At 45.9% G+C, this 142,591-nt stretch overlaps 7 protein-coding genes, 1 long non-coding RNA gene and 2 other non-coding genes across 15 annotated transcripts; 6 read left to right on the plus strand and 4 right to left on the minus strand.

The window, feature by feature from the left end:
• Positions 1-31,332: 31,332 nt before the first annotated feature.
• LOC103626569 (metal transporter NRAT1-like) lies at positions 31,333-35,215 on the plus strand. 3 transcript variants are annotated; one of them, XM_035958804.1, is made up of 14 exons: positions 31,333-31,486; positions 31,572-31,749; positions 31,842-31,917; positions 32,026-32,066; positions 32,516-32,594; positions 32,699-32,803; positions 32,952-33,061; positions 33,174-33,355; positions 33,465-33,534; positions 33,658-33,837; positions 33,933-34,037; positions 34,139-34,270; positions 34,393-34,488; positions 34,636-35,198. In XM_035958804.1, the coding sequence occupies exons 2-14, from the start codon at positions 31,600-31,602 to the stop codon at positions 34,963-34,965; spliced, it is 1,656 nt and encodes a 551-aa protein (XP_035814697.1). In that variant the 5' UTR covers positions 31,333-31,486; positions 31,572-31,599; the 3' UTR covers positions 34,966-35,198. The 3 variants fall into 3 exon arrangements, with proteins under 3 accessions (XP_035814697.1, XP_008645207.1, NP_001334019.1); XM_008646985.4 differs by having other exon boundaries at positions 31,374-31,492; NM_001347090.1 differs by lacking the exon at positions 31,333-31,486 and having other exon boundaries at positions 31,561-31,749; positions 34,636-35,215.
• A 927-nt stretch (positions 35,216-36,142) lies between these two features.
• On the minus strand, positions 36,143-40,268 carry LOC100193873 (uncharacterized). The gene is made up of 7 exons (NM_001138951.2): positions 40,085-40,268; positions 39,134-39,236; positions 38,260-38,404; positions 37,689-37,799; positions 37,320-37,466; positions 36,756-36,878; positions 36,143-36,629 (listed from the first exon to the last, which is right to left on the minus strand). The coding sequence occupies exons 1-7, from the start codon at positions 40,121-40,123 to the stop codon at positions 36,566-36,568; spliced, it is 732 nt and encodes a 243-aa protein (NP_001132423.2). The 5' UTR covers positions 40,124-40,268; the 3' UTR covers positions 36,143-36,565.
• A 162-nt stretch (positions 40,269-40,430) lies between these two features.
• LOC100279790 (uncharacterized) lies at positions 40,431-45,153 on the plus strand. Of its 3 annotated transcripts, XM_035967945.1 has the most exons (10): positions 40,431-40,931; positions 41,260-41,736; positions 41,826-41,983; positions 42,127-42,210; positions 42,324-42,376; positions 42,606-42,687; positions 43,288-43,395; positions 43,641-43,764; positions 44,342-44,427; positions 44,551-45,153. In XM_035967945.1, the coding sequence occupies exons 1-10, from the start codon at positions 40,559-40,561 to the stop codon at positions 44,770-44,772; spliced, it is 1,767 nt and encodes a 588-aa protein (XP_035823838.1). In that variant the 5' UTR covers positions 40,431-40,558; the 3' UTR covers positions 44,773-45,153. The 3 variants fall into 3 exon arrangements, 2 of the variants coding, with proteins under 2 accessions (XP_035823838.1, NP_001353034.1); NM_001366105.1 differs by having other exon boundaries at positions 40,507-40,931; positions 44,342-44,980; NR_158738.1 differs by having other exon boundaries at positions 40,541-40,931; positions 41,260-41,756; positions 42,119-42,210; positions 44,342-44,980.
• Positions 45,154-45,490: 337 nt separating this feature from the next.
• On the plus strand, positions 45,491-62,179 carry LOC109939930 (uncharacterized). Its single transcript, XR_002262307.1, has 2 exons — positions 45,491-45,713; positions 61,782-62,179. It is a non-coding gene; the product is annotated as an uncharacterized lncRNA (long non-coding RNA).
• TRNAT-UGU (transfer RNA threonine (anticodon UGU)) lies at positions 52,785-52,857 on the plus strand. The gene has a single exon. It is a non-coding gene; the product is annotated as a tRNA-Thr (tRNA).
• TRNAS-GGA (transfer RNA serine (anticodon GGA)) lies at positions 54,054-54,140 on the minus strand. The gene has a single exon. It is a non-coding gene; the product is annotated as a tRNA-Ser (tRNA).
• LOC103626570 (microtubule-associated protein futsch) lies at positions 59,083-75,517 on the minus strand. The gene is made up of 7 exons (XM_008646986.3): positions 75,140-75,517; positions 64,247-73,417; positions 63,029-63,658; positions 62,687-62,938; positions 61,890-62,228; positions 61,514-61,771; positions 59,083-61,440 (listed from the first exon to the last, which is right to left on the minus strand). Exons 1-7 carry the CDS (start codon positions 75,179-75,181, stop codon positions 59,383-59,385), a joined length of 12,750 nt encoding a protein of 4,249 aa, XP_008645208.2. The 5' UTR covers positions 75,182-75,517; the 3' UTR covers positions 59,083-59,382.
• Positions 75,518-76,452: 935 nt separating this feature from the next.
• On the plus strand, positions 76,453-79,848 carry LOC125446251 (uncharacterized). The gene is made up of 3 exons (NM_001407524.1): positions 76,453-76,622; positions 76,915-77,444; positions 78,896-79,848. Exons 2-3 carry the CDS (start codon positions 77,300-77,302, stop codon positions 79,123-79,125), a joined length of 375 nt encoding a protein of 124 aa, NP_001394453.1. The 5' UTR covers positions 76,453-76,622; positions 76,915-77,299; the 3' UTR covers positions 79,126-79,848.
• Positions 79,849-80,055: 207 nt separating this feature from the next.
• Positions 80,056-80,836, plus strand: LOC100278443 (uncharacterized). The gene has a single exon (NM_001151721.2). It carries the CDS (start codon positions 80,182-80,184, stop codon positions 80,641-80,643), a length of 462 nt encoding a protein of 153 aa, NP_001145193.1. The 5' UTR covers positions 80,056-80,181; the 3' UTR covers positions 80,644-80,836.
• A 1,799-nt stretch (positions 80,837-82,635) lies between these two features.
• LOC100381864 (uncharacterized) lies at positions 82,636-88,823 on the minus strand. Of its 2 annotated transcripts, none has more exons than XM_020553466.2 (5): positions 88,387-88,823; positions 88,184-88,262; positions 86,531-87,403; positions 86,089-86,415; positions 82,636-85,153 (listed from the first exon to the last, which is right to left on the minus strand). In XM_020553466.2, exons 1-5 carry the CDS (start codon positions 88,781-88,783, stop codon positions 84,994-84,996), a joined length of 1,836 nt encoding a protein of 611 aa, XP_020409055.1. In that variant the 5' UTR covers positions 88,784-88,823; the 3' UTR covers positions 82,636-84,993. The 2 variants fall into 2 exon arrangements, with proteins under 2 accessions (XP_020409055.1, NP_001348478.1); NM_001361549.1 differs by having other exon boundaries at positions 84,812-85,153; positions 86,089-86,346; positions 88,387-88,810.
• Between the last annotated feature and the right edge of the window lie 53,768 nt (positions 88,824-142,591).

Here is a 142,591-nt window from a genome sequence, read left to right on the forward strand (position 1 = left end):
TCTCAAACGGTCCCTCGGACCGAGTGAGCTTCTCTTCTCTAATCAAAGCCGGGAAAAAAACTTCCCCGCAAGGGCCACCACACAATTGGTGCCTCTTGCCTTGATTACAATGGAGTTATAGTCTCAAGAACAAGTGAGAAAGAAAAGAAGCAATCCAAGCGCAAGAGCTCAAATGAACACGGCAAATCACTCTCTCTAGTCGCTAGGGTTTTGTGTGGAATTGGAGAGGATTTGATCTCTTTGAATGTGTCTAGAATTGAATGCCTAGAGCTCTTGTAGTAGTTGAGAAGTGGAAAACTTGGATGCAATGAATGGTGGGGTGGTTGGAGTATTTATAGCCCCAACCACCAAACTTGACCGTTGGCTGGAGGCGTCTGCTCGATGGCGCACCGGACAGTCCGGTGCACACCGGACAGTCCGGTGCCCCTGCCACGTCATCACTGCCGTTGGATTCTAGCCGTTGGAGCTTCTGACTTGTGGGCCCTCCTGAGTGTCCGGTGTACACCGGACATGTACTGTTTGATGTCCGGTGCACCGGCATGGGCGTGCCTGACGTCTGCGCGCGCTGCGCGCGCAATAAATGCACCGCAGGGAGCCGTTGGCGCCGCAGAGAGACGTTGCTCCGCTGGCACACCGGACAGTCCGGTGCACACCGGACAGTCCGGTGAATTTTAGCGGAGCGGCTGCCGCGCGAACCCGAGGCTGGCGAGTTCCTGAGGCCGACTTCCCTTGGCGCACCGGACACTGTCCGGTGTACACCGGACAGTCCGGTGAATTATAGCCGAGTCGCCTTGGAATTTCCCGAAGGTGGCGAGTTGGAGTCTGAGTCCCCTGGTGCACCGGACAGGTACTGTTCACTGTCCGGTGGCATACCGGACAGTCCGGTGCGCCAGACCAGGGGTGCCTTTGGTTGCCCCTTTGCTCCTTTGTTGAATCCAAAACTTGGTCTTTTTATTGGCTAAGTGTGAACCTTTTACACCTGTATATACTATACACTTGGGCAAACAAGTTAGTCCAAAGATTTGTGTTGGGCAATTCAACCACCAAAATTATATAGGAACTAGGTGTAAGCCTAATTCCCTTTCATATAGCAATTTTACCAAGACCTTTGACCAAACCTTGATTTCCATCCCCGAATGTGATTGCTCGTTGGGGATCTTTGTTTTTCTCATAGGAGGAGAACATCCTTTTCTCCCCAGTCATGTGGTTTGTGCACCCGCTGTCGAGTATCCAACTTGAGCCCCCGGATGCATAAACCTACAAAACAAGTTTAGTTCTTGACTTTAGGTACCCAAATGGTTTTGGGTCCTTTGGCATTAGACACAAGAACTTTGGGTACCCAAACACAAGTCTTGGAACCCTTGTGCTTGCCCCCAACATATTTGGCAACTACCTTGCCGGATTTGTTAGTCAAAACATACGATGCATCAAAAGTTTTAAATGAAATATTATGATCATTTGATGCACTAGGAGTTTTCTTTCTAGGCAACTTAGCATGGGTTGGTTGCCTAGAGCTAGATGTCTCACCCTTATACATGAAAGCATGATTAGGGCCAGAGTGAGACTACCTAGAATGAATTCTCCTAATTTTGCTCTCGGGATAACCGGCAGGGTATAAAATGTAACCCTCATTATCCTGAGGCATGGGAGCCTTGCCCTTAACAAAGTTGGACAATTTTTTAGGAGGGGCACTAATTTTGACATTGTCTCCCCTTTGGAAGCCAATGCCATCCTTGATGCCCGGGCGTCTCCCATTATAAAGCATGCTACGAGCAAATTTAAATTTCTCATTTTCTAAGTTGTGCTCGGCAATTTTAGCATCTAATTTAGCTATATGATCATTTTGTTGTTTAATTAAAGTCATATGATCATGAATAGCATTAATATCAACATCTCTACATCTAGTACAAATAGATACATGCTCAACAATAGATGTAGAGGGTTTGCAAGAATTAAGTTCAACAATCTTAGCATGAAGAATATCATTTTTATCTCTAAGATCGGAAATTGTAACTTGGCAAACATCAAAATCTTTAGCCTTAGCAATTAATTTTTCATTTTCTATTCTAAGGCTAGCAAGAGAAATGTTTAATTCTTCAATCCTAGCCAGCAAATCATCATTATTATCTCTAGGATTAGGAATTGAAACATTACAAACATGTGAATCAACCTTAGCATTTAAACTAGCATTTTCATTCCTAAGGTTGTCAATCATCTCATGGCAAGTGCTTAGCTCACTAGATAATTTTTCACATTTCTCAATTTCTAGAGCATAAGCATTTTTAACCTTAACATGTTTCTTGTTTTCCTTAATTAGGAGGTCCTCTTGAGAGTCCAAGAGGTCATCCTTTTCATGAATGGCGCTAATCAATTCATTTAGTTTTTCTTTTTGTTCCATGTTAAGGTTGGCAAAAAGGGTACGCAAATTATCTTCCTCATCACTAGCATTATCATCACTAGAGGTTTCATATTTAGTGGAGGATCTTGATTTTACCTTCTTTTTGCCGTCCTTTGCCATGAGGCACTTGTGGCCAACGTTTGGGAAGAGAAGTCCCTTGGTGACGGCGATGTTGGCGGCGTCCTCGTCGTCGGAGGAGTCGCTAGAGCTTTCGTCGGAGTCCCATTCCCGACAAACATGGACATCGCCGCCCTTCTTCTTGTAGTACCTCTTCTTCTCCTTTCTTCTCCCTTTCTTGTCGTCGCCCCTGTCACTATCACTTGATAATGGACATTTAGCAATAAAATGACCGGGCTTACCACACTTGTAGCAAACTTTCTTGGAGCGGGACTTGTAGTCTTTCCCTCTCCTTTGCTTGAGGATTTGGCGGAAGCTTTTGATGACGAGTGCCATTTCCTCATTGTCAAGCTTGGAGGCGTCTATTGGTTGTCGACTTGGAGTAGACTCCTCCTTCTTTTCTTCCGTTGCCTTGAATGCGACGGGTTGAGCCTCGGATGTAGACGGATCATCAAGCTCGTTGATCTTCCTCGAGCCTTCGATCATGCACTCAAAACTTACAAAATGCCCGATTACTTCCTCGGGGGTCATTTTAGTATATCTAGGATTACCACGAATTAATTGTACTTGAGTAGGGTTAAGGAAAATAAGAGATCTTAGAATAACCTTAACCATTTCATGGTCATCCCACTTTACGCTCCCGAGGTTACGCACTTGGTTCACCAAGGTCTTGAGCCGGTTGTACATATGTTGTGGCTCCTCCCCTTTGCGAAGCCGGAATCGACCGAGCTCCCCCTCGATCGTTTCCCGCTTGGTGATCTTGGTGAGCTCGTCTCCCTCGTGCGCGGTTTTGAGCACATCCCAAACCTCCTTGGCACTCTTCAACCCTTGTACTTTGTTATACTCCTCTCTACTTAGTGAGGCGAGGAGTATTGTTGTCGCTTGAGAGTTGAAGTGCTCGATTTGGGCCACCTCATCCTCATCATAGTCTTTATCCCCTACGGATGGTACCTGTGCACCAAACTCAACAACATCCCATATGCTTTTGTGGAGCGAGGTTAGATGAAATCGCATTAAATCGCTCCACCTAGCGTAATCTTCACCATCAAAAGTTGGTGGTTTGCCTAATGGGACGGAAAGTAAAGGTGTATGTTTGGAAATGCGAGGGTAGCGTAGGGGGATCTTACTATACTTCTTGCGCTCTTGGCGCTTAGAAGTGACGGATGCCGCGTCGGAGCCGGATGTGGATGTCGATGAAGAATCGGTCTCGTAGTAGACCACCTTCCTCATTCTTTTCTTCTTGTCCCCACTCCGATGCGGCTTGTGGGAAGAAGATTTTTCCTTCTTCTCTTTGTGGTGAGAAGAAGATTTCTTCTCCTTCCCTTTGTTGGAGGAGATCTTCTTCTTCTCCTTCCTCTTGGTGCGGGACTCTTCCGATGAAGTGCTCCCATGGCTTGTAGTGGGCTTTTCGCCGGTCTCCATCTCCTTCTTGGCGTGATCTCCCGACATCACTTCGAGCGGTTAGGCTCTAATGAAGCACCGGGCTCTGATACCAATTGAAAGTCGCCTAGAGGAGGGGGTGAATAGGGCGAAACTGAAATTTACAAATATAAACACAACTACAAGCCGGGTTAGCGTTAGTAATAAAGAAACGAGTCCGTGAGAGGGTGGAAAACAAATCGCAAGCAAATGAAGAGTGTGACACGCGGATTTGTTTTACCGAGGTTCGGTTCTTGCAAACCTACTCCCCGTTGAGGAGGCCACAAAGGCCGGGTCTCTTTCAACCCTTCCCTCACTCAAACGATCCACGGATCGAGTGAGCTTTCTCTTCTCAATCACTTGGAACACAAAGTTCCCACAAGGACCACCACAAGTTTGGTGTCTCTTGCCTCAATTACAAGTGAGTTTGATTGCAAAGAAAGGATCAAGAAAGAAGAAAGCAATCCAAGCGCAAGAGCTCGAAAGAACACAAGCAAATCACTCTCTCTAGTCACTATGGAGTTGTGTGGAATTTGGAGAGGATTTGATCTCTTTGGTGTGTCTAGAATTGAATGCTAGAGCTCTTGTAGTAGTTGGGAAGTGGAAAACTTGGATGCAATGAATGGTGGGGTGGTTGGGGTATTTATAGCCCCAACCACCAAAAGTGGCCGTTGGGAGGCTGTCTGCTCGATGGCGCACCGGACAGTCCGGTGGACACCGGACAGTCCGGTGCCCCCTGCCACGTCATCACTGCCGTTGGATTCTGACCGTTGGAGCTTCTGACTTGTGGGCCCGCCTGGGTGTCCGGTGCACACCGGACAGGTACTGTTTGCTGTCCGGTGTGCCAGTATGGGCGCGCCTGACTTCTGCGCGCGCTGTGCGCGCATTTAATGCGCCGCAGGTAGCCGTTGGCGCGGAGGTAGCCGTTGCTCCGGAGTTGCACCGGACAGTCCGGTGCACACCGGACAGTCCGGTGAATTATAGCAGACTAGCCGTTGGAGTTTCCCGAAGCTGGCGAGTTCCTGAGGCTGCTCTTCCTTGGCGCACCGGACACTGTCCGGTGTACACCGGACAGTCCGGTGAATTATAGCGCGAGTGCCTCTGGAAATTCCCGAAGGTGGCGAGTTTGAGTTGGAGTCCTCTGGTGCACCGGACACTGTCCGGTGGTGCACCGGACACTGTCCGGTGTACACCGGACAGTCCGGTGCTCCCAGACCAGAGGGCCTTCGGTTCCCACTTTGCTCCTTTGTTGAATCCAAAACTTGGTCTTTTTATTGGCTGAGTGTGAACCTTTTACACCTGTGTAATCTTATACACTTGGGCAAACTTAGTTAGTCCAAATGTTTATGTTGGGCAATTCAACCACCAAAATTAATTAGGGACTAGGTGTAAGCCTAATTCCCTTTCAATAAGTCCATAAATAGTCCATAGTCCATAGTACACACTCACTACTCACTACTCACTACTCACTCCGGCGGGCTGTGGGAGTTTTGGCCACTCCCTCCTCCGCCACCAGGAAGGTGGCCACTCCCTCCAGCACCATGGACGAGGAAGTCTTGGACGTTGACACCACCCTCCAATCCATGAGCATGTGACGCTGAACCCTGCAATTCATCAATCATTCAAATAAGGCTGTATTTTGCTATCCCTATACCTATACATTGCTGTGTTTGGTCAATATTTGCATAAAACTAAACATGGAACGTCACCTGTGATCCATGGTGAGGAGGAGGCTGTGCATGCATCCACGGGTACTGTTGTGCTGGCCACCCCAGAGGTGGTGGCACCCACCCCGTCGGTGGCGGTGCCATCCACGCTTGAAATGGCTGAGAGCCCGCCGGTGGCTGGGAGACCGGTGGCACCCATCCCGGGACTGGCTGCACGGAGCTGCACGGGCGAGCGGTGCCCCGTCGAGGAGCCGGGGCGCAATGGGGTGGGCGCCGCCGGAGCTGCAGGGGGCCGGGGCGCGATGGGGCGGGCCGCCCGATCGCCGGTGGAGGGAAGGGCGCGCGGCGGGCACGCAGCGGCGAGGGCGCGGCAGCGGCGCGACGCGGTGGACGGCGCGTGAGCAGAGTGAGGATGGGCGGCGTTGCGGCGAGGGAGGACGGGGGGCGGGCGCCGACGGAGGCGCGGCGACGGAGGGCGGGCGGGCGACGGCGCAAAGACGAGAGATTGACGAGCGAGAGAGAGAAACTGCGCTGAGGCCGATTAACGGGCCTCTATTTTCGTCGGCCTCACTGAGGCCGACGAAAATAGTGGTCAGTTAATGCCTTATTTTCGTCGGCCGGGAGAAGGCCGATGAAAATAATTGACTTATGTTCATCACCCTGGCTATGACCGACGAAAATACACTTTACTTTTGCCGGTCTCGGGGCCCACGAAAATATCGTTCCTATTTTCGTGGGCAGGCCGACGAAAATATGTACTGGCCCACGAAAATAAGGTGTATTTTCGTCGATCCCGAGGGCCGACGAAAATAACTATGTATTTTCGTGGGCCGACCGACGAAAATAGCTAGGCCCACGAAAATTTATGTGTTTCCTGTAGTGTATCCACTTGAGCCGGATCATCCCCGGCAGTACCCTCGGGGGCTGGGTAGTGGCTTGTGCTTCCCACCCGAGCCGAGTCATCCCCGGCAACATCCTCGGGGGCTGGGCAAGTGTCAACACCGCCCTTGAGGACCAAGTTCTCTGCAGTAGCCGCCTCTAAGGCTGATGGACCCTCAGTTACTTCCATGGGACCAAGATGATCCAAGTCAGTCTCCTGACCTTCAAGACCGCGTTCTAAGGTCGATGAGGCACGGGATGACCTCAACCCAGCATCGAGCACATCAGCACAAACCTCCATCACACCATCATCTGCTGGCTCTGATAATAGATCCTCTGGAACCATATCCTCAAGAGTCTGATCAAAATTCGCCAGGGACAATTCTTGCAGACCAATGAGAGCAGACAAAGCAGGAGAAGGAACTCCACTACTTTCACCACTGGCGACGCACTGCCGACTGTTCTTTCGAGTCAGAGGGACCTCGTCCTCTTCCTCCCCGTCGTCTTCACCAGCAACACAGGCAACATCCACCACTGGAATCAGCAACAGATGGAGCACACCCATTGGGGTCAGCAGCAGATGGAGCACCCCCATTGGGATCAGCAACAGATGGAGCACACCCATTGGGGTCAGCGTCAGTAAATTCAGGCACATGCACTTCTTCAACAGCAGGAACCGAAGTACCAACGTCCCGATCCAAACTAGATACTCGCCGGAGGCGTCTCTTTTTCTTTTTCTGCTCATCTGCGGAAGGATCAAGTTGATTGGCTCGGCAAGGGCGTCTCGGGCGAGTACTAGCAGGCTTCTGGATATCCAAGGTTGTACCAGTTTCTGGGAGAGGCGCCACCACCAATGTCCCAGCAGGAGCAGCATCAGAAGAGTCCTCAGCCAACAAATCAAGCATAGCACTTATTTCTGCGTCACTAGGATCCAAAGGCACTTCAAAATGGACCTGCCGTTCATCATCAGGAATTTCCCCGAGCGAGGCAACCAAGACGCTAACTTCTTCAGCAGAGGGTCGCACTCTAAGGCCCAAACCGCCATCAGTGACAGGTGGATTCGACACAAAAAGAGTGAATGCCTTGGGAGGAGGCAAGTTCCAGGCTGAGTATGCCACTGGGGCACCAACATTTGACACCTTGCCTCTAAGAATCATCTCAAGTTGGTTCACCAAGTCTACAGAGGGAATTTTTCTATTGGTAACCCGAGTTGAGTCAGCTAGGCCTCGGTACAGATAAGCCGGGTATGCCCTGTCTTTCAACGGCTGAATATTCTTGAAAACAAAATCAGCAACCACAGCCTCAGCAGTCAGACCTCTCTCCTTCAGCAGCCCAACTTCAGCTAGCAAAGCACCTGCCTCAGCTACCTCCTGATCAGTGGGGGATTCGGTCCAACTTGGAGTGCGAACATCCGGTTGTCTTCCCGACCTAGGGGGGAGAGAATTTCCATGGTTCTCCACAATAAACCACTCCAAGCGCCATCCCTTGATACTGTCTTTGAGAGGGATTTCAAGATATTCAGTCTTCCTCCCGCGACGCATCTCTAAACTAGCACCCCCAACCAGTTGATGCTGCCCCCCGGCCATCCCAGGGCGACAGTGATACAAGTACTTCCACAACCCAAAATGTGGCAGCACGCCAAGAAAAGCTTCGCACAAATGAATGTAAATGGAAATTTGCAGAATGGAATTGGGATTCAGATGGGTCAGGTTAAGGCGATAGAAATCAAGGAGGCCACGGAAAAAGGGAGAAATGGGAAGACCGAGACCGCGGAGAAGAAAAGGAACGTAAATTACGGATTCATGGGTATCCTCTGTCGGGACAGTGACCCCATGACAAATCCGCCAAGAGCACAGCTCCCTCGGGGGAAGGACCCTGATGGACACGAGGTGAAAAAGGTCGGGCTCGGAGACAACAGACATATGGTTACCTGCGAAAGGCAACTGACTGTTGGGGTCGATTGGGGGAATCACTGTGGCGGATGAAATCGAAGCCCTCCTTTTGGGCGCCATCTCAATTCTACCGGCGAACAGAGTGGAAGACAAATTGCAGAGAGGATTTGGAGGCAGGAAAGCAAGAACTAGGGCACGGAAAGCAGAGGCGGCTAAAAGCGCAGTACTTATGGGATATTCCCGAATCAGATACCGTTTCTAAAAGCGCCCAGTCAGCACCCGACAGTTACTTTCAAAATACCAGCGCGCCACGTTGTCACCCGGCGGTCACTTCCACATCATCACTCGGCCATTACCCTCAACATGGCCGGCACAGCCCGTTCTAACTCAGCCGTTATCTCTAAGACGCCGACGTCGTCTTCAAGTCACTCGGCGTTACCTCTAAAACTCCGACGTCGTCTTCAAGTCACTCGGTGTTACCTCTAAAACGCCGACGTCGTCTTCAAGTCACTCGGCGTTACCTCTAAAACTCCGACGTCGTCTTCAAGTCACTCGGCGTTACCTCTAAAACTCTGACGTCGTCTTCAGTCGCTCGACAGTTACCTCTAAAACTCTGACGTCGTCTTCAGTCGCTCGGCAGTTACCTCTAAAACTCCGACGTCGTGTTCAGTCGCTCAGCAGTTACCTCTAACACGCCGACGTCGTTTTCAGTCGCTCGGCAGTTACCTCTAAAACTCCGAGGTCGTGTTCAGTCGCTCGGCAGTTATCTCTAAAACTCCGACGTCGTCTTCAAGTCACTCAGCGTTACCTCTAAAACTCCGACGTCGTCTTCAGTCGCTCGACAGTTATCTCTAAAACTCCGACATCGTGTTCAGTCGCTCGGCAGTTACCTCTAACACACCGACGTCGTCTTTAGTCACTCGGCAGTTATCTCTAAAACTCCGACGTCGTCTTCAAATCACTCGACAGCTACCTCTAAAAGCGTCGATATGATGCCCGCGTTATTTACTTACTATTCCAAGAGAATCAACTTCACAAATAAGGTGGGCGGAGGAATGATTCAAGAACTCTAAGTTATGCTGCAAACATAACGGATAGAGAACATCATGGGCAATGAATATCACGGCAGAAATCAACTGATTACGAAGCAAAACAATCGGCACAGAGAAAGCAACGTCATTCTTCATTAAAGGGAAGTAACAGTACTTACAAATCAACTCATTATGAGTTGATACTTCCCTACTACTACTACTACACTACACTATACTACTCTACACTACTAATACTACTACATTATTTCACTATACTACTTATAATCTATACTAATATCTAAAAACCAGTGGCATTTAGCCACTGGCCTTGTTGCTGCCCTTGCTGCTGCCGCCGCCGTTGCCATCCTTGTTGCCGCCGCTGCCGCCCCTGCTGCCGCCGTCACCGTCATCGCCGCCACCGCCTTCGTCGTCGTCGTCGTTATCGTCGTACTTGCCATCGCCGCCACCATCCTCCTCGGACGAGTCCTCCTCGTCCAAGGAGTACTCCGACTCATCCGAGCCCTCGAGCCCGGAGCGCTCGACGGCCCGGATGTAAGTCCAGACCTCCACCGCAAGCCCCTGGGAGTCGTCTGAATCGTCAGACGACTCATGCAGAGGGATGGGAGCCGGAGACCCCTCGGACTCAGAGGAGAACTCCTCCTCTGAGTACTCCGAGTCACCGAAGTCCTCTGATGGAGGAGTCGGCTCACGCTTGCGCTTGTTGTTCTTGCCCATGGTGGAAGTAAAGAAAGAAGGAGAAAGCAAGCAGCAGAGAACAGCAAGAGATGTGAAAAAGCCGGAGAGGCAAAGGCATTATTTATAGAAGAAGAAGGTAACCGCTCACCTCCAACCACGGTGACTGAACAGTCGCGAAGCATTGAATACACACTTCAACCTGTCTGAAGACACGCGGCTGACGCCGTTTCACGCAAAGCAACACCCATTGGGACTCCAGTCAACCGCACAGGGGATATGATTACACCCGCCGTCACATCACATTACTACTCAGAAGCAGCCGTCTAAAACACTCAGCGTACCAAGCCGTCCCTTACCCACACCCATTGGGGGGACGCCCAGGAATTATCAGTATATTTTTCAAAACTGTCACATCCGTGCAGGGCATGCAATGAATACCTCAAGACAATAATGAGATATCAGTAAGGATCAAAGGAAAGCCAAATATAGCCAGTGAAGTACAAAATCTGACCAACAGAAGCGACGTGAAGACTAGCCAGGGAACGTCCATCAAATGTCCAATCAGTCGCAGGGCAAATAAATTACACCACCTAGCAAGATATGGGCGGATCACGAACTCGGCTGCAAAAGAAAAAATACATGCTGACCTCTAAAGCATAATATTGATGACATAATGCTGACCTCTAAAGCATTCATAAAAAAGAAAGGATTATTCTCAGCAGAAGGACATGAAAGGAAGACCTTCGAGAGGATTATTTTCAAAAATCCACTCAAAGCTCGGGGGCTACACCCATTGGGTGCACCTTCGGTGCACCCCATGAATTACCATTTCAAGCCAAGATAGTGCCGACTTCTAAGGCATAAGACAAGATTAAAGACAAGGCTGGCCCTCAACCAAAGTACAAGAGTAAAATAAAAATAATTTCTGATGAGGACCTTCGAGCAGATTATTTTCTAAAATCTACTCGAAGCTCGGGGGCTACACCCATTGGGTGCACCTCCGGTGCACCCAATGAAGTTCAGGGTCCTACAATATGAAATGCCGACCTCTAAGGCACAAGCATGAAACAAAGCTCCAGTTTACGAGTGATCAAAGCAGAAGGAGACAGTAAGAAATCGTTTTTCTCCAAATTACCTACAAGCTGGACCTGGGATCTTTGGGCTGATTACCTCAAAATCAACCCAAAGATCGGGGGCTTGTGGGGGACAGATATCCCCCGGGTCCACTGGAAGGGTAAAAGACCTCACGAGAGGCCCAAGGGCCCAATAAATCATAAGGCCATTCCTTCGTGGGCCTGGGGAGGGACAATCAGTAAAGCAGGTTGACGTAAGGCCGGATTGGTGCAAGCCCGGACGGCCCACAGCATTGAGCAAGCGACCACAACAAAGATCCGACTTTCCCGCGCTGGAGCCCCATGCAACGGAACTAGGCGAGGATGGGTCGGCAGAACCATAGGAAGATAGACTCAAACAGTTCACTATCTTTTAGGTGCACATTGTTATCATATCCACATGTACTGTCCCACGGTCGAATATATAAGGCCTAGGGGGCACCCCTTCAGAACGATCGATCCCATCACTCAGCCATCCACCTCAACTCTCCACGTTCTCGCTTTAGAGAGCTACCTTGTAACCCATTACACAAAGCATACTTACCAGGACGTAGGGTGTTACGCATCTCTAAGCGGCCCGAACCTGTAAACATTGTCCATTGTCCCTCGTGCATCTGGCACGAACCATTTTGCTACAGTCGGCGACACCGTCCTACTCCTAAAACACCTAGAGGGGCAACCCCGGGTGTGCGGTCGGACCCAAAACACCGACATCGTGGACATGCACTATGAGGCCCGCATCCAGGCCATCATCACCTACCACGGCTCTGTCCTTGGGGAGAGGGTGACCAAACCTCAAGCCTGAACCATGTCGTTGACCAGGGAGCAGTACCTGCAGGTAAAGTCATGCATGTTTGGTACCATTACTCCATGCATGAATTTTATTTTATCTTCTGATATGCACTTTACGTGTTTACTTTGTAGATGATTCCACATTGGTGCGTCGCACATCCTCTGTGCTGGGAGTAGATGGTGGATAGGTGGTGTTCGGCTGAGTGGGACGAGGCGGACACCGCTAGCCGGGAACGGCGTTTGATGATGCAAGGCCCCTCCCACCACCAAGGCAGCCGGAGCCTGGGCCAATATGCCAAAGCATGGGTAAGACACCTTTTTTATTTAGATATATAGCACTAAGTTAGATATTATTTCTAACTATCTCGTTGGTTTTCGTTGCAGTCGACGTCACACGGTGGCCGACCTTGCTCTACCTTCTCGGCCTATGCTATGGCCCATAAGGGTAAGGCGATGTCCGACGTCACCTACAACCCGGACGACGGGCCCGAGGCCTACACCAACCCCGTCGTCTACAGCCGCCTCCATGACTACACCGCCATGGCGCAGGAGGTCCATGGCCCAGACTATGATCCGAGCACCGAGCCGATCGACCCCGATGTGCTCATGAGGGTCGGAGGAGGCAAGAGACATGGGTGGTACTGGATTGCCGACGGGGCAATCGACTCGTCCTCCACTCCCACTCTGTCTCAAGTGAGAGCAAGGAGCATGGGCTCGAGTCCAGCCATACGACCTCGGCACGACAGCTCACAGCATCGCATACAACAACTCGAGGTTAGTGCTTCTGTAACTCGTCCTTCCTTGAGTTATATACCTACTCTTTGAGTTACTATAACGTTGGCTTGTAATATTACAGACCCAACTAGAAGAAGAGAGGAGGGAACGTCACGAGATGGAGGCGAGGATGATGGCGGAGCGGGAGGCGGAGCGCCGGGCAGATCATCAGAGGATGGCGGAGATGTTCCAGTACATGCAAAGTCTTGGCGCCGCACAGGGCATCGCTCCACCACCTCCATTGTTCCCTCCAGTTGACCCTGCTCTCTTCCACACTCCTGTGAGTATCAAAATTGTAGTTAGATGTTTGTAATGCATCTGGTATAACACATGCAATCTCTTCTCTGTGCAGGGCCAATCTGGGGCGGCATCCAACAACCCTCCGGAAGGGTTCAGCCCAACCCAGCCCCGGTCAAACCGCCCACCTCCATGAGTGTTGTGTTTTCATTGTTTTAGACTTCAGAACTTATGTATAATACTTATCTATGTGTTTGATACTTATGTGAGAGCTTGCGACGTTTGATACTTATGTTTGTGTTTGATACTTGTGTTGAACACTTATGCTTGTGATGGATATTTATGTTTGTGGTGACGGTTTTATGTTTGTGTTGGCTATTTATGTTTGTGATGATATCTGTGATGTATATATGTGATATATATATGTGATATCTTTTGTTTGTGTGGATGGAATACAAAAAACAAATAAAAAGATATATGTTGGTCACTTTGCCGAGTGTTACACTCGGCAAAGAGATGCTTTGCCGAGTGTCAGGGTCATAACACTCGACAAAGAGCACAGACCTGGGCACCGGTTTAGGGACTTTGCCGAGTGTTATGTCGCTGGCACTCGGCAACCAATAGCACCATATTGCTAGTTCTAGTGGAGTAGAGCTAGCTTAAATATGGAAGCCACACTCACTCACCAAGTCATGGATAAGAGGAGAGAGTGTGGAGAGCCACACGCGCGCGCTCGCTCGCTGGGCCGGGGCGGGGCGGAGGGCGCGGGCGCACGACATGCGCGCGTGAATGGTCCGCCGAAATCCAGCCCCTCGCCTTGCCGATCGCTATAAAATCTAAACTAACGTGCATCTGCGATCAGGAGAGGAGGTCTCCGGAACCCTTCGTCTTCTAGATCCTGCACCGGGAGAGGGCGAATAAGGTTTTTGGGAAGCGTCTTCACGAGACTGCTCGTGATCTTCTGACCTCGTCGACCCTGCTGATTTCGCTGCTTCGACGTCGTCGACCCTGCTGATTCTGGCGCGCGCCATCTATCAGTATGTCTAATCAGTACGCATCATCTGATTCAGCTTTTTACTTCAGTTTTTCAGATTTGGTCATGATTTATATTCGGAATTTAATCTGGAATTTGTCTAATTATTCAACACCAGCTGCGACAACGTCTCTGTTTTTGTGTGGCTGCTTTTGGTGTTGTCTTGTGGTCTAGGTATCAGCCCCTCTGCGTCTGTAGTCTGTAGACTCCATGGCCAAGTGTGGGTGGGTGATTGATTGATGTTTTGTTTCACTTTCTATGGTCTGATGGTTGTGATGCCTGAATCAGGTACTCCACCATGATGTAATAATAGGTTCTGAACATGGGCACCAAGTGCTAATATGCACCGATGAAAAACCTTACCGTAAACGTGTTGTATTTTTCTTATGCAAGTAATGAAAATGGGGGCATCCATCTTATAAAAGAAATGTAGGCTTAATTAAATTTAATAAATCTGTATGGTCTCTTAGTCTTCATCTATATAATTAGTTTTATAACTAGACTATATTTAATATCTATAACTATCATTCAAACTTTCTATGTGATAGGAACCAAACTTTATTTAGGTGAAACCATGATCCGAGTTGGGAGACTGTAGCTAGTTTGTGGGCCGGGCCGGCCGTCCGGCCGGTGTCTCGGTCGCACACACGACACGACCCCCATAATCGCGTTTGGAGTGGCATGCAAAGTAGTGCTCTGATGTACTAGTACAGATCAATGGGATTCCCATAGGAAAAAAAAGGAGCCCAACGGGCCCTGCACGGCTGCACTTGGTAATGGAAGCCGTATACTCGCAGAGTCGCAGCATGGTCAAGCGTTGCGTGATGATCCCAAGTCCCATCCGGAAGTTGCGGAGATGACAGATGAGCTCGCGCGGCGAGATGCGAGACCAAAGCCATGCATAGATCCACTCGCGTTCCGCTTTGCGTCCACCAACCGCGAGCCACGGAAACCCAAGCAAAGACGGCAGCGACAAGCTAGTTCCAGCGCCCGCCCTGCCTCCCTCCCCGGAACTCGGCCGACGCGATTCCTTCTATATACTCCACGACAGGTTCATGACACAAATAAAGAGACAGGAACGGTTTAGGCTCTGTTCGGCAGGCTAGGGTTGAAGCCAAGCCAGGAACCAAACCAGCCCAAGATTGAGTGGATCCTAGGCTGTCACTTATTCCGGGTCGGCAGCCCACTTTCAGCATAGTAATTAATCCGGATAGTTGGTCACCTGGCTTTATTCTGGGCTAAAAATTGAAGCGGAGGAGTTAAAACCAGACGGCTTTGATTCTGGTCCAAGACAAACGAACAGCTCTAATAAACTACATCAGACTCTAAACCAGGCTGATTGGTTCCGCCTAGAATGAGACCCGGAACGGGCCGTTCAGGCAAAAACGAACGCAACCTTAGCAAATTTATACAAGGACGTGCGTCTCGGTCTAGCCATTGACTTTTAAAACTACATATATATTTCCCCTCCATTCAGTGAAAGTATATTAGCTTGGTTTTGAACTTTTGATCCCAGACAACGGTGCGGAGGTAGACATGCTAAGGGGTTGGGTTGTAATAGGTTTTATTGGTGGGAATTGATATATGTGTTTGTTTGGATGTAGGGTTGAAGTTTGAATGAAATGCTCGTGACTCGTTAGCTCACTCGATTCGTGGTCACGTCAGCTCAGCTTGTTTAAATTTTTTACGAGTTGAGCTGATATTCTAGCTCAGTTCGTTTACGAGCCAGCTCGCGAGCTAAACGAGCTATCACATTTCAGTAAAATAAAACTATATGCATATCATTTACATAACCATTGATGGACATGTTATATGTATATGATGTCTATGACAAATAAATTAAACTAATGATTGATAAACTGTGTCTATGTGTTAAATTGGTCCATGCGAATATAAGCGTGGATTAAACTGATAAACAAGTGTGTGAATTATGAATTGATGAGCTGTGTTAATTTAGTGTTACATTGATATGGTCTCTGTAACTATGTGTATGATTACTATTTTATATTGTTAAATTAGTTCTGAATTAACTAGAAATTGATTATTATATACATATTGTTTTTTCTGCTGTGACTCACAAACTAAACGAACCAGCTCGAGCTCGTAAACAAGTCAAGTCGAGCTAACTTTATGACTCGTTAGCTTAACGAGCATAGCAGAGCCGAGCTAAGTTGGCTCGATATCTAGCTCTATTTGTGCTGGATGAGAATGGAGTTTATAGTTAAATTGGATGGGTTATACGAAAGTGGGTTGAAACATGTTCTCGCCAACACCGCTCACCCCTATAGATGGCCAAAAAGCACGAGGCCCGTGAGCCCGGCACGAAGCCCGCTTTTTGGGCCCGGTCCGAGCCCGGCACGGTAGAATAAGCGGGCGGGCTTGGACAGGAAACTAGGCACGGCGGGCTAGCCCGGCACGGCCCGTTTACCTCTAAGCCCGTTAAGCCCGTTTTTTTACACTAAAACGTGCTTACCGGCCCGTTTAGCCTGCTTTTCGGCCCGTTTTTTCGTGCTAAACGGGCCGGCCCGGCCCGTTTAGGCCCGCTGCGGGCCGGGCTTGGACAGAAACTTAAGCCCGCTGGCTCAGCAGGCCCGGCCCGGTTTTGGCCGGGCTTCACCGGGCCCGGGCCGGGCCGGGCCGGGCCGGCCCGTTTGGCCATCTCTACTCACCCCACACCAGACACGTGAGTCGCTCCAACTTTTAAACTGTGTTCCATATGCAGTTTCTTTTTTAAATATTCCATATAGTTTAATTGCTGTCAAACTAATTCGTTTGCAACAAGTCTTGGTTAATTTCGTGAAGCTTTTAATATACGAATGTGGGGTTTTAATTTTAAGGTCGTGCTTTTTAAAGTGGGGCCATAGATCTAGCTAGCTATACTGTTACACACAAATTACCAGATTTCCATTATTACTCGTTTTTAAAAAAATTGTGAAAATCTTAAGGTGTAAACGTGATGTTTTTAATTTTAAGACCTAGCTTCTAAGATGAGATCCACACATGGAGCTAGCTACAGCGTTACACAGAAATTAATAGATTACCATTCTTGTTCGTTTTCGAAAAAAAATCAATTAATGTTTGTGAAAATTTGAAGTCCGAGCACGGTAGCCAATCCACTTTAGCCAGTGAACATGAATCTTTCATGGGTTTAGACGATGCGTTTAACTCACTAGCTATGGACGAGTTAGAGTGGTTTTATAGTTCAGTTAGGGCTTGTTCGGTTAGCTCTCAATCCATGTGGATTGGGTGGGATTTGGTGGGTTTAAATCCCAAACAAGTCAAATTTCTTCACAATTTTTTCCAATCCCGCCTAATCTATAGGTAACGGGATTAACCGAACAAAATCTTATTGGGTTGGATCGGATCGAAGAAAATGACTCATTTCGCGATGTGTTGGTGCGGGTTTCAACCCATTAGCAGGGACCCGTCCCATTTCTACATGCACATCCCTGTCCAGCTAGCTCGCTATTCAAGGTATGAAGGGACACTGCCCACTGGCGTCTCATCAACATCACATCAGTGATGTAATAGTTTCATTTTTATTTAGACAATACTTATGATTATCTTGTTAATAACGGTTAAAATTGAAAAAAAAATGACTTAGAACATACCTCAGTAATTTAAGATAGTGGACGGAGGGAGTAGCATGTAACTTCTGTTTATGGTAAGACGGGGGACAGATATTCCAGATCCACTAGAAGGCAAGAAGGCCTCGCGAGAGGCTTTGTGCCTGCTACCTTGCAAGGCCACCCCCTTCGTGGGTCGGGAGAAAACTACTGGCGGAATGGGCCGACACGGGAAAGAAGCAGACTCAGGCCCAAGCAACTCGTCAGACTTGAGCGCTATCCGTAGCGTCCACCCGACTTTCCCGCGTGTAGCGTCCTTGAATATCAGGACATATTAGGGATAAGTCGGCAAGATTATAGGAATATCAGTTCAGTCGGTTCACTATTATGTAGGTACATATCATCATCACATACACATGTAGTACCTCATGGTCGAATATATAAGGTCTAGGGGGTACCCATCATTTCCATCAACCATCTACCTATCTCATTACTTTTCTCCATACTGGAGACTTCTCTTGTAACCTACCACATAAAGATTCACACCAGGAAGTAGGGTATTACGCCTCTCCAAGCGACTCGAACCTGTAGACAATTGTTCGTCGTCTCTCGTGCATCCCGCACGAACCATTGAGTTACAGTTAACAACACCGTCCTACCCAAAAGCACCGCGAGGGGTAACCCTAGGTGTGCGGTCGGGCTCTAAACGACATCCAATAATCACATTGATAAGGTGAGCCGACAACGTTGACAACCACAACTCCTGCGTGCTTCTCCGAGTCTGCACATGGAGAAGGGTGCAGATAATGTCAGCATCTACACCATAGACATATGTCTTGATCTCCCCCCCCTAAAATACTCGGCCGAGAGGGAAAGGTCGCCAACCCTATATTATATTAAGAAGAGACCGAAATATGGTCCTGATCGAGAAAATCACCAAACCCTGGCCTCCGTCACTAGCGGGCCCATCACCGCCCACTCTGCAACGACCTAGCCAGCAGGGCCATTCCTGAGATTTCAAGGGCCCTAGGTAAAAACTTATAAGTAGGCCCTTATATATATAACATCTCTATATGCATATATATATATATATATGTATATATATATATATAATTATAAGCATATATGTTAGAAGTTTCAAAAATACTATTAACTAAAATAATAAAAACTTACTTGGCACATTGGATCATCTTATAAAGTTTTTTCGAACATTTTTTGATATAAATACATCGAGTATGCTATTAATATCGATGGATACTTTTTCAATCTTGATGATATGATATAACCGTATACATGGACGTAATAGTAGCTTGGCTTGGCTCCCATATAACCGTAATTACTTGGTAGGAATTAGGGTACTTGGGAAATAGGAAATGGCATATACCGTATACTAGTAAAGTGTCCGTACATTGCTACGATTTCTATTTATGATTCAGTATAGAATATAAACATAAAGACATGTGCGTTCTATTGGCTAAGTGAGTGTAAATGTAAGTTTAAAGCCAACAACCATGATTTAAATCCTCATTTGTATATAATTTTAGCATTTTTCATTTAAATATGGTATGCACAATGACATTGGAAATCATAGAACTAGGAAAAGTGGCGCTTTAATTTAGTAGAGATGTGAACGTAATCATAGCTTGGCTTACACATTTGGACTGAATAACTAACAAAGCAAATGTTATTTGTTTAGGCTGATTAAATCACCAAGTATTATACTTAAATATATATTTGCATTTTGGGGGCCCGGGCGGCCGCCCGGCTTGACCACCCCAGGTTCAGCCATGCTAGCCAGAAAGTGACGCGCAAGACGTAACCCGAGAGTGGGTGGTACAGCGAGGGTTTTTTTTAAACAAACCTAAAAATCGTCCTAGAGGTTCGAACCCGGAACTCGTAGATGCTACTGGTTCGTTCGATCTTCCTCCTAGGCTCCAAGATGGTGAGTAGAGCGTGGACTCCAACACTAATCATACAGTTTTTTTACGCAGTGTGGCAGTACGCTTCTTGTCCTTTCTTTCATCCGGCCACCGTGCGTGCATATACCTGCATGGCTACCATATATAATAACAACAGAAAGACGTCGGTCAGATGCGGGCTGCACCAGGTCCGAGCGGCTTTCTTCTAGGTAGGCAGGCACTGCACGTACGGTCGCGCCTTCACCAAAAGATGGCTGCCTGCAAGGCTCCAAATGCTCGGCGAGAAGCGGCCATGCGAGCCACATCAGGAGCAGCTAGCGTGGAGCTGGTGCAGGCGTTTACTGCGCTTCCCTTGCCTCCTCCACTAGTACAATTTGGCTCTATACAAGCAGTAGGTTTTTTACATCACATGCGGTTCGGTTAGAAAACCGCCTGTGATGTTCCAGGCGGTTCAGTACGCCTGTGATGTAATAGTATCACAAGCGGTTTTTGTTTAGGACCGCCTGTGGTGCTCTATCTTTTTCACAAGCGGACCCTAAGAAAAAACCGCCTGTGATTGTAAAAATATGAAAATACAATTTAAATATGAAAATAATTTTAATTTTTAACAGAAATATGCAAATACAATTTAAATGAATTAATATTTAATTTTTAACAATAATATGCAAATACAATTTAAATGAATTATAATAGCACACATAGATAACTAGAGAGATTTTAAATTAATTGGCAACCACAATTCATAGTCGATCATACATGATAACAACCACAATTGATTCATACAATTTTTCATGAACTACCATTTTTCCGCATGTATGGCTTTAAGTTCTTATCAATTTTCTTTTCCACACGCTTGATTCTCTCTGGACCGTTAAAGACGAACATCTCTTCATACTTATTGTATTCCTCATCTTGGTCTCCCACATTCTCAACTCCAACAATTTTTTGCTTTCCAGAAATAACTACATGCATCTTCTCATCTGCTGGATCGAGTACATAGAACACTTGTGCAACACATTCGGCGAGAACCCACAGGTCATCTTTATATCCTACTTTCTTTAAGTCTACCAGTGTGAGTCCGTAGTTATCCACTATCACCCCCACGGGATGTTGTACCCATTGGCACTTAAATAAGGGTATTTTCATGCTTGGGCCATAATCAAGTTCCCATATTTCCTCTATGAATCCAAAATATGTGGTCTTCTGTCCATGTAGGTCAAAAGCATCGATACGAACACCGGTATTTTGTGCAACACTTTTCATGTCTTTTGATTTAGTGTAGAATGTGTACCCATTGATGTCATATGCTTGCCATGATGTCACAAAACACGATGGCCCAGAAGCCAAATTCTTCATTGTTTTCTCTTCCAAAGAGTCTCCGAATGGGATGTTTTTGTCCATTAACCATTCGCTGAAACGATGTTTGTGCTCTCTCATGATCCAGTCCTCTGTGCGGTTCTGATTTTCTTTATGAAGCTCATCCAGGTGTTCCTCTATGTAAGGCTCGACTATCGTGAGATGTTGTATTACACTACCATGAGCACAATGTACTAGCTTGTAATCCTCAACGCGAAAAGTTTTCTTGCCCATTCTCCCTCTCCCACATAGTTTACCCTCATGTTTAGGTACAGGCACACCTATCATTGTTCCGTCACTGATGTAATCTATACAGCTCTCAATCACTTCTTCTGTAGTGTATCCCTCCATGATTGAACCCTCTGGGTGAGCGCGATTTCGCACATAACCTTTTAATACTCCCAGGTATCGCTCCAACTGAAACATATGATGTAAATATAGTGGCCCTAATATTTTTAATCTGATCCACGAGATGTATGATTAGGTGTACTTGCATATCAAAAAATGATGGAGGAAAACACATTTCAAGCTTGCACATAGTATCGATGATGTATGCCTTTAGATAGTCCAAGTCTTCTAAAGCTATTACTTTTTGTGAAACCGCATTGAAAAAGTAACACAAGCGTGTGATGACAACTTTGAGATGCTCTGTTTCGAGGGCTCTTACCGCAATTGGGAGGAACACCGTCATCATCACATGGCAGTCATGAGACTTGTAGCCAAATAGAGACAAGTCCTTCATCCTGACTAGTCTGCTGATATTGGATGAGAAACCTGTGGGCACTTTGACCCCACGCAAACATTTGCAAATCTTTGTTCTCTCCTCAACTGACAAGTTGTAGCTAGCTGGGGGGAGGTAAGGCTTCCCTTCGCCACTATCCACTGGATGAAGTTCCGGTCTGATTTGAAGATCTACTAGATCTTTGCGTGATTTGAGTCCGTCTTTTGTCTTACTCGGCATGCCCAGCAAGGTTCCAATGATGCTGTCAAAAACATTTTTTGTTACATGCATCAAATCAATGCTATGGCAAATTTCCATATCCTTCCAGTACGGGAGGTACTTGAAAAAAATTGATTGCTTCTTGAAAGTTGTGTAAGTTGAAGGGTCAGTTCTCTTTCTCTTTTCTCCTTTGTTTTTCCCTTTCCGAATATAACATGAATGTTCTTTACAATTTCAAAAACAAGTTTCCCACTATAAGGCTTTGGTGCACCTTCACTTTCCAGTTGATTGTTAAATTCCGCTTTCATCTTTCGATACTTATGTTGCTTCATCAAGAATCGTCTGTGTCCCATGAACACCAACTTCTTGGATGATTTAAGGTACATGGAAGTAGTTCCATCGACGCACACTACACAACCATTCTTTCCTTTAGTCTTTTGCCCTGATAGTGTGGCGCCACCGGGAGAATCATGGATGGTAACAAATATAATTGCTCTTAAGTTGAAATACTCATGGCAATACTCATCCCATATTCTAACTCCTTCATTCCAGAGCTTTGTCATATCTTCCATAAGAGGTTCTAGGAACACATCAATATCAACACCAGCTGATTTCGGACCTTGAATAAGAATAGTCAACATAATGTACTTTCTTTTGTGACACAACTATGATGGAAGGTTGTACATCGTTAAAGTCACGGGCCAGGTGCTATGTACACTTCTTTTTTCACCAAATGGATTCATTCCGTCTGTACCCAAAGCAAATCTTACATTTCTGGTTTCTTTGGCAAACTCAGGATACATAAGATCGAAATTTTTCCATTGTGATGCATCAGCAGGGTGTCGAATCTGTTTGTTATTCTGCTTGCGATTTTCTGCATGCCAACGCATAAGCTCAGCCTCCCTAGGATTTGAGAACAAACGTTTTAAGCGATCAATTACTGGAAGATACCACATCACCAAAGCTGGGTTCTTTGACTTCTTTTTCCCATCCATGTCATCAAAAGTGTCATCGTCACTTTCAGGTCCAATAGTGGATTTCTTGTTTTTATTTTTCTTCGGGAATTTTTTTACACAGTCTTGATTGTAGCTCTTCTTGTATCGACTGACATTGCAAACTGGGCATCTTGATGCGTTCTCAAAATCGCCACGATACAGAATACAATGGTTCGGACATGCATGAATTTTTTGCACACCCAGAGCTATGGGAGATATAAGCTTCTTCGCTTTATAAGTGCTTGTTGGTAGTTTGTTGGGTTTTGGTAGTAATTGAGACAGAAAATTCAAAAGATCTGTGAAGCTAGTATCAGACCATCCGACGCTAGCCTTCAACTTCAGAAGTTCTAGAACTGTACGCAGTGTAGTAAACTCTTTGTCACAACCCTTTGATTCATCATATAAAGGTTCTTTTGAAGCACTTTCCAGTCCCTCCATTTTAGATAGCCCTTTCTGCGATCACACAGAACTCAACATTTCTGGTTCCATATGGCGCAACATCTCTTCGCAATCAAATTCTTCAAAATCTTGATTAGCATCCACATTATCCACTTTACCATCAACTTTAAGATCTAAAATTCCGACAACTCTCTCGTCATTACCAGGCACTTCACACGGATCCAACTCACCATGTTCTGACCATATCATGTAATTGTTTGTAAACCCTCTTTTTAGCAGATGTGATTGGATTACTCTTGTATCTCTCCAAGCTATCTTATTATCACAGTCGATGCACGAACATAATATCTCCTTGCTCTTTTGCGAATTCGCGTGCTTTTTGGCCGCTTCAATAAAGCTTCTCAATTTTCGAATATATGACGGATGTGGTCTTGGCACATTGTACATCCAACCTCGGTCCATTACCTATCCTTATATTGATTAACATCAATAAAATCATTAATTAATTGAATTCATCCATAAAAATGAAACGAATTGATATGTATGAAAATAAAACAAACATTGCAATAATAGATACCTTGAGGTGAGACAATTGTGTTTTTAAACAATCTTTAAACTAGATCAACTATTATAAGTCCAAATCTTGAATTCCAAAGCTTTTCTTCAAATCCGTTCTATATTACAAAATTAAGGCAAAAAATCGCATCAAAATGAGAAAGAAAACAAATGGAGATCATATATATGCATAAACTATTGAAATCAATCAATAAACTCAAAAACAAAACCTTCTCCCTGTAGATCTCAAAAAAAAACCCGCCGCCACTATTGAAATTAGGGTTCTGCGAGTTAGGGTTCTGGAACCCGTCGGGGGGCTAGCCCTTTTATAGTGTACACACATCACAGGCGGTTATTTAGCCAAACCGCCTGTGATAGACAACATCATAGGCGGTTTTTGTTGTCGACCGCCTGTGAAGTTAATTTATCACAGGCGGTCGGAATTTACAACCGCCTGTGATGTTGTCTATCACAGGCGGTTTGGCTAAATATCCGCCTGTGATGCTTTACAATATAAAAAGCTGAGCGCCGCCAGGAACCCTAACTCTTCCCGCCCGAGCAAGAACCCGAGCGCCGCCAGGCTGCCGCCGTGTCCCCGTCCCCGAGCACGAACCCGAGCGCCGTTGTCCTAGTCCCCGAGCTCGAGCGCCGCCGTCCCCGTCCCCGAGCCCGAGCGCCGCCGTCCCTGTCCCCGAGCCCGAGCGCCGCCGTCCCCGTCCCCGAGCCCGAGCGCCGCCGTCCCCGAGCGCCCGAGCAACGCCGTCCCCTTCACCGAGTCCGAGCGCCGCCGTCCCCTTCACCGAGCTCGAGCCCCGCCGTCCTCATCCCCGAGCCCGAGCGCCGCCGTCCCCGAGCGCCCAAGCAACGCCGTCCCCGAGACCGAGCCCGAGCGCCGCCGTCCCCTTCACCGAGCCCGAGCGTCGCCGTCCCCTTCACCGAGCCCGAGCGCCCGCCGTCCCCGAGCCCGAGCTCGAGCCCCGCCGTCCTCGTCCCCGAGCCCAAGGGCCGCCGTCACGGTCCCCGAGCCCGAAGCGCCGCCGTCCCCAAGCTCTTAAACTTCTTCCTCTCGTAGTAAGGTCAAAGTTCAGGTTCATTTCTTCTAAGTTCATAGCTCGAATTTCCTATATGTGTTTGAATCATATATGTGTTTGAATCATATATGTTAATTGATGGCAGATTACTTGTGTTTGAATCATATATGTGTTTGAATACACAGCTGGATATATATGTGTTTGAATCATAGCTTAGGTTAATCAAATGGTTAGGTTAATCGAATGCTTAGGTTAATCAATGGTTCAAACAGATTAAGGTGTTAATCAATGGCTATCCCTGATTATCAGTTCTTAGATTAATTACTGTTGTTGTTTTCACTTACATATTTTGTTTGGTTGTCAATATGCTTATTGCTTATTGCTTGGTTGTCAATTACTTGTTTGGCTATCCCTGAATTTTGTGTCCCTCCATCGATTGGGATCTATTTTTATCCCTTCTGATTAAATGTTTTTTCACTTACATATTCAGTTATAAGAAAATCATGGAAGTACATAGCCATGACAATGTTATTATCTCCCTATGTTATAAGACTTGTTCTTATCTCCCTTCTTAGTTTTTTGACTACCTATCTTTGCTCCCCAACCCTATGTTATAAGACTTGTTCTTATCTCCCATCTTTGACTTGTTCATAGCCATGACAATGTTATTTGGACCCCTCTTTTTGCCCTATAAGCCACATCCTTGTTTTCCCTTTGATCCCTGCCTTTGTTGCGATCTCAATTTTGATTGTGAGACTTGGCCATTTTCAGTTTTAGAGATGGAAAAAGAGCCACTTGACATGGTTGAGAGCTCAGTTCGAGTCATCGAGACACATGTTGACATCATTCGCAGTCTAGTGACTGATGGGGTTGTGGATACTAGTGAACCGAATCAGTGTACACACTTAAGACCACTTTGTTTCAAATTGGAGATGTATGCGACATGCTTGAGAAGTGTGCTCTGTCCATCAAAAAGTATGCTGACTCCAAGAGGGCTAAAATTATTCAAGATGAAGCCCTGCAATATGCTGAAGATGATGAAGCTGCAGATGATTTGGAGAACTCCCAAGCCCAGATCTCCTTACTCAAGCCGACATATTGGAAAAATATTTTGGAATTGAGTATGATAGCGACCAGTCAAGGGGTTGTTGATGTTTAGTCCTAAACAACACGATATGAGTATCGTAGGTTTCACTCTTAGAGATAATGTATTTTGTATGAACCTCTTAGAGAGTGTCAAGTCAATGAACTATGTTCGAGTACTATTGGGAAGTGGATCTCTTTGATGTATTTTTTTAGTGATATCGATGGTGCCGAGTAGCACCAAATTTGGACTTGTGTCCATATCTATAGATGCTAGTAGTTGAGCACTAGCGCCTACAATCTTGACTACCTCATCCCTATTCTCTGTTTGGGACTTATATGGAGAATGGCATCGGCGGAATGCCTGAATCGGGTCGGGAAGCAAGCTCGTGGATAGAAGTGTACTTTCCAATGCAGTTAGAAAGAGAAGGCATGGCTGTGATGTTATAATGCTGAAGGACCCTAAGAAGAGATTAAGCCCTGTAGTCTACCACCTCCCGTTATTTGTGGGCTTCACCGATGGCTGGAAACATTTGGTGATAGCAAACGACCTTCGGGCTGAAGACGTCTGCGAGCTTGTTAAGGGGCCAGACGATGTTGAGCCGGTGTACTATGTCCGGATGTGTGGTCACAAAATTAAAAGCCGCCCCGGCTGCATGTGTGTGCTTCTCTTCTCTTAGGTGGGGTGCTAAGTGATCTTAGTAGCCGACATAAGAGAAGAGAAGCGCACAGATGAAGCCGGGGCGGCTTTAAATTTTGTGACCACACATCCGGACAGAGTACACCGGCTCACCATCGTCTGGCCCCTTAACAAGCTCGCAGACGTCCCCAGCCCGAAGGTCGTTTGATGTCACCAAATGTTTCCCGCCCTCGGTGAAGCCCACAAATAACGAGAGGTGGTAGACTATAGGGCATAATCTCTTCTTGGGGTCCTTCAGCATTATAACATCACAGCCATGCCTTCTCTGTCTAACTGCATTGGAAAGTGCACTTCTATCTGCGAGCTTGCTTCCCGACCCGATCCTGCCCCGGAGGGGGGTTTGGGCTCGATTTCTTTTGAATCACCTTTTCTCCAAGTTCCCTTATTGATGGAACCAGTATATCAGACTAACAGTATATCCCTTTATCGATGGAACCAGCTTGAATGGCAGACAACGAGCAGCCTAGTATGGATGTGGTCTGCACCGGTGCGTCTAACAAAGTTGATGAAGACGCGACCAAACTTGAATGGCAGACAACGAGCAGCTCCGGTGAAGGGAGCGGGGAGGATAGTTCTAGTGACGACAATCCTTGTACTCCTATACCTCCAAGGAAGAAAAAACATCAGATGAGCTTGATGCCGACTATATTCCCAACGATGAAGAGGTAAATAGAAATATGCCGACTATATTCTAAAATAATGTTCATATATGAAAGGCCATTAATTGTTTCACTATATAGATTTCAAATGAAGAGAAGAAAGAGGATGCATCTTCTACACGAAACACGGAGGATGCTCCGATGCCTGAATCATCCGTTTCACATAAGCGGAAACGAGGGCGACGAGGTCCGAATCAGATGAAAGAAGGTGCAGTTATGTACGTAACAAAACTAAATGCAGAGGGGTTTCCTGAAGAACCACTTGACGTGGTTACAAAGTTTCGAAATTCCTGCGGGTCTACTGTTAGAGATATAGTGCCAATCACACTTCAAAAATGGAAGGATTTAGATGAAGACACCCGCAACAAGCTATGGGCTAAGTTGTCTGAGTCATTCAAGTTCCCAAAAGGCACAGATGATGCAGTAAGGAAGTCGATGCTCTCTGCTATGGCCAAGATGTTTCGTGGATGGAAGGCCGAGATGAATAGGGAATTTGTTAAGAATAATAAGGTTCCTCCGCCCAAGAAAATGGGGAAAATCACTCAAGCTCAGTGGGAGGAATTTGTTCGTCAGAAGACCGAACTAAAGGCCAAAGAACTGGGCGAAACTAATTCTCAGAGAGCGAAGATGAACAAACACCCCCATCGCCTGGGGTCAAGCGGATATCACCATAAAGTTGTGCAGTGGAACAGGATAATCGAGGAAGCTATAACTAACGACACTTTGGACCCAATATTAAAAGATATCGATGAGAGAGCTATTCGTTGGATCTTAGGTCGGGCAGGTTTGAGTGAGGACGGCAAACTTTTGCATCCAGAATTGGTAGGCGAAGTTTCGACAAAAATTCAAGAATATGCAGATAAGAGAAAAAAAGGAGAATTTAAGCCTCGGAGGGAGAATGACATACTAACTGCAGCACTAGGCAATCCTGAACACACTGGACGGGCTCGGGGAATCTCTTCTAAGATTTCCTGGAGAGAGGCGTTTCCAGAGTATGCGTCGTCATATAGGAAACACGAGAAGTCGAAAAGGACCCTTGAAGAGACTATTGATGAAAGGGTACAAAAGGCTATTAATGACGTGATGAACAAAATGAAGAAAACAGAATGCATATCATTTGAACTCAAGCCAAGCCACATGAGTCCACCTATAGTCCCTAGCAGCGTTGGATCTGTGCAAGACTTGACCAAGTACCCTGTAGACGATATTGTTGAGGACAAGCCTTGCTTTCTTCATATTCCAATCAATCGATCTGGGACAAAAACAAAGCAAGCTGCTACTGGTTTGGTAAAACCAGGACTTGTTAACTACAAGGATAATCCTGTCCCGCCACACTATGCTGTGGTCCAAGTTCTAGAAATCACAGACAGTGGTTGTGAAGATTGGGAGATAGATTTTCCAGTTGAGGGGATCATAACTTTGCAGGAGGCAATGAACGAGTTGGTCCTTTGGCATCGACGCGACATCAAGTTGGGTGATGAGCCGAATTCAACACCAATGCAACAAAAAGATAGTTCGATCATTCCACACCCCATGGTGCAGGAAAATATGACACCGACCTCCAAAAAAATCGTTGAAACAATCATATCGCCTCTTGCGAAGGAACTCGACGAGGGGGACGTAGACAAAATTGTTCCTCAGAATGTCGACGTCAACATCAAAAAGGAACCAAAGGTTGGCACCAATGTTGAAGGGCCAACTATTTCAAAGAAAATTCATAAGCGAATCGCCACTGACGATGTCAAGAAACCGTCAGAATCAGTGGCACGCTACCTGCATAAATTGCAGAGAGTTATGACAAATCAATCAAAAGCGGAATCAGCATCTCATGGAGTAGGCACACGGTCGACCCAAATAGACAATTTCGAAGTATGAGAAGAAGATGGAATGATTCATACTCGAGAATCATTACGTCTTAAAACCAATATCTCGGTATACAAGAAGGAGGATGTTCCTCCAAAATTTGTGAATGGGAGGCCGTTCTTAACGACGGTGCAACTTTCTAAGTTGTCGACTCCGGAGATTAGAATGCATGAGTGGTACATGGTGGCTAGCAACAAATACAAACTCGAGGAATTCACATTTGTAGTGCCAGAAGATGCATTTTGGAGCAATGATCATATAGATCCTGTGCGGCATTTATTCTTTGACGATCTCTGGTCGTTGTACCACCGACAAAGGATGGAAACCAACTACTTAACCCTCTTTTGCTTGTAAGTACCTCTAAACTTTCATATTTGTTAGTTTTGTACACGCACACATAAACGAGAGTCTAACGATTAACACTATTACACGTAGGATGCAATACATGTATGATAAGAAGAAACAACTTAAGACATGGTTTCTTGACCCGTTGATGATATCCCAAGCTCGCTACAAAGTAGTTGCTCGGAGGCATGGAGAAGAATATAAAGACTTGAACGATGCTGAATTTGAGAAAGCCGTCAAACAGAATCAGAGAAAGAAAATGAAGGTAATGGCGGCATACATTGGACGAGCCATGTATAATCATGTACAACATGGCAAGGACTTAATAATAGCTCCGCACCACTTTAAGTAAGTTATCGACATGGTTTAATTTTGAACTATAAATTATGGCAATCATGATATTAACATGTGTTTTCGTCTATGTCTATATAGTGACCACTACATTTGTATCATGATCTGGCCAAAGGATGGTAAAGTCGTGGTCTTCGACTCACTGAGAATGGAAAAGACTACGTATAATGACTTCTTGAAGATTTTAGAGAAGTATGATTATTATTGCACACTTGTACTTTTTACAACTTAACAAATGTATTCTTAATCTCACAATGCTATTCTTATATGCAGTGCATACCGTTTTTATTGGAAAGATCTTGGCGGCGAACATCCAGAGGACAAGCCTAATTTGTCAATATCATTATTTCCATATGGTGACAAACAACCTCCGGGTACTGTCATGTGCGGTTATTATGTATACGAATGGTGTCGTGTCACCTTCCATTACATGGTCAATCGTGAGGATGTAAGTTCGCTATCATTGTCTATGTTGCAATTTTTATGTTATATTGTTGCTCATCACATTACTCTTAGCACCACTTGCTTTTTGCTTTTATTGCAGGTTCCTAAATCCAAGATCAATGCTGAATGGTTAGAAAGAGATATGGTTTCCGTCGGCGTTGCTAAGGTTGTAAGAGACTTGCTTTACTTTATGCGCCGTGAAGTTCTTCATCAATAAGGGCTATTCTACAATGTAAATGGAAATTTGCAAAAATTCTCAGAACTAAGTTTGTACACAATATCACACAGTGTTTAGGTCTTTAGTTAGGAACTTTAGATGTTTAGTTGTCTATGGAACTTTGAGATGTTTAGTTATATATGGAACTTGATATGTGTATAATTCTGTGTATGACGATGGAACTTGATATGTGGATGAATCTGTGTATTATACCAGTTATGGAACTTGTAATCTGTGTATTATACCTGTTATGGAACTTGTAATATGTGTAAATCTGTGTATGTGGATGAATCTGTGTACAATCTGTGTATTATGCAATATGTGTGAATCTGTGTATAATCTGTATATATGAACCTGTTTGAAAATTCTGTGTATTATACCTGTTTGAAAATTCTGTATATATGAATCTGTATAATGAAAACCGTCTGTGATTTATAGTGTATGCAGTCGGTTCCTTTGAACTGGATCGCCTGTGATGTGTGTCTATCACAGGCTGTTCCTTTGAACTGGACCGCCTGTAATCTGTGTTTTTCACAGGCGGTTTTTGATTGACCGCCTGTGATGTTGTTTTACATCACAGGCGGTGCACCACAAGCGGTTCCTGGAACCGCCTGTGTAGTGGCGAACCAGACCGCCTGTACAGAGGTGTGCTGTAGTAGTGCTCCTTTCGTTTGCTTTTAGTTTAAGGACACGCAGTGATCCAACAGTTGATCGATCGGGATTCATCTTGTTCTTCCTGGATGCTTTTCTCGGTCTGTCTTTGATGCGTGTCTTGCTGGTGTGATGGGCTTCTCAAACCTGTCTGTCGCGTCACTGTCAGCGCCCTTGCGCTCTCAAAGAGGAGCGAGCGCCGAAGCTGGCTGGAGCTCTCGGGGTCTGAAACTTTTCTTCCCACAAATGTATAGCGAGGGTTCAGATCTCAAAGCATATAATAATGCGAAGACAGCTAGTCACCTGCTCTTGTACTGCACTGCACTCCAGGCCTCAGTGCCTGCATGGGGGAGTCTTCACCGGGTGTCCGGGTCCCCTACTCCGTCTCCTGACCTATAAAACACATACAAGAAGAGAGCGTGACTAACCAGTAACCAACCTCCATTGCAGGCAGGCACATCACTAGCTAGTACAGAAAATGGAGCAGGCCGGTGACGAGACGCCGGGAGAGATCGGGCGAGAGGCTGCTCGCCGTGAAGCTGCGCTCCGGAGCGGCGGCGGAGACGCCGGAGAGCGCGTAGACAAGGCTGTGGTGGACGGCGGAGAAGACGAGCGGTTTCGCGTGCAGGTAGGTATTGTCGATCGGCACACCAGCCCTGTCCGGTCCTGTTTCTGTTTCCGCCGGTGCTAACCTTTTGCTGCTGGTCGTGTGACTGACAGCGGAAATGGAGGCGGTTCTTGGCCCATGTCGGGCCCGGAGCTCTCGTGGCCATTGGCTTCCTGGATCCTAGCAACTGTAAGCTCTCTCTCTCTCTCTCATGTTCCTCTCAGATGGGTTGCTGGGGACAAACGGGAAGTGTGATTCTGGTGGTTCTTCTGAACATGGTTTGATGGCACATGGCAGTGGAAACCGACATGCAAGCTGGGGCTGACTTCAAGTACCAGGTAGTTCATTCTTGTCCGAAATTATATCATTTTTTATGTTTTAAAAAATAAATCTATTTGATTTTTGAACTAGAATTTCCGAAATTTTCTGTTTTTCGCTGGGTGCCGAAATTTTTTCTTTTCCGAAACTGTAAACCCTGGACTGGCCACTGCTACCAACTTAGCCAAACGATTATCAAGTCTCTATTGCCCTCGCGGAAACAGGAACCAAACCAAAAGATTGCAAATTTCAGCCGCAATAAAATCAACGATTAAAAGAGATTTCCGACGAGTTTTAAACGATATATAAGGGAAGAAGAACATATGTTGTTGCCTGAAAAGGCAACAGTGATTTTGAGATCGAAATACTAGTCCATAGTAGGATTTCAATTGTGAAAGTTGGTAGATTATTCATCAAATACCTCAGTTAGACATTTTCAGAACTTTTAACGGAATTTCACGACGAACAGCTTCTGTGGGTGATTTTAGTCGGGATGGTCTTCGCGCTTCTGATCCAAACACTGGCCGCCAACCTTGGAGTGAAGACAGGTACGTTACCTTTTAATTTCGCTTCGCCTTCGCGTCTCCAGATCGATCTCTGAACACCATCAGATTTTGGTACCTGATGCTGGCCAACTGTTGGGGGGGTACAGGCAAGCATCTCGCTGAGCTCTGCAGGGAAGAGTACCCACGTTCCGTCAACATCTGCCTGTGGATCATCGCGGAGCTGGCGGTGATATCCGACGACATCCCCGAAGGTTGCTGATCGATTAGGCAATCAGCTAGCTAGCTAGCTTCCTTCCTCCTCGAGTTCTTCTTCTTCTCCTTCTTCTTCCTGTCATCCTGTACGTGTGTGTGCTCTAAACGATGCCCAGCTACCTTTGGTTTCACTTTCACCTACCGCAGTGCTGGGCACAGCCTTCGCGTTCAACATCCTGCTCGGGATCCCGGTGTGGGCCGGAGTCGTCCTCACGGTGCTCAGCACGCTGCTGCTCCTCGGGGTGGAGAGATTCGGGGTACGCAGAGACCCGAACCCTACCTACTGTTGTTCGCATTCAATGGCCTGGCCCTGGCTTGGCCGCCGCCTATCCTTCTGACGAGAGACGACACCGTGCCGAAACCACGCAGGCCCGCAAGCTGGAGTTCGTCGTGGCAGCTTTCATGTTCGCCATGGCGGCCTGCTTCTTCGGGGAGCTGAGCTACCTGAGGCCGTCCGCGGGGGAGGTTGTCGAGGGCATGTTCGTCCCCAGGCTCCGAGGGAAAGGCGCGGCAGCCAACGCCATCGCGCTCTTCGGCGCCATCATCACGCCGTAAGCGACCTGCTTGCTATCACGCTAGCTAGGCCTAGCTGGTGTCAGGACTCAGGAATAGGGAGAATTCTGCTCGTTCTGGGATCTGAAACGTGCGTGAATGATGCAGGTACAACCTGTTCCTGCACTCGGCGCTTGTGCTCTCCAGGAAGACCCCGCGGTCAGTGAAAAGCATCAGGGTGAGTGAGCGCAGGAGCTGAGCCGTGCTAGTGTCAAGAGGCACAGGCAGCAGGACTCCTCTTGATCGACTTCCTCGATCTCCTCCTGCCGATCGCTGAAACTGGGCTGCAACGGACGTACAGGCCGCGTGCAGGTACTTCCTCGTGGAGTGCAGCCTGGCGTTCGTGGTGGCGTTCCTCATCAACGTGGCGGTGGTCGTCGTCGCCGGGTCCATCTGCAACGCGGCGGGCGGCAACCTGTCCCCGGCCGACGCGGCCGCGTGCGGCGACCTCACTCTGCAGTCCACGCCTCTGCTGCTCAGGGTACGTACACTGCTGCACTGCGCAGCCTGCGCTCGAGCAAGGCAAGAATAATGGGGATGATGAACCCTGACGCTGTTCTTCGCTTCCGCTTTCAGGACGTTCTGGGGAGGTCGAGCTCCGTCGTGTACGCCGTCGCGCTGCTGGCGTCCGGGCAGAGCACCACCATCAGCTGCACGTTTGCCGGGCAGGTTATCATGCAGGTAATTAACCAGATTGATCCGGTACTACTGGTGAATCATATAGTGGATAGAGAGAATTGAGCATAGCTGACGGGATTGGCGACGTGTTGCTTAATTTGCAGGGGTTCCTGGACATGAGGATGAAGAGCTGGGTGCGGAACCTGACCACGCGCGCCATCGCCATCGCCCCCAGCCTCGTCGTCTCCATCGTCAGCGGCCCGTCGGGTGCTGGCAAGCTCATCGTCTTCTCGTCGGTGAGCAAATAAAATACTCGTTCCAGCCTCGTCGTCTTCATTGCAAGCAGCTGCTAGCTGTCTGCCCTGTTCTGACCGCAGGCAAGCGGGTCCTTGAATGCTTGATTGTTTGTTGCGTGCAGATGGTGCTGTCGTTCGAGCTGCCATTCGCGCTCATCCCGCTCCTCAAGTTCTGCAACAGCAGCAACAAAGTCGGGCCCCTCAAGGAGTCCATCTACGTGCGTAACAGACCAGTAACCCTGGAACCGTTCTTCACCAACGCATATGCATTTCTGATTTCTAAAAGCAGCAGCAGAAAAAATGCTAGAGCAAACAGAAAACTGAACTCTGACGCCATGCATATATATATATGGGTCTCGCTGCAGACGGTGGTGATCGCGTGGGCGCTGAGCTTCGCGCTCATCGTGGTGAACACCTACTTCCTGGTGTGGACGTACGTGGACTGGCTGGTGCACAGTCGGCTCCCCAAGTACGCCACCGCGCTCCTCTCCGTCGCCGTCCTGGCGCTCATGGCCGCCTACCTCGCCTTCGTCGTCTACCTGGCGTTCAGGAGGGACGCGGTGCGCACGTACGTGCCGGTGTCGGAGCGGGCGGAGGACGGCAGCGGGTCGCAGGCGGTGGCGGCGGCGGCCTCCGCCGACGACGCTGACATGCCGGCGCCGTTCAGGAAGGACCTGGCTGATGCTTCCACGTAGACACGGAGATGCTCTCGTTCGGGCAGTGACCATATCGATCAATCCTGTTCATGCATATGATTTGTGGATCGTCGTCGAGAGGCGTGCTGGCTCATTCGTCTGCTCAGTGACCGAATTTGTTCGTGTACGTAGATTATCATAAGATCTTACACGCAGCCGCATACCAAGCCACACGAACCTTCGTGTACGGTTTTGATATATCCCATATCCAACAGTTCATCCATGTTTTACAATATAGATAATATTATTCGCAGAGTAAAGTTTAAATATAAATATAAAAATGAGTAAGTTGCTAAAAATAGTCTAAGAACTATTTGAGACAAATAAAAACTAGCTTTGCTCCACCAATACAATAGTTTTCCTATCCTACATCATATTCCTCTCCTATTTCAAGCTCTACTGTGTTTACGTATCTCTCTCCTTCACATAGACCTTTACTATTTCAAACTCTACCATATAAACAGTATATCTTACAATGCATCATATCCCTATCCTATTTCAAACTCTACCATATAAACATTATATGTTACAATGCTACATCGTATCCCTCTTCTATTTCAATTAAGCTCTAATGTGTTTACATGTCCCTCTCTTTTATATATACCTCTTCTATTTCAAACTCTACCATATAAACAATATATTTTATAATGTTGAACAGTATTTTATATGACTATATATTTCAAACTCTATTATGTAAATATATTTGATAGTGCAATATTTTATTTACATGACTATATATGCACGGTCTTTTAGAGACGGTCTTAGACTGTCTGCACGGGTCGCCGCTCTAGCTCCCTCTCTCCTTGCATGGCGGCTACAGAAGACCGCCCACTCGCGCAACGGTTGCCTCTACGGAGCCTCCTAGCAAGCGGAGCGCTTCTCTCTCCCTCCACTCCTGGCAGTACACTGTTCATGTGCCCTTACACTGTTTGGCACTGTGTTGTGAGCCCACGATGAATTGTTAGTAGATGAAAAAATGATAGTGGATAAAAAGTAGGTATAGAAAATGTATTTTATAGTTGTAGTGGGGTATAGGGAAAATATTTAGGAGGAACCGCTGCGGAAGACGAAAAAGTAAGGAATGAAATGTTGATAATGTGACACAAAAAAGGTGATATAAGGGAAAAATTTAGAGGAACCGCTACGGATAGTCTTAGAGACCTAGATGGCGTTGTGTCATAAATTTAGAGACAGCCGGTATATTTTACTCTTCATTAATCGAAGATGTGGGTCTTTAGGGAGGGTTGATACAACAGAAACAAATTCCTTTACAAGGTGCAAAAATAAATGACATAATAAAACAAATGGATCTTTGCTCTCCAAACTGAGTACCAAAATAAAGGTTAAATACCAGGTATCACCATTTTCCTGAATGCCTCGTAACGAGTTCATATGCTATAACACAAGGACATCCCATTGTTGCTGCAGCCACAAGAGTCCAGAACAACAGAAAGGCAAGATTTAATCCAACTCATACCCAACCGTGCAGTTTCTTTTATTACAAAAAGGGAAGGAGCAGCATTCATAGGTGTGGAGCACCGATCAACTTGAAACCAAAACCAGAGGTGCGTTGGGCCTCAAAGATTATCGTCGATCAGGCCTACAGGAAGTTTCTGATGTCCAATTTCCTGACATCAGGCATCTCCTCATCTTGAAACTCCTCCCTGGCAAAAAAAGCAATAATGTGTGTTGTAATGCAGATGCACGCAAATATGCTAAAAGTCGGAATCCAGAGGTTTCTAGATACTGGATACACTCGTCAAGTAGTGAACTTCGGTTAAGATGCACACCTCTTGAGTTGAGTCTCCATTGCTTCAACGCATTCCTTCTTAAGTTCAGTCAGCTCACTTTTGGCAATTTCCAATTCAAGCTCTTCCTCGATCTTGGGAAGATCCTCCTTCCGAAAGCCAAGCCTATATCAAGTTTAACAGTGCAGAAGAAAAACTTGAGAATGCAAGGACAAAGAAGCTAACAAAATGGTTTCCTGTAAGGATTTCATTATTTTCCGATCCAAGAAATTATATATAAAAAATCTGACGATCAAAAGAAACCCTACAGCAGCAAATCTACAATTGATCTAGGTTGCCTAGCTGCATTCACGCAACAGTGGGCCATACTCATGCATTCTTTGCAAGAGATTAAACGTCATGTGATGTATCTGTTAATAATTGTCAGCGGAGAGCCATTTAGGTAAAAGAATGTTTTGTCATCAAGTATTCAACGAGGGCTGTCCACCAGATCCTCCAATAACCATTAATAATCAAATATGCATCATCCCTCAAGAGGGCTAGCAATCTAATAAATTTGCTACTGAAAATACAGTATTGAGATGAAAGATGCATATATAGGCATACTTTTTGTTAATCTTGTCAAACTCTGCCAAGAGGGTGGCCATGTTCTTCTTGTCGCTCCTCAAAAGTGGTTTCTTAATGTCCTTCTCAATCTTCTCAAGAGCTTCCATCATCAAAGGCTCAATTCCAAGATGATCTATAAGACCACTCCTGTATCATAGAACACAATAAGAAACAGCTAACAAACAATTTGCTTCAAAAGTGCATAGTCTAATAGAAATACAAAGTATGCGGAAGGTGAAAAGAAAGGGACCAAAAATGCATTATATCTAGGCTATTTGTATATGCCATTTAAAATTTTAAATGGTGAACACAAAGAAGTAGCATTCAGCATTTTTGGTAAAAAAAACAACCAATAATGGCAGGATGTACTTTATTCTGAGCTGTTGAAGAGTATTCAAGTAAGTCCGTGCATCAGGGATGCCCTTGGTGAAGGTCTCAATGGTATATTTAATCCTTTGAGAATCAGAGAGAAGATCCGCCCTGCATTTACACAATAGTAGTATAATCAGATGAGCAGACCAATAACAAATTGGGCTTTAGTGAATAAAAAGGGGGGACAGACCCAGTGCCAGACTCCCACATGAGTCAAGCTTATTCAGTGAAGTGAATGCTTATTCAAGACACCAGATTTATGCTAGAATTCAATTCACAAATGTGATTTGGAACTTACCAGACACATAACAAAACAGTGGTGACATATGCATGAGCAAAAACCGATTAGACATTAATCATATCAATCCTGAAATCAAAAGTTTTCCTCACAAATGGCATTGCCATACTCTACAGTGTTTACTTTGGATCATTTTTTATGGATTCTAGCAATATCAATTCTCCCCAGGTCCAGAAAATTATAACAGAAAAACATACAAAGCAAAGATAAAACTGACGGAGATAATACTAAGCTAATGACCATGAAATAGAAGTCACACAGTTGTCTTACTTTTCCCTTACAGTCTTCATGACTTGGGCATAACGAGAAACTGCCGCTGGGTCATCTGGATCAATAGTGATCTTTTCCTTTTTAAGAACACCAAGAGCTGTCTCAAACTTCTTCTTTACCTCAAAGAATATGCCCTTCAGGAGATCTTGATAACATCAAATAGTGAAGTTAGAAATGAAAATTAAACTCCAAAAGTTCTGCAACACATAAAAGCAGTATCCTGATCATTGATATATATATAAAGAAAAACGTACATGACAAACTTTAAAGTAAGAGCCCGTTTGGACCCCAATTGGATTATGGTACTCTGTATTATGGATGAGCTTATAATAATCTGTATTATGAATCATAATAATCTAGACTATTTGGATCCATAGATTATAAAGGCGGATTAATGTTATCTGGAATACAAATGACCTATAATATAAAACAACCAGGCTGGAGAGACAAAATAGAATTATTATAAACAAGTTGCATGACTATACTATTAAAACCTATAATCTGGGGTTGTTTGGATCACCTTCAGGCAATCAGGTTATTTTGTCTGATTACTATAATCTAGATGGGATTCATACACCCTGTAAAGAAACTACAACAAAAATTCTAAATAATAAAATGGGCATCATCTTGATGTCAATTATCAAAAGACAGATTGAGCAATACATCATTGAACGCACAGCTTAGCCATGTCAAAAAAATTCAATAAAAATGGACTAGACACCACAGTTATGTAGTTTGATGTTTAAGCTTCATGTGCCGATACTTTAGAGACATAACAGAAATTCTGAGCTACGTACATACAGTTGAGATACTTGATACCACCAGGTCACGTAAAACAAGATTTGTGGTTTTAAACTTTTTCCAAGACGCTTACCATCCCCACCGACAGGAGGACGGTCAGCTGGAGCTGCATCCTTGGCAAAGGAGCGAACTTGAGTGACACCTCCATTCCCCAAAGTGGCTTGAACCGAATATAGCTGCAGCAGAATCAACGGATGAACTGAGTAACACAAACACAGTAGCCAGTACAGAAGGTGAAGCACCAATAACATAACATATGCTGACACTAAATGACCCAAACTGAGAATTAGGCCCTGTTTGTTTCCTTCCAGGATTATTTAATCCACCTTACGGATTATATAAGCACATAATGACCTGCTTATGGATTATCATAATATAGGTATCTAGATTTTATAATCCACCTAATAATATGTGTTATTTGTCTGTCTCTTATTTAAGCTGGATTATATAATCTAGAGGGTAAACAAACAGGGCCTTAATGATCTTAATGAAATGATGGGCACACTCTCTCTCACGAAATAAACTCCTTTATATTCCCGTGCTCATTTTCATAATGACAACAATAATCAACTGTAATGACATCTAGGATCAACGATATCCTGTGAAATCGGGGAAAGATGTCGACTTAGCATGGAGTCTAATATGCGAAAATGTCTAATTGGAAAAGGAAAATTGCATTCGGGCTGAAGGATCTGGTGCTGTTGTAAGCAATAGAGTGCATCGTCTCCACTGCATGCCCCCTCCAATTCCCAGTCTAGCGAACCTTTCCTAATCGAGAAAATCCTTCCACACTACGACCGAAGTCAATGTTGACAAACTACGACGCCGGAAAAATGCATCGGTCTCAAACATTCACCACCATTTGCGACCGACGTCCCCCAGAAAAACTCCACAGAAAGAACCAGAGCCCACGCAAACCGAACGCGCGCGCGCGGCGAGGCAGACGGCTCCAGATCAGATCTAGCAAGAGACTAGGGTTCCCAGGGCGCGATGTAAAAGGAGGCCAAGGGGCCAGCGAACGAACCTGACGGGAGCGCGAGACGAGGCGAGCGGCCAGCGCCATGTCTGATGCGGCGGCGGGGCGGCGCTAGTGCTGGGGCCTCCTGCGCTTCTCTTCGATCTCCGCGAGTGCGAGCAAGAGAGAGATACGGACGGGAGGAGAGGAGAGATGGGGCGGCGCAGGAGCTCCGCTTTGTGCCTGCTCCCCCGCTGTTCTCCGCCGTCCGTTCCGCCAGGAGCCCCACAGGCCGTTGCACGGATCTCAAAGCACGTGACGATCCGCAGGCCCCGCGCCCGCGCCACCGCCCCGGGTGCGCTGGACCTCTGGGCCCCATCCCTCTTCTCGGTGCGCCGTGGGCCCGGTTCGGCTCAGTCCAGCCCTGCCTCGGTTCTTCCTCCCCGTCCCATCGTGCTGTAGAAGTTGCCCGCTGCCGTCTCCTGTCCTGACTCCTCCATGTCTCTCACTTCCCTCACTTCTCGGCTTTGACCTCGGCTCGCAATGAACTCTCTCCTGCGTCCGCCGCTGCCGGGCCCGACGCCGAGCCTGAGCGCGAGACGCATGGTCTCGCCGCCGCCAGCGCCGGTGCGGGTCAGCTCGGCGGCGCTGGCCGGCAGCGGGCGCAGATGCCGGCTGGGGCTGGCAGTGGCGGCGTCGGCGGCTCCGTCGTGGATGGAGGAGGCCGGGGTGGCCGTGCTGGAGGAAGGCGGGCGGAGGAACCCGTCTGTGTCGGACTCGTACCGCCCTGCTGGGCTGCCGCGGCCCAACGCCACGGTGCTGGAGGCGCAGGCGCGGGTGTGCACGGGCCCCGCACAGACGCGCCCGCTCGGGGAGGAGCAGGCCATGCGCGTCCTCGACACTATCCTCCGCTCCGGTGAGTAGAGCCAACTCGCCTCCTTGGATACCTCTGGGTAAATGGCAGCGTGGGCTGCTTCGAAACGAGCTGGTTTTGCTAATAAAGCGCGCTGCTCGATTTTGGCACTAGTCCAGTAAATCACCGATGTCCATGATTCGAATTTGGAAGCTCGATACAACCTTTGTTTGTCTTAGAAACACTCAACTCTCCTTCATAAGCAGCAACTCTGTTACTGGTTGGTTGACATGCCAGCAGACAAATAATGCTGCTGTTACTTTCTTTGTTTTTCCTTGCCTTCCACTCCCATGAGAAGCTTACACTGCATTTTCCTCGCAATTATGTGCAGCAATGGGAGAACTCAAAGAGGAGCCAGTCTCTAGTGCACAGTTAGGTGCATTCTTTGCAGGCATGACAATAAGATCCAACTCGTTTCCAGAGGCCACACAGTGGAGCGAGGGTGAACGGCGTGCCATGAGCATATTTTGGCCACGCCTTGTACAAATTCTTCCTCCGGAGGTGAAGTTTATAGCAGACCCTGAAGGGACGATCATGGGTGCAAATGGTTTAACAGGGCCTCGGTATGTTGGTCAAGGAACTGGAGAGATGAGACTAGTCGGTGCTCTGAGGGAAGTGCTTGCTGGTGGCCATTTAGGCTATGAGGAGGTTCAATGTGTGCTAAAGGATATTTTACCAATTGGACCGAGTTCAGATTTGACAGTGACTAGTGAAGCATTGCTGGCAGCATTTTTGATTGGACAACGGATGAATAGAGAAACTGATCGTGAGCTCAAAGCGTATTGCCTAGCCTTTGATGATGAACTAGGTAACTCCAGAAAAAACTAGGTAACACCAAGTGGGTTCTTAGACTGAATAGACAAATAGATGGTGTCATTTACTATCACTTTTTATCAGGTCCTCCTCTGGTTGCTGACGTCAAGTCCTTGACACACTATGGTGAACCATATGATGGCAATACACGGTTTTTTAGAAGTACTCTATTTGTTGCAGCGGTTCGAGCCTGCTATAGTGAATCATGCCTCCTCCATGGTGTTCAATGGATGCCACCCAAGGTCAGTTACCTACTAAACATATCCAACAGCATCAGTCATCTGCAAGTACTTTCAGTAATATTTATCTTGTGGTTCATGCTATGTATGTATCTGTTAGTTGTTGTTTGAGAACCATTTGTATTGTTAATGATCAAGGTTTTCAGGGTGGAATAACAGAAGGACAAATGCTTAAATTCATGGGCGCAAACATACACTTATCTCCAACACAAGCCAAGATACTGTTGGAGGTGTGGTAACAGCTATGCATATTCTTGCTGCAAGTCTGCAACCCAGTATATTCACTTCTTTTCAGTTTTCACTGCTAACCGATCTGATTATACAACTCTTTGGATGCTTTCAGGATGAGACTGCTGGTTTTGCATATTTGAATCTTCAGGAAGCATGTCCACCATTGTAAGTTTGTCATTTGTTTTGCAACTTCATACTCTGGTTACCAAAATAATTTCTTCATGTTCCTGTAGGGATGCAATCATGAACTTTTCTTGTTAAAACTGCAAGAAACATGTAAATTTTCAATTTTAAGTTACCATTATTTATTTGAATGCATGATATATGATTAAGAATTTACTCAGTAAGAAACTCATATTTTTAGGAGACAGTTTTGAACATGTTATTCTTGCAGATATTCAATTATTGGGCTCAGGGAGCATATTAAGAAACGGCCACCATTGGCTACCTCTGAGAAAGTTCAACAATTTGTGAGGGTGAGTTACTCTTTCTCAACCTATTGTGATGTTTTATTGCAAGAATAGCTAAACTGAGAGCATTTCATGATTGAATTTCTTTAATATGTGGGATAGTATATTTATTTTTTACCATCATTTGTGCCTATGGATATCTTAAAAAACCGAAATAATTATCTTAAAATATTTTCAAGACCTCCTGGTCATTGATCAACTAATAAGGTAAAGATTTAGTAAAACTACTTTGACTCTTTCTTAATAAATTGCCAGGTGTTTTACTTGGCCTTTCAAAGTATTTCTTCACTAGGACATTTTAGGCAAAATTTCCTCATGAGACTTAAGTTTTAAGGATTGTCAAGATAACTGGAGTTATTTCTTATTATGATGATACAATTTGGTGTCATTGAAGATCTTTATTATCTGCGATTTTATAGGGGTGCTTGTACATTGTTTATAGATTGAATGAGTGATATTGTAATTGGTAGTTGGCCTTTTTACATGTGCACTCTGTTGCAAAAATTGTAAAATGCTGGTTGGTCATGTGTTGATTCATGATTCACTCAAATCTATCAGTTCATTTTAAAAAGGCTTATTGGTCTTGTTTGTGCTGCCACCTTCCAGGCACGGGGGAGAGAATCAATGGTTGCAGGATTTTATCACGAAGGCTATGAAGATCCATTGCTTATGCTGATGAGAAGGAGAACTGTTCATGCTGGACTAGTTGTGAAGGTAAGTTCAATTCAATGGTATTGTTTTATTTTTTTTTCTGAGAACTCATTAATGTGTCCTTGAATAAATTGAAAATCAATTTGAGTTTGAATTCTGCTAGATAGGAAGTTCTGATTGCAGTTAATACCATTTCACTTCCCTTTGTCTTCTCGTCCTAATGCAAATGCAATCAGCAAATACTATTGTTCTCAGTTTATAGACTGTTACCCTGCTAAGAGCATAAGACAATTATATGTTGCGTGCAGGGTGAGGAAGGTGCGCTTTCCTTGACAACCAAGGAAAGATCAGCCCATGCATCAAAAGGACTCCCTGTTAACCACTGTTCAGGGTTTCGGACACCAAGCGGCATAAATTTCTCTGAGACTGATGGTACAAAAGTGAATATATGTCACCCCTTTTACTAATTATATATATAGATTATATATAGCAATAATATTAGTAGTAATCAGCTGAACATATGTTGGAGCCCATTGGGGGCCACTAAGGGTCTAAGGTCCATATGATGGAATGAGGGTCAGCACTGAACCTCCCTACTCCCTAGGGCAGTCACATGAATTGTACCACATGTTAGTGTTCGCTCTAGGACAGTGTGGGTTCGTTAGATCAAACCAGATTGAGTGTTATCTATTTCCTTAATTCTGGAGAGTCCCTGCCGTATGGTGCAGCTGCCATCTGGCAGCATGGTAGCGCTGCTTGGGTTCTGGGTCGTCTAAAGTATGTCCATGATAATAGGGCATCATCTGCTCTTTTCTAGTATGGATTGCCACTCATGGCAAGGAATCGGTCTACTGCTACCTAAGTTAGGAATATGTCAACTGTTTTGTACTTCAAATTTTCTCCTGTACCTTGGCAACCCATTCATATTAACATGATTTTTCATGTGCCTAAGCTAGGAATATGTCGTTTTTTATGAAATGATTTCAGGCTTATGGGCTTTATCTTTCAGGTATTCCTAGAGAAAGCTTCAGGGTCATTGTGAATGCCCAGGAACTTGGTTTTGAATCCACTGAAACTCCAAGAACTGATAGATCAGTAAGCCTTTTCTGCCCTGGCTCCTTGGCAGTATACATTGATGTTTGCTAGTGATCATGTATGATCAATAATTTGTCGGCATGGGATATAGGGACGCTTACTTTATTTCCTAATCTGAATCAGATTCTAAGGAACTTGGAGCTTGGTCTGGCAGCACTAGGTGGCGAAAAAGGAGCAGCGTATGACCGAATCGTTCTTAACGCGGCTATGGCTGACCACTTACTAGGCTGCAGCGGAGCTGAGGATATCGACGCTGCACTTGACCGAGCGAGGGAAGCCATTGGTAGCGGTGAAGCTCTGAGAAGGCTCATGAGTTACATAAAGATCTCGCACAAAGTGTCCTAGTGTTGACCCGTGAGTCTGTGACCATGTACTGACTGTACAATTTTGGCGTGAGTCACGACTGGATATCTTCTTCGCGTTGTCTGAGTGCCTTCCCCACTCAATGTTACAAAGCCACCATGAAAAAGTATACTCCCTTGCCCTCAAGGACATGTCCAAAAAAAACAGTTGAAAGGAAACAATGCCTTGTTGGCAAGGAATGTGTTTTTATAAGATTTTTGTTTTGCACCGAGAGACACGTACAGATTCTCCTCTTGAGATGTCCGAATCTGGTTATTGTGGCTATTGTGAATACTCTGCATAGCCTCATCGTCAATCGTCATCCAGGTTGAGAACTTGTAAACCGTATTTGATTTTGTTTATGAATGTATGTGCTCTTCTTTATGTTGTGTATCGTGATCCTGTGTTGTTCTGTGAAATCACACTGATTCGGTGATTCCGACATCACGTTTCAGATGTTGTGATGCTCAGCCGACTGAAAAAAATTGCTTCGTTTCAGTAGGCACATACTCTCTCCTATTCTTTAGAAGTCGTTTTGGACAGCATTTCGTATATAAGGCACTGTCTAATTTCCTGTCGTGTCCTTATTAAATATGATACGTTGTGTCGCCCAATATATTGTCCTTCTGATCTCAACAGGTTACCACCGCTTTTTGCATCATTTTGCTGCATGCAGCGCTTGCATGCCGCCACCCATTCGGTTTCCAGGTCGCATGCACCCGCTGTTGATGCATTTGACTCACCCCTTACCCCTAGGCCTTCCCACGGCCGTGCTGGTGGATAAATGCGGCGCGGGGGACGACGCCTAATCGCCGCCTCGCGTGTGCCGCGGCACGCCCGCCACTTGCTCAATGCTCATCCTCGCTCCTCGGCCCCGCGCCCATTTCGGTTCGCCACCTGCTCATCTCTATTCTGCCCTGCGTCCGGTCTTCATATCACGTCAGGTTATCTCGCCGGCCTCACTTCTCGCCCTAATTTTTGTTGAATAATTAGACAAATTCCAATCTAAATTCCGAATATAAATCATGACCAAATCAGAAGAACTGAAATAAAAGCCAAATCAGATAATGCGTACTGATTAGACTTACTGATTGTTGGCGCGCGCCAGGATCAGCTGAGTCGACGATGTCAGAAGATCACGAGCAGTCGCGTGAAGACGCTTCCCAAAAACCTTATTCGCCCTCTCCCGGTGCAGGATCTAGAAGACGAAGGGTTCCGGAGACCTGCTCTCCTGATCGCAGATGCACCTCTGCGGTCGGGACGAAGGGAACTAAAAGGCGGCTCAGCTATGAAGAGAGGCGAAAGCGAATTGGGATCTGGGGATGATTTGGAGGCTGGCTGCCGGGCTCCTTTTATAGGGTCGAGTCCGCGACCCCCCGTGCTTATCCGCCCACGAAAATCTCGCAATCAGTTGAGATTTTGTAGCGATCGGTTAGGATAAGCGTAACAGCCAAGAAACCAAAAAATCAAACGGCAAAAGGTAGCCGCGCCCCCGCAAGGCGAGGGGCCGGATTTCGGCGGACCATTCACGCGTATGTCGTGCGCCCGCGCCCTTCGCCCCGCCCCGGCCCGGCCCGGCCAGGCCAGGCCAGGCCAGGCGAGGCGAGGCGAGCGAGCGCGCGCGCGCGCGTGTGGCTCTCCACACTCTCTCCTCTCATCCATGACTTGGTGAGTGAGTGTGGCTTCCATATTTAAGCTAGCTCTACTCCACAAGAGCTAGCAATATGGTGCTATTGGTTCCACCTATCCCTTTGCCATCCACTTATATGGGCTTTTGAGATTTTCCTGGGATTTATTTGAATAACTTAATTGGGCCAAGCCCATAAATCCTAACAATCCCCCACCAGATCTCAAATGCCCATCTGCAGTTTTCGCCACTGTTCACTACCGTTTAATATACTAGTTTTTCAGCAGAGACTGTTAAGTTGAACTTCCGCCTAGAACTCCAAGTTACACCAACCCACAACTTGGACAATGGACTATGCCTTGAATTGCAAGTTTTGCGTGAATGGGTTTCACTTGAAGTCATGACCAGTACTTGGCTACCAGTAGTCCCCTTCTCGGGTGGAGCATATACGTCGTACTCCAAGGTCTCTTCATGAGTTTACTAGAGATCACCCAAATCTCATAGACTGCGACGTTAGACAGTCTAACTCATATAGGTGTGTTCTTTCAAAGAATGTTCTGCAGGACAACATCTTCGCTAATACAAGCCAACAGAACACATTAAGGCACAAAGCCAACCTGCCTTACAACATTTGAGAGTATTGCATCTTTACTTAGAGAGGGTCAAAAGTTACTCTCCTCAGTTCACCAATGGCTTGTTCTTCCCAGGACCTAATTCACGGGATCTCCGATCACATAGACTGGGTTTCCACCATGGCAACTTTATTCGGGTCTCATACCCATCTCTCTCGATGCGATTTCTATCACATTACGTGGTAGTCCCTTGGTAAAAGGATCTGCCAGATTTTTATCTGTTGAAATATAAGTCACACTTATAACTCCGGAGTTTCTCAACTTTCTGACAGACTTCAATCGTCTTTTGACATGTCTTGATGACTTTCCATTATCCTTAGAACTCGTCACTTTAGCAATCAATGTCTGATTGTCACAGTTCATAAGGATAGCTGGTATTGGTTTCTCAACCACCGGCAAGTCCATCAAGAGTTCACGCAACCATTCTGCCTCAACGGTTGCTGTGTCAAGTGCAGCTAGCTCGGCTTCCATGGTTGACCTCGTCAAAATGGTCTGCTTGCATGACCTCCATGATACCGCACCTCCACCAATAGTAAAGACATAACCACTGGTGGCTTAAAGCTCGTCTGCATCAGATATCCAGTTCGAATCACTATATCCTTCAAGTACTGCATGCTGACCAGAATAGTGAATTCCATAACTCATTGTACCTTGCAGGTAGCGCATAACCCGCTCAAGTGCATGCCAATGATCAGTCCCGGGGTTTGACATGAACCTACTCAATTTGCTCACAGCAAACGAGATATCGGGCCTTGTTGCACCAGCAAGATACATGAGTGAACCGACAATCTGAGAGTATCTCAATTGGTCTAAACCAATTCTCTTGTTCTTTCGCAGTGTCACACTGGGATCATAAGGTGTTGGAGAAGGTTTGCACTCAGAGAAGCCAAATCGCTTCAAAACCTTTTCAACATAGTGAGATTGCGAGAGAGTAATCCCACCATCTGCCTTAATCAGCTTGATGTTTAGAATCACATCAGCTTCTCCCAGATCTTTCATATCAAAACTCTTTGATAGAAAAGACTTGACTTCATTGATCACATCAATGTTTGTGCCAAATATCAATATATCATCAACATATAAGCACAATATAACTCCTTCGCCCCCACCACAGCGATAATATACACACCTGTCTGCCTCATTAATGGCAAAGCCTGCAGACGTTAGAGTAGTGTCAAACTTCTCATGCCACTGCTTTGGTGCTTGCTTCAGACCATACAAAGATTTCAATAACTTGCACACCTTGCTTTCTTGACCCTTTACTACAAATCCATCAGGCTGTTCCATATAGATTTCCTCGTCCAGCTCTCCATTAAGAAAAGCTGTCTTTACATCCATCTGATGAACAAGGAGACCATACGAGGCAGCCAAAGAAAGTAGTACTCAAATAGTGGTCATTCTAGCAACAAGTGAGTAAGTATCAAAGAAGTCTTCTCCTTCTTTCTGAGTATAGCCTTTAGCCACAAGCCTAGCCTTGTACTTTTCAATTGTACCATCAGGCTTGAGCTTCTTTTTAAACACTCACTTACAACCCACGGGTTTGCATCCATAGGGTCGATCAGTGACTTCCCACGTACCATTTGAAAGAATAGAGTCCATCTCATTATGAACTGCTTCTTTCCAATCATCTGCATCTGGAGATGCAAATGCTTCTGCAATGGTAGTAGGAGTATCGTCCACAAGGTACACAATGAAATCATTACCAAAGGATTTTTCAACCCTTTGTCTCTTGCTCCTTTTAGGAGCATCATTGTCATCCTCCTCTAGGACAATTTCATGTGGCTGTTCAAAACTCTCAATAGGTGTATTATGTTCAGGAATTATCTCAGAAGAGTATCTAGAATTGCTATGAATGTCTTTCATTGGAAATATATGCTCAAAGAAAGTAGCATCACGTGATTCCATAATAGTATCAACATACACATCAGGAACTTCAGATTTAACTACTAAAAATCTATATGCTATGCTACACGAAGCATATCCAAGAAAGACACAATCCACTGTCCTTGGACCAAGCTTGCGCTTTTTATTAATTGGTACATTGACTTTCGCCATGCACCCCCAAGTGCGCAAGTATGAAAGTGATGGTTTTCTCCCAACCCACTTCTCATAAGGGGTTTTCTCTTCTTTGCCCATAGGAATTCTATTCAGAACATGACATGAAGTCAGGACTGCCTCCCCCCACCATGCCTTAGATAAACCACAAGTGTCTAACATGGCATTCACCAGGTCAGTCAACGTACGGTTTTTCCTTTCAGCAATCCCGTTTGACTCGGGTGAATAGGGAGGAGTCCTCTCATGAATAATGCCATGTTCTGCACAGAAATCGTCAAAGACTTTGGGAAAGAACTCACCACCACGATCTGATCTAAGACGTTTGATCTTTCTCTCTAGTTGGTTTTCAACCTCAGCCTTATAGATTTTAAAGTAGTCTAAAGCCTCATCTTTAGTTTTTAGCAAGTATACATAGCAAAATCTAGACGCATCATCAATCAATGTCATGAAGTATCTCTTACCACCTTTTGTCAACACACCATTCATCTCACAAAGATCAGAATGTATGAGTTCTAGTGGTGCCAGGTGTCTCTCCTCAGCAGCCTTATGAGGCTTTCGAGGTTGCTTCGACTGCACACAACTATGGCACTTAGAACCTTTGACTATGGTGATATTCGGAATTAAACTCATGGTTGCAAGCCGAGACATAGAGCCAAAATTAATATGACACAAACGAGAATGCCAAATACTCGCAAGATCATCAACATTAGCACAAATATGGTTCACAGACTTATTATTGAAATCTAACAAAGAAAAGCGGAACAAGCCTCCGCAATCATAGCCTTTACCAATAAATTGTCCAGACTTGGACACAACTAATTTATTGGACTCTAAAACTACCTTGAACCCATCTCTACATAGAAGGGTTCCGCTAACGAGATTCTTGTGTATAGAAGGGACATGATGCACGTTCTTCAGCTGCACGATCTTTCCCGAAGTAAACTTCAGATCCACCGTGCCAGCGCCATGAACAGAAGCATGTGACCCATTCCCCATTAGCACGGAAGAATCCCGGGCGCCCTGATAAGAAGAGAACAAGTTGATGTCAGAACACACATGAACATTAGCACCAGTATCAAGCCACTAGCTAGGTGATTGAAATACTGAGAAGATGAAAGGTAAATTACCATACCCTTTGTCTTCCTCATTGCTAGCGACCACTGTGTTGACATTGCCCTTTTTGCCACGGCGATCCGCTCGATCGGGACAATCCTTGGCAAAATGACCCGCCTCGCCACATGCGAAACATGTCAATTCAGCCTTGTTCTTCTTCTTCTTGAAGTTGGTAGTTTTGTTGGGCTTGTTAGATTTTGGCTTTCCTTTGCCCTTGTTGTGGTTCTTCTGAACCATGTTGGCGCTGGAGTGGCCCTCGCCTCCTTTAGATCCCGTGTCCTTAGCCCGAGCTTTCTCCTCAACATCCAGAGACGCTATCAGATTTTCAACTGATATCTCCTGTCTCTTATGTTTCAGAGCTGTGGCGAAGTTCCTCCATGTAGAAGGCAACTTTGCAATAATGCATCCGGCCACAAATCGGTCAGGAAGGACTATCTTAAGGTGGTCGAGCTCCTTGGCTATACACTGTATTTCATGAGCTTGCTCTACAATAGAGCGATTATCAACCATCTTATAATCATGAAAGCTCTCCATGATATACAGGTCACTGCCAGCATCTGATGCACCATACTTAGTAGTAAGTGCATCCCACAACTGTTTCCCGTCTGTGTACTGCATATTCGCATCAACCAGACGGTCAACAAGGGCGCTAAGAACGGCTCCCGTGAACATAGTATTGGCATGGTCGTACTCTTTCTCCTGTTCAGGAGTCAGTGGACCCTCAGGTCTGCCTTTACTAACATGGAAGACATTCATAGCAGTAAGCCAGAGCGTGGCCTTGACTTGCCATCTCTTAAAGTGCATACCATTAAACTTTTCTGGCTTCAGCGCGTCGGCAAAAGCAGCCATAGAAAAACTAGGAAATTGTCTACAATAAGGTTTTTGGATTGTTGAATAATTAGACAAATTCCAATCTAAATTCCGAATATAAATCATGACCAAATCAGAAGAACTGAAATAAAAGCCAAATCAGATGATGCGTACTGATTAGACTTACTGATTGTTGGCGCGCGCCAGGATCAGCTGAGTCGACGATGTCAGAAGATCACGAGCAGTCGCGTGAAGACGCTTCCCAAAAACCTTATTCGCCCTCTCCCGGTGCAGGATCTAGAAGACGAAGGGTTCCGGAGACCTGCTCTCCTGATCGCAGATGCACCTCTGCGGTCGGGACGAAGGGAACTAAAAGGCGGCTCAGCTATGAAGAGAGGCGAAAGCGAATTGGGATCTGGGGATGATTTGGAGGCTGGCTGCCGGGCTCCTTTTATAGGGTCGAGTCCGCGACCCCCCGTGCTTATCCGCCCACGAAAATCTCGCAATCAGTTGAGATTTTGTAGCGATCGGTTAGGATAAGCGTAACAGCCAAGAAACCAAAAAATCAAACGGCAAAAGGTAGCCGCGCCCCCGCAAGGCGAGGGGCCGGATTTCGGCGGACCATTCACGCGTATGTCGTGCGCCCGCGCCCTTCGCCCCGCCCCGGCCCGGCCCGGCCCGGCCAGGCCAGGCCAGGCCAGGCGAGGCGAGGCGAGCGAGCGCGCGCGCGCGTGTGGCTCTCCACACTCTCTCCTCTCATCCATGACTTGGTGAGTGAGTGTGACTTCCATATTTAAGCTAGCTCTACTCCACAAGAGCTAGCAATATGGTGCTATTGGTTCCACCTATCCCTTTGCCATCCACTTATATGGGCTTTTGAGATTTTCCTGGGATTTATTTGAATAACTTAATTGGGCCAAGCCCATAAATCCTAACAATTTTGTCCACCGACATTGAGGATTCCGTCCAACGGCATGAGTCGATGCTGCTTGTTCTGTTCCCGACGAGTCTGGACCCATACATTTGTACTCATACTTTTGTATTGTTTCTCCTCATTTTGGCCGGTTTATAGTTATTACTGCTGCTACAGTTGGAGAATGGGAATCCTAACCCTAATCAAGTTAGGAGTGTATATATATAGCTGAGTGTTGTGAGCCAAGGCTCGTTACAATGGAGATATACATAGTAACGTAAACAACACATTCGCAGTCTCAACTCTAGCAAGTGGTGGAGCACGACAGAAAAAATAAGGTATGGCTGTGGGCAAAACTCACACATTGCATCAAAAGAAAAAATTAGTACAAGAACATCATTAAAAAGTACCTCAAATAAAGAAAAACTTATCGAGTGCATACCAAATTAGCAATTTAACCAAATATAAGTTGTCATGCAAAGTGGAAGCAAGAATGTTCCAGAATAACAAACGATCAAATGCCATAGATTTATAAAAGTTTCTGTTTCATCTAGAGTAACAAACACCATAGTGGATACCTAAACAATTGACATGAAGAAAATTCCTCCTAAAGAAATAGGTAGAGACCTGAGAGCTTTACTTCATCACGAGGTAAGCTTGGCTCCATTGCTTACTAGCAACTTATCAGGGGTGTATGATAGACCATTCTCCTCTCCATATCAAAAGCCAACATTAGTCATTGCATTTCTTAACCAATCTGATAAATCAGGGAATGAGGAATTTGTTCCGGCATTAGGCGTGTATTTTGATATGCAGAGGAGAATAGTCCCATCTCTAGTGGCAGTCATCCCAGCCTGCTATGTAAGCCCACTTAGCTCAGAGGTTAGAGCATCGCATTTGTAATGCGAGGGTCATCGGTTCAAATCCGATAGTCGGCTTTTTTTCTATCGATGTTCTATGAACAAGAATTCTCTTTTTCTCCGAATAAAATGGGGAATCCAGGGTCTATTATGTCGTTTTACCTTACAATTTTGCTAGATACAAAGCATAAAAATAAATAATATATATACAAAAAATCCAGATGTTGATGAAATTTCATTTTTTGTGTTACTCCATTTTTTGTGTTACTTTAGTAGATTTTACTCTGTTTATCCTTTAGTTTAATTCTGTTTGAATTTCGTTGTATTCTGTAATGTAAATAGAACGAAATTTATTGTGTAAAATGAAATTTCAATAAAATAAAAAAGGAGTCTTCATGTCCTGTTATCGAGGGCCTCGTTTAAAAAAAATTCGCCGTCTGGGAGCTTTACCAGGACTCACTAGAAAAACGCCTAAATCCAGAAGTAATCAGAAAAAGAAATTCCATTCTTGGAAAAAAGAGCAATATCGTATTCGTCTTCAAGAAAAACAGAAATTGTGTTTTCATTATGGTCTGACAGAACGACAATTACTTAGATATGTACATATCGCTGGAAAAGCAAAAAGATCCACAGGTCAGGTTTTACTACAATTACTTGAAATGCGTTTGGATAATATCCTTTTTCGATTGGGTATGGCTTCAACCATTCCTGGGGCCCGACAATTAGTTAACCATAGACATATTTTAGTTAATGGTCGTATAGTTGATATGCCAAGCTTTCGTTGCAAACCCCGAGATATTATTACTACGAAGGATAAGCAACGATCAAAACGTTTGGTTCAAAATTATATTGCTTCATCCGATCCGGGCAAATTACCAAAGCATTTGACGGTTGACACATTGCAATATAAAGGACTAGTAAAAAAATTCTAGATAGGAAGTGGGTCGGTCTCGAAATAAATGAGTTGTTAGTTGTAGAATATTATTCTCGCCAGACTTGAACTTAACGAAAAAAGGAAAGGTTCATAGAATTTTTTCCCCTTTCCCCGAACTAAATCGACCTAAGGCTCTTAATTCGTATTTTCCCGTTCACCTAGCAGAAATAGATTAACCCTAGGATACTTTTTTCTTTTTTTTTTATTTCCTCGATGTGTATTTTACATACCACAGTAATTTGCTATAGAGAATTTCTATTAATTAAAGGTATTATTGTTGGAATAAATTGTTATTTAATTTGATACATTGTGATCGCTAACATTGATGAATTAAGAGAAACGGAAAGAGAGGGATTCGAACCCTCGGTAAACAAAAGTCTACATAGCAGTTCCAATGCTACGCCTTGAACCGCTCGACCATCTTTCCTACATAATCTTATTATGGAAAATAAACTGAGTGAATAGCGAGTTTTCGTATTCCTGCAATACAGGTACAACCACAACGGCTCGGGAATTCCATGGCTCTATTGGATTGGATGGAAAAATTCCTTTTCATCTAAGTGGAAGGATCCTGTATTTTTTTACTAGGAATCCTGCTGGACAACTGGAGAGGACGCCAGGGGAGTGGGGAGAACCGCACGACGACACGGGCACACGGACGCGACATGACGCGCCAGGAGGGTCGTGGCCCGCGGCCGGCGGTCGCATGGCACACGCCGCACGGGAGGTTGGGAAGCGGGAGTTAGAGACTGGAGAGGTCGAGAAGGCGGAGGGAGAGCGTTGGGCGTTCTACGGCGATGTCGCGATGGCGGTTCAACCACACTGCTCATCTGCTCGAGCGCGCGAGGCTGGCTCGAGCGAGGGAGGCGGCAATCACGAGCGGGCGAGGCGCGCAGGCGGCTGCCGACTGGATGTGAGAGAGGAGTTAGGGCTCATATATTGGGATGGGCTGAAAATTTTAGGTATGGCGTGGGCCATAGTGGGCCATAACGGGCCCTCCGCCACTGACTCTAGCCTGTACAGATGTTGAGACTGGATCGAAACTCGGCAAAAACACTCGACGACAGCCCCTTGGTGAAGATATCGGTGAACTACAGCGTGGTGGGACGCTGATAATCTGAACGTCACCGGCGGCGACACGCTCGCGGACGAAGTGCAGGTCGACCTTCACGTGCTTCGTGCGCTGATGCTGAACGGGATTGGTGGAGAGGTAGACCGCGCTGGCGTTGTCGCAGTAGACGAGGGTGGCACACTAGAGGGGCTGTGGAGCTTCTGGAGAAGCTGGCGCAACCAGGAGACCTCGGCCACACTGTTGGCCACAACACGGTACTCGACCTCTGCGTTGGAGAGAGACAACAGGCTGGCTCTTGGCGGCCCAGAAAACAAGGTTGGCGCCCAACGTAATCGGAAGTGGACCGGCGCGTGTCGGGATAGCCGACCCAGTTAGTGTTGGTGTAACCACGAGCTCTGATGTCGGTGAGGGTCGAAGGAGAAGGCTGTAGTCGATAGAGCCGCGGAGGCAGCGCAGGATCCGCTTGAGAGCGCTGAGATGGGGCTTCCGTGGGGTGTGCATATGCAAGCACATCTGCTGAATGGCGTAGGCGTTGTCAGGCCTGGAGAAGTTTAGGTACTGAAGGGCACCGGTCAACCTCCGGTAGGACGTCGCGTCGACGACCGGGGCCCCGTCATCCTTAGAGAGCTTCGCCTGAGTGTCGACAGGCGTGGAGCAGGACTTGCAGTCGGACATGCCAGCCCACTCTAGGATAGCGATGGCGTACTGGCGCTGGTGGAGGAAGAGACCCTGAGGCCGGCGCTCGGCGGTGATGCGAGGAAGTGGTGAAGGATCACCAGGTCCTTCATCGCAAACTCCCGCTAAAGGGCGACGATCGTGCAATGTAGAAGGTCGGTGATGGATGTTGTGAGCACAATGTCGTCGACGTAGAGCAGGATGTAGATGGTGTCGTCGCCGCACCGGTAGATGAAGAGGGACGTATCTGACTTGGCCTCAACGAAGCCGATGGAGGCCAAGTAGGAGGCGAAGCAACTGTACCAGTGCCTGCTTGAGGCCGTACAGGGAGTGCTTCAGTCAGTAGACCAGATCTGGGCGAGCAGCGTCGACAAAGCTGGTGGGCTGGCTGCAGTAGACAGTCTCCGTTAGAGTGTCATGGAGGAAGGCATTCTTGACATCGAGCTAATGGATCGCCCAGTCCTAAGAGTGGGCGAGGGATAGGACGGCTCGAACGGTGGCGAACTTAACGACGGGGCTGATGGTCTCGTCGTAGTCCACCGAGGCGCTGTGTGAAGCCCCAAAGGACCCAATAGACATTGTAGCGGTCGAGAGAGCCGTTCGAGCCTTGTTCGCAGCTTTGCTAAGTTGGTAACCAAAGTGCTAGCAGCTCGGTTGGCACCCCACCTGCCAAGTATGGTCTCTATCAACCGAAGTGCCTTTATCAAAGGAAGGAGTATACAAGACAATTTTCTACTGGTGCAGCAACTTACCAGATCCTTACACCACACAAAAGAGCCTCACATCCTGCTGAAGTTGGATATTTCCAAGGCCTTTGACTCAATATCCTGGCCATTCCTGCTTGACATGTTAAAACACTTGGGATTTGGTCGAATCTGGTGCAACCTTATTAGTCTACTGCTTTGCACTTCCTCTACACGGATCCTTGTCAATGGCGAGCCTGGGGAATACATTCTGCATCATAGGGGTCTTCGGCAAGTCGATCCTTTGTCCCCCATGCTGTTTATCCTTGTCATGGAGGCTTTGAATGCTATGGTCAGTTATGCTTTCAGGGAGCATATCCTGTAGCCGATTGCAAATCAACATGCCAAACATTGTATCTCCTTCTATGCTGATGATGTTGTTTTGTTCATGCGGCCCTCTCATCAGGATATCTCAGCAATTATCAGCATTTTAGACATCTTTGGTCATGCTACAGGGCTAAAAACGAACATCTCCAAAAGTTCTGTTACACCCATTCAATGTGGAGCGAATGAGCTGACCACCATTTCTGCCTTATTACCATGTGCTACAAAAAAATTCCCTGCACTTGGGGATTCTTCTATCAATCCGTAAGCTTGCTAACTCTGATCTCTTGCCGCTTGTTGATAAAGTTGCTGATAAACTTCCAGGATGGAAAGCCAATCTTCTCAGCCGGGCTGGTCGTCTTGTCATGGTTAAGACAGTGCTGTCTTCTGTCCCTATCTATCTTATGCTTGCATTAGAACTCCCTAAATGGGTTTTTAAGGCAATCGGTAAGAGGAGACGAGGCTTTCTTTGGAAGGGACAAGGTGACGCAAAGGGAGGTAACTGCCTTTTGTCCTAGGAAGCTGTCCAACGGCCTCTCAAGTATGGTGGTCTGGGTATTCTCAACCTGGAGATGTTTGGATGGGCCTTACGTGCCAGGTGGCTTTGGTTACAGAAGACTGACGCGTCAAGGCCATGGGCTGGTCTCCCTATCCGAGTGCACCGTAATGCAAAGGCCCTCGTTGATGTGGCTATTACCTCAGTGGTAGGCAGTGGTGAATCTGTGAAGTTCTGGTCTGATCATTGGCTCCTTGGTAAAACTGTGGCTGAACACTGTCCAACCCTGATCCAAATGATTTCTAGAAGGGATTTAAAGCGAAGAACAATAGCCGAGGGGCTCACAAATCATCAATGGGTGTCAGATATTCGGGGAGGATTGTCTGTAACGGTCCTAGTGTAGTATCTGCAGCTATGGAACTTGGTTGATGGGGTAGTTCTACAACCTGACATCGCAGACCAACACATCTGGCGCCTCTCTGCTCATGGTACTTATTGTAGCAAATCAGCCTATGATGCTCTCTTTGTTGGCTCTATCCCTTTTGGCCCTTGGCAACGTGTCTGGAAGACCTGGGCCCTCTTAAGATGCAAATTCTTTGTATGGTTGGCAATCAAAAACAGGGTTTGGACAGCTGATAGACTGGCAAAAAGAGGTCTTCCCCATCCAGTTGCTTGCCCTCTGTGTGATCAGGCCGAGGAAACCATCCAGCATATTCTTGTCTCCTGCGTGTTCGCTCGGCAAATATGGACGACCATACTACACAATTTAGGCCTCCTAGCCATTGTACCTCAGCCTGGATGCACTCGTTTCTCAAATTGGTGGTGCCAAAGTATCAAGAAAGTGGAGAAGAGTCTAAGAAAAGGTCTTAATTCCTTGATCATTTTGGTCGCTTGGGAGATTTGGAAGCACCGTAATGCTTGTGTTTTTGAGGGGGTTGTGCCCTGCACCCAGCGAGTTCAGAGTGCTGTGATTGAGGAGGGCAGCGTTTGGTGCTTGGCTGGTGCATCAGCTCTGCAGGACCTCCTCCTGCGCCAGCTCCCTAAGGGACCCTAGCAGTTTGCCTGCTGGTGGTTGTTTTGGTCGGGTTGTTGCTATGTGTGCGTGGCGCGTTGTGTTAATGTCAGGGGGGTCTCGGCCTAGGGGCCTTTGTATTAGGGGTTGACAAGTCTTGTCTCCCCTATGTTTTTTTCTTCTTCTTAATATAATGACACGCAACTCTCCTGCGTTTGTTCAAAAAAAATTGAGGAGTGAATCCTTCCCAAGGCATCATATAGGGTAGTTCCTTCTATGAACTTGTGGGATCTCCACCCCTTGTGCTCTATGCTAGGGTTCACCTTGTATGAGTTGTACCCAAGTCCCTTTTTCCCATTGTTGGGCTTGATTTGTACTTGGGTTTAACTTTCTTTAACCCATCATTACTAGAGCATTTCTTCAATATTTGCTTGACTTCAACCTTTGAGCTGTTCTTTCTTGCATGGTTAGTCAAACAACAGAAAGCATGATATTTTGAACAATGTTTGCAAGTATTACAGTTGGAGGAACTAGCTTTAGACTCTGCCACTAAAGATGAAGTGGTGAAGTTCTTGCATGTTTCAAGTTCCACTTGAAGTTTTTGATTTTGAACCGTTAAGCTTAATAAGCTTGATTCAAGTGCTTCATTTTCATTTGCAAGACTAACTATAGAGGTTTTAGCAAAACCTATTTTTTCTCTTTATCCTCTATAGTTATTTTGACTAAAGACATTTCCTTAGTCAATACTTCAAGCATTTCATCTTTATTGGATAGCAATCCTTGAAGCTCTAGGTTTATCTCCTTTTTAAGGATGAGTAGGTCTTATTGAGCATCAAGGCTTGCTTTTCTTTTATCTAGCTTCTTCATTAGTTTAGTGATTACATTATATCCATTTAAGCCAAATTCTTTAATCATTTTATTTTTCATATCAAGTTGTTCATCATCATGATCTGATTGGAATTGCATTGTCCCATTTTAAACTCAGATAGGGACTGAACAGACCAGGAGCACTTGAGTGAAGTGAAGAATATGCTGCAAGCTGCATCATGACCACAAACTGCTTGTGCATTTCAACGAAGAATACAAACAATTGACCAATTACATGTCCTTGATTCTACCTCAAAGTTTCAGGGAAACTTGAATTTACACACTAGACATATTTACAAACATCTTCAACATACTCTCGAGGGGGGGGGGGGGTGTTTCATGTGCAACATCATAGAATTCCAATGCTATGGTTGTGAAGAGGACCTTCTCCTAGCCCATCGCAAACACTACCACCGAAATAAATGGCTCACAAGACTACAAACAATACAATAATGTACATGTTCTAAGGTGACTGGAGTTTTATGCCGTCGGAGATACTGGTTTTGTGTGCCCAGGTTTGCCTACAATGGCTTTCTTCACTTTTGCGAGTTGGTGTTTTACCTTCGATCCCACGCCAGACAATAGGCTATATTTTTTACGTGTCTTCTGGGCTGCTCCTGGTGCTTCAGTTTTTATTGCTGCTTCATCAGTTAAATTCTTAGTTCCCTCTATGTCCTTTATCTTCTCGTCATAAATCTTCTCTTCTGCATCAGCCTTTGGACTTTGTTCTTCATCTGTGCTGAATTCTGGCTTGGTTACGTCCACAAAGTTTTCTTCAGCCTCAGAAGCTTCTCTGGGTGAAACTACATTGAGATCACGTTCCTGGACCTTTGAATCAAACAGTTCCTGGTCTTCATTGGATGTTATGCTCACTGTTTGCTGAGGACTTTCAACTGCTTGCTGAGGTCTTTCAACTGTCTCATGCACATCCATTTCTTGGGTCAGAATCTCTTTCTTGGCCACAAGTTGCTGGTCTCCTTCATCAGTCTCTTTAGGAGACTTTTGCTCAGTACCATTGTCCTGGTGTTCCTGAAAATTAGATTCCCCTAATTTTTCTGGCTTCATTTCAGTTTCGATGTCAGCAGCTTCATCTTGCTTATCTTGGTTGATCTGCATGTTTGGACCATCAGCCTGAATTTCGACTGCTGTTGGAAAGTTTTCTTCAGATATTTCCTTTTCATGGGCCAAAATTGCCTGACTGTCACAAACTGGTTCGGTAATTTGAGTTTCTAGCTCATTAGATTTTTCTTCAGGCCTTGTTATTTTCTGCAGATTTATATGTGAACTTTCTACAATCTCTTTAGAAACTTCATCTTTGGTTGTGTTTGCATGCTGGTCCTCTTCTTTCTTATCTACTTCTTCATTCTCCAGTTGAATATCAGTAGAATATGTGGCCTCAACTCTGGCAGATTCAGTGGGTTTTGTAGACACAGGGTTTTGAGCACTTGTAGTATCGCTAGATAAGTCATTCGCGTCAGTCATTCCTGATTCTGTCAACAAAGGTGCTTGCTCAGAAACTACATCAACACTTTTGTCTTCAGGTAAAGGTTCAAGCACGAGCCTTGATTGTCCTTCTCCTAGAGTATCGTCTTGGGGAGCCATTGTGTTTGTTGAGTCATTCAGGCTGCTCCTCAAGCTTCCATTTTCATTTTTTGTTGATACCTCCATTTTTTCCTGACACACAGTACCAACTGTTCTGTTGTCCAGCACAACACTCGAAATATCAATATCTCTAGTTACCATTTTTGTAGAAACACCAGCTGCTTCTTCTGTCTGCAATTCACCAGAAATTCCATCCTGGGGATTGTCTTGGTATGCTGGTATTTCTAAAGCACGAGTGTTCTTTTTGATATCCTCATCAATTTCAATTGATCTTTCTGTGTGCAGCTGATCATCACTTTGTTCTTCGACCATTTCCTGTGTTTCTTCAGAGCATTTAACTTCATGTTTTTCTTGTTCAACAAAGGTGGGATTGTCATCCACCTTATTTTCTGTAGGAAGTGACCCCAGACTTTCTTCTTGTTCAGAAATGAACGTGCAGCTGTCATCTTCTGTCGCTTCACCTTGCTTCCTTGCAGCCTCAGATTCTGAATCTTCATTTGCATCACTGCTCTCTTTTCCCAATATTAGATTCATCAGAAAATGGGAGACAGGTAATTCTTGTTGAACTTCTTTCTTAGCCTCTCCAAATTCTGTATCTTGCATGTCATCTTCATCCTTTTCTTTTAGAGTTTGATTCTCATCTCGTATGTCCTTTTCATCCTGTTCATTGGGAATTTGATTCTCTCCTGGTTCAGTTTGAAGGAGCTTCTCTGATGAAGGCATCTCTCTTTCTCTTTCCTCTAAGCTGAGCACCTTTTCAGCGGTGTTGCCATCCTGTGCCTGATGTCCAGGAAGGTCAAGATTGAGGTTTTCCATAGTGTCGTTCACACTTTCTTCCTTTGATGTTGTAATTACCAATGGAACATCAATATCCCTTCCAGTGTCAGTAAAGGTCTTGAGACTTCCGTTAGACGGTGCTCCATCAGCTCCGCTAACCTACACGGGAAAATGAAAATTACTTTAGTAATATATAACTCCCAAAATATTTAAGAACTGCTGACATACTGACCTTGTCAGTAATATCTTCATTGAACGTTACTGCTTCAGTGGCTGCTGTACTAGTCTCTGTTTCCTCATTTGAAGCAGTCTCTTCAATCTTGTCAAATGAATTTCCTTCTGTTTCAAGTTGCAGAACATCATCTGCAGTAATTTCTTCTTGACATTGTTCTGTTTGGTTTATATCCGCGCCAGATTCATCATTTATTTCTTGCATAGCTTCAGTATCTACATCATTTTTCTCAGACATTGAAAGCTTTTCATCTTCAACCTGATTGCAGAAAAAAATGGAATAGAATTTTACCAAGAACAGACTTGATCAGAAAAACTGGTAACATGAATTTCGAGGCTTATAAGAGCGTTACTTCTTGAAGGGTATTAGGACTGACCTTGTGATGACTGCTTGAGTCTTCAACATTGTTCTGTATGGATGATTCTACAGAAGGTTCAGAAGTGAAGTCTGGTCCTTTGTTTTCTCCTATCTCTTCAATTTCTCTAGGATTTATACTTGTATTGTCATGGATTATTTCTTCGCATAGAGATGTTGTATCATCAATTTTAGCATCCACATTGTATGGTTCATTGGAATGCGGTTGAGGTGACTCTTCCTTTTCAGAATTTGTCTGTAATTTATCATGACAAATAGCATTGTCTTCATGTATTTCTTTACTTTCTTCTATTTCATCTGCGATCTCTTTCTCTGATGCTTGAATGATGTGAACAGGATCCTGCACAACAAATATAACAGCTATAGCTCATTGCTCAGATTATTATGATGTTATTTTAACAGAGAACTGCTAGCAATGAATGCTTCTGGAACTTCTGATGCATAATGATCTAATTTAAGAGTCAGGCCGTTGGAAACTGCAGAAATTTACTGGGTGATGATGCCCACTGAGATTGCATATGGTTGAGGAGCGAATAAGAGAACATGTTTTGTACGGGAAGCGTTTTCTCAAGAGTGGGCTAAGAGTAGTTTTGAGTTTTGACATCTAGTGTTTTCTCAAGAAAAAATGGTGGCGTTCTAGATCAATAACAAGGAAGCGTTTTCAGTTTCCCCCTCTACATTTCTAATCTGGAAATTTATCACTTTGAACTTTGGTAATCCAACACTAATACGATTTACAAAAGAACATATATCTAAGTTTTCACACGTCACTGGTGAAACTCTGAAGTCTGAACTGACCTCTTCTTTTCTAATTTCATCAGTTGTTTGGCCTTGTTCATTAGTAGAAGTTTTTGATACTATATCAACATTTTCTGCATTCTCCTGTTCATCTTTGTTATCATTTTTGGCAGCATCATCTTCTTCAGTTCCTTCACTTGTTTCCTTAATGTTTTCAACCTTCATAGCCATAATGCTTGGGGTGGATTCCTTGGATATATGTAGGGCTTTATTCTTGAGAATCTCACTATTGGCTGCCTCTGTTTGTTCAACCTGCAGGGTTTCAATGGTAAAATTTGTTTTTCGTTGTTTCTGATTAAAGAAATCTAGAAAAGGTAACACATACAATGTCCTTTTATTTACCTTGAATGCATCATTGTCTTTTGTGTTGTTTGAAGCTCTGTTTTCGAAATTCTGGTACTCCACTAGTGGTTCTTTGGCTAAATCATCCCTCTTGTCTTCATGTTTCTGTTCATCTACCTGAAGTTCATCATTCTGACTTTCAATCTCCTCAACTTCTTTCTGCTTTTGATCTGAGTCAATCTTTTGCAGAGCCTCATCTTGTTCCAAAATGGATAAGGCCTCTGTCTCACAACTTTGTTGTTGAAGTGCTTCTACATCACAATGTTGCCTGCTATCGTGATCACTGATTGGCTCACTACTTTTCGTTGTATCATCCTTTTCTATAGTATCTTGTGCTGCCTGAGGATCATTTTCCAATAAAGCCTGTGATGCTTCTGCAATGACACCTTCTGTGAGAATCCACATGTCTACATCTCTATCTTGGACATGAGTTTCGTTCTCTCCACTACATTCACTTATCATTTGGCTTGAATTATGTTCGGTTCCAGCATCTGGCTCTTCTTTGACTTGATGGATACTGTTTGAAGCCTCTACTGTATCATTGCCATAAGTTTGAACATTATCTTCATCAATCATGTTCTCACTTCTCCGAGTTGTTAAAACAGTTTCAGACAAATCACATGGACCGTCCTGTATAAGATACACTAGTGAGGTGTCTTGCAAGCTATGTCCAATCTCAAAGAACTAGAGTTATATTTTTTCTCAAATATGCAGGAGAGCTGTGTATCATTGCATTAAGAAGAAAAAACAGGAGTACAAAATACAAACACCACTGATATTTTTCTTTCTTTGCAGTATACAACTTAGAATAGCTTACTTCATCTTGGCTAGCAATAGTTATACCTTTACTATTCCATTTATACTTTACAATATATATTTCAGCTTTCCAAAGTCAAGCTTTTTTTATGTTGATCCAACTGAATAGTATGCGTGCCAAAGAAATGAAAAAGTCTGACAGAAATTTGTTAAAATTTTATCTTTGTTTGGTGGACTCCTTCATGTAATATAATGATTCTAGTCAATCTATAATCAGATAGTGTTTATACTTATATAAGATGATGGATGTCACAGCTTGTTATCCACCTCATACAGATAAAATGCTGCAGTAATGCTAGGTGTTCCCAGTTATTTTAAATTCTAATTGAGCAGTACGCCAGTACCTACATCTTGTATTGATCTAGCATTTTTGCTAAGGGAGGTTGTACAGAATACATATACCTTTAGTTCTGCTGACTTCTGTATTTCATCTTTGATTCCGTGTGCCAAAATGATATTGTCAGTTTCATTCCCCATCGTTCCTTCATTTGATTCTACATGATGATCTTCTGGTGTTTCTCCATTATATGTTGGAGTTTGTTCCTCTGAAACAGCAATATTGGATTGATCTCCTTCATTAATGGCTTCAGCGTGCTTCTTTTCCTCTGTTGCTTCCAAGTCATCCATTCGCTGAATATCATAAGTCGGTTCTACTGTTGCTATTTTATTGACTGAAGCTAGTTTCTCTATTGCAACAGCTTGGGTTGTACGAAAGTCTTCTTCAGCTTCAGTGGCATCGACACCCTTGATTTCTTCCACTGGTTGCTCTTGTTTAATGGCAACAGGTGGGTCAATTTCTCTTGCAACAGAATCTTCTGTAGTCCTTCTAAGGACGACAAAATTGCTTTGGTCTGAGGTTTCTTCTGTCTTCACAAGCTGGCTGTTCTCATTGTCTTTGGATAATTCTACCTGTTCTGCTGGCTGGGCATATGGATCTGGATCACTTTCCAGTTCATTCCTTTCTTCAGCTGCATTATCAGGAGTGGCAATATTACTTTGCTTGGAGGCTTCAGCTTCAATTGCTTTATTGTCTTCCACTTCTGGTAGTTTGTCCTCATGAACCTGCTGATTATCAGCACTTGGTTCACCGTCTATTTCTGGCTTCTCAAGGGTAGAAACTATGTCTTCTTGCTGATCTCCAGGCTCTATGGCTTCAATGTCTCTTGTTTCTTCTGTTAAACCCAGTTCTTCCACTTCTTGGACATCAGGAGTTGTTTCACTTCTTGGTACTTGGTCTGCCTCTCCAGGAATAGGAAAGCTATTGATATCTGAGAATTCATCAGTTTTGTCATCTTCGCTGTCCTTGATTTCTTGAGATGTCAGATTCTGCACTTCCTGTGTACTAAAAGATGGTTCTGTTACTGCTGTATTTTCTTCTGTTGGAGTAAGCTCATCAGAAGCAGAGTCATGGGTCTCTCCTGGATGTTCCGTTGTGTCAGCGCTGACTTCAACTGATTCTAGCTCATGAACAGGTTCAGTACCAGCATGTGGGGCATTTGGTGTTGAAGTATCGTCTTCAGTGTGTTCTTTTATATTTGCATCACTACTATCATGAGGGACTGCTTCAGTCTCCATGGTTTCCGTGTCCATCTTTTCTGATGTATAGTCACTTGATACCATACCATCCTCTGTTTCAATTGTTCCTGTGTCCTTGTTCTCTTCTAGATCTGTCTCATGGAAAGATGATGTATCAGCAGTTGCATCTGTTTCTGGAGCTGCTGCCTCAGCAAGAGCAGTATTACTTTTCACAATTTCGGTGTCCTCAGTTTCTTCTGCTAACTGTGAATTGTCTGCTTCGGTGTCAGAACTTGGTTCTGTTGATGTGAACTCCTCAGAAGAAAGAGTGTTAGATGAGACAATTTCTTGAAATTTATCAGCTTCGGTTTCCTTGAGTTTGGCAGATTCTTGATCCTGAAGTTGTTGGTGATCAACATCTGGTTCAGTGGTTGCATCTTCTGGGACAGACTCAGAGGCAGAGATTGTTTTTTCCTGAGAGGTACTTTGACATTTTTTGGCTTCTGTATCATTACCTTCAATTGATTCTGGTTTCAGACCACTTGATATTCCTTCTGTTGTTTGCTCCTCTGACTGAGCAGCCAGATCACTTTGGTGGGGGTTTCCGTGCATTTCTGTGGCTTCAATGTTGCTCACCTCTGTTGATTCATGCAATTTGGTTGTGTCTGGATTTTCTTCTTGACTTGGTATCTGAAAGACAGTAGCATTCATTTCAAGGGATGTTTCATTCACTTCATCAATTTGAGTGTTCTTTATCTCCTCTGATCCCAGTTCCTGCACAGCCTGTTCAGGTGGCTCGCCTTCAGGGACATTGCTTCCTTCAGATGAATCCCCAGCAGAAGCTGTGTTGCTTGGGTCAGAGATTCCTCCAGATATTATATCTTTGTGACTATCATTTACTTCTGAAGATTCTGTGATGTTCACTTCTTGATTGTCAAAACTTGTTTCACTTTCTTTTATATGATCTTCTTGAGAAGGCTCCTCTGAAACACAGGTATTGCTTTCTCGAGGAACTGCTTCAATTTCAGTGGGTTCAATTTCATTTGTTTCCGTTGCTGATTCTGTCTGCTGTATCTCACTTTCCTTTGTATTATCTTCTCGAGCTGAATAATCGAATGGTGCATCATTCCTCTGATCAGAAGCTTCCTCTGATTCAACAGGTTCTATTCTCTCTGTTTCTTCTCGTTCCAGCTCCTGTTTATGCATTTCAACGATATCCTCAGTCTGTAGCACATTCTGTTCAATTGCGTCATCAACAATCGCCACATCAGAGACTTCTGCAATATTCTCAGCTATGTTTTGCTTAGTTTCTTCTGTTGACTCTGCATCATCTACTTCTTGACTACCAAAACTTGGCTCATCTTCTGTCAAATTATCTTGTACTGTGTCCTCTGAAGTAGATATTGTTTTTTCATGGTAAGTTCCAGTGTCCTTAACTTCAACTAAATCTTGTTCAAGAGTTTGATGGATTTCACCCTTATGTGGTTCATCTGCTGTTGAATCATTTTCTACTGCAAGTTCCTTGGAATGAGTAACATGGTCAAGTTTGGTGATTTCTTCAGCTTCAGTGGCTTCAATGTCCTTTAGTTCTGTTTCAGTCACTTGTGGTTCACTTGTTGCTGTAGCATCTTCCTGAGCTAGGTCATTGAAGATAACAGCATGAGTCTGGTTAGAAGCTTCATCCGTTTTAATTTGTTCCAACTCCTGAACTGGTTGTATATCTATTATTGGTCCACTCTGCAGAACATTATCTCGAACTAGATATTCTCTGCTGCTCATGTTGGTGATCTCATCATCTTTGCCATCTTCAGGGCCATTGATTTCCTCTGGTTCCACATGATGTGCATGTTGGATTTCAGAACATGGCTCTGAGGTTGCTACATGGTTTTCTGGAGTTGTCTCCTCAAAAGCAACACTGTTTTGTTGCATTTCTGCTTCAGTATTGACTGCTTCAGCATCTCCTACTGATTCCCGGCTTTGTTCTTGAATATTTACAGGTGGCTCTCTCGTTTGTGCATCATGTTCTGGAATTGTGTCATCAGGGACCACCATGTTGCTCTTGTGCTCAGTTTCATCAGTCTTTACATTCACCAGGCCATCAGTTTCTTCAGCAGATTCTTGGTTCAGCACTTCTTGAGCATCGACCCCTGGCTCATCAGACTGTTCAGATTTATGCACCTCTTCCTGCAATACCTCTGCATGTATCACATCAGCTTGTTGACCAAGTTGATCTACTTCTATCATCTCAGGCACCTCTTCCTGCAATACCTCTGCATGTATCGCATCAGCTTGTTGACCAAGTTGATCTACTTCTATCATCTCTTCTGTAGGTTCTACAACACATGTGTCTTCAGAAAAGCTCTCTTTGTGGTCAGGAAGGATAACACCATCTACTTTAACTAGTTCATCTGTTTTTGCATTTCCATCGGTAGTATCTGGAATGGCATCGGAGATGTCCAGATTGATCTCAATAGAAGTTTGAATTCCAGAAGGTGCTTCGGTTATTACATCAACATCAGGAGTGTTGGCCGTGCTTGCAGGTTCTGTGTTCTCAGTTGCATTTTCTGGTCCTAGATCATGGTATTGTTGACCTTCTTTTGTTTGTCCAATAGCTTCTTGTGTGTCTTCCTGTACTGTGTTATTTGTAGCAATTAAGTTATATTGATCTTCTGGAACTGCATCCTCAAGAGCAACACTGCTTTGTTGCACTGGTGCTTCAGTATCAACTGCTTCGGCAACTTCACTTTCTTCTACAGTAGCTTCTCTTTCTTCTAATGATTCCTGGTTCTGTGCTTGAATATTTACAGGTGGCTCCCTTGTTGTCGTGTCATATTCTGGTGTTGTCTCCTCAGATGGTGGCATGTTGCTCTGGTTGCCTGTTTCTTCAGTCTTTTCATTCACTGGGTCATTGGTTTCTTCAGCATAATCTTGATTCAGCACTTCAAGAGCATCAGTTGCTGGCTCATCAGCATGTTCAGATTTAGGCACCTCTTCATCCACCACGTCTGCATCCATTGCATCAGCTCTCTGGCTTTGCTGATCTTCTACATTGGCCACCTCTTCTGTAGGTTCTGCGGTAGATGTATCTTCAGGAAAACTCTCTTTCTTTTCAGGATGGATAACACCTTCTGTTTTAACTAGTTTATCTGTTTCTGTGTTTCCATCAGTAGTATCAGGAATGGCATCAGAGATGTCCAGATTGATCTCCACAGGAGTTTGAATTCCAGAAGGTGCTTCGGTTGTTACATCAACATCAGCAATGTTGGCCATGCTTGCAGGTTGTGTGTTCTCAGTTGCATTTTCTGGTCCTAGATCATGGAATTGCTGACCTTCTTTTGTTTGCCCAATAGCGTCCTGCGTGTCTTCCTGCGCTGTGTTATTTGTAGCACCTAAGTTATGTTGATCTTCTGGAACTGCGTCCTCAAGAGCAACACTGCTTTGTTGCACTGGTGCTTCAGTATCAACTGCTTCAGCAACTTCATTTTCTGCTACAGTAGCTTCTCTTTCTTCTAATGATTCCTGGTTCTGTGCTTGAATATTTACAGGTGGATCCCTTGTTGCTGTGTCATACTCTGGTACTGTCTCCTCAGATGTTAGCATGTTGCTCTGGTTGGCTGTTTCTTCAATCTTTTCATTCGCTGGGCCACTGGTTTCTTCAGCATATTCTTGATTGAGCACTTCAAGGGTATCAGTTGCTGGCTCATCGGCTTTAGATTTAGGCACCTCTTCTTGCACCACGTCTGCATCCATTGCATCAGCTTGCTGGTTGTGCTGATCTTCTACATTGGCCACCTCTTCTAAAGGTTCTGTGGTAGATGTATCTTCTAGAAAACTCTCTTTGTTTTCAGGATGGATAACACCTTCTGCTTTAACTAGTTCATCTGTTCCTGTGTTTCCATCAGTAGTATCTGCAATGGCATCAGAGATGTCCAGATTGATCTCCACAGGAGTTTGAAATCCAGAAGGTGCTTCGGTTATAACCTCAACCTCAGGAATGTTTGCCGTGCTTGCAGGTTGTGTGTTCTCTATTGCATTTTCTGGTCCTAGATCTTGGTATCGCTGACCTTCTTTTGTTTGCCCAGTAGCTTCCATCATGTCTTCTTGCACTGTATTATTTGCAACACCTAAATTATGTTGGTCTTCTGGAACTGCCTCCTCAAAAGCAACACTGCTTTGTTGCACTGGTGCTTCAGTATGAACTGCTTCAGCCACTTCTCTTTCTTCTACAGTAGCTTCTCCTTCATCTACTGGTTCCTGGTTCTGCGCTTGAATATTTACAGGTTGATCCCTTGTTGCCGCGTCATATTTTGGTATTGTCTCCTCAGATGCTGGCATGTTGCTCTGGTTGGTTGCTTCTTCAGTCTCTTCATTCACTGGGCTATTGGTTTCTTCAATAGATTCTTGATTCAGCACTTCAAGAGCATCAGCTGTTGGCTCATCAGCATGTTCAGATTTAGGCACATCTTCCTGCACCACGTCTGCATCCATTGCTTCAGCTTGCTGGCTCTGTCTATCTTCTACTTTGATCACCTCTTCTGTAGGTTCTGCGGTAGATGTATCTTCTTGAAAGCTCTCTTTCTTTTCAGGATGAATGATACTGTGCGCTTTAGCTGGTTCAGTTGTTTCTGTGCTTCCATCAGTAGCATCTGGAATGGCATCAGAGATGTCCCGGTTGATCTCAACAGGAGTTTGAATTCCAGAAGATGCTTTGGTTATAACATCAACATCAGGAATGTTTGCCATGCTTGCAGGTTGTGTGTTCTCAGTTGCATTTTCTGGTCCTAGATCCTGGTATTGCTGACCTCCTTTTGTTTGCTTAGTTGCTTCCAGTGTGTCTTGCTGCACTGTGTCATTTGTCGCACCTAAGTTATGTTGATGTTCTGGAACTGACTCCTCAAAAGAAGCACTGCTTGGTTGAACTGTTGCTTCAGTATCAACTGCTTCATGAACTTCTCTTTCTTCTAATGATTCCTGGTTCTGTGCTTGAATAGTTACAGATGGCTCCCTTGTTGTCACATCATTTTCTGGTAGTGTCTCCTCAGATGCGGGCATGTTGCTCTGGTGTGTTGTTTCTTCAGTATTTTCATATACTGGGCCATCTGTTTCTTCATCAGATTCTTGATTCAGCGCTTCAACAGCATCGGTTGCTGGCTCATCGGTGTGCTCCGATGTAGGCACCTCTTCCTGCACCACGTCTGCATCCTTTGCATCAACTTGTTGGCTCTGTTGATCTTCTAGTGTGACCACCTCTTCTGTAGGTCCAGTAGATGTATCTTCTGCAAAGCTCTCTTCCGTATCAGGACGAGCGACAGTGTTTGCTTTAGCTGGCTCATCTGTTTCTGTGTTTCCATCGTTAGTATCTGGAATGGCATCAGAGATGTCCAGATTGATCTCCACAGGACTTTGAATTTCAGAAGGTGCTTTGGTTATAACCTCAACATCAGGAATGTTTTCCGTGCTTGCAGGTTGTGTGTTCTCAGCTGCATTTTCTGGTCCTAGATCTTGGTATTGCTGACCTTCTTGTGTTTGTCCAGTGGCTTCCATTGTGTCTTCTTGCACTGTGTTATTTGCAACACCTAAATTATGGTGCTCTTCTGGAACTGCCTCATCAAAAGCAACACTGCTTTGTTGCACTGGTGCTTCAGTATCAACTGCTTCAGCAACTTCTCTTTCTTCTACAGTAGATTCTCTTTCATCTACTGGTTCCTTGTTCTGCACTTGATTATTTGCAGGTGGCTCCCTTGTCGCGTCATATTCTGCCGTTGTCTCCTCAGATGCTGGTATGTTGCTCTGTTGGGTTGTTTCTTCAGTCTTTTCATTCATTGGGTCATCAGTTTCTTCAACAGATTCCAGCACTTCAAGAGCATCAGTTGCTGGCTCATCAGCACGTTCAGATTTAGGCACCTCTTCCAGCACCACTTCTGCATCCATTGCATCATCTTGCTGGTTCTGCTGATCTTCTACTTTGACTACCTCTGCTGTAGGTTTGGTGGTAAATGTATTTTCTGGAAAGACTTCATTCTTTTCAGGATGAACGAAAGTGTGTGCTTTAGCTGGTTCATCTGTTTCTGTGTTTCCATCAGTTGCATCTGGAATGGCATCAGAGATAACCAGATTGATCTCCATGGGAGTTTGAATTCCAGAGGGTGTTTCAGTTATAACCTCAACATCAAGAATATTTGTCATGCTTGCTTGTTGTGTGTTTTCAGTTGCATTTTCTGGTCCTAGGTCTTGGTATTCCTGACCTCCTTTTGATTGCCCACTAGCTTCCAGCGTGTCTTCCTGCTCTGTGTTATGTGTAGCACCTAAATTACATTGATGTTCTGGAACCGACTCCTCAAAAGCAGCACTGCTTTGTTGCACTGTTGCTTCAGTATCAACTGCTTCAGCAAGTTCTATTTCTTCTAATGGTTCCTGGTTCTGCACTTGAATAGTTACAGGTGCTTGAATTGCTGGCTCATCAACAGATTCTTGATTCAGCACTTCAAAAGCATCAGTTGCTGGCTCATCAGCATGTTCAGATTTAGGCACCTCTTCCTGCACCATGTTTGCATCCATCACATCTGCTTGCTGGCTCTGTTGAGCTTCTACTTTGACCACCTCTTCTGTAGGTTCCTCAGTGGTTGCGTCTTCTAGAAATCTCTCTTTCTTTTCAGGATGAACAACAGAGTGTGCTTTAGATGGCTCATCTGTTTCTGTGTTTGCATCAATAGTATCTGGAACAGCATCAGAGTTGTTGAGATTCAGGTCCCCAGGAGTTTGGACTCCAGAAGATGCTTCAGTTACAACCTCAACCTGGGGAATGTTTGTCATGCTTGCAGGTTGTGTATCCTCAGTTGCCTTTTCTGGTTCTAGATCCTCATCTTGCTGACCATCATCCTGTTGCTCAATACCTATCACTGTATCCTCATTCACAGTGTCATTGTCTATAGTAACACTTAAATTAGATTGATCTTCTGGAATTGCATCCCCAGAACCACTGCTTGGTTGGATTCCTTTTTCGGTATCTTCTATTTCTTCTAATGGTTCCTGGTCCTGCACTTGTGTATTTACTGGTGTAGCACTCATTGTTGCTTCATGTTCTAGTGTTGTCTCCTTTGGAGCTGCCATGTTCCTCTGGTGTGCAGTTTCTTCAATCTTTTTATTCATCGAGTCATCAGTTTCTTCAGCAGGTTCTTGATTCAACGCTTCTCGAGTATCAATCGTTGGCTCATGAGCTTCAGATTTGGGCTTCTCTTCCTGCTGATCAGTTTCTTCACATTTAACCTCTTCTGGGGCCACATCTGCATCCACCGTGTCATCTTGTTGACTCTGTTGATCTTCTACTTTGGCCACGTCTTCAGGATGAACAACGCCATCTGCCTGAGCTGGTTCATCTGTTTCTGTCTCTTCATCAATAGTCTCCGGAATGCCATCAGAATCATTCATACGTGACTCCACAGGAGCTTGGAGTCCAGTAGGTGTCTCAGCTACAATCTCAACATCGTCATTGTTTGCGATGCTTGCAGGTTCTGTGTTCTCGTTTGCCTTTTCAGGTTCTTGATCCTGGTCTTGCTGACCATCATCTGTTTGCTCAATAGCATTGTCAGTTTTCAGCGTGTCTTCCTGCACCAAGTCATCATCCACTGTAACACCTAAATCTTGTTGTTCATCACCCTTGGATTCTTCATCTTTCTTGTGCTTCAGAAGGCAGCTGTCTTCTGTTGTGCTCTCTCCATGACTTAAACCATCAGCCGCATCTTCTTTGTTGATTCTGTTGTTCTGATCTAGTTCTGCTTCTTCCTGATCATTGTCATGTGGCTGCTCGACTGAAACCTTCTCTTCTTTGTCTGTATGGCCATTCAAAGAAGATGCTTCACCATTTAGATTATGTTCTGGAGGAAGTTGGACATCAGAGGGTGCTTCTACTAAAACTTGATCCTCTGGAATCTTCAACGTTCCTTCAGTTGAATCGATGGTTTCTCCCATGCTCTTGATATCCATCAGAGATGAAAGCTTGCCTTCTGGGTGTGCATGCAAATGGAATGTTCCCAAAACCACAGCTTCCACTGGGACTTCCTGGGAAAATTATAGATAAATATGGATTAAAATAGTGGATTTCATGCAACATTGGACAGTCATAATAATATTATTAATTTGTTACAGCTGGCTGACATAGACAACTGATATTAGTATATTTTAGGCCTCATATTATCTCCCTGGTTAATCTGCGGCAGTTCTCCCCCGCGAGGGATGATTTGGTTTTCCAAGATTGGTGGGCTAATTTGGAGGCCAAGGTCCCTTATGCGCTGCGCAAAGGGATTAACTCCCTTGTGATGTTGGTGGCATGGTGGCTTTGGAAGCAGCGGAATAATTGTGTGTTTGAGGGGGATGCTCCTAGTGGCAACCAGATTATTCAGAATATCAAAGACGACGCTCAGAGGTGGTGTCTCGCGGGTGCCAAAGATCTGGGCACCATCTGGCCTTAGTTTAGGAGCAGTTTTTGGCTGTTTTTTTTTATTTTTATTTTTATTTTTATTTTCTTATATTTTTTTGTTGTTTCTCTGTACTCTGGTCTTCTTTAGACCATTGGTATTTCTTCTATCTTAATATATCTAATGCGCAGTTCTCCTGCGCGTTTTAGAAAAAAAAATATTATCCATAGTAGTCATGAACCAAAGTAGGAATAGAAAAGGAAATGTTAACCTATACAATCTTGTATTAACTATTCCTTGACTTTGTTCAATTACTGCCATAAATATACTCAAAAGGACATCCAGTCATGAGTGTACTGCAGCACAGAAAAAGTGCAAGCAGACTGTCATGCATGGCAGTCGGCTAATCGCCATTTCTCGTTGGCACCTGACTTACTGATAAATGGCTCTAGAGTCTAGACTTCTAGTACTGCAGCAAGTGGTCAAAAAGAACATGCTGACTAGTCAAATGGCACACTGCCCCGGCAGTACGCATGTGGGCATCCTAACTGGATGAGTTTGTGTCTCTCCAAAAACCTTGTTTAGTTCTTACATGAAGGGTTGTAATATTGAATGTTCCTATTAAGCGTGTTAGTACTGAACTATTTGTTTTGGCATGCTTTAAGTAGACTTTTGCTCTCTTCATGCCTTTTATTTGATCGCCACACTGGATGGTTGACACTCAGTGTAAATTAATGTTAGATGCTTATGCATGTTTACCTAACCCTGTCATAGTGTCATTCATGTCACAGCAGTTGACCGAACTGTTAAACTTGTTTATCCTTATCGTTAGCATTTTTTGTTTTGGTTCTGGATAGGTTGAACCTAGGAGGAAAAGTTGTTATGTAATTCTTTAACTAACATTATTTTCTCAAACTTGGGTGAATTCATATACCATCTATCAAGCTCAGGAGAGCAATACCAGATTGAGAAAAAGAAGCAACTGAAAGAGAAGAGCGAAAGCATGTCACTCGGTGATACCTATCATGGGATGATTCTCCCTATCTGTGTTAATTTTTTTTCCGTAAACTTGGTTGCTTTTGAGATCATTTGTTTAACAACTGAGAAATGAGTGCAGGTGCAGCACCATTTCTACACAGTTTACTACATGAAGAAGAATCCTTCTTCCTTCATGATACTGAAAGGAGGTTAACAGCAAACACGTAGCAACTGTGGAACCAGAAGAAGATGCCATAGATGATAAGATTACTGTGACAATGAATCTCCTTACTTAACTCTACATCTTAACAAAGTATGTATGCATGCAGGAAAACAGAAGCAAGCAAGTGATGCAGAAGTTCTGAGGCTAAGAGGAGACATTTCTTACCGTCCCATCTGCTGCTTCTCGCTCTTCGTCTTCTGTCGCCATTGTTCCAGATCAGAATGAGAAGGAGGAGGAAGAAGAAGAAAGTTGGAAAAAGGAAAAAAAGAAAGATGGAGTGGCTTCTCCCTGAAAAAGGCCGGTGGTATCTCGAAAAGCTGGTGGTCTTTATACCGACCTTTCCTCTGCCCCTCTGTGAATATGTTTTTCTATTGCTGAGCAGCGGCTAGGAATGACAGTGCTCTTGACAGAGAATTAGCACTTGCCTAAGTGTAATCGTGATTAAGCGGGAGAAGTTATCCCTGAAATGGCAGATCAATGAACATGGGGACTCAGCATTAGGTGCCAAAATGGCAACTGGTACGTGATGAGGCACATGGTTGTGGTGGCTGGACCATTGTGTCTGCATTCTTGCTTGGATGGGCCCACAGAACCTTTTCTGTGTGACATTATTGGATCGATAATTGATCAGTGAGTACCATTCTTGGATCCTTCATCTTTTTTTTCTTCTCTAAGGTGCGGCTCAAAAGAAAATTCTAGTTTTTGGTGTGAAGATACTATTATCTGCTCTTCCTTTTCTTTTCTTTTGCTTGGCTTCAGATATCAGATAACATGATTGGTCTTCAGAAATTCCTACCGTGTAAGGCTTTAGTCACTTTCAACTATTTATGAAATGGTTGCGCTCATCCTACCTCACGTTGCACTTGGGGCGCAAGGGAGGAATGGATTTGGCCATTTTTTTTTCTGCAGCCTGGAGGAAGTTCACCTGGATCAAATCAAGTGAAAAGCAGGACAGCATGAAAGTAACCTGGCATTTGGTACAATTATTGTGTTATGTCCTGTTAAACTTGGATCCAAGGTTGCTTTCACTTTACAAATAATGGTTTGTTTCAATTTCGTTTACCAACATGCCATGTGTCATTCTTTCCACGCCCTTAGTTAGTCCTGAAACCTAAATGAACTGATTGCTGCGGTTTATGACCAAGACCTCCTAACCCAGTCTACCTTTTCTGTTCAGCCCATTGTTCGAGCGTTCAGAGCTATGGAGCCGAGGCTCTGAAGATCACTGAAGCACAAGGACAGGGAAAAGGCTGTAGAATTGAAGCCCCAGAATGCTGAATCTAGTCAAGTGGCTGCTGGGGGGGGGGGGGGGGGGGACGGTGACCCGCAGCAAGAGAGTTCCACATGTTCGACCGCCCTGGACAAAGGAAAACACCAAGTTGGCCAGCCCAAGGGCCACGCTGGATCCACGTCACGCAGTCCAACTTCTTGCAGCCGGAAAAGAAGTCCAGCCGTCCATCACCTGCTACGGAATTATCAAAACTTGAGGCAGGGAACGCTAAGCTGTGCTTGTGCTGTTATTATCCTAAGCATATAGCTGCGCCGAAAGGAGGGATGTTATGGCGCCATTGGAGGATGACATGTCTGCTTTGCAAATCCTCGTTTCCAGCCGCCCCCGGGGTGGCGCTGTCAAGCTTGACTCAGCATGGTACGTAGATTCTATCATCTCTTGGAAAACCTCCTCTCGGAGATTGATTTTTTTTCCGGGAACTGTTTGCTCTCGCTCCTTGGATTAGAATATGAACCGTCAGTCGGGTCCCACAGGAGCAATAAGCACACAGAGAGTCAATGATTTAATCAACACAAATCCTTTTTTTTCTGACGCCGTAAACCTTCAGCAATTCTGGCTCTCATGTCACCACAAATTCTGACCTGACATCCTGTCCATACACAGTTCCCGTTTTTGTGAATGACATTATTCGACATATCTGATGCTGCAGGAAAGGACGAGAGTAATTCAGAAAAGAAAAGGAGGACATCTCCACTTCTAAAAAAGGCAGAGGAGAGGTGCCCAGTTATCCGTAGATGAAGGCAACAGCTGCGGTGAATACAAGAGCTGATGGCTATCACCAGCACCTGCACCGGCCATGCTAAAGCCATGTTGTCATTTTATGCCGCCAGAGTCATAGCCACCTACGGATTTCCCGACTAATTTCGTCATCAGGTAACATACATGGGGCTGTCAATCCGAGCAATTTCTGCCAGCCCTCTGGAATATTTGAGGCCGGTGTGCGCCGGACCCGGACAGACAAAAAAAAAGAAGGAGAAATACCAAAGCCATACCATACGCCACACAAACAAACTAGTCTAGTAGTATTGTTTGAGATGAGGAGAGCATCTTTCTTGGACCAACATTGCCAGCTCCATCTGGATGCTTGGACGGACGCATTTTCCTATCCAGCGTGTCACCTCGTGCTGATGAGGCGCGTACGTACCTCGGAGGCCAGAGCGAGACCACACGTGAAATACGGTAACACCTCTTCTTCTTTTTATTGTGGAGTGGAATTAAATGCAGGAATTTCGTGAGGATGGAATTCGACTGGTGTACGGCCGGCCGCTAGAACCTTTTTCCGATTGTTCTTATGTTCTACAGAGAGCTCCATTTTGCGCCTCGTGAAATTCTTGCCGAAAATATGTGTAAACCTGTGGTTTGCAGGTAGTACGTCTTGACAGCAGCTGCTGCTGCTACGGCTTCTGCACAGTTGTCAGGATGTGGAGGAGCAGCGAGGCTTGCAGACAGTGGTGCTGCCGTGCACGCGTCTAAGACTCGTAGCTCCTTCCGCCCTCCCAGCTGGATGTGCTGCCAGTCCGATGATGGTGATGCTAGCGTTTGGCTATCATCTAGAGGGCATCGAAGTAGCAAGAGACTGGCATGCGATGCAATTACTGACGAAAAGTTGGTTGGTGCATTGGTTTGTCCTGCGTTCTGTTCTGTTCTGTTCTTGCCTAGTAGATCCCAACGGACGGTGGTGACCGGACGTGAAGGGTTGGTTCTTGGCCTTCACGCAAAGAAAGGCACCAAAACACCTTGGTCGCTCCATCCTCACTCTGTGATGCACCCCAAAAAAAAGCTCTTAAACCTGTTACATAGCTCTCTGCTTTGATACGTTTCAGCTTTTTTTCCTCATTATTAATTAGAAAGGGAAAACAATGTGTGTGTGTGTGCCTTGACTTGTACTTCACTATTCTATCCCTTTTGGTCTTCTTCCTTTCCTCTGAGTACGCAGTAGATATGACTTGGAACTTGTACTGGTCAGTGGTCACTGAAGAAAAGGCTAACCTTTTGTGGGTGGGGGGGTGGGGGGCAGCGAACAGTACATGAAGGCGATACTGTATTTTCTTCCCTTGCCAGGTCATCACTCATCAGACATGCTAGCTGATCTCGATTTGCAGATCACTAGAAACTGCGGCCCACCCAAACAGGCAAGCTAGGGTAGTAGGGTGTGAAAGGCTGAAGCAAGAGGGGGTGAGGGGCGCAAAGACGAAGGCTTTCTGGTGAAAACCTTGTGCGCTTGCAGGCCAGTGGTCAAGTTTTTGGTCCAGGCCCCAGGGACAGGGAGCAACCAGCCAGCCTTTTTAGTTGTTGTTGTTTTTTTTTTACCAGGACGATGGGATGGGAAATCGCGGAGCAGATGAAAGAGCCTGGCTCTCCAGAGTGGATCCGTCGGGCCCCCGCATTCCAGCACTTGTCTGACATGTGGGCCCTGGAAATGGCGTGCAGATGCTTTTATTCAGAAAGCCACACTGAACACTGTCACATGCTCACATACTGCTTGCTCGATTGCGTCCGCACAGGAATAGATACAGAGATATAAACAAAAGCAACAGCAACGCCTTTTTCGCTTTATTTTATTAATCATAGTTCCATCTCATTAACACACACAGTCATTTCTGACAGAATGTTCGGTGGATCATACATAGGCTGGATTTGGCAGATCAGGCAGGAACCATCTCCTTCTCGTTCTGAAAGAAAAAAAGAAAGAATGGGAGCGTGGGGGCCTGTTCTCGTGGTTGAGCTGTCCCTGCGCATGGGGCGCGTACGTCATGCGGGCCCCGCCACGACAGTAGGTACACAAGATCTTCCTCCTCCTTCCTTTGTTCTCCACTTCTCCTCCTCTCTACCTGCTACCAGATTAGGTGAACTAGATTAAGAGATGGGAGCTATATTATAATGCCAAATGGCAGAGCCAGCCAGTCGGTGGGTAGGTGCCATGCAGTGCAACGGTGACATGCTGCCATATGCAGTGCAGCAGGATCGAGCTGGCTCCCATGTCGGTCTCTCTCACACTCTCACCCCGCAACAGCAACGAAGGGGTTTTGTCGCTTTGGCTTCAAATGACAGGAAGGAATCAGAATCCAGTCATATCATCAAATACGAGAGTTCCTAGCTTCATTTCAGTGTGTGCTGTGCTGGTGTGGTTGCCCAGTCGGTGGAAGTGTCCATGCATGTGTGATGTGTGCAGGGCAGGGCTGCATGCAGGTAAGCTAGGCTGCTAGGTCTGGATACCTTGTGATGGACATGGACAGGATAGTGGTCATCGGGCATCATGCGTTCATGCATGTATAGTATAGGTGTGTGTGTCGCTGTCAGCAACCACAGTCACACATGTCTTCCCGTTTAGAAGCTGGTACGGTCTACAGTGTGTGTGTCAGTGTGTGTGAGCACTACTGATCTGACTGCCAAAAAGGGAGGACAAAAAATGGTGGTGGCGCAAGTGAGATTTGCGATGGGCCGTGCTATTAGCAGCATCGTGGGCCTGGCACTGGCAAGCCCACTAGTAACGGCCCATTTTCCATGCCTCGGAAAATAATGATTGCGCGCGTCTTTGTAAGTGTGTCCAATTAATCTTCTCTGCTCTTTTCTTTCTTGCCTTCATCATGCCTGCCTGCCTGCCTGCCTCCCTCCCTCCCTCCATGTCTATATATTTTTTTATATATGTATATATTATACATGCGCGCACACACACACAAACTAGAGTAAGAGTAACCCCTTGAGCTTTGTCAAAAGAAGGCAGAGCTCAGAAAGCCTAAAGCCTCGCTTATTTAGCCTCCAGTAGCACCCCTCTTTCTTTGTGTGCTCCAACAAAGCTCTCACTCACTCTCATACACACACGCACCCTACACTCCATTTCCATTGCCTGCATTCTTGGTTGGGCAAGAACAAGCAGGCAGAGAGGTGAGAGGAGGAGGAGAAGAAGAAGAAGCAGATGATCATGGGGCTGCCGGAGGTGAAGCAGAAGAAGAAGAAGCGGCTCGTGCATAGCACGCGAGGGGAAGATCGTCACGGGCACCACCACCAAGACGGCAGCGAGGCCTGGGTGCTGGGCCTGTCCGGCGCCGGGATCGCCGCCCTGCCGCTGCACCAGCTCAAGCCCGTACGCGTCGAGGTCAAGGCCGGCCGCCGACGGCACGCGGCGGCCACCGAGGACGGCGAGGAGGAGGAAGAGCCCGTGACGCCGAGGGGGGAAGGGTGGAGGATACCGGCGGAGGCGGTGGCGTGCCCGCCCGCTCCCAAGAAGCCCAGGACGGCGGTGTTCATCGTCAGAGACAACGCCGCCGCCGGCGGCCGCCGGTGCAACTACGACGGCGGCGACGTGGTCGACGAGTTCTTCCGCGTGCCGGCGGATTTGGAGGCCGTCTTCGTCGCCCGCGCAGCCAAGGCCAACTAGCTAGCTAGCTGCATTGTGGGCACCAAGGGGAGGACTGCCAGTGTGTGTGTATGTGATGCTTGAGCTGCTCCAGGCAGGCTGGCTCAAGCAGAGTGTGATGCATCGGCTGCTGCTGCTGCTGAGTGAGTGTGATAGAGTGAGTGCACTTGTACAAATTGTCTTCTAGTGCATGTTAATGCAATTCCTAATTACGTGAAATGGAATTGCGTTGAAATGGAAAAACTGTCATTATTGTTTATCCTTTGTGGACTGTGATCTTTCTTTCTTCTTTTTTGGTGCGGGAGGGGTAGAGGGGGTGGCATCATTTTGGGCATAATGGATAGACCTTTTTTTAATAAAACATAAAAATATATGTATTTAATCTAACCACCAAGATTTGAACCCTCACTCGCACATAATTTTGCATAAAACAGGAATCAAGGTGACCGTGGAACCATGTAAACTGATGCTTATTTATATAGTAGAGTTCTTTTAACAATAATAATGTATGTATATCTGTCTGGGAACCACGTAGTCATATATATGTAGTTCATATAATATAGGTTCATTGTCGTCATGTGGCAACCTCTCTCTCCCGCCAAATTTCGAAATGCTAACAGGGAAATCTGATTTAAATCCCCAGAAACATGCGAATCGCTTTGGGAGCTTGATATAATCATGAAATCGGCAGTTGCTCGCCTAAAGCTGCTTGCTTTCTCGAGCTTCGAGCTAGATGAGAAAAAAGGACTGTTTAAGTTAGGATCCCAACCTAAAGTACTCGATACTCTAAACAAGAAACTTGGCTGCTTGTCACTCTTTTTATGCTGCATTCCACTGCACAGGGTTATCCACTCATACGTGTACTAAATACTTATTTAACAACAACTAAAGGAGCATATATCATGCTATATATCTCTTAATTTGTGATTTCCTTTTCCTACACCCTGAATAGAGAACTGAAGGAGCATAAACTTAGATAGTTTTTACTTACATAGTTTCGGTACAAACCAAACCACTGGTATACAAACCATACAAGCAATCATGTATTTTTTTTATAAAAAACTCTCACACCGTGCATCAACGACCCTTCCACGTACCTCTCTTTATACCCTTTCACCTCCACCAATGTGCTAGTGATTGGTTTGCATGCACCTGATATGTTTCGTTTTTTACTTACATAGTTTTTTTATGCATTTGTGAGACGTAATGTGTAGGTAGATATATATGTATATATAGGAAAAATATGTACTTAGAAAAGTCAATGCGATGCAAAATGTATACAATTTAAAATGGAGGGAGTAGTTCTCTCGCGGTGAACATGCTTCCTTTTGTCACCATGCATGCATCTTGAAGACCAACACACTAACCTAGCTAGTTTTTTTTTTTTTTTTGCAGTAGGCCGGCCGGTATATAATCGAATGTTCTAGCCCTTTAAATATTCAGGTTCAGAACTTCGGATACTGCTGGCTGAGTGCATGCAGCCATGCACCACAGTTTGGTCTGACGAACTAGGCATATTTTAATATTCGGATACTAGTACAACGGCTCCACTACTAGGGCTGAGTGGTCTCCTTTTCTCCCCTTGGATCCCTCCATGCCTGGGCCCCCACATTGTTCAGCAAAGCCACCGGCCTTGTAGTTGTAAAGAAGGTCTCACCATACATCTGATTTGACCTGCACAGTCAAGTTTTTTTTAACTTCCCCAGTGGAAAAGGCACTGCCAACTTTACTACATACACTATACGCTTCATTGGTTGCCGGCCTCCCCTCCGCCTACTCGCCTGCGTCTCTAGAAACCCGTCCGACTCACGTCTCCGTCGATGCAGGCATTCCACTGAAAAAACACTTAAAATACGCCCACACGTGCAGGCTGAGCTTATGTCATACAAGTAACCAATCACAGGCTCAAGTTTGATCAACGCATGCGCTAAGCTTGGACATGGCTGACCGGGGTATATATCTTTACTAGACAGTAGAAAGGCACTGAGCGAGTGCAAGTGTAAGAACCAGCAATTGCTAACTGTATATGTCTTTTTCTGCATGCATAATTAGCCAAAGGCAAGCTACCATACATGTTTAGTTTCTGCCAAGCCAAAAAAACATCTTTCTGAAAAACAAATTCACACTAATAATATCTTATCTGACAGTGAATTGGCCGCTTCCTGCTGGACCTACTACCTAATAAACTAAGAAGTGTTATTGCAAGCCAAATAAATGTATATATATAGAACAAAGAAGGGAAATGATGACCCGAGGAAAGTGGTACTCAGAATACCTTTTTGGGAGAATGCCACACTAAAACAACAGGCTGATCCCTTAACCATCATGAGATAAGGCTAGGGCTATACTTGATATCCATATACGTTATTATTATGCATGGCATTGGGTTGGACAGCATGTCTCCAAATGATGAAGGCTCCAGCTAATGGTACGTGGTGGGAGTAATAAAACATTGTTAGAGGGACTACTAGTTCCACTGAACCATGTCTGCCACTATATAGGGGCGCACCTGCATGCAAATAATCAATTGACTCATAGTGTTTAATTTTTTAAAAAACATATATATAAAAACTAGACACAGAAATAAAGAGAAGTGCAATTATTCAGAGCAGCGCGCGTGTACCTTCATGCAGTTAATTAGACTCCAAACTTAGTCATGATCCATCTAATTAATACGATAATATTAGATATATGGTGGCCCAATTATTGGAATGGGTTGTGGCAAATGAAAGAAACAAGGAGAGATAGGAAAAGTTTTATTTACGGGTGTGGTTTCCTAGATGTTTATCGTGCCTCGGCAGCCGTGTTAATGTTCGGTTAGTGTTGAGTTGAGTTGAGTGAGAACGACAAGAGCCAAAGCCAAGCTCTTGTTGAAATACATGCAGGAGATTGGCGGCCAACTGCGGCGTGAATTAGAAAATTCAAGCTCAATCCATTATATATATATGATCCTAATCAATGGTACTCAATTAAGTCTTTTGTCTGTTTCTTTCTTCCGTTTAATTTATCTGCAAAATCACATTGATCATAAGACTTTTTAGCTTTATAATGATTGAGCACAAAAGGAAATTATAATACCTGGGGGAGAGATGCGGAGAAAGAGAGAGAGAGAGCAGCAACAGTAGTCATCTACCAGTTCAAAGCCTACATTCATCCTCTCGTCGACCTATTCTTACCTCCGCTCCAACAAAAAAAACTTGACGCAATTCTAGATCTGGATGGAGTCAAATATCCTTAGTTTCGAGTACTCAAAAAAAATGTACCACGAAAACATACGACCTCGGTTGTCGAATATTTGTCGCCCACTAATTTATTTTTAGACTAAAACGTGACAAATAAAAAGGAACGAATGGAGTACTTGGTTAATCTAATGTGCTGTCATAAATAGCTTTTCATAGATTTGATACACCTGAAAAGGATTTCGGCTTCTCGAAAGCGAGAATTGCATCTTTTTTCTTCTTTTTGACGGACAAGAGTAATACAAGAGAGCGTGACTGACATGTCTTTGGATCTATCAGTGTGTATATCAATGTGTAGGCTGGTGTTGGCTCACCGAGGCATGGTACCTAGTGTGCTTCACCATTTGTGAAACAGCACCTGATACATCACGCAGGGGCCCTCCTCTCTACAAGGCACTTTTCACGGTTTTGGCAAGGGTCTACGGCAATAATGCGGCTCATGGGCATGTGCCACCCGAAACACCGCACAGCACAGCACAGCACGGTGGACGTAAGAACAGGACAGAGTCCTGAACACCGGATAGACATAGACCCATGACAAGTCGGTGGCCGGGGGCGGGCACATGTGTTTTACACATGCATGCAGCTCATTAGTTTGTTACTAGGTGGATACCTTTCATCTATGCACATGTTCACCGTATGCAATGCAAGTGCAACGATGATAGATTCAGATTAGATAGATAGAGCACGCCGAAAGGAATCCTAAAACTTCCAAGAGCAAGTCACTCCACAAATTTGTCACCAATAGCTGGAGTTAGCTCCATATAAAAAAAATCGAGACATACCGGATTTTATACGCCGGATTGAAAGAAAAGGTTGGTTAGTATGTTGTACCATTTTAAACCTTCAGGGCCAGTAACAGCGTGCCAAATGCTATGCAATTAGACTACCAGAGAAGCTGAAAGTTTTGGATAAGCCATTGCTCCATTTCGGATGCCACCAAGTCTTTTCAGAGCAGAGGACAAGGCATGCCATCTTAAATTTTAAAGAAGAAATTATTAGGTAGCTTGCTGAAAGCTCAAAAGACACCGAGGATGATCAGGTATGCCATCAGGATTCTATGCTGTAGACTCCTTTGATCAGTACAAAAATATGATCAGTCCAGGCACAATTTCCATGTCATATTCTGAAGTCAGCGCCTAAGCGATGAGAGCCGCATCCCTTCAAGGGAAGAACAAGAAACTGGAAAGTTGTTCCTTCCTGAGCTTAGGCATTCAGTAAGTTCGTCTATCTGACGCTTCATCATGTACAGCTCTTCAGCCCGATATTTGGATGCCCACGCTTCTACTATCCTAGGAGTTGAAAACAGCAGAAGATAAGTAACAGTGACATCAAAGGAAAAGTATATAGACATGGGCACATGGCAACTTTGGCCTTATGGGCTATGGCTTTGCACGACAGACAGCCTTGAAGATGATATAACACACATTGTTGTCAATACAGTCGAAGAAAACAATGCTGAGGTATATACAAGTAATAAGATGGAAGAACTGAAATTTACATGAAACAAATGTCGCAGATACATGAACCATTTGTTGAGATCCTAAAACTTGCCTGTCATCAACAAAAATGTTGCCCCAACCGCTTGGCCAGGGTGGGGCTGGAAGCCATAGCCAAGTAATAATTATGATGCTCAAACAAGAATACAGTCTTTTCACATCTTATTTCAGCATTATGAACATTAACAATAACAAGTAAATTTTACAAAAGAAAGGGACAGCTCAGACATCAGATTGAAACTCGAATGACTAGATATTGCCTTCAATCATTAGACACAGGTGAAGCAAACATAAGCATCAGAAAAAAATGCTATGAGTTATGAATGAAAATTAAAAGCCCGGTGCCCTCACAAAACACAGTATTAATGACTAAAGCGCAGTTCAAACAGAGCAAATGCACACAACAAACCCTGGCATAGGTTTAAGCTAAAGTGCGCACATAACTCTGTAAATTTATCTTTAACTACGAGAACTAGACATGTATAACTAAAAACCAGTGTGGACTTCAAGAGGGTTTCTATTGCAACACTAGATTAAGATTACATCCTCCAGTAACCCATGTCACACTAATATACTATGTGCAGTGCCTCTTCTATAAACGGAGAAGTTTTTTTTTAAAAAAAGTTTTGTGCTCCATCTGATCTTTTATGTAAGATATGAATTAGTTCAGTTTTGAATGGAAGGTGTAGCAAACATCATAAAAAGTGTGTGGTGTGCATAAACCATACCTTAAATCTGCTTCTGAAGCATTGCTATAATCAGAATACAAGAGTTTAACACTTGGCTGCAGATCTGTTGTTCCATGTGAACCATCGATATCATTTTCATAACAGCAACCAGAAGATAACCATGCTTTTGAACTAAGAAGAACTAATTGCAGCATGGGCCTTTTGGTTTTCAAATCTCTGACTAATGTGCGAAAAGATATTTCGTCTTCTGCAACTTCAAGCAACAGATTCACAAAAACTCTTTCCAATGTATGCCCCCTGCACATAAATAATGTATGTCCATGTATCAGTGATGGAATCGATTTCTTGGCAATAGGTGTAGAATATCTGTAGTGAGCAAGAAAGATCTTAATTAATAGTTTTTTCCTTTTACAATATAACAAGAACACTGATTGAAGCTTTAACATCTATCTCAAGATTAAGAAGCAGTGCAGGAAGTTACCTAAACACATCATGAGGCCCTGTTACAGGAATTTCTGTAGATGTGTAGCACTTGAAGAGTCGTAGGCGGCCATCAGCTGGACCAAGCGAACACTGAGAAGGGTATGAGCCAAGAGGTGATGAACATTGACCACAGAGAAGTTCAACCCACTCAAAATCATTCAAAAGGTTAGATGCTTTAACAATGAAGCTACTACCAAGAGAAATAGTTTTTGTTAATTTGTAATCTCTTTTAATCTCCAACATATTCTGCTTTTTCTCATTGACCAAGGACAACTGTGAAGGGTTATCTTCAGCTTTCTCACTGTATCCATTGACACAACAGCAACGGCATGGATCTACCAGCAACAAATCAACCTCTTTCTTAGATTTCCCCACTTTCTCAACACAACAGTCATTTTCAGACTTCTCAAAGTATGCATCAGTATCAGCTTCTGTCTGAGAAATGCCAGGCTGATTAGTCTGAGTGACTCCGTTTGTTTCACTACAACTAACACTAGGCCCCTCTTCCAAAATAATAGGTGGTTGTGCATGAGTAGCTGTGATATTTGCTTGCTCTTCTGAATTCTTCAACTTTATCTTCCCAGTGGTATGATCTTTTTCTACACTAACATTAAATATATCTTCTTTTATAGCAACAAAATGTCTACTAAGTGCTGAACAAGCTACCTGAGACACTAAATCTGTTTCAAGATTGTCTGTTTCTACAGTAATGGAAGTTGCATCCAGTAGACTTGTTCCTTCTAAACGACCATATGCCCTAATAAACTGAGATACAAGTTTCTCGCCTGCACCACCAAATGAGGTGCAACATCCACCAACCCAATTGTCAGCCACATCTACCCAATCTACAGATGGCATTTCCATGATTTTCCTGGAAAAAAGGGAATCAAGATTGTTATGCTCAGCACCAATATAATGCCGAAATCAAATTTGTACATAGTGAGAAGTTTTCACCCAGGTTCTCGTCTAGTGTTAAAATATATTGACAGAAAATCATGAGAAAAAGCCAACCAATATACACCAGCCCACAAGTAGCCAAAATTTGTAATAACCTCGCATTACTATTCGCAATAAGATTTCTAGGATTATCAACATCCATTTTTGGTGGAAGATACAAGCAATCTGACTCTAGTCTGCAGATTGCAGGTGATTCTACAAATTAGAATTCTGGGAGTAAACTTCAGATGCTTCTGGAATAATAAACAACAGAGCCAGAACAATCGAAGGCTAACATACAAAAGTGCAGGGAATCTTTAAGGCACATGTAAATAAGAACAGCATTGGTTGTGCAGAAGGGGGGGCAGCTAATCCACTTTAAGTTAGAATCACACTGATGTGCAGATTAGCTCGAATGCCATTGTCTAATGGTGCCAGGTGTGAACCAGTAGTAATCAGTCCAGACATATGATTTAAGCAGGATAGGTTTCTACAAATCTCCGCTGGATACACATGCTAAGCATAAACTGACTACTGAAGATTACAACAAAGTGTGATCCAACTAGGGCCTTGTTTGGATACTCTTGTATTCACCTCAATTCACATGAGGCGGGTTGAGATGTAAATTAGTTTAAGTTCCGCCCCCAACACATTTGGATTGAGGTAGGTACAGCCAAACAAGGCCTAGAGGTGACAAGGCGTGAATGCTCTATACCTTAGTGGCTGTTTTGTCAACCTTGACGAACAATTTTTGCAATACAAGTGAACGTCTCCAGTAGATAAACTCTTCAAATCTGTTTATCGATGACAACGAATAATAAAAATGCATATTCAATTTCATCTGGAAAAAAACAGATAGAGAACGAACACTTTGCCAAGCCTATGTTCAAACGCAGAGACAGGACAGGAATGACTGACCATCGCGCAGCGCTAGAGAAGCCGGAGGCTCCGCGCCGGGGGGTGGAGGGAACGCGGCGGCGACGACAGGGTGGTCGACGGGCAGGACGAGCGCGAGGCGGAGCTCGAGGTGGTCCCCCGCGGCGGCGGCGCGGCACTCTACGGGGGCGGAAGGGTCTACGAGCACCCTCGGGACGGGGACCCTGAGCGCGACGGCAGCCCCGTCCCCGGGGAGCGAGAAGGACAGGTGGAGGAGAGAGCCCTGGAGTCGGAGGTCGGCGCGGAGGTCCGAGGGGATGCGGAAGGGCAGCGCGGCGCGGGGTAGGAGGTAGAGGCGGAGGAGGGGAAGATGGTTTAGGGCTTCCCACGTGTACCGCCATTGCCGCCGGTGAGCGGAGACGGAGACGGCGCCGGCCATTCCTTGCGTATGGGCGGGAAAAGTGCGTTTAACCCCCTCATTATAATCAATTAATCATTACAAGCCCCCTCCCATTAAAACTACCTAACGTACACATCTGTTAAGAGCAACTAGAAGAGTATATTTTTCCTAATTAACGTGAGTGTAGATTTTTATAAAAAATACCTTCCAACAAATTATTTAAATAATTATCTAAATATAATTATCTTCTATTTTAAATTTCTACTAGTCAAAGATAAAAAAACGTGAATGTCTCTCTAGCAGCTAGAAGTGCAACAAATAATACATAGAAAAGTTGTTAGAGATTAAAAGGATACAGAAGATGGTTTTTATATAAATGATTCTACAAATGGTAATTTTGGGAGTGAAATTTAGAACGACTCTTGGAGATACTCTAAATAAACTTTTGAAAATAAGGCAAAAAAAATAAGGGCTCCTCTCAAACTAATTTTTCATGAACTAATTCATTTTTTAGAAAAACAATTTATAGATATGTCTTATATTTTCAGCCCTCTAAAAAAACTATGTGCAGCCGTCCTTAAAAAGCCTTCCCATAGATCGTACTAGTGACATGGCGGACAAAGATATATACATACTAATTGTAGGTTATTAAAATAGCTAATACCGATACAGTAATAGTAGCTATACATACATTATAATATTAGTGTACTGTTGGCGCCGATCTAGGCAGCGTCAATCACTAGGTGGTGTACCGCCTGGCGGTGCCCTCTGCGGCGGCGCAGACGGTCCGCGGCCCTGGGCCGGACGGTCCGCGACCTGAGCGCAGGAGCGGTGTCTTCCTTGCGTCACACCGGACGGTCCGCAGCTCTAGGTCGGACGGTTCGCGACCTGGCGACAGGGACGTCTTCCTTGCTGGAATCTAGATCTCGTTCCCTGTGGGAAGAGATCTTAGGGTGCTCCGGGTCGACAGGTCACCCGGGGCGTTCCCAGACAACGCGGAGTCACCTAGGAATTAAGAGATCAATTCGAGGAAGAGGTCTTGAGTGTACAACTAGATCTTGCCCCCCGAGAGGGGTGAGATCCTAGGGTGGTCTTGGGATCGGCATGCCACCCAAGACAGATCTAGACGACGTAGAGTCGAATAGGGGGAGGTGGATATACGGAAGGTTACAACTAGGACTACGCTACATCTACTCCTAGGGCAGGAAAAGTAAATAAAGTAATTGGTTCGATTGGAATGTGTTCGGAGGTTCTCAATCGGTCGTACCCCTTTATATTTATAGGGGAGGAGGTCTGGACCTGTCCCTAAGAGATAGCCAACAACTCCCACGTGATTAGATAGATAACCACGCACAAGATAAAGATAAACACCTGAGTTAATCTAATCCCGAGGCACGCGGACTGTCCAGGCCCAAGGGTCGAACCGTCCGCTCATTTTGGTGTTCAACATATGCTCACTGCCTTTTGGTGGAGCTTGGCGAACCAAAAGCACCAGCGAAGACTTTGGAAACAATTGACCTCATGAGCTACTTTGTTCCCGAAGTAAGGACTCAGCTCGATGCAAGTCATCGGCTCTTGCGATCAGATAATATAAATACTTGATGGAACTTTAATGCACAGAGGCCGTTCCGGATTGCATCCTCTTCGGCCATGTCTACCTGATCATTCTTTCAATAGGCAAAAACTTGTGGTGCCCCCAGCCCAAATAAGCAAATGAATTGGGCCAGTAATATGGATTCATCGTCGTACCACCCCACGCATGAGTAGGACAACACATCGACGATGGATAGATCGGGAAGCACCACGCTATCCTGGAGGAGTATGACAAGGCGATCTTGGTTGTGCTACCTTTTGGGTCGGTTTAGTCGGCTTTTGCTTTCGCGCAGATCGCTCTTTTGACTTTGTTTGTTTTATTGGCCGGTTGTGTGGAACGGCCTTCTTCATATATTTGGCAAGCAACTGATTAAAAGTAGGGCCGACTCTACTGAGTCGTCCAGACGTCTTAGTAGTGTTTTGTTTCCTAACACTTGTTTTGGAACGTTGTGGTCCGATGGTCTGAGGTTGCTGCTTCTGACCGTTTGCGGACCGTTTGACCATTATAGCTGGACCGTTCGCTCCTGTCTCGGACTGTTCGGCCTTAGTACCCGGACCGTCCGGCGTACGCAGGACAGGTGACCATGATCGAGTGTCTGATCGTGCTTGCCCCCCCGGTGCCTCCGGTCTTTCTTTTATCCGGAGCCTTCCGAGTAACCATTCTGCGTGACATATTTGGTGTGAGGGGATCACCAATGACGATATTTTTATCTTTACTTTTATCGGTCGCACAAGGCCGAATTATGGCCTTTTTGCTCGTCGGCTCTAATGTGGTGACAGGGACAGGTGGCCTTTCAATTTTCACCTCTTTTTGAAACCTCAACCGGCCTTCGTTTATAGCCGATTGTATTTGCCGACGGAAGACGACACAATCATTGGTGTTATGGAGAAAGGAGTCATGTCATTTGCAATACACGCGCCCTTTTAATTATTCAACCGGAGGAATCACATGTGACAATTTAATATTACCATGTTTAAGCAACTCATCAAATATTTTATCACACTTAGTAATATTAAATGTGAACTTAACTTTTTTCTTTTGTGTCGAGTGCGGGTGAGAGCGAACAGAAGGCTTGGCCTTAGTGGGCCAAACAAGCTCACGGACATGTGACTTTTTTGGTTCTTGGGGCTTGGGTGGACGGTTATATTTATGCTGGCCTTTCGCACTAGGCGGATCACAGGTGACCTCTGGTGCTCCAGACGGTCCGACCTGCGCAGTCGGATGGTCTGCGAGTGGATCGGACGGTCTGGTACTATCCTCGGACTGTCCGGTCACGTCAGGCAACACCTGTGACCCTTGTGGTAGGCTCTGTGTAACTTTGGACTGTCCAGCGTAGGGTGCTGGGCGGTCTGACAGAGGGCCGGACATGCCGCGGTTGTGTGCGAACGGTTCGGCCATGCTCAGAGTTGACTCGCCATTTATCGAAGATGGTGGTGACGGTCGTCCTAGATATGAGTCCATCAACATACCAGAATATGGCTGGGGAAACCCATTTGTTGCTGATGTGTTTGACACAATTGTTTTGGTGCCTAATTTATGTGATAAAATATTAGGCATGTGAGTTTTTCCTAATGCATGCACCATCCTCTCTATATCCTCTGTGATACTTTTAATCCGATTATCAAAAGAAATTTTAATAGATGGAATATCATCGGCTGACATGGCATCACCTATCGTGGGGAGCTATTGCAGCATGGCTGACATGTACTCGGCGTTTATCTCCCTCTCTTGGACGGCCTTCTGGTGGCAATCTACCCTGAAGTGCGAGAGGAACCACTTATCCGCCACCTTGAACACCTGATCTATTTGTTGCTGGACCTCCTCGTCTATTTTCTTCATGTCATCTTTTAATCTTTCATGCTCAGCGGCCGATAAATTAGTTAGCCTTGTGTTGCTGTTTGGAGAAGCACCGTTGAGATATTTAGAATCATCCATGTAAGCCTGATTTTGTAGATCTGCAACCTCGTCCCCAGCGGAGTCGCCAAAAGTATGTTGGCGCCGATTTAGGCAGCGCTAATCACTAGGTGGTGTACCGCCTGGCGGTGCCCTCTGCGGCGGCGCGGACGGTCCGCGGCCCTGGGCCGGATGGTCCGCGACCTAGGCGCAGGAGCGGTGTCTTCCCTGCTCACACCGGACGGTCCGTAGCTCTGGGTCGGACGGTCCGCGACCTGGCGACAGGGTCGTCTTCCTCTTCCTTGCTGGAATCTAGATCTCGTTCCCTGGGGGAAGAGATCTTAGGGTGCTCCGGGTCGACAGGTCACCCGGAGCGTCCCCAGACGACGTGGAGTCGCCTAGGAATTAAGAGATCAATTCGAGGAAGAGGTCTTGAGTGGACAACTAGATCTTGCCCCCCGGGAGGGGTGAGATCCTAGGGTCGTCTTGGGATCGGCAGGCCACCCAAGACAGATCTAGACGACGTAGAGTCGAATAGGGGGAGGTGGATATGCGGAAGGCTACAACTAGAACTACGCTACATCTACTCCTAGGGCAAGAAAAGTAAATAAAGTAATTGGTTCGATTGGAATGTGTTCGGAGGTTCTCAATCGGACGTACCGCTTTATATTTATAGGGGAGGAGGTCTGAACCTGTCCCTAAGAGATAGCTAACAACTCCCACGTGATTAGATGGATAACCACGCACAAGATAAAGATAAACACCTGAGTTAATCTAATCCCGGGGCACGCGGACTGTCCGGGCCCAAGGGCCGGACCGTCCTCTCATTTTGGTGTTCAACATGTACTAAATGTTGTTCGCTTCTTCTCAACTATTGTGAATCGAGAACAAGATAACACCGTTGTTAAACATTAAGGACATTGTCCTTCGAAGCATTATTTTCTTTCGGATATAATGATCTTCAAACGAAGGTCATGAAGAAAATGCCTTCATCATTCATAAAAATAAGAATTTATATACACGAAATATAATATCCATTCACATATTTATTACATAATAAATGTATAAACATTATCAAAAATGCATATTACATTGATACCTTCGGCTTGTTTGAAGGTGATGACGTGAGAGTAATTACAATCCAGCGTGAACAGTACGTGATACTGTTCATCTATTTATAGGCAACCGTAAGGGTTTGTGCGCTATTACATCATGCTCTCAACAATTACATACATAGTTTATAAAATGTCACAAGGACAATATTGCCATTGTACTTATTAACTTGAACATCTCCTTTCATCGACTTCCCGTTTCACCATGACGAACCCTGTTGGATGAAGCTTGCTTCGTCATGCTCCTCTTGTGTTTTGTCGAAGCTTTTCTAGTGACGAAGCTTCTATAATATTCAGTAGTATATTGAAAGCAAATGGTTAACCGTGTTTTTGAAAACCTTCGGAAGAGAAAGACCCCAACACTAAGGATTCAGTAGTTATATGAATCTACAATAATTCATATAGAGATTATAGATAAAAATATTATTTTATATAAAATATTTGCTAAAATATACCCTAGAATCATAAAAACTTTGAAATCAATATGTTCTTATTGTTTATCAAACTATTTCTTCACTTATAAGAAGATTTAAATAATATCTAGGTTATCAAAAAAATATTTGGTTTCTTATTTATCTACAGTGCATTGCAGTCACTAGATAAAAAGTGCTTAAAATCTTGTTGCCACCATCTCAAAATGCAACTAAAAGAGACGAACAATAGGATTAATTCGTGGAGTTGAGTTTCCTTACAAAAAAGTTGCATTGTAGCGTTCTAAATTTTGTAAAGCGGAAGCGCAAAATGAGTAAAAATCGTGACTAAGGGTAAAAATGAGAAAAACGACAGGACCAAGGATATTATTTTAAATTCTCCTTTATATTTTTTTGCTGCCAATGCCTTGGGGATATTGCTATCATTTGGCTAACCAAGTTGTTCAACCATATTTTCGATCAAACAGGATGCCCGATGGGTGGAGGAGTACATTAGTACCAATCTTCAAGAACAAGGGAGATATTCAAAGTTGTACCAACTATCGAGGGATTAAACTCATGAGCCACACTATGAAGCTATGGGAGAGAGTTATTGAGCATCGCCTGAGAGGAATGACACATATCACCATGAACCAATTTGGATTCGTTCCTAGAAGGACAACCATGGAAGCAATTTTCTTAATAAGGCAGGTCATGGAGCGATATAAGGAGAAGAAGAAGGACTTGCACATGGTTTTTATCGACTTGGGAAAGGCCTATGATAAAATACCTAGAAATCTCATGTGGTAAGCATTGGATAAGTATAAAGTCCCAAAAAAGTATGTTACGCTCATCAAGGACATGTATGACAAGGTTGTGACTAGTGTTCGAACAACTGATGGTGATATCAAATGTTTTCCCGATTAACATATGACTACATCAAGGTTCAACTTTGAGCCCTTATCTATTTGCCTTAGTGATAGATGAGGTCACTGTGGCAGAACCGCCCAGATTATTCTAGCTTAAGTGTCCAAGTCTCGCCTTAGAGGCAACGACGCACTTAAATCGGAATAAACTGACAATTCCTCGGATCTAATCCGATAAAGCCACTTACCAAGGATCGAATACCACTAGCTCACTCGATGGTGAGTCACAAAGCAATACAATAAAGCACAATACCATAAATTAAGGAAGTATCAGTAGTGATCACATTATCGGGGTTTCAGAAACAGTAACCAAAGTTTTTAATGCGGCGGAAATAACTAACGGAGAAAACCGAGTAACATGGCGAAGCCTGGCCATGCTACTCCTCCTGGTCCTCTCCAGCGGAAGCAGTAACTCACTCGACCGTCTATCCCGGTGGCAGGGATGAAGGCCAAGTCACACCAGCAATCAATCATTCAAGAAGGTACCTGAAAATTATGCCACAAGCAAGGCTGAGTATACTACTACTCAGCTAGACTTACCCGATGTGAGGAGTATACTCCTCTACATCTAGACCATGAAGTTGTTTGGCTGAGGGGTTTGGTTTTCCAAAAGCACTAGCTGACTCTAAAACAAGTTTTAGCTTTTCATGTTCTAGAATAATCCCTTTAGACTAGATGAGCACCTAACTATCCATACATGGTATCAAACATTATGTCAATCAACATCTTTTGTCAGTATCCTCATTTCCACTTATTACTCAATGCAGTACAAGGGATCAAGCAGTCTCATTAGCTGCGAGAAGCAAATGATTCGAATCGAGTTTTAACCTTGCAAGGTAAACCTAAACACACGACATGTAGGGGCACTCCGTCCCCACACATATCAGTCGTCCTCATCGATCCCCCGTCAACATATCAGGGCTCACGGCCTTGGCGTATAATGCTCTATTGACCTCGGCCACCGCCACGCAATATCCACATTTGTACCCACCATAATCCGCCATGGGAGACTCCGTCTCAGGTCCAGTGAGGAGTATAAGTCTACGGACAGGTTCAATCAGGTACTAGGCTTATCGGTTACCATATTTCCTGACATGTGTTTAGTACGTTCAAACGCTTGACACAGGTATCCGCACGCTAATCCTTATTCCAATTTTGTCTCATAGACAATGCATCCCCATGGATCCGTGTCCACAGACCATCATCGTTCCATTATCAAAATGGATATAACCAATTCCTGACCTCGCGCGAGTGCTAAAAAAATCACTCGATTTCTACCGAAATCCCTAATTAGCAAGCAGCTACTCGACCTAGCATACTAGTATCCATCTCAAAAAGGAATCATGAGTTTATGCAACTAGGGTTTCAGGCAACTCCTACACTTAAGTGCACGGTACAAGCCTACAAACATTAAGTACGGTAAAATATCATATATAACGGTTATGCATAAAACCGGTGCTTGCCTGGAATCCAACACTAGATAGTGTTTTCTAGATGACACTCGCTTGGCGAGCATCTCCTGTCTTGGTGCTTGTCTCATCCGTCCATCTTCGTGTTATCGACCGACTTTGCCTTGTGGTCGGCTCCACTTTACGTCCTTCGTTTCGCACGATCAACATTTCGCTCGATCAACATCTCTCGGTCCTAAATGAGCGCACAACATCAACACCACTAGAAGGACGATGATTACTAGCTATAATAAACCAATGCAAGCACGACATCTGAAAGGGAAATGTGCCCTTGGGCCATTTCTATATTGTTTTGGTGATTAGATGCACAACACACTAGGTGAGAACTAACAAATGTGAAGCAAAGGTATATCTAGATGGATCAAGAATAAAGGTAAGTTCTAGACACTTAGTCAATTGTTTTTATGTGCTAAACATACTTGTCTAAGTGATAGGAACTCAGCTAAGTGAAGTCCAAAAGAATCAAAGGAAGACAAAGGAAGGAACGTAGAAGAGGTGTTGGACTGCGCAGCACCGGACGGTTCGGTGCCACCCACCGGACAGTCCGGTGCACGATCCGCCAAACTCTCTGCTCTCGGGTTTTTCTGGCTACGTCGGCTATAAATCATCGGACAGTCCGCGCGAGGCGCTGGAACAGTCTGGTGTACCAGCCGTGCAATGGCTACCTGCCACGTCGACCAAGAGCCACCGGTCATATGGCGCACCGGACCATTCGGTGCCCCCACAGAAAACGAAACCAACCAATCAGGCGATTCTCTGTCGCGTCCTGTGCTCGTACTGTTCACTGTCCGGTGTGCACCAGACAGTCCGATGCGCCCATGGTCAGAAGGCAAGAATTGCCTACCAAATGGAGCTCCAACGGCTCCTAGCTGCCTTGGGGCTATAAAAGGGTCCCCTAAGCGCATGGAGCAGCACACCAAGCCTCCATTGAACATCCTAAGACGCCTAGACTCTGCAAGCACGCATCAGGATCATTGTGTTTGAGATTTGAGCACTTGTTGAGTTGTGAACTCGTTGCGCTGTGTTTGTGTGCTTGTTTCTTGACTTGTGTGCGTGTCGTTGTTGTGACTCTAGCTCTTGCGTGTGTTTCTATTCCCTCCCTTACTCTTGTGGTTTTCATTGTGATCATTATTGTAAGGGTGAGAGGCTCCAACTTGTGGAGATTCCTCACAAAGGGAACATCTTCTATAAGGAAGAAAATCATGGTATTCAAGTGGATCATTGGATCGCTTGAAAGGGGTTGAGTGCAACCCTCGTCCATTGGGACGCCACAACGTGAAAGTAGGCAAGTGTTCTACTTGGCCGAACCATAGGATAAAATCGTTGTGTCATCTGTTGTTATTCCTGTGTGATTCTCTCTGCCTCTACTCACTTGATAATTGCTCTAAGTTTAATACTCACCTTGTGAAAAGCAATTAAGTGAAGAAGTCATCTCTTTATCTCTAGACATAACACCTTGGTATTGATTCCACTAACGTTTTGTAAACCAAGTTTGTGCCATTTAGTGTTGATTTTTACAGGATCACCTATTCACCCCCTCTAGGTGCTCTCAATTGGTATCAGAGCCGTACTCTTCATTAAGGGACTAACCGCCCGAAGAGATGGATCCTAAAGGTAAGGGGATGGTGATCAACGACAAGGAGAAGGAGACCCTCTACGTCAACGAGCCAAAATACGACAAGCCTACTGACTCTAGCTCAAGTCACAAGAAGAGGGATGGGAAGAAGAAGATGTGCATAAAGAATATCATCTACTACGACAACGACACCTCCTCTCCACCAAGGAATGACGACGACGAAGACTCTTCATCGAAAAAGAAAACGGTTAATCAAAACTATTCTTTTGATTATTCTTGCATCTCTTATAATTTGAATGCCCATTTACTATCTATTCCACTTGGAAAACCCCCACACTTTGATGGAGAGGACTATTCATTTTGGAGTCATAAAATGTGTAGTCACTTATTTTCTCTCCATCCTAGTATTTGGGAAATTGTTGAAAATGGAATGCATTTCGATAACACTAACAATCCTATATTTATTAATGAGCAAATGCATAAAAATGCCCAAGGTACTATTGTTTTGCTAGCATCTCTATGCAGGGATGAATACAACAAAGTGAGCGGCTTGGACAATGGCAAGCAAATATGTGATACCCTCAAGATCTCTCATGAGGGTAATGATGCCACCATGATTACCAATATGGAACTGGTGGAAGGTGAGCTGGGAGGTTCGCCATGATAAGGGGAGAGGAGCCAACTCAAACTTACAACAGGATCAAGACCCTGGTCAACAAGATTCAAAGCTATGGGAGTACAAGATGGACGGATCATGACGTTGTCCAACTCATGCTAAGGTCTTTTACAGTTATTGATCTTCATTTTGTGAATCTTATCCATGAGAATCCCAGGTACACCAAGATGACACCCGAGGAAATTCTTGGAAATTTTGTAAGCGGGCGCATGATGGTGAAGGAAGCGAGATACGTGAACGATGCTGCAAACGGATCGCTTCCTCTCTATGAGCCGCAGCCCGTTGCTCTCAAAACAACCAGCAGCAAGGAGGCGCTACCTAGCAAGGTAGCACAAGTGGAGGTTGTCGGGCTCAACGAGGATGAAATGGCACTTATAATCAAGTGCTTCAAGACCGCCTTGAAGGGACGCAAGGAGTACCCCAACAAGAACAAATCAAGGGGAAAGCGCTCCTGCTTCAAGTGTGGTAAGTCTGGTCATTTCATAGCACAATGTCCCGATAATGACAATGACTAGGCACAAGAAAAGAATGGGAAGAAGGAAAGGAAGAAGAACTACAGGAAGGCAAAGGGCGAGGCGCACATTGGAAAAGAATGGGACTCTGACTGTTCTTCATCTGACTCCGATGATAAAGGACTAGCTGCCTCAGCCTTCAACAAATCCTTCCTCTTCCCCAACGAACGCCACACGTGCCATATGGCTAAGGAGAAGAAAGTACATATACGAGATACACCTAAGTACACTTCTTCTAGTTATGAGGAATTTTCTGACGATGAAGTAGATTATAGTGATTTATTTAAAGGATTAGATAGATCTAAGGCAGATATAAATGAATTGATTGATGCTCTTAATGAAAAGGATAGGTTGCTAGAAAAGCAAGAAGATACTCTATATGACGAACATGATAAAATTATTAATGTTCAAAAATCTCCTGCTCTAGAAATTAAGAAAAATGAAATATTGTCTTCTGAGTTGTCTACCTGCCATGATTTTATTTCTAGTTTCAAACATTTGAATGATGATTTAAATACTAAGCTAGAAAAATTTAATGAGGCTAGTTCACGTGTAGAGCATGTTGTAATCTGTAATAGGTGTAAATATTTTAATATTGATGCTTGCAATGAACATGTCTCTACCAATTTAAATAATGATGTCGCAAGTCTTAATGCTCAACTTAAGACTTGCAAGGATAATTATGAGAAATTAAAATTTGCTAGGGATACCTACACCATTGGTAGACACCCCTCTATTAAGGATGAACTTGGTTTCCAAAAGGGAACCAAGAACTTAACAAGACAAAGGACTTCCAATCTCAACAAAGAGAAAGGGAAGGCTCCCATAGCTGGTAGCTCTCAAAAGAATTAGGCATATCTTTATGATAAGAAAGTTACCAGTATTGCTCATCATGATAGGTGTCATAATCATGTTGTTTCTCCTGTATGTCATGATGCTACATTTAATTCTCATGCCATGTTTGCATCTAGCTCTTCATATGCTCATGGTAGAAATAGGCCTAGACGCCATTATGTTGCTTCTCATGCGCCTAGGAGAGCATCAACTGGACCAACTATGCTTTATCAAACATGTGATGCTTCATTTGTCCTTATATGCAAAAATGATAAAGTAGTTGCTAGAAGTTTGGGACCTAAGTGCAAGAGAGACAAAACTTGAATCTGGGTTCCAAAGTCTGTTGTGACTAACCTTGTAGGACCCTACAAGAGTTGGGTACCTAAAACCCAAGCTTAATTATCTTGCAGGTTTATGCATCTGGTGGCTCAAGCTAGATTATTGATAGCGGATGCACAAACCACATGACGGGTGAGAATAAAATGTTCACCTCCTATGTCAAGAACATGGATTCCCATGACACTATCATCTTTGGAGATGGGAACCAAGGCAAGGTCAAGGGCTTAGGCAAAATAGCCATCACAACCGAGCATTCGGTTTCAAATGTGTTTCTAGTAGAATCGCTCAGATACAATTTGTTATTTGTAAGCCAATTATGTCATATAGGTTATAATTGTTTATTTACAAATATTGATGTATCTATCTTTAGAAGAAGTGATGGTTCATTAGCTTTTAAGGGTGTATTAGACGGCAAGCTCTACTTAGTTGATTTCTCAAAAGAGAATGTCGATCTAGATGCATGCTTAATCACTAAGACCAATATGGGCTGGCTCTGGCACCACCGTCTAACACATGTTGGGATGAAGAACCTTCATAAACTTCTAAAGGGAGAACGTGTGTTAGGACTAACCAATGTCTGTTTTGAGAAAGACAGACCTTGTGCAGCTTGCCAGGCAGGGAAGCAGGTGGGAAGTAATCATCAAAGCAAGAACATGAGGTCAACATCAAGACCACTGGAACTCCTACATATGGATCTCTTCGGGGCCATTACTTAGAGGAATTTGGCAAAATGGGTCGCTCTATCTTGCCGCTCTTCATAATACACCGCTTCGAGCCGGGGTCATCAAAAAGGGTCGCTTGAGTCTGCGTAATGGCCAAAAGAGGTCAGTGTTGCTTTTGGCGTACCTGGCAGGTGGGCCCATGTTGCAATCTACCGATTTTGCCCTTACGGCCGCTCACAACGCCGTCTTCTCCCTCCATTTCCCTTTCTTCATCTCTGAACGACTCTTTGCTATCGACGCGGGAGCCGGATCTCTGTGTCCGCGGCCGCCGTTCTGTCCTCTCTGTGTCCGCGGCAAAACAGGAACCGAACTGGCCGGCGACGACGACGACTACCCCCACTCCTCTGCAGGTGATCTTCCCCCTTCCCTCTTCCCCTGTCCGCTGCCCTATCCCCTACCCTCTGTAACCTTTACGTACCTAGGCGGATGTGCGGTGGCCGGCTGTGAGTGGGTTCATCTAGGGGGTCGTGTAAGCCATTGGAGGAGAACTGCGACGACGTCTGCCACTCCCCTTTGCAGGTAACTTTTGCCCACCCCTCTATCGCGGCGTCGCGGTGCTCAATCATGGCGGCTCCCAAGTTCTATCGCCGCCTCGGTAGCGCCATATATTCAAAATATGTTTGATCATTATGTGTAATAATTTGTGCTAACACTAGACATAGGTGGTGACAATTTCGTGCTCGCATCATGGATGGTAATGATGATGACACCATGTCTATTGACTGGAGTAGCTTTATTATTGAGAATGCTGAAAATAAGGATAATGGGGAGACATGTGATATGTTTAGAATCTGTGATGAGGATGAGATGTATGCGTTCTTGGGACTTGGAGATGAGGATGAGGAGATGAATCGAACCCACCCGGAACCAAGCAACTTTGCATCTCATTTTACATCGGAAAGTAATAGTTTTGATCCAAGCGATGCAGATGCTGCCATGCCAGTTGATGATGAAAATGCAGAAATGGTCAATATATTGCACGATGTTGACCACCCTGATCTGAAGTTGGGTACTCTCTATCCATCGATGAAAGAGTTTAGGCTAGCTGTGAGGCAATATGCTATAAATGAGGAGTTTGAGTTTGGCATAACAAAGTCGGATAGAAATAGATATAGAGTGTACTGCAAAGGGAATGATTGCACATGCCCTTGGAAACTGAATGGTTCTACAAGGCCGGATTCTAGTATTATGGTACTAACCTTTCTTCTGTTTCTCTCCGATTGTATATTTTTGTTCACAAAAGTTGGTGTTACTTACATCTTTATTTTGTTTTGTAGGTTACCGTCCTAGTGAATGAGCATAAATGTGCTTCAAGCAGCCGGATTAGTTATGGGAATGCCAATCAAGCATGGGTAGCACAGAAGGCCTTGCATTTACTAAGAAATGAGCCTTCACTTGGTGCTAAGGCTTTGCAAAAGAGGTTACAAGACACTTACAACTGTAGGGTCAGTTATGATGTGACATGGAAAGGAATGCAAGAAGCTCTAAAAGAGATGTATGACAATTGGGATGATAGTTTCAGTATGTTGTACAGGTGGAAGGAAGAAGTTTTGATAAAAGCCCCTCATAGTGTGGTGGAGATAGACACCCAAGTTGTAGATGAAAAGGTCTACTTCCATAGATTTTTCTGTGCACTTGAGCCTTGTATAGAAGGGTTTCGTGCTGCGTGTAGGCCTTACCTTAGTGTGGATTCAACTGCACTCAATGGTAGATGGAATGGTCACCTAGCAACTGCAACAGCGTTAGATGGACACAATTGGATGTACCCGGTTGCGTTTGGGTTCATGGATTCTGAGAGCAAGGATAATTGGGTTGGTTTATGACACAACTTCGAAGGGCCATAGGGAATATGGAGAAACTAGCTATTTGTACTGATGCCGACAAGGGTTTGATGACTGCTGTGGAACTAGTTTTCCCACAAGCTGATAAGAGAGAATGTTTCAGACATCTGATGCAAAATTTCATCAAAATATTCCATGGAAATAGTTACAGAGGAATGTATCCTGCTGCAAGAGCATATAGACTAGCTGAATTTGATAGACATATTGAGCCCATTTTGCATTCTGACCCTGAAGTGATTACCTGGCTAAATAGATATCACAAGTTCAAGTGGATGATGAGTACTTTTGATCCAGATATCAAATGCGACTACATCAACAACAATTTAGAAGAGTGTTTCAACAACTGGGTCAAAGACCACAAAGACCTGCTAGTAGTTCAACTAGCAGACAAGATTAGAGAGCTTATTATGGTCCTATGGGAGAAAAGGAGGAGAATTGGTGGCAAACTTTGTGGAACTATCTTGCCAGCTATAGTACATCAATTGAATATAAGGTCTATAGGACTTGGTCATTTAAAAGTTGTAAATGTTGGAAATGGTCATGCTGAGGTTTTTGATAATAGCCCCAAACAAGAAAGACATATTGTTGATCTAGGAGCGCAGGAGTGCTCATGTCTGGAGTGGCAGCACACTGGGAATCCTTGTGACCATGCCATAGTTGTCATCACTAGTTTTAGAAGTCAAAGGATCGAAAACTATGTGCATGATTTTTATTCAGTTCAAAAGTTTAGAGAAGCATACTGTAGAGTCATCTATCCTATAAGGGATCGTTCACCGTGGCCTCAAGTTGATATGGACCCTATTGTAAAAGGACCTTTAGCAAAACGAGGTGTTGGTAGGAAAAGGAAATTACGAATGAAAGGTTGTCTGGAAGGTGGGAGTAAACCTAAGACAACCAATAAAGAAGGTGGTAGGCAAATGAAAAGAGGCCCTATACGATGCAAAAAATGTGGAGAGCTTGGTCATAGACAAACAAGTTATAAGTGCCCACTAAACGGTACCAAAAAAAGAAATAGGAAACAGAGGAGTCACAAATATGCGGGTGCAAATGAACCTTCACAGACCGACATTCAGTCTCCGAAGTCTACATATGATAGGTACATTTCACTTATAACTCTCTTGCTTCAAATGTCGTCATATAATGACTAAGTAAAATTATATTTTGTACTAGCCTTGTACTTGTGTCTGTTAGTGGCATCCAATCTTCAAGTGCGCCAAGTGAAGAAGGTGGACCATCCACTGTTTTAGAAACACAAGGTGCAGCGCCAAGTGGAGAAGGTGGACCATCCATTGTTTTAGAAACACAAGGTGCAGCGCCAAGTGGAGAAGGTGGACCAGGAAAAGATGGAAGACCTCTTTTATTACTTGGACCATCCAGTGTAGCGCCAAGTCTTCCATCTACTCCATCATGCCATGGCTCTGGTCCTAGAATGCTTAAAAAGAAGCTCACACCAAAAAAAGGAAGGCATGGGTACCTGATATGTAAAATTTCACATATGTTGTGTGAACTATGTGTTATTTGAGACCAACAATCTGTTGTATTCACAATCTGTTGTCTGTATGAAACTCCTATTTTAGAATCTATTGTGTGAACTATGTGTTCTTTTCAGTTCATCTGAACCTGTTCTGGGACTGTGTCCATCTATTCAGAGGAGTTCATTTTGGTTCAGTCGATTTTCAGTTCATGTTCTGGGACTGTGGATGGTCATTTACAGTTCAAGATGTGTATTAGAAACAGTCAGTTTGAACCAAGCTCATGTTCTGTATTAGAAACAGTCAGTCCTCTGAATTCATGTTCTATATTAGAAACAGTCAGTTTGACCATCCAGTTCAAGTTCTGTATTACAAACAGTCAGATCATGTTCTGTATTAGAAACTGACTGTGAAAATACAGAATTCATTTTCTGTGGATGGTCATTTTCTGTATTAGAAACAGTTAGTTCTGTGAAGATACAGTCAGTTCTGAAAATACAGAACATGAACTGAAAATGACCAGAACATGAACATGAACTGACTGTGAAGAAACAGACAGTTCTGAAAATACAGAACATGAACTGACTGTGAAAATACATCTACAATTACAGTTCACCAGAATTTTTGGTTGTGTCTGAAACTCTAAGAGCCGAAGGATTTACCCACAATTTCAGTTCACCAGAAATTCAGTTCACACATCCAGAATTACAGTTCACATAACCAGAATTTCAGTTCACCAGAATTAAATCCACACATCCAGAATTTCAGACACCCTAAACCCTGAACCTAGTCGGAGTAGCTAGGCATCTAGTCTGAGTTGTAATCAACGCCCCAAAACTTCTCAATGTGTTCTTCAAGGGATAGGAAGCAGTCCGAATGAGGAGAAGGTAGTGGACTTTCAATCCTCTCTAAAGCCACCTTCTCATCATGCTCCAATTATTCCTCCTTAACAGTAGCATCCAAATCCTCTTGGCAAAAAAGGGAATCCTGGTCCAATCCTTTGGCGGCGAATTCAAGTGCTTCACGAAGTTCTTTAACCTCAAATGCAGTCAAGCCCTTACCCAAGGGTAGCTTCTCATTGCAAATATGATAGATATGCTTGGCATGATCCTGCATCAAGATGATTGCTTTATATGCAATTTCAGTGCTCTTCGACATCCCTGCATCCATTATAACAATGCCAGTAAACCAGCGCTAATACAAAGCTAGGAGCACAGAAATATTCACTGCTACAAATAAAGACTAAACCTAAATCCATAAACAGTAAACCCGAAACCTAAAACCTAAATTACAGGGGGCACAAGCATGCCTAAGCGTCGAATAGGGTCAGGGAAAGGGCAGGAGAAAGGCTACAGAGGGAAGGAGGAAGATCACTTGCAGAGGGGAGTGGTGGCCGCTCCAAAGTTCGCCTCCTTACGACCTCTGGCTCCCGCATAGACAGCAAAGCGTCGTCCAGAGATGAAGAAAGGGAAATGGAGGGAGAAGACGACGTTGTGAGCGGCTGTAAGGGCAAAATCGGCAGATTGCAACGCGGGCCCACCTGCCAGGTACGCCAAAAGCAACACTGACCTCTTTTGGCCAGCGCGCAGACTCAAGCGACCCTTTTTGATGACCCCGACTCGAAGTGGTGTATTATGAAGAGCAGCAAGATAGAGCGACCTATTTTGCCAAATTCCTCCGTTACTTATCCTAGTATCGAGGGAAGTAAGTATGGTCTTGTCGTTGTTGATGATTTTTCCCGCTTCACTTGGGTTTTCTTTATGCAGGATAAATCTGGAACTCAAGGAACTCTAAAGCGCTTCTTAAGGAGATCTCAAAATGAATTTGAGCTAAAGGTGAAAAATATAAGGAGTGATAATGGATCTGAGTTCAAGAACCTTCAAGTCAAAGAATATCTTGAGGAGGAAGGCACCAAGCACGAGTTCTCCGCTCCCTACACACCACAACAAAATGGTGTGGTAGAAAGAAAGAACATGACACTAATTGACATGGCCGGGACAATGCTTGGAGAATACAAGACACCTGAGCGGTTTTGGTCGAAAGCTATGAATACAGTCTGCCATGCCATAAACCGGCTCTATCTGCATCGCCTCCTCAAGAAGATATCATACAAACTCCTAACCGGCAAAAAACCAAATGTTTCTTATTTTCGTGTATTTGGGAGCAAATGGTACATCTTGGTAAAGAAAGGTAGGCATTCAAAGTTTGCTCCCAAAGATGTAGAAGGGTTTTTACTAGGTTATGACTCAAATACAAAGGCGTATAGGGTCTTCAACAAGTCATCAGGACTAGTTGAAGTCTCTAGCGACGTTGTATTTGATGAAACTAATGGCTCTCTAAGAGATCAAGTTGATCTTGATGATGTAGATGAGGATGACGTTCCGACGGCCGCAATGCGAACAATGGCAATAGGTGATGTGCAACCACAACAAGAGCAAGAGCAACCTTCTTACTCTACATTGGTGCATCCCCCAACACAAGATGAGGAACATGTACCTCAAGATGAAGGGTTGGATCAAGGGGGAGCACATGAAGAACATGATAAGGAGGAAGAAGCGTCACAAGTTCCTCCAACTCAAGTCCGGTCAACCATTCAAAGAAATCATCCAGTGGATCAAATTCTAGGTGATATCAGCAAGGGAGTAACCACTCGCTCACGTCTAGCTAATTTTTGTGAGCATTACTTGTTTGTTTCTTATATTGAGCCTTTTAGGGTAGAAGAAGCCTTGCAGGATCCGGACTGGGTGTTGGCCATGCAGGAAGAGCTCAACAATTTCAAGAGAAATAAAGTTTGGAGCCTGGTGCCACGTCCGAAGCAAAATGTTGTAGGAAACAAGTGGGTGTTCCGCAACAAGCAAGATGAACACGGTGTGGTGACAAAAACAAGACTCGACTTGTGGCAAAAGGTTATGCCCAAGTCGTAGGTTTGGATTTTGAGAAGAGGTTTGCTCCTGTAGCTAGGCTAGAATCAATTCGAATATTATTGGCCTAATGAAAGTCGCCTAGAGAGGGGGTGGATAGGCGAAAACTGAAATTTATAAACTTAAAGCACAACTACAAGCCGGGGTTAGCGTTAGAAATAAATCCGAGTCCGAAAGAGAGGGGAAAACAAATCAACCAAAGAAATATAGCGGATGACACGGTGATTTGTTTTACCGAGGTTCGGTTCCAAAGAACCTAATCCCCGTTGAGGTGGTCACAAAGATCGGGTCTCTTTCAACCCTTTCCCTCTCTCAAACGGTCACCTAGACCGAGTGAGCTTTCTCCTTAATCAAACGGGTCACTTAGACCCCACAAGGACCACCACACAATTGGTGTCTCTTGCTTTGATTACAAGTGATTGAAGAACAAGAATGAGGAAGAAGAAAGTGATCCAAGAACAAGAGCTCAAAGAACACGAGCAAAAACTCTCTCTCTAGTCACTAGGTGTTTGGAGTGTGTTTTGGGACTTGGAGAGGCTTTGATTCTTTTGAATTGTGTCTTGTATTGATTGCACTAGCTCTTGTATTGAATGGGATGTCTGAAAAACTTGGATGCTTGGAATGGTGGTGGTTGGGGGTATTTATAGCCCCAACCACCGATTCAACCGTTGAGGAGGCTGTCTATCGATGGGCGCACCGGACAGTCCGATGCGCCAGCCACGTCACCCAACCGTTAGGCTTCTGACGGTTTTGACTGTTGGAGCTCTAACTTCTTAGGGCACCGGACAGTCCGGTGCCACACCGGACATCTACTGTTCAGTGTCTGGTGCGCTCTGACTCTACCGCGTACTGTTGCGCACTGTAGCGTTTAGCAGTGACCGTTGGAGTTGACCGTTGCGCTTGATAGCCGTTGCTCCGCTGGCACACCGGACAGTCTGGTGAATTATAGCGGAGCTACTCTCCAGAAACTCAAAGGTGAAGAGTTTGAATCGATCGCCCCTGGTGCACCGGACACTGTCCGGTGGTGCACCGGACAGTCCGGTGCGCCAGACCAGGGTTCTCTTCGTTTTCTTTTGCTCCTTTCTTTTGAACCCTAACTTGGACCTTTTTATTGGTTTGTCTTGAACCTTTAGCACCTGTAGAATATATAATCTAGAGCAAACTAGTTAGTCCAATTATTTGTGTTGGGCATTTCAACCACCAAAATCATTTAGGAAAAATGTTTGATCATATTTCCCTTTCAATCTCCCCCTTTTTGGTGATTGATGCCAACACAAACCAAAGCAAATATATAAGTGCAGAATTGAACTATTTTGCATAAGGCAAGTGCAAAGGTTGCTTGGAATTAACCAATTTATACTTTCACTAGATATGCGTGGATTGCTTTCTTTCTTTTAACATTTTGGACCACATTTGCACCACTTGTTTTGTTTTTGAAAATTCTTTTGGAAAATCTTTTCAAAGTCTTTTTGCAAATAGTCAAAGGTACATGAATAAGATTTCGAGAAGCATTTTCAAGATTTGAAATTTTCTCCCCCTGTTTCAAATGCTTTTCCTTTGATTTAAACTGAACTCCCCTGGATGGAATTCTCCTCTTAGTGTTCAAGAGGGTTTTACCAATATGAAAAAGATTTAGATACCGATTGAAAAATCCTCCTTTAAATATATCAATTTGAAATATACTATTTTAAGAAATTTTGAAAAAATAGTGGTTGTGCGGTCCTTTTGCTTTGGGCTATATTCTCTCCCCCTTTGGCATTAATCGCCAAAAACGGAGACTTTGTGAGCCCTTTTACTTTCTCCCCCAATGGTACACATAAATATGAGTGAAGATTATACCAAAGTGGAGAAAGGTATGGAGTGACGGCGAAGGGTAAATAATACCGATAGAGTGGAGTGGAAGCCTTGTCTTCGCCGAAGACTACATTTCCCTTTCAATCTACGACTTAGCATAGGAATAAACTTGAAAACACATTAGTCGTAGACTTAAAAGAGATATGATCAAAAGTATATAAATGAGCTATGTGTGCAAAGTGTCAATCAAAATTCCGAGAATCAAGTATGTTTAGCTCATTCCTAAGTTTGGTAAAAGTTTTCTCATCTAATGGCTTGGTAAAGATATCGGCTAATTGTTCTTTTGTGCTAACATAGGCAATCTCGATATCCCCCCTTTGTTGGTGACCCCTCAAAAAGTGATACCGAATGGCTATGTGCTTAGTGCGACTGTGTTCAACGGGATTATCCGCCATGCGGATTGCACTCTCATTGTCATATAGGAGAGGGACTTTGCTCAATTTGTAGCCATAGTCCCTGAGGGTTTGCCTCATCCAAAGCAATTGCGCGCAACAATGGCCTGCGGCAATATACTCGACTTCGGCGGTAGAAAGAGCTATTGAATTTTGCTTCTTTGAACCCCAAGACACCAGGGATCTCCCCAAAAACTGACAAGTCCCTGATGTGCTCTTTCTATCAATTTTACACCCTGCCCAATCAACATCTGAATATCCTATTAAGTCAAAAGTGGATCCCTTGGGGTACCAAAGACCAAACTTAGGTGTATAAACTAAATATCTCATGATTCTCTTCACGGCCCTAAGGTGAATTTCCTTAGGATTAGCTTGGAACCTTGCACACATGCATACGGAAAGCATAATATCCGGTCGAGATGCACATAAATAGAGTAAAGATCCTATCATCGACCAGTATACCTTTTGATCTACGGATTTACCTCCCGTGTCGAGGTCGAGATGCCCATTGGTTCCCATGGGTGTCTTGATGGGCTTGGCATCCTTCATTCCAAACTTAGTAAGTATGTCTTGAATGTACTTCGTTTGGCTGATGAAGGTGCCCTCTTGGAGTTGCTTCACTTGAAATCCTAGGAAATACTTCAACTTCCCCATCATAGACATCTCGAATTTTTGAATCATAATCCTACTAAACTCTTCACATGTAGATTTGTTAGTAGACCCAAATATGATATCATCGACATAAATTTGGCATACAAACAAATCATTTGCAATGGTTTTAGTAAAGAGTGTAGGATCGGCTTTTCCGACTTTGAAGCCATTAGTGATAAGGAAATCTCGCAGGCATTCATACCATGCTCTTAGGGCTTGCTTGTGCCCATAAAGCGCCTTTGAGAGTTTGTAAACATGGTTAGGGTACTCACTATCTTCAAAGTCGGGAGGTTGCTCAACATAGACCTCTTCCTTGATTGGTCCATTGAGGAAGGCACTCTTCACGTCCATTTGATAAAGCTTGAAGCCATGGTAAGTAGCATAGGCAAGTAATATACAAATTGACTCAAGCCTAGCTACAGGTGCATAGGTTTCACCGAAATCCAAACCTTCAATTTGTGAATAGCCCTTGGCCACAAGTCGGACTTTGTTCCTTGTCACCACACCATGCTCATCCTTCTTGTTGCGGAATACCCACTTGGTTCCTACAACATTTTGGTTAGGACGTGGAACTAGATGTCATACCTCATTCCTCGTGAAGTTGTTGAGCTCCTCTTGCATTGCCAACACCCAATCCGAATCTTTTAGTGCATCCTCCACCCTGTATGGCTCAATAGAGGACACAAAAGAGTAATGTTCACAAAAATGGGCGACTCGAGATCGAGTAGTTACCCCCTTATGAATATCACCAAGAATGGAGTTCACGGGGTGATCTTTTTGAATCGCTTGATGGACTCTTGGATGTGGCGGTCTTTGATCCTGTCCTTTTTGATCATCTTCCTTGTCTTGATCATTGTTATCTCCCCCTTGATCATTGTCCTCCTCTTGAGGTGGCTCATCCTCTTTATCTTCATTTTCATCACCTTGAGCTTGATCCTCATCTTGGGTTGGTGGAGATGCTTGCATGGAAGATGATGGTTGATCTTGTGCATTAGTGGGCTCTTTGGATTCCTTAGGACACACATCCCCAATGGACATGTTCCTTAGCGCGACGCACGGAGCCTCTTCATCATCTAGCTCATCAAGATCAACTTGCTCTACTTGAGAGCCATTAGTCTCATCAAACACAATGTCACAAGAAACCTCAACTAATCCAGTGGATTTGTTTAGGCCTGGACATTCGGTGTAATCGGTTTTTTCGGTTCGGTTTTTTCGGTGTCGTAGAAGTTCAGTTTACAGACAGAGCAGACCGATCTACGTGTCTCACAAAAGAAAACCGAGCTATTCGGTTTTCGGTTTTTCGGTCGGAGTTCAGTTTAAACTGAACATCCGAAATCCATCTCAGTAGTCAACAGAGCTACACGTCGTTGTTTGGTTTATTAGCCACAGCCCACAGCTTATAGTCGAAGCCATAATGTCTAACTAAACAAATATATTAAATATTATTCACAAAGTGTGCTAAGCAAAGTACTCGAGCATTACAATTTACAACCGAAAGAAACATTTGAGATGTACAAACAAATCAAATTATTAGTCTGTTGCAGGCGGCTGAAACAAATCGAATACAGCTGGAACAAATCAAATTATTTTCAGTTGCAGGCGACTGGAACAACAAACTTACAAACCGGATACAAACCTGGCAATGTCCAACCAACACACATGCACAGATAACTAGTAGCAAGCTGCAAGTCACAAATTCAATAACAAACATTACAACAAATTTAAATGGTCTAGAGTCCAGACTTCAACTATGATAGCCTCACAAATTCAAGTCATACATTACATAACTTCCAATTATTGATAGTTTGAGATCACAGATCACATATTTGAGCTTAAACTTTGATAGCCTCATATTCTCCATTCACCATTCATCATTCATCAAATTTTCATGCTCAAGAATTGGTAGGGGTGGTTGTTGTATCCTTAGAAACAGTGAGGCCACAAAACTCTACAGTAATAGTAAGGAGTAAACAAATTAGTCAAATATGAAATCAATAAGAACATAGTAGAAACAATTATGAAATAAAAAATGTAAATTAATTTACCTTCCTCAAGCTTGGACAGTTCTTCTAGGTTCTCTTCAACACTAATGAAATCAGATCCACGAATCCAATCATTTGTACAGATAAGACGCTCAACCATTGCTGGGGTGAGTGAACTCCTAAACTCATATAGTGTTCTCCCCCCTGCGCTAAAGGCTGACTCAGAAGCAACTGATGAGATAGGAATTGCCAAAAGATCACGGGCCATGCGAGACATTATTGGCAACCTAGTAGCATTGTCCTTCCAATACTTAAGAATATCAAAACCTTTTTTGTCCTCTTCATTGTCCTCTAAAAGATATTTATCTAATTCAGACTTGATAGTACTATTGCAATACCCATTATTGCTCATCTGTTGAGCAATTATAGACCTCATAAGCCTTTTGTTCAATGTCGGTTTATCTTGAGAATCAGAATGTTGTGGTGTCTTGTCACTTTGACCATACATTTCATTATACTCATCAAACAAAGCACGAAAAGAAGAGTTCACTTTTGCCCACAATTTTTCCCCTGATTCGTCACCAAACACAACAAAAATAGCCATCTTAATGTAATTAGAAAGTTTATACCTTGGATCAATTGCCACGCAGAAAAACATAACCAGGTTGAGCATCTGATCCCCTCTTTCTTTTTCTCTATCTCCCCAATACTTGTAATATTTGACTAGCATTCTTTTGCCCATTGCACTGCACAATTTGTCTTCAGACTTGCACCATTCTCGTAACAAAACCAAAACATTAGCAATCTCATGGAAATAGGTGTGAGATGTGGGATGACTTGTGGCAGAAACACGTAGGGTTAGTTCATAAAAGTGCTCAAGAAATTCTGCCATCTTTCTAGCTTTTTGCCAATCAGCTTTATCAGGAACTCCAGGACCATCCTCACCTTCTAATTCTAGCTTATAGTATGGGTCTTCATCAATATACCTCTCAAATGCCTTTTCATACTGTTGTGCAACATTTAGCATAAGGTAGGTTGAGTTCCACCTAGTGCTAACATCAAGTTTTAAAAATGCTTTGGATTGAACCTTAGCTAATTCGGCACATTTCTTGAACCTTGCAAACCTAGATGTCCCACCCTTGATAAATTTAACAGCCTCACGAACACGTTTCACTGATATATCAATTTCCTTCAAGCCTTCCATTACTATCAGGTTGATGATATGTGCCACACATCTCATATGGAGATACTCTCCTTCAGCAATGCTACCCTTTGATTCATTCAATACCCTCTTCATGTACTTAATTGCATTATTATTTGCACTAGCATTGTCCACTGTTATTGTACAAATTTTATCAATGTCCCATTGAGCCAAGCAATTCTCTAAGGATTTACCAATATCTTCTCCTCTATGACCTTTAACCAAGAAGAATCCTATAATTTTTTATGGAGCTTCCAATCATTATCAATAAAATGCAGTGTCACACACATATAGTTTTGGTTCGTGTTTGATGTCCATGTATCAGTTGTGAGGCTAGTTCTAGCACAATTTTCCTTCAAGAAATTATTGAGCTTTTCTTTTTGCACATCATACACTTTCACACAGTTTCTAGTGACAGTTCTCCTAGCACAACAGGAAAACAGTTAATTCCCGTCGGCCAGGAACCGACGGGAATAAGCACTAAACCGACAGGAATAAGTAATTCCTGTCGGTTTAGGGCTTATTCCCGTCGGTTGTCAGCCGCCAGGCGTCCCTTGTCGGGGATAAGGTTATCCCCATCGGCCGCCGACGGGAATACTTAATCCCCGTCGGCCAATATCGAGCCGACGGGAATTACGGCTAATTCCCGTCGGCCACCACAACCGATGGGAGTAACTAATTAATCCCCGACGGCTGACCTGGCCGACGCCCGTCGGCTGACCTGGCCGACGGGAGTTACTAATTAATCCCCGTCGGCCAGGTCAGCCGACAGGAATTAACTGGGCCGACGGGAGTTAATAGTTAATTCTCGTCGGCTATGGTCAAACCGACGGGAATTAACTGGGTTGACGGGAGTTAACCTATAATTCTGCAACAGCAACACCAAATTAGATATTTCTCCACAATTGCACACATAACATACACAAAACATATATATCACAAACATATGACAAAACCTATCACATGAACATATAAATCACAAACGCATTGACATCACACATCACAAACACATTGATATAATTTACACATCACAAACATTTCAGATACGAGAGTGTTTACACAAACATAATGTCCACGAGTTAAAATACATAACGAGCACGAGTTCAAGTGTTTAGAGATAACCATCACTTGGGTGGTTAGAGCTTTGACCGCTGCCGCCACCACCACCAGGAGGAGGGAACGCGAAGAGCGAGTCCATAAATCCAGTCCCTGCTACGGGATCAGAACCACTACCACCCGCTTCGGGCGTAACCTATGCAAGTTAGCAAATATCAACACGTTAAATGCAAATATCAAAAAGTATACAAGTGTATAAATTAATCGATAGTTATCAAACGTACCCTATCTCCAGGTGCAGGTATATGTGTCGGAGGGGTGTTGAACTGTGGTGGCGGAGCTGGTGTGTTTGCAAACTGGCTCCATTGTGGTGGCGGTGGAAAATTTGTTGCCATGCCCTGTTGCTGCATTAACTGGTAAACATATGTGTTAATATTAAAGATGTTGTATTGAAATATAATAATTTAGAGTTCGGATTATGTATACTCACTTGATACATCGCTTGGTTATGTGCATTGCATGCCTCCATAAATTCTCGTTGTTGTCTCATCTCCTCACGCATCCTCATAATCTCCAACTCCTGCTCGTTCGGTCGACGAGAGCATGAGCTACGGGAAGACGAACCCGTCCTCTTAGATCTCACCGACGACGAGTCAATGAATCCGTCGAAGAGTGCGTATCTATAAGTGATTCAAAAAATGTGATTACTGCATAATTAATTTAGTGTCAACCATATAATTTCATAAGTTAGAGCTTACCGTCCATGCGCTTTGCCACCACCACTTGCGTACACCACCGAGGGATCCACCGGTTCATGGCGCTAGTCGAAGTCAGGGCCATGGCGACGAACCATCTCCTCCCCATATGCCGCCTATACATCATTCACAACCTTACAAATACATGAATTTCTATACTTTAAACGTTTGTACTTTTTGGCCAAAACTCACCAGCCGATTCGTGGCTGTCTGGCTGCAGAGCTGGTCAGGGTTGTTCGGGTCTGGTCCTTTGTGGCCCTCCTGGTAGACCTCAATGTCACTAGGCTTTTGGCCACTCGTAGCTTCCTGTATAAACAAAATACATTCATAGGCAATCGTATTATTTGTTGATCGACATAGATAGATCAAACTTACCATTCTTTTAGCTTTTCGTATCATGTCATCACCGCCAAACTTGTGGTTAGGATTGGTTCCTCGACATTGTCTGTGATGCGATGACGCTTTCTGGAAGCCTTCGGAAGCCCAATATCGACACCAAGCATAGTACGCATCAGGCACGGGCGCCATCCATGGAACCATCACCTGCACACACAATGTTACATATTATATCAATCACAACAATCAATATAAAGGGTAAAACAAATTGAATACTAACCTCACGATATTGATCCTCAGTCAAATATATCTTTGAGGACCCTTCCTTTTTATTCAAGGGGCCTGCTTCTTCCGGATGATTTTGAAAATACAGGTTTGTAGTCTGAATTCTTGCATAGTATATGGCATCCTTCACCAGCTTCTTTGCATTGTTTTGGAAGACACGTTCAGCGTGCCCCATGTAATCCTCTCCGTCAGGCAACCGATATCGAAGCTACAACATAAAGAATACAAATACAATGGTATAAGTCATAGATTTACAATATTAAGAGACATAACAAAAATAATAAAGAATTCATACCCAAAAGTCATTACGCACAAGTCCCTGTCTGTCGGTGTGGTTTCGTTCCTTTTTAAACTTGTACTCGTCCCAGGTACTGACGAGCGCCTCATCCTCGGTATCACCGTTTGACACCTTCACTATACCCGGGTAGTGAAGGCGGCAAAGAGAACCCAACGTAAGGTTAACCTGAGTGTGGTGTCCCTTGCCGTCAAAGGACAGGTCCTCCCAATTCCTGCATTACACAAAAACATTAACAATACACATAATAGTTATATGAGATAAGTTAATATATTACACTCACCGATCTCCATGTGGCATGATTAAAGTCCTACCAGCCTCTCGCTCTATCGCGTGACGAGGCTTTACTGAGTGGCTTTTTCTTGAGCGATGTGTGCGTGTCGTTGAAGAGCCTCCCGAGCCATCATCCATCGGGTTGTCAGCCAGTTCGCCCTGTTGGCCCCACTGGTCCCACGCCTATTGCTGCTCTCTCTGGTGGTCCCACTGGTCCCATGGCTGGTGATGCTGTGTGGCCTGGTCCCATGTCCCGTGCTCCACCTCCTCATTGTGCTCCACCTCCTCATTGTGCTGCTCAGCCTCATTGTGCTGCTCCTTATTGACATCAGCCGGGTCACGAATTCGAGTACGGTCACGTCAGTGTGCCCGTGAAGAGGCTCTTATGACGCTTTGAGGAGGTCGAAGAAATTCTGAACCTCCGGTGTAGGTGAATCATGATGATCTGGGGCCAATTCAGGCTGCAGATCCTCAAGCATCTGGTCCATCCTATCAACATCATCTTCACTGTCATCAACTTCTACTTCTGTTGCTCGTTCAACATCTTCACCGTGGAGATACCAGACCTTATAGCCTGGCACGAAACCATGTGAGCACAGGTGTAGTGTGACCTGCCTCTTGGTGTGGCTCGTCATATTTCTACATTTATTGCATGGACACCTAATATTATCTATTTGTGATAAAGCAGCTGCATGGTCTAGAAACATCTGCGTCTTGGCAAACCATTCACTTGTGTGACATCCACCCTTCTTGAAACCTTCATACATCCAATCACGTCTATCACCCATTATTGCGGCTGTGTGTACGAGTAAAGAGTGCGTGTGAGACAATCATGTTTCTACACGTCACACATACATCTATAGGTAAGTAGTAAAACTATATATATACATAAATAACTATATATACACATAAATAACATCAAATTAACATGATATTCATCAATTAACAATATTTGCAAACATCCAATCCATCAAATTAAATTATAATTGCAGAACATCAAATTCATTACCTATAACATCAAATCTATCAAATTGATTAATGCTTGCATAACATCAATTTCATTAAATAATAACATCAAATACATCATATCATATTTACAAAATCAAGTTACAAATAACAAATATCATACATCAAATAATATTAGGTCAAACCATACTAACAAATAACAATATTAAACAAATTATAATCGCATTACAGCTAACTCCCGTCGGCCATAAAAACCGACAAAAATTAAAACATAAACCATTTGTTAAATCAACTATAAAGCCACACATGATATTAAAACTAGCAAGTATAATGCATAAAGTCATATCAAAACTAAGAACACTATCAATTAACAATTTTAAACTACCTCTAATCATATGAAAGTTAACTCCCGTCGGCCACAAAAAACCGACGAAAATAATCACATATTAATTCACATTTAGAAATAAGATTATACCTCGACGACTCGAACTCGAACGCGGACCGGATGGCGAGCCCTCGGTTGCGGTGGTTGACCGGTGCGTCGAGGCACTGGCGGACGGCGGACGACGGTGGGCTGGGGACGGTGGCGCTTGTGGACGGCGGCGACTTGTTGAGGGCGGACGGCGGACGACGGGGGCAAGGGGGCGGCGCAGCTCGGGCGGGCCGGGGGCGGTGTGGGGGCGCTCGAGGCGAGGGCGCGGGTCGGGGCGACGTCGCGCGCTCGGCCGGGGGTGGGGCCGCGTGGGGTGCTCGGCGGGGGGGGGGGGGGGGGGGGGCAGCGGCGGCGCAGCTCGGGCAGGGGCGGCGGCGTGGCTAGGCGCGCGGGCGGGGGCTCGGGCGGGCGCGGCTAGGGTCGGCGGCGCTCGGGGCGGGCGCGGCTACAGGCGGCGGTGCTCGGCGGGCGCGGCTAGGGGCGGAGGCGGCGATGAGGTAGAGGTCGTCGGCGGTTTGAAGGTAAACCAAGGTGAATGAGCCCACGCGTGGTCTTGGCCGGTCTCATAACTGGTTAATCCCCGTCGGCCTGTGGCGTGGTCGACGGGAGTTAACGTAATCCCCGTCGGCCTGGGACGTGGCCGACGGCGTTAAAGTAATCTCTGTCGGCCTGGGATGTGGCCGACGGGAGTTAACATAACTCTCGTCGGCTGCTAGTGGGCCGATGGGAATTACTCTATGCCCGTCGGCTTTTGCTCTGGCCGACGGGAGTTAGTTTGGCCGACGGGAATCTTTAGAATTCCTATAGTGTAGATGGCATAACAAAACGTGGGCATGCTTTAGCTAGAAACTTTCTAAGACCAGGACGTTCAGACAAGACAAAAGGTTGTTCATCCTCAATTATCATTTCAGCAAAACTATTCTTTTGTGTTCACTTCATTAACAACAACATCATTAGTGTCCCCCATCTACAAGATAAAGTTTGAAAATAAAAAAATCAGAAATCTATTAATAGCTCAAAGACCACAGTTACATTTGACAACACTACACAGAAAATGGAGATGAGTAGAGTAGAGCTGACATACATTGGAGGACTGCTCAATTATAGGCATCGTTGTACTGCTCGGAGAACTTGGTGTCGATGGCTGATGTCGCCTACGGGCCACCGCACAGTCGCACAGACACAGTCGCCTCCTCCTCTTGCTGCCACAGTAGCCCGCAGGCGTGGGCTCGTGGCCCTCAGCTCGACCGCTCCTCTTGCCGTGGTCGTGCCACAGTATCCACGCTGATTGGGCCTCTACGATGGCTCTGCTCCTTCGCTAGCTGCCCCAAACGGCCAAGCCCGTAGGCCGCAGAGCTGCCGCCGCCGCCGGATTGAGGCCTTGAGGCATTGCGCACTGGTTGGCGGTTGGCCGCGTGGGGACTGGGGAGTGCCGGTGCGGGGAACTGGGGAAGTGGGGAGTGCGGAGCGCCGCCGCCGCCGGTCTGCCGGTCTGTCGAAGTTGAATGGATTAGGGTTGGAAGTTGGAACTGAAGGAGGGCCACGTTGAGCGTCTGGTCTCGGTGTCTTGCCGACTACCGAGTTGGGCGCAGAGAAGTTCTCAGTCGCACGGAGAAGTGGGCTATGGCCTATGGCCTATGGGCCGATCACGGTAGAACGGTGGGAGTGGGACGCAGGACGCTGATGTTTCGGTTCGGTGTAAGCCTAAAATCGAGGCCGACACCGAGCACCGAAGTTCTCAGGAATTAAAACCGAACCCGACACCGAACCCCGAAAAACCAAAACTTCGGTGCGGTTTTCAAATTTTCGGTTCGGTAATTCGGTTTCGGCTTAAAAGTGCTCAGTCCTAGATTTGTTGAAGACTCTATATGCCCTTGTGTTTGAATCATAACCAAGTAAAAAACCTTCTACAGCCTTAGGAGCAAATTTAGATTTTCTACCTCTTTTAACAAGAATAAAACATTTGCTACCAAAGACTCTAAAATATGAAACATTAGGCTTTTTACCGGTTAGGAGTTCATATGATATCTTCTTGAGGATTCGGTGAAGGTAGAGCTGGATGATAGAGTAGCAGGTGGTGTTAATCGCCTCAGCCTAAAACTGGTCCGGAGTCTTGTACTCATCAAGCATGGTCCTCGCCATATCTAATAGAGTTCTATTCTTCCTCTCCACTATACCATTTTGCTGAGGTGTGTAGGGAGAAGAGAATTCATGCTTGATGCCCTCCTCCTCAAGAAAGCCTTCAATTTGAGAGTTCTTGAACTCCGTTCCGTTGTTGCTTCTTATTTTCTTGATTCTTAATCCGAACTCATTTTGAGCCCGTCTCAAGAATCCCTTTAAGGTCTCTTGGGTTTGTGATTTTTCCTGCAAAAAGAATACCCAAGTGAAGCGAGAATAATCATCTACAATTACAAGACAATACTTACTCCCGCCGATGCTTATGTAAGCGATCGGGCTGAATAAATCCATGTGGAGTAGCTCAAGCGGCCTGTCGGTCGTCATGATGTTCTTGTGTGGATGGTGGGAACCAACTTGCTTCCCTGCTTGACATGCTTTACAAAGCCTGTCTTTCTCAAAATGAACATTTGTTAGTCCCAAAATGTGTTCTCTCTTTAGAAGCTTGTGAAGATTCTTCATCCCAACATGAGCTAGTCGGCGATGCCAGAGCCAACTCATATTAGTCTTAGCAATTAAGCAAGTATTGAGTTCAGCTCTATTAAAATCAACTAAGTATAGCTGACCCTCTAATACTCCCTTAAATGCTATAGAATCATCACTTCTTCTAAAGACAGTAACACCTATATCCATAAAAAGACAATTGTAGCCCATTTTACATAATTGATAAACATAAAGTAAGTTGTAATCTAAGGAATCTACAAGAAAAACATTGGAAATGGAGTGGTCAGGTGATATAGCAATTTTACCAAGTCCTTTGACCAAATCTTGATTTTCATCCCTGAATGTGATAGCTCTTTGGGGATCTTCGTTTTTCTCGTAGGAGGAGAACATTCTTTTCTCCCCTGTCATGTGGTTTGTGCACTCGCTATCAATTATCCAACTTAAGCCCCCGGATGCATAAACCTACAAAACAAGTTTAGGCCTTGTTCTTAGGTACCCAAACGATCTTGGGTCCTTTCACATTAGAAACAAGCACCTTGGGTACCCAAACACAAGTCTTTGATCCCTTGTGTTTGCCCCCAACATATTTGGCAACTACTTTGCCTGATTTGTTAGTGAGCACATAAGAAGCATCAAAGGTCTTAAATGAAACATTAGCCTCATTTGATGCAATAGGAGATTTCTTTTTAGGCATTTTAACATGGGTTGAATGCCTTGAGCTAGATGCCTCATTCTTGTATATAAAAGCATGATGGGAAACAGAATGAGACTTTCTAGCATGAATTATCCTAATCTTATGCTCAGGATAACCAGCAGGATATAAAATATAACCCTTGTTATCCTGAGCCATGGGAGCCTTGCCCTTAACAAAATTAGACAATCTTTTGGGGGCATTAAGTTTGACATTGCTTTCCTGTTGGAAACCAATGCCATCCTTGATGCCAGGGCGTCTCCCATTATAGAGCATGCTCCTAGCAAATTTAAATTTTTCATTTTCAATTTCATGCTCATTTATTTTAGCAGTTAGTTGAGCTATGTGATCACTTTGTTGTTTAATTAAAGCTAGGTGATCATGAATAGCATCAACATTAATATCTCTACATTTAGTACAAATAGAAACATGATTAACACTAGATGTAGAGGGTTTGCAAGGATTTAATTCATCGATCTTAGCATGTAAAATAGCATTCTCATCTCTAAGATTGGAAATAGAAGCATTGCAAACATTTAAATCTTTAGCCTTTGAAATTAAACTAGCATTTTCAATTTTAAGGCTAGAAATTGATTCATTCATTTTATCAATCTTAGCAATCAAACTAGCATTATCACTTTTAAGATTGACAATTGAATCATGACAAACATTTGATTTTTCAACCTTAGCAAGTAAATTACCGTTCTCATTTCTAAGGTTGGAAATGGTGTCATGGCAAATGCTAAGCTCCTTAGTCAAATTTTCATTTTTCTCTATCTCCTAAGCATAAACATTCTTTACCTTAACATGCTTTTGTTTTCCTTAATAAGGAATTCCTCTTGGCTATCCAAGAGTTCATCCTTCTCATGAATAGCACCTATCAATTCATTTAGTTTTTCCTTTTGTTGCATGTTAAGGTTGGCAAAAAGACTAAGCAAATCATCTTCATCTTCACTAGAGCTACCCTCATCACTAGATGTTGTATATTTAGTGGAGGCTCTAGATTTTACCTTCTTCTTTTTGTCGTCCTTTGCCATGAGGCACTTGTGGCCGACGTTGGGGAAGAGGAGGCCTTTGTTGACGGCGATGTTGGCGGCGTCCTCATCGGAGGAGGAGTCGATGGTGCTTTCGTCGGAATCCCATTCCCAACACACGTGGCCATCGTCGCCCTTCTTCTTGTAATATCTCTTCTTCTCGTTCTTCTTCCCCCTCTTGTCGTTGTCCCTGTCACTATCACTAGATATAGGACATTTAGCAATAAAGTGACCGGGCTTACCACATTTGTAGCATACTTTCTTGGAGCAGGGTTTGTAATCCTTCCCCCTCCTTTGCTTGAGGATTTGGCGGAAGCTCTTGATGATGAGCGTCATTTCCTCGTTGTCTAGCTTGGAGGCGTCGATGGGGAGCCTACTTGATGTAGACTCTTCTTTCTTTTCTTCCGTCGCTTTGAATGCAACGGGTTGCACCTCGGGTGTGGAGGTGCCGCCTTGCTCGACGATTTGTTTGGAGCCTTTGATCATCAACTCAAAGCTCACAAACTTTCCTATAACCTCCTCGGGAGACATTAGCTTATATCTAGGATCACCACGAATTAATTGAACTTGTGTAGGATTATGAAAAACAAGTGATCTTAGAATAACCTTGACCATTTCATGGTCATCCCATTTGGTGCTCCCGAGGTTACGCACTTGGTTTACCAAGGTCTTGAGCCGGTTGTACATTGCTTGTGGCTCCTCTCCTTGGTTGAGGATGAATCGACCGAGCTCCCCCTCGATCGTCTCCTGCTTGGTGATCTTGGTCACCTCATCCCCTTCGTGCGTGGTCTTTAGCACGTCCCAAATCTCCTTGGCACTCTTCAACCCTTGCACCTTATTATACTCCTCTCGACATAGAGAGGCGAGGAGTATAGTAGTGGCTTGGGAGTTGAAGTGCTGGATTTGGGCGACCTCATCCGAGTCATAGCCTTCATCCCCCTCGGATGGTACCTGCGCACCAAACTCAACAATGTCCCAAATGCTAGCGTGGAGTGAGGTTAGATGATGCTTCATTTTATCACTCCACATACAATAATCTTCACCGTAAAAAATCGGTGGTTTGCCTAATGGGACGGAAAGTAAAGGAGTGCGTTTAGAAATGCGAGGATAGCATAGGGGGATCTTACTAAACTTCTTGCGCTCATGGCGCTTAGAAGTGACGGACAGAGTGTTGGAGCCAGAGGTGGAGGGCGACGAAGAATCGGTCTCGTAGTAGACCACTTTCTTCATCTTCTTCTTCTTGTTGCCACTCCGGTGTGACTTGACGCGGGGAGGTGATTCCTCCCTTCCTTTGGCGCCGGACTCCCTTGATGGAGCTTTCCCGTGGCTTGTGGCCGTTTCCATCTCCCTCTTGGCGGATCCTCCCGACATCACTTCGAGTGGTTAAACTCTAATGAAGTATCGGGCTCTGATACCAATTGAAAGTCACCTAGAGGGGGGTGGATAGGCGGAAACTGGAATTTATAAACTTAAAGCACAACTACAAGCCGGGGTTAGCGTTAGAATTAAATCCGAGTCCGAAAGAGAGGGGAAAACAAATCAACCAAAGAAATGTAGCGGATGACATGGTGATTTGTTTTACCGAGGTTCGTTTCCAAAGAACCTAATCAATCAAACGGGTCACTTAGACCCCACAAGGACCACCACACAATTGGTGTCTCTTGCTTTGATTACAAGTGCTTGAAGAACTAGAATGAGGAAGAAGAAAGCGATCCAAGAATAAGAGCTCAAAGAACACGAGCAAAAACTCTCTCTCTAGTCACTATGTGTTTGGAGTGTGTTTTGGGACTTGGAGAGGCTTTGATTCTTTTGAATTGTGTCTTGTATTGATTGCACTAGCTCTTGTATTGAATGGGATGTCTGAAAACCTTGGATGCTTGGAATGGTGGTGGTTGGGGGTATTTATAGCCCCAACCACCAATTCAACTGTTGGGGAGGTTGTCTGTCGATGGGCGCATCGGACAGTCTGGTGCGCCATCGGACACTGTCCGGTGCGCAGCGACGTCACCCAACCGTTAGGGTTCTGATGGTTTTGACCGTTGGAGCTCTGACTTCTTGGGGCACCGGACAGTCCGGTGCCACACCGGACAGCTACTGTTCAGTGTCCGGTGCGCTCTGACTCTGTCGCGTACTGTTGCGCACTGTAGCGTTTGGCAGTGACCGTTGGAGTTAACTGTTGCGCTTGATAGCCGTTGCTCCGCTGGCAGACCGGACAGTCTGGTGGCCCACCGGACAGTCTGGTGAATTATAGCGGAGCTGCTCTCTAGAAACTCGAAGGTGAAGAGTTTGAGTCGATCGCCCCTAGTGCACCGGACACTGTCAGGTGGCACACCGGACAGTCCGGTGCGCCAGACCAGGGTTCTCTTCGGTTTCTTTTGCTCCTTTCTTTTGAACCCTAACTTGGACCTTTTTATTGGTTTGTGTTGAACCTTTAGCACCTGTAGAATATATAATCTAGAGCAAACTAGTTAGTCCAATTATTTGTGTTGGGCATTTCAACCACCAAAATCATTTAGGAAAAGGTTTGACCCTATTTCCCTTTCACCTATGCTGCTCACCACTCTTTTAAGTTGTTTCAAATGGACGTGAAGAGCGCCTTCCTTAATGGACCAGTCAAGGAGGAAGAGTATGTGGAACAACCTCCTGGCTTTGAGGATGACAGGTATCCTGACCACGTCTACAAGCTCTCTAAGGAGCTCTATGGACTTAAGCAAGCCCCAAGAGCATGGTATGACTGCCTTAGAGATTCCCTTATTACTAATGCTTTCAAGGCTGGGAAAGTTGATCCTACTCTCTTTACTAAGACTTGTAATGGTGATCTTTTTGTATACCAAATATATGTCGATGACATTATATTTGGTTCTACTAATCAAAAGTCTTGTGAGGAGTTTAGCAGGGTGATGATGCAGAAATTTGAGATGTCATTGATGGGCGAGTTGAACTACTTCCTTGGATTTCAAGTGAAGCAACTCAAGGAAGGAACCTTCATCTCCCAAACAAAGTACACTCAAGATTTGCTCAAGAGGTTTGGGATGAAGGATGCAAAGCCCGCAAAGACACCGATGGGAACGAACGGACATCTGGAACTCAACAAAGGAGGTAAGCCCGTTGATCAAAAGGCATACCAGTTGTTGGGTCTATGCTTCGTCGCCGAAGGTCTTATAGGAAGAAGTGGTCCTCGGCTGAAGCTGTTTGTATAAGATAGCCGAAGGTTCCTCTTCGTGAAGCTTCGGTATTACAAACCGACTTAAAGATAGAATGACCTTTTAGTCCATAAAGGTCTGAGTCAATGTTGTAAGCTTTTATAAGGGGCATACTTGTAATTCCTCACAGGTTGCGTCCTGTGCCTATAAATAGTGAACAGTATTCCGTTACTGTTCACGCATTCTGATAATTGCAATCGCACCTTTTGGAATCCAACCTTTTCCAAGGCAGAGGTATTATTGTATTCAATGATTCAATATATTGAGTAAATATAATGTAATTCGTCTATGATTCACTTATTCCTTTTATACCTTTTATTTTATGTTATCTTACAATATCTATTGGAATTTTACTACGAAGATTTAAGCTTCGTAGTTATGTTCTTATCAGCCTTCGTCCAAGGCCCATTATCCTCAAGAGAATAATGTTTCTTGGACGAAGGACGTTAACATTTAACACTTTATGTTGCCTTGTTCTTAATTCATAGCATTTGAGAACAAGTCCCCAACACCAGTCTATGATAGGATCTTTGCTTTATCTTTGTGCTGGTAGACCGGATATTATGCTAAGTGTATGCATGTGTGCTAGATTTCAATCCGGTACCAAGGAGTGTCACCTTGTGGTCGTTAAGCGAATTCTTAGATATTTGGTTTCTACGCCTTGCTTCAGGATCTGGTATCCAAAGGGGTCTACCTTTGACTTAATAGAATACTCAGATTCCGACTATGCCGGGTGCAAGGTTGATAGGAAGAGCACATCAGGGACTTGTCAGTTTCTGGGAAGGTCCCTGGTGTCTTGGAGCTCTAAGAAACAAACTTCTGTTGCCCTATCCACTGCTGAGGCCGAGTATGTTGCCGCAGGACAGTGTTGCACGGAACTGCTTTAGATGAGGCAAACCCTCCGGGACTTTGGCTACAATCTGAGCAAAGTCCCACTTCTATGTGATCATGAGAGTGCAATCCGCTTGCCGGATAATCCTGTTGAACACAGTTGCACTAAGCACATAGACATTCGGCATCACTTTTTGAGACACCACCAGCAAAGGGGAGATATCGATATTTACCATATTAGCATCGAGAACCAGCTAGCCGATATCTTCACCAAGCCTTTAGATGAGAAAAGGTTTTGTAGGTTGCGTAGTGAGCTAAATGTCTTAGATTCGCGTAACTTGGATTGATCTATAGCATACACACGTTCTATGCCTTTGATCATGTTACTTTAAGCATTAATGTCTTTAATTGCTTATTTTTGGTGCTCAAGTTGTACAAGTCATCCCCGGACCTCACAAGTCCCTATGCAAATGATGCACATGTTTCGGGGGAGGATGTGCTACAACTTGACTCCCTTGAGACTAACTTGTTTGTTGAGTACTCTTGATATAGTCTCAAAGTAATATTGAAAGAGAAATGTGAACTTGGACAAAGAGAGAGCTTCCACTGCATTCAGGTATCTTGTCCCAAGTTCGTACTTGTGTTCTCATTGCATTTTGCTCTTATTTGACACTTTGGTGAGGCAATGGGGTTAGAGGGCCAAAAGTTCTCCTGTTTTGGTGCTTAATGCCAAAGGGGGAGAAATTAAGGCCAAAGCAAATGGATCAGCCAACCACTTGTGAATTTCAAAAACTGTAGAGTTAGAATCATTGTGTTTGATCAAAATCCTCTTATTGCAAAAACTATTCTCTCATGGGGGAGAATTTTAATTAAGGGAAAAAGGGGGAGTTTGTGGCATTTGATCAAATTTACTCTTGAAAGATCTCTTGATTTGCCAAAACAAGTGTGTTTGACATTAGAGATAGGAAAAAAAATTGTTTTGTGAAAGTAAACCAAGTGGTGGAAAAAGTGATCCAAATATGCCAAATTCCTTGAAAATATTATTGGTCTTCAACTTGCATTTTTGAGCTCTTCTAGATATGTTAGTTTGAAACGAGTTGCTTTTTAATGTGTTGGCATAAATCGCCAAAAAGGGGGAGATTGAAAGGGAAATGTGACCTTGAGCCATTTCTATATTGTTTTGGTGATTAGATGCACAACACACTAGGTGAGAACTAACAAATGTGAAGCAAAGGTATATCTAGATGGGTCAAGAATAAAGGTAAGTTCTAGACACTTAGTCAATTGTTTTTATGAGCTAAACATACTTGTCTAAGTGACAGGAACTCAGCTAAGTGAAGTCCAAAAGAATCAAAGGAAGACAAAAGAAGGAACGTAGAAAAGGTATTGGATTGCGCAGCATCGGACGGTTCGGTGCACAGTCCGCCAAACTCTCTGTTCACGTCTGCGAGGCGCCGGACAGTCCGGTGTACCAGCCGTGCAATGGCTACCTGCCACGTCGACTAAGAGCCAACGGTCATATGGCGCACCGGACGGTCCGGTGCCCCACAGAAAAGGAAACCAACCAATCAGGCGATTCTCTGTCGCGTCCTGTGCTCGTATTGTTCACTGTCCGGTGTGCACCGGACAGTCCGATGCGCCCACGGACAGAAGGCAAGAATTGCCTACCAAATGGAGCTCCAATGGCTCCTAGCTGCCTTGGGGCTATAAAAGGGTCCCTAGGCGCATGGAGCAGCACACCAAGCCTCCATTGAACATCCTAAGACGCCTAGAATCCGCAAGCACGCATCAGGATCATTGTGTTTGATATTTGAGCACTTGTTGAGTTGTGAACTCGTTGCGATGTGTTTGTGTGCTCGTTTCTTGACTTGTGTGCGTGTCGCTGTTGTGACTCTAGCTCTTGCGTGTGTTTCTATTCCCTCCCTTACTCTTGTGGTTTTCATTATGATCATTATTGTAAGGGTGAGAGGCTCCAACTTGTGGAGATTCCTCACAAAGGGAACATCTTCTATAAGGAAGAAAATCATGGTATTCAAGTGTATCATTGGATCGCTTGAAAGGGGTTGAGTGCAACCCTCGTCCATTGGGACACCACAACGTGGAAGTAAGCAAGTGTTCTGCTTGGCCAAACCACGGGATAAATTCATTTGTCATCTGTTGTTATTCATGTGCGATTCTCTCTGCCTCTACTCACTTGATAATTGCTCTAAGTTTAATACTCACCTTGTAAAGAGCAATTAAGTGAAGAAGTCATCTCTTTCTCTCTAGACATAGCACCTTGGTCTTGATTCCACTAACATTTCATAAACCAAGTTTGTGCCATTTAGTGTTGATTTTTACAGGATCACTTATTCACCCCCTCTAGGTGCTCTCAACATCACACGTACAAGCATTTACCATATTCACTTTAATCATTTATTAGTTACTCTATTATTAAACTACTTAGGCACACGTACATTCACTGTGACTTCTAAACGTCATACAGACCAACATTCTCAATATTCTAATGCAAGCACACACCCAACAGAACACATAGAAGGTGTTAGCCTAATAACAATGCCTTTTATACTAGTCTAATGAGGTAGGTTATTTAGTAATATTAGATTAGTAGCGCAAGTATTAGAAATGGTAACATATTGTTAATTGTGTTTCTTGTCCACATAGTGACACTTGCTAAATTGACGTTGATTGAAGCTAATTACTTACTAGACGTCAACAATTTAATTTACTACTGCACTAGTTACTTGTATATATCCAATTATATAATCTACTAATATAGGGATCATGAGATAAAACTATCAATCATGCTCAAGCAAGACAAGGGAGTAGAGCAGTCAATCATGATCAACAAGATTAGGTCAGCAGCACAACATTTACTTGTTTCAGTCGTAACTCACAAGATATCCATCCAAAAATAGTGATAAAATATTTTTTGAAAAGTCTAAGAAATGGTCTACAACTTTGGTATTGTTATCTCAATCTTATTAGACACTTAACAAGGTTAAATAGTGACAAACGACAGCTCTGTCCAAATTTGGACAGATTCAGACTTGCGACTTCAAAAATTCATAACTAGAGACTCAGGCATCCAAACCAATTGATCCTAGACTTTCTGAAAAGATAATGGAATTGTCTACAAATCATTTATGAACATCTCATGTTGATTTAACATGTATCAAGAGTAAAAGGCACTAGGAAGGCTTTGCTGTCCAGAACTGGACAGATTCAGTGTTCACACTTCAAACATCTATAACTTGAGCTTTAGACCACCAAAAAGAATTATTCAAGACTTTTTGGAAAGCTTAGTAAACGAACTACACAATGTTTGTAATCACCAAGAAGTGATTCTATGTTTAACCAAATCAAACAATACAGTTTTCAAAATCTGTTCAGACAGTGGACAGAACACAACAACCATTTTGTAAAATTCATAACTCTTAAACTATCAGGTCTATGGTTATGAAATTTTTACACAAGAAACATAAGAAAGTCATCTACAACTTTCGTATGACCACCATGAACTGATTTTAACACTAACTTAAGCAACCATTGCAATCTCTAAAATCTGTACAGAAATTGGACAGATGCAGGTACTAAACTTGTGAAAAGCATAACTTCTAAACGATCAGACTTATGGCTATCAAATTTTAACACAGGTAAGATAATAAAGTTATCTACAACTCTTATATATGATCATATTAAGGTGATTTGGGAGTTAACTAGCTCAAACATCACCAAGAAGCATATCTGTTCAGGTTTAAACAGATTTCAAGCTCCAACTTTAAACAGTCATGAGTAGAGTTCTATATATCCAATAAATGTACTTATAGATTTTTTAGAAAGCTTAGGAAGTTACTACAACTCTTCTAATATCATTAATAAGTGATTCTAGGTTTAACTTAGTCAAACAATGCAATTATTTAGATTCCAACAGAAACAAGCAAAAACCTGAAAGCGATCTTGCTGCAAGCACAACTCCTAAACAATTAAGCCTAAACTCATGAAATTTTTGTACAAGCTATATGTAGAATTTAACTACAACATTTGTATAGGACACATCTACAGAAAACATAATTTACTTCACTAAATCATCATCCCAACAAAGAACATATATGCAGCAATTTCAACTCATGGCAACAATACTCAACTTGACTACCAAGCAAGATTATGGTGAAGCACCACAAGGTTACCTTGCTCTAAGGGTGCGTTTGGTTGAGGATCCAACTGGGATGGGGTGGCTCCATTCAAATTTCTAGGAATTGAGCCATTTCATTCTGTGTTTGGCGAGCAGAACGGAACAGCTCCATTTTTTGTTTGGTTGAAGAGTAGAATCGAGCGGAGTCGCTCCGTTCATTGTTTGGTTGAAGAGCCATATAAGTGTGGAGTGGAGGAGAGGGAGGAGAGCGCTCGCATCCGCGAGAGCACTCGCATCCGGTCGTTTTAGTGGAGCGAGAGCATCCCAAATATTTGCCATATAAAGACTCCAGGAGCCGCTCCGTTCTCCTCCATTGGAAACCAAACATAAAAAGATAAGAATGTAGTTGTTCCATTCATCTCCGCTCCTCAACCAAACACACCATAAATTACCATGACAAAACCATACATCCTCTAATCGATATCAATGTACAACTCAAGCATTCTAAGAGACAAGCATGATTTGCTTACCTTTAATCCTTCACTAGCTCTTCTTATAATTATATAATGGGTATTATTTTAGCGCCATATGAAACTATATAATTTGGGGTTGGGCATAGGTAATAACAAGCTATGACTAATGTATAAATTTCACATGCTCAGGTTTTATGTTTTATTTACTACAGAAATAACAAATTGTTAATGCAATAAAGCATGTGAGAGATAGTTAAATCTAAAACTAATTATTTTCTATGGATGCATGACCATATTAAGTTTTCTTAGGCTACTATAATATCATGCAAGGACATTAGAACACCATTTTTCATTTTTACATCTATATATTATATTTAAATCATTTAAAACTACTTAATGTGCATCAAGCAAGTTAAATCACTAACTCAGTGATACATGCACCATAAATTATGAAATTTTTACCAGTAACCAAGAATCACACCAAGAGACTGTTGTACAATTTCAAACAATTTCAAACCATTTAGCTGTAGATCCAAAAATAACAAACAAATTGTCGGGGACCATAATTAGGGGTACCCTCAAGGCTCCTAATTCTCAGCTGGTAACCCCTATCAGCATAAAGCTGCAAAGGCCTGATGGGTGCGATTAAGTCAGGGATCAGTCCATTCGAGGGACTCGATCACGCCTCGCCCGAGCCTAGCCTCAGACAAGGGTAGCCGACCCCGGAGGATCTCCGCCTCGCCCGAGGCCCCCCTCCAGCGGCGAACATATTTCCGGCTCGCCCGAGGCCCTGTCTTCGCCAAGAAGCAACCCTGACCAAATCGCCGCACCGACCGACCAAATCGCGGGAGCATTTAATGCAAAGGTGGCTTGATACCTTTGTCCTGACGCGCGCCCCTCAGCCGACAGAGCCGAAGTGACCGCCGTCACTTCGCCACTCCACTGACCGGTCTGACAGAAAGACTGTGCCGCCTGCGCCGCTCCGACTGCGGTGCCACTCGACAGAGTGAGGCTGACAGGCAGTCAGGCCTGGCCGCAGGCACCATAGGAAGCTCCGCTCCGCCCGACCCAGGGCTCGGACATGGGCTAAGCCCCGGAAGACGGCGAACTCCGCTCCGCCCGACCCAGGGCTCGGACTCGGGCTCAGCCCCAGAAGACGGCGAACTCCGCTCCGTCCGACCCAGGGCTCGGACTTGGGCTCAGCCCCAGAAGACGGCGAACTCCGCTCCGCCCGACCCAAGGCTCGGACTCGGGCTAAGTCCCGGAAGACGACGAACTCCGCTCCGCCCGACCCAGGGCTCGGACTTGGGCTCAGCCCCAGAAGACGATGAACTCCGCTCCGCCCGACCCAGGGCTCGGACTCGGGCTAAGTCCCGGAAGACGGTGAACTCCGCTCCGCCCGACCCAGGGCTCGGACTTGGGCTCAGCCCCGGAAGACGGCGAACTCCGCTCGGCACGACCCAGGGCTCGGACTTGGGCTCAGCCCCAGAAGACGACGAACTCCGCTTCGCCCGACCCCAGGACTCGAACTCCGCCTTGGCCTCAGCCAACGGCCTCCGTCTCGCCCGACCTAGGGGCTCGGACTCGACCTCGACCACAGAAGACGGACTCGACCTCGACCTCGGAGGAGCCTCCACATCGCCCAACCTAGGGCGTGGGCCGGCCACGTCAACGGGAGGCGCCATCATTACCCTACTCCAAGCTGACTCAGGCTACGGGGAACAAGACCGGCGTCCCATCTGGCTCGCTCCGCCAGATAGGCAATTATGGCGCCTCGCACGCTCCCTGACGATGGCGGCTCGCGGCCCCCTTACGGAAGCAAGAGGACGTCAGCAAGGACTCGACAGCCCCGACAGCTGTCCCTCCGCCAAGCTCCAGCGCTCCTCCGACGGCCACAACATCACACAAACCGGGCGCCAAAATCTCTCCGGCCGCCACGATGGCGTGTACTTAGGGCGCTAGCTCTCCTCCGCTAGACACGTAGCACTCTGCTACACCCCCCATTGTACACCTGGATCCTCTCCTTACGCCTATAAAAGGAAGGACCAGGGCCCTCTTAGAGGGGGTTGGCCGCGCGGGGACGAGGACAAGACATGCGCTCGCTTGAAGCCGCTCGCTCCCTCTCCCGCGTGGACGCTTGTAATCCCCTACTGCAAGCGCACCCGACCTGGGCGCGGGACGAACACGAAGGCCACGGGACTCCCACCTCTCTCACGCCTGTCTCCGACCACCTCACTTCCCCCCTTCGCGCTCGGCCTCGCGTCGACCCATCTGGGCTGGGGCACGTGGCGACATTCACTCGTCGGCTTAGGGACCCCCCGGTCTCGAAACGCCGACAGTTGGCGCGCCAGGTAGGGGCCTGCTGCGTGTTGACGAACAACTTCCCGTCAAGTTCCAGATGGGCAGTCTCCAGCAACCTCTCCAACCCGGGACGATGCTCCGTTTCGGGAGTCTTGAGTTCGTGTCCCTCGACGGCAGCTACGACATGATACTCCTTCCACCGTCGTGCGACAGCGACAATGGCGGCCGACAGCCCGCCCGCCGGCGGCGGAATCGACGACGTCTTCCCCGCGTGGTGGAAGAACAACATTCGAGCTCACCCCGTCCTCTCCCCCGCCGACGGAGGAGGAGGCGGGGCAACCAAGGCCAAGCAGGAGGCAGCGCCTCGTCGGCTGTCGAGCGAGTCGACGGCGCCAGCTCCCTAACGGGGGGCGCGTCGGGCATCGACCTCGCGTTTGAGACGAGGACGAGCGCCGTCTCCCCGCAACGCGCCGATTCCGGGCAAACGGACGACGCCAGCACGCTCGCGAAAGGCTTGCTGGACGTCACCCTCATACCTGAGACGACGATGCGGTCAGTCCCCGACGTGACTTCATCGCCGCCCATCGACCAAGAGGTACCGACCGATTCCCATCTCACGCCTTTCAGATTCAGCCTCGAACCGCCAAGCGACCTTGCTTTGGCGGACGCTCTTGTAGAGGCGAGTCCAAACCCTCTGGGGTATCGTGTGCGGTCACCCTGGGACCGGCTGACGGACGTCTCGACCTACGGGCCCTCTGGGTCCGAGGAAGACGACGTGCCCGACTTCTGCTGGGATTTCTCTGGACTTGGCAACCCCAGTGCCATGCGGGACTTTATGACCGCATGCGACTACTGCCTTTCCGACTGTTCCGACGGTAGCCGCAGCCTCGGCGACGAGGACTGCGGCCCAAGCCGTGAATGTTTCCACGTCGATCTAGGGGGTCCCTCCGAAGGCAACCATCTTGGCATGCTGGAGGACGGTGATCTCCCTAGGCCGGTGCCTCGCGTTGACATCCCACGGGAGCTAGCTGTGGTCCCCGTTCCGGCGGGGGGTCACGACCCACAGCTCGAGCAAATCCGTGGGGTGCAGGCCAGGCTCGACGAGGGAGCAGGAGCGCTTGAGCCAATCCGCCGGGACGTCGGGCAGGCATGGGCGGGCCAACCTCCGGCCGGAGAAATACGTCATCTACCCCAGGGCTTCCAGCACCGCATTGCCGATGATGTCAGGGTCAGGCCGCCACCCGCATCCAGTGGGATCGGCCAGAACCTGGCTGCATCAGCAATGCTTCTTCGTGCGATGCCAGAGCCATCAACCAACGAGGGGCGGCGAATCCAGGGAGAGCTCAAGAATCTCCTGGAAGGCACCGCGGTCCGACGGGCCGAGAGCTCCGCCTCCCGAAGGCAGGGGCACCCCTCGGAACATCATGTCGCGACTTCCCGATTCATGCGGGAAGCTTCGGTCTACACCGGGCGCACGCGCAACACAGCGCCTGTGGCCCCAGGACGCCTCGGCAACGAGCACCATCACCGCGACCGTCAGGCCCACCTCGACGAGAGGGTGCGCCGAGGCTACCACCCAAGGCATGGGGGACGCTACGACAGCGGGGAGGATCGGAGTCCCTCGCCCGAACCACCCGGTCCGCAGGCCTTCAGCCAGGCCATACGACGGGCGCCGTTCCCGACCCGGTTCCGACCCCCGACTACTATCACAAAGTACTCGGGGGAGACGAGACCAGAACTGTGGCTCGTGGACTACCGTCTGGCCTGCCAACTGGGTGGAACGGATGATGACAACCTCATCATCCGCAACCTCCCCCTATTTCTCTCCGACACCGCTCGCGCCTGGTTGGAGCACCTGCCTCCGGGGCAGATCTCCAACTGGGACGACCTGGTCCAAGCCTTCACCGGCAATTTCCAGGGCACGTACGTGCGCCCCGGGAATTCCTGGGACCTCCGAAGCTGCCGACAGCAGCCGGGAGAGTCTCTCCGGGACTACATCCGGCGATTCTCGAAGCAGCGCACCGAGCTGCCCAACATCACCGACTCGGATGTCATCGGCGTGTTCCTCGCCGGCACCACCTGCCGCGACCTGGTGAGCAAGCTGGGTCGCAAGACCCCCACCAGGGCGAGCGAGCTGATGGACATCGCCACCAAGTTCGCCTCCGGCCAGGAGGCGGTCGAGGCTATCTTCCGGAAGGATAAGCAGCCCCAGGGCCGCCCATCAGAAGATGCCCCCGAGGCGTCAACTCAGCGCGGCGCCAAGAAGAAGGGCAAGAAGAAGTCGCAAGCGAAACGCGACGCCGCCGACGCGGACCTTGTCGCCGCCGCCGAGTACAAGAACCCTCGAAAACCCCCCGGAGGTGCCAACCTCTTCGACAAGATGCTCAAGGAGCTGTGCCCCTACCACCAGGGGCCCATCAAGCACACCCTTGAGGAGTGCGTCATGCTTCGGCGCCACTTCCATAGGTCCGGGCCACCCGCGGAGGGTGGCAGGGCCCGCGACGACGACAAGAAGGAAGATCACCAGGCAGGAGAGTTCCCCGAGGTCCGCGACTGCTTCATGATCTACGGTGGGCAAGCGGCGAACGCCTCGGCTCGGCACCGCTAGCAGGAGCGTCGGGAGGTCTGTTCGGTGAGGGTGGCGGCGCCAATCTACCTAGACTGGTCCGACAAGCCCATCACCTTCGACCAAGCCGACCACCCCGACCACGTGCCGAGCCCGGGGAAATACCCGCTCGTCGTCGACCCCGTCGTCGGCGACGTCAGGCTCACCAAGGTCCTCATGGACGGAGGCAGCAACCTCAACATCATCTACGCCGAGACCCTCGGGCTCCTGCACGTCGATCTGTCCTCGGTCCGGGCAGGCACTGCGCCTTTCCACGGGATCATCCCCGGGAAGCGCGTCCAGCCCCTCGGACAACTCGATCTTCTCGTCTGCTTCGGAACACCCTCCAACTTCCGAAGGGAGACCCTGACGTTCGAGGTGGTTGGGTTCCGAGGAACCTACCACGCGGTACTGGGGAGGCCATGCTACGCGAAGTTCATGGCCGTCCCCAGCTACACCTACCTCAAGCTCAAGATGCCGGGCCCCAACGGGGTCATCACCGTCGGCCCCACGTACAAACACGCGTTCGAATGCGACGTGGAGTGCGTGGAGTACGCCGAGGCCCTCGCCGAGTCCGAGGCCCTCATCACCGACCTAGAGAGCCTCTCTAAGGAGGTGCCAGACGTGAAGCGTCATGCCGGCAACTTCGAGCCAGCGGAGACGGTTAAGTCCGTCCCCCTCGACCCCAGCGGCGACGCCTCCAAGCAGATCCGGATTGGTTCCGAGCTCGATCCCAAATAGGAAGCAGTGCTCGTCGACTTTCTCCGTGCGAACACCGACGTCTTCGCGTGGAGTCCCTCGGACATGCCCGACATACCGAGGGATGTCGCCGAGCACTCGCTGGACATCCGAGCCGGAGCCCAACCCGTCAAGCAGCCTCTACGCCGATTCGACGAGGAGAAGCGCAGAGCCATAGGCGAGGAGATCCACAAGCTAATGGCGGCAGGGTTCATCAAAGAGGTATTCGATCCCGAATGGCTTGCCAACCCTGTGCTTGTGAGAAAGAAAGGGGGGAAATGGCGGATGTGTGTAGACTACACTGGTCTGAACAAAGCATGTCCGAAGGTTCCCTACCCTCTGCCTCGCATCGATCAAATCGTGGATTCCACCGCTGGGTGCGAAACCCTGTCTTTCCTCGATGCCTACTCAGGGTATCACCAAATCAGGATGAAAGAGTCCGACCAGCTCGCGACTTCTTTCATCACGCCCTTCGGCATGAACTGCTATGTCACCATGTCGTTCGGCTTGAGGAATGCGGGCGCGACATACCAGCGGTGCATGAACCATGTGTTCGGCGAACACATTGGCCGCACGGTCGAGGCCTACGTCGATGACATCGTAGTCAAGACAAGGAAAGCCTCCGACCTCCTTTCCGACCTTGAAGTGACATTCCGATGTCTCAAGGCGAAAGGCGTCAAGCTCAATCCCGAAAAGTGCGTCTTCGGGGTACCCCGAGACACGCTCTTGGGGTTCATCGTCTCCGAGCGGGGCATCGAAGCCAACCCGGAGAAGATCGCAGCCATCACCAGCATGGGGCCCATTAAGGACTTGAAAGGCGTACAGAGAGTCATGGGATGTCTTGCGGTCCTCAGCCTTTTCATCCCGCACCTCGGCAAAAGGGGCCTGCCTCTGTACCGCCTCGGGGCGAATAACCTTCCCCCCGGAAGCCTGCTCCCGAGACCCGCATCGACCCTCCGACAAGATTGACGACACGCCCGAGCCTGAGGCCCCCTCGGCCCATCCCGAGGCACCCTCGGCTCGGCCCGAGGCACCCTTGGCTCAGCCCGAGGTACCCTCGGCCCCCGAGGGCGGGACGCTGCACGTCGGGGGGAAGCGAAGCGGGGTCACGCCTGATCAAAACTGGCAGACCTCGTACCTGCAATATATCCACCGAGGAGAGCTACCCCTCGACCGAGCCAAAGCTCGACGGTTGGCGCGGTGCGCCAAGTCGTTCGTCTTGCTGGGGGATGGGGAGGAGCTCCACCACCGCACCCCGAGCCCTTGTTGGAGACACCCGGGGGCTACACGCACCCCTGGGAAGGGCCGCTTGTCATCACCAAAGTTCTGAAGCCCGGAACAAACGAACTGGCCGACAGTCGAGGCGAAGTCTGCACCAACACTTCGAACGTCTAACAGCTACGTTGCCTCTACCCTTAAGATGCTTTCAAGTTGTTCGCTTACCTTGCCCCCACGCAAGTTTCAGTCATCAAGGAAGGGTCAGCCCTGCCTCGGCAGAGCCTGGCCCTCCCTCGGGGGCTAAAAAGGGGGGAACCCGTCTGCGTCAAAATTTTCAATCGAAAAGGCTTTTACGTTCCCCCGGCTATGTCGGAAGCAGGACCCCAAGGAGCGAACGCGGGTGCATGTAAGTGGCAAGGCTGACTGAGCCGAGGGACTCCTACGCCTCTGGGTTACGGACACCTCACTCGTCACCCGCCACAAAAAGTGACCCCTACTTGGGAAAGCCACCCTGCTACTGACAAGCGAGGCCAGACACGCAAAATGAAAGGGAAAGGAGCACAACTTTATGCAACGGTAATAAAGTGTTCAGGCCTCAGCAGCCGCAAAAAGACACACGTGCATCCAACAGAAACTGCTCCGACAGAGTTAGGCGTCGCCACGGGAAGGAGTCGCGCCTTCGGCTTCGCCCCCGCCCTCGGCAAAGTCCATCCCGGCTTCGGACGACGGCGCAGGTGGAAGGATCTCTTCCTCGAAGGTGGTCACCAGCACTGCGCTCGGACCTGCGGCGGCCGCATCGAGCCTCTGGACTTCTGCCAGGGCGGCTTCATCTTCGTCAGGAAGGCAATACCCCTCGCTGACCCGCTCCAGGTCCACGACGTAGTGGGAAGCGAGCACGGCGAAGGCCCGCCTGACGCCGTGGTGTAGCGCCTCGCGGAGTCTGCCGCGCACATGATCGCCCAAGGCCTGCAGGCGACTTTGAGGGGAGCTTCCTGAGGGGACGTCGCCGGAGCCAAGGACCCGGCAGAAGTCTGAGACGGCCTCGGACATGGCCGCGTGGTCGGCCTCCCTCTGCTCGGCCGCCCCGACAAGCGCCTCGGCAAGCGCCTTGGCGGACTCATCAAGGGCGGACTCGAGCTCTGCGGACAAGCCAGAACGAAAGATCTCAAACACAAGCGGAGGAAACAAGCTGAAACGAAAACCAAAAATGGCCAAGGCGTACCATCGGCTCGGGCACGCTGCTCCGAGGCTGCGACCTGGGCTACGGCTAGGTCGGCTGCAAGGGCTCCAGCCCGGCTTTCGGCCTCGGCAGCTCGGCCCCGAGATTGGTCCCGCTCATCGATGATCCGGGCGAACTCCGACTGCTGTCGTTGCACTTCTGCGCGCGCCGCTGCCGCCTCCGCGCGTGCCGCTGCCGCCTCGGCTCTCAGATCAGTGCAGAGCAACCGAAGGTCCGCCGCCTCGGCGCCCTGCTGAGAGAGGCGCCCAGTAGCCCCGGCGAGCGAGGTCCTCAGGGATCACAACGAGCCCCAGACGTCGACCTCATGGCGGATGAACGACGACTTGGCGGCGCTCAGATCCGTCAGATCCTGAGGAAAGGAAGCGGGGCATCACGAAAGACGCCTTGGCCGCAAAAAAGAAAAGGTATGCCTGAAACCGTTACCTGGAGGATTTTGGGGACGTCCCTACAGAAAACCTCCAGCGACGACCGGAGCGACCCCACCGTTGCTTCGGCACACTCGCGGAGCTCGTCCCAGGACTGCTCCTCCCGCTCATCGTCGAGAACGAAGAAGGGATCTGAGGCCCCGCGGGTCCGGAACCGGAGCAACTGACGCCGACCCTCGGAGCTCCGCCGCGCAGCGACAAGGCTACCGCTCGGCGGGACGGATCGCGTCTCCACGCCCCCCTCCTCCGAGGCACCAAGCGCCGACGCCTCGGCCGTCTCAGCGTCGGCAGCGACAGGTCGCTCCCCGACTAGGATGGCAGCGGCTTCAGTAGCAACAGGTGCCAGCACCACCGGCACGTCTGGTGGGGCCGGGGCCACGTCCGCGTCAGCCGCCTCCCCTAGCACGATGGCCGCCTCGGCAGAAGAGCCGGCCTCAGGAACTCGCTCCACGGCGACTGGTGCCGCCTGAGCCCCCTGCTGTGGAGCGCCTTGCGAGAAGGTCAGCTGAACGGCAAGGCCCGGAGTGGCGGCGGCTGCGGAGGCCGACGCCGTCTTAAGGGCCTTTCGGGGAGCCAGATCGGTCAGGCCATGGCTTCACTTGCTGAGGAGGAAAGAAAGATCACGGTCGGGACATACGAATGAAAAGCCAGGTAAAAGACGTTCCAAGATACTTACCCGCTCCGGGCCATGATCAACCGTGCCTGAGGGGAGGTCTCTCGGATCTCGACCCCTGAAGCCGCCGCCGAGGTCCGCTTCGCCGGTAGCTTCGGCACCACCCTTGCCTTGGGCGCTTTGGACGCCCGGGAGGCGGACTGCCCAGGCACCGCCATGGTGACCTGAGGGTCGCTCTCCTGCGCTGCCGGCGTGGGCAACGACTCTCGGGGAACAGACGCCTCGGCCCGGCTCCCCGGGGTCGCCTCGACTCCTCCAGCCGAGGGGTCAGGTACCCCCTCGGTCTGCCCCCGCGCTTCGGGCCGGGACCTCGACGTCCAGACTCCGGGGACTGACGGCATCAGCCCACTCGGGGGCTGGCTTGACGGCTCCTGGCCTAACCTCAAGCCAGGGCTGAAGCCGAGGCGGGCAGCCATGTCGTCTTCCTCATCATCATCTTCATCATCGTCGTCGTCATCAGGCGTTTCCGGCGACGGCTCCCTCAGGAGTCCCTCCCTCTCCTACCGACGACGGAGCTTTTCCAAGGCGTCCCGAGCCCGCATCCGCTCGCGGGCCCGGGCCTTCTCCGCGTCTTTCTTTTTCTTCTTCTCCTTCGCGGCAACCCGCCGCGCTGCTCGGTCCACCGCATCCTGCGGGACCCGTGGCAGGGAAGGCTTGTGCCACCCTACCTCCTGAAGACAGATGGAAATCCCGACCGTAAGAACCAGGGGCAACCCGATGCAAGAGGAAGGAAGGAGCGGACACCCACCAGAGTCACGCACCCTTGGTCAGGGCGCATCAAAGGCTGGGAGAAGGCGCTGGGGTCCGGTTTCCCCAACGCGACGGCCACCCGCCCGTGGAGAACATCGAAGGGAAGAGGATCCGAGGACATCCGCGAGCCCTCCAAGTCAGCCTCCGGTGTCATCTCCCAGAGCGGCAACCGTCGCTCTGCCAAGGGAAGCACCCTCTGGCGGTGGATGGCGGCAATCACTCCCGCGGCGGTGAGTCCCCCTTTCTGCAACGCCTCCAAAGCCTTGAGAAGGGGTTCGATGTTCTTCTGTCTTTCGTGCGGGGTCTCGTGGCGCCAAGCATCGGCGGCGACGGTGACTACTCGCTGGGAAAACGGCGGGAGCAACTCGCCGTCATTCTGGAGGTAGAACCACCGGCGCTGCCACCCTTTGTTCGAGGACGCAAGGATGGCAGGAATATACAACGACGCCCGCGACTGCCTCAGCTGAAGGATGCAGCCGCTGGCCCGCACTGCCGTGCGGACCTTTCTCTCCCCCGTCGGCGAAGCGAAAAGCTCCGCGAAAAAGAGATGAGTCCACAAGTCCCAGTGGGGGGCGATCCCCAAGTACCCCTCGCACACCGCTACGAAGATGGCGGCCTGCGAGATGGAGTTGGGGCTGAGGTTGTGCAACTCCACCCCGTAGTGGTGCAGAATCGCCCGCATAAAGCGGCTCGCCGGCACACCAAATCCCCGCTCGTGGAAGGAGACGAAGCTCACGATGTACCCCAACGGTGGGGACGGAGCGGCTCCGCTCACGGGGGGAATCCATTCCGGCCGCCTCTCATCAGAGAGAGGGCGAAGTAAACCCTCAGCAACAAGATCCTCCAGATCACCCGCCGTCACCGTGGAGAAAGGCCATGGGTCGCGCGGCGAGATGATGGTCACTCGGTCAGCCATCACCGAGCAGGAGAGGTGGCGGCGCAAAGGGCAGGGTGGGCGGTTTCCTTTCCTCTGGCTAAGTCTCTCGGGTTGCGAAAACCTAAGAGGGAGGCAGGAAGCGGAGCAAAGAACCATCGCTAGACCCTCCCCCGAGTATATAAAGACCAAGGCGAGACCGGTTCAACGTTCCGCCCGGACCGGCCGCAGGATTCAAAAACACGAAGCGAAACAGCCGTTCCTCGAACGGCTCGCACGTGCAACGGCCGCTCCGCGAACCGCTCGCCCCATCGCATTAACTCCGCGGCAGGGCAGGCGGCGCCTCTAGCAGGAGAAGCGAGCGACGCTTCGCCTTCGCCATAATGACCGCGTTAAAAAAGGTACGCCGCGTCGTTCGATTTCGTATCCTTTTCCTTTTTTCCTCTTTCTCTCTCTTGCAACAGGGACCGGGAAAGGGGGATACCCCGAAAAGGATCCTTCCCCGTGAAGGAACCAGGCTCTGAGCCCCCCTACTGATCAGAGGTTCGAAGGCTGGCCTCTCGAAAGGGTTCAACAACCGCCTCAGAGCACGTGGGCTCCACACCCACTACTGGTCAGAGGTTCGAAGGCCGGCCCCTCGGAAGGGTTCAACGGCCGCCTCAGGCTACTCGGGCTCCGCGCCCACTACTGATCAGGGGTTCGAAGGCTGGCCCCCGAAGGGTTCATAGCCGCCTCAGACACAGAGCGAGGGATGACCATGGGTACGTTCGATACATAACCAAGGCTCGGGCTGCGCTCCCGAGGTACCCTAGGACATTTCCGAGACCAGAGGGAGCGATCTTGTAACGGAATCCCATCAGAGGGAGGCATCGAGCCCTCGGACCCCGTCGCCAGGGGACCGGGTCCGACAGATCACCCGCAGGTACTTTTGGGCGCGCCTCTGGGCCTCTAGCCGACCCCTAACGAATGGGGAACAGACGTCCGCTCGGATCACCCGCCTGCAGCTCACCGGAGACACCATGTTCGGCGCCCACCGAGGGCAACATGGCGCTCTCCCCCCTCCTCCTTGCGGAAAGGCGACGCAGGGGCGTATGTAAAAAAGTCGAGTCTGTCCCTGATCGCCCTCTCGCCCTGTGCAGAGGCTCGGGGGCTGCTCTCGCAAACCCGGCTCCGGCCAAACCGTTGACAGCGTCAACATACCAGCCCGAGAACTTGGGACCCGACCGTACACCCGGGCTACGGCCAGCTCGCATGAGGGAAC

This window comes from Zea mays, chromosome 5 (genome assembly GCF_902167145.1).
Source record: "Zea mays cultivar B73 chromosome 5, Zm-B73-REFERENCE-NAM-5.0, whole genome shotgun sequence".
NCBI lineage: Eukaryota > Viridiplantae > Streptophyta > Magnoliopsida > Poales > Poaceae > Zea > Zea mays.

Coding starts and splice junctions, on each gene's coding strand:
- LOC103626569 (XM_035958804.1), top strand. CDS start 31,600: ATGGAGCAGGCCGGTGACGAGACGCCGGGAGAGATCGGGCGAGAGGCT. Junction 32,804..32,951: donor ATCCGACGACATCCCCGAAG/GTTGCTGATCGA, acceptor CACCTACCGCAG/TGCTGGGCACAGCCTTCGCG. Junction 34,489..34,635: donor CCCTCAAGGAGTCCATCTAC/GTGCGTAACAGA, acceptor GTCTCGCTGCAG/ACGGTGGTGATCGCGTGGGC.
- LOC100193873 (NM_001138951.2), bottom strand. CDS start 40,123: ATGGCGCTGGCCGCTCGCCTCGTCTCGCGCTCCCGTCAG. Junction 37,467..37,688: donor CTTCAACAGCTCAGAATAAA/GTACATCCTGCC, acceptor TCTATGATACAG/GAGTGGTCTTATAGATCATC. Junction 36,630..36,755: donor ATGGAGACTCAACTCAAGAG/GTGTGCATCTTA, acceptor TTTTTTTGCCAG/GGAGGAGTTTCAAGATGAGG.
- LOC100279790 (XM_035967945.1), top strand. CDS start 40,559: ATGAACTCTCTCCTGCGTCCGCCGCTGCCGGGCCCGACGCCGAGCCTG. Junction 40,932..41,259: donor CGACACTATCCTCCGCTCCG/GTGAGTAGAGCC, acceptor AATTATGTGCAG/CAATGGGAGAACTCAAAGAG. Junction 41,737..41,825: donor AGCCTTTGATGATGAACTAG/GTAACTCCAGAA, acceptor ACTTTTTATCAG/GTCCTCCTCTGGTTGCTGAC.
- LOC103626570 (XM_008646986.3), bottom strand. CDS start 75,181: ATGGCGACAGAAGACGAAGAGCGAGAAGCAGCAGATGGGACG. Junction 62,229..62,686: donor ATGAAATTAGAAAAGAAGAG/GTCAGTTCAGAC, acceptor TTTGTTGTGCAG/GATCCTGTTCACATCATTCA. Junction 61,441..61,513: donor ATGAAGATATTACTGACAAG/GTCAGTATGTCA, acceptor TTTCCCGTGTAG/GTTAGCGGAGCTGATGGAGC.
- LOC125446251 (NM_001407524.1), top strand. CDS start 77,300: ATGAGGAGAGCATCTTTCTTGGACCAACATTGCCAGCTCCATCTGGAT. Junction 77,445..78,895: donor GAGACCACACGTGAAATACG/GTAACACCTCTT, acceptor GATCATACATAG/GCTGGATTTGGCAGATCAGG.
- LOC100278443 (NM_001151721.2), top strand. CDS start 80,182: ATGATCATGGGGCTGCCGGAGGTGAAGCAGAAGAAGAAGAAGCGGCTC.
- LOC100381864 (XM_020553466.2), bottom strand. CDS start 88,783: ATGGCCGGCGCCGTCTCCGTCTCCGCTCACCGGCGGCAATGGCGGTAC. Junction 88,263..88,386: donor TTCTCTAGCGCTGCGCGATG/GTCAGTCATTCC, acceptor ATCGATAAACAG/ATTTGAAGAGTTTATCTACT. Junction 86,416..86,530: donor GGGCCTCATGATGTGTTTAG/GTAACTTCCTGC, acceptor TGCTCACTACAG/ATATTCTACACCTATTGCCA.